General features: G+C 38.1%; 1 protein-coding gene across 2 annotated transcripts; it reads right to left on the bottom strand.

Moving 5' to 3' along the window:
* Positions 1-65,611: 65,611 nt before the first annotated feature.
* Positions 65,612-109,907, bottom strand: NAF1 (nuclear assembly factor 1 ribonucleoprotein). Of its 2 annotated transcripts, none has more exons than XM_002745275.7 (8): positions 109,352-109,907; positions 107,323-107,500; positions 90,504-90,597; positions 86,632-86,714; positions 81,110-81,270; positions 80,005-80,056; positions 73,291-73,393; positions 65,612-69,936 (listed from the first exon to the last, which is right to left on the bottom strand). In XM_002745275.7, exons 1-8 carry the CDS (start codon positions 109,714-109,716, stop codon positions 69,488-69,490), a joined length of 1,485 nt encoding a protein of 494 aa, XP_002745321.2. In that variant the 5' UTR covers positions 109,717-109,907; the 3' UTR covers positions 65,612-69,487. The 2 variants fall into 2 exon arrangements, with proteins under 2 accessions (XP_002745321.2, XP_008990770.1); XM_008992522.6 differs by having other exon boundaries at positions 65,612-68,057.
* Between the last annotated feature and the right edge of the window lie 34,272 nt (positions 109,908-144,179).

Genomic DNA, 144,179 nt, shown 5'->3' with positions numbered 1-144,179 from the left:
GGAGTGATTTCGCTGGAGACACCACCACCCCAATGCCTCCAAAACACAGTTGGCAATGTCCGAAGACATTTCAGTTGTCACCACTGGGTGGGGGAGATGCTTCTGGCACCTAGCGGGTAGAGGCTGATATGCTGCTAAATATTCAACATTGCACGGGACAGCGTCCCACAACAAAATAGTATCCTGCCTAGATATCAGTAGTGCTCAGGGAAAATACAAAAGAATGAAAATCATAACAAACAGTCTCTCAGACCACGGTGAAGTCAAATTAAAACTCAGGATTAAGAAACTCACTCAAAACTACATAGAAACTGAACAACCTTCTCCTGAATGACTATTGGGTAGATAACAAAATTAAGGCAGAAATAAATAAGTTCTTTGAAACCAGTAAGAAAAAAGACAAGGTGTACCAGAATCTCTGGGACATATTTTAAGCAGTGTGTAAAGGTAAATTTATAGCAGTAAATGCCCGCAAGAGAAAGCGGGAAAGATCTAAAATTGACACCCTAACATCACAATTAAAAGAACTAGCGAAGCAAGAGCTAACAAATTCAAAAGCTATCCGAAGACACGAAATAACTGAGATCAGAGCAGAACTGAGAAGATAGAGCTACAAAAATCCCTTCAAAGAATTAATGAATCCAGGAGCTGGTTTTTTGAAAGGATCAGCAAAATAGATCACTAGCCAGACAAATAAAAAAGAAAAGAAAAAAGAATCAAGTAGATGCAATAAAAAACAATAAAGGGGATATCACCACACACCCCAAAGAAATACAAACTACCGTCAGAGAACACTATAAACACCTCTATGCAAATAAACTAGAAAATCTACAAGAAACGGATAAATTCCTGGACACATACACCCTCCCAAGACTAAACCAGAAAGAAGTCGAATCCCTGAACAGATCAGTAACAAGTTCTGAAATTGAGGCAATAATTAATAGCCTAACAACCAAAAAAAGTCCAGGACCAGATGTATTCACAGCCTAATTCTACCAGGGGTACAAAGAGGACCTGATAGCATTCCTTCTGAAACTATTCCAAGCAATAGAAAAAGAGGGAATCCTCCCTAATACATTTTATAAGGCCAGCATCATTCTGATACCAAAACCTGGGAGAGACACAACAGAAAAAGAAAATTTCAGGACAACATCCCTGATGAACATTGATGAGAAAATCCTCAGTAAAATTCTGGCAAACCAAATCCAGCAGCACATCAAAAAGCTTATCCACCATGATCAAGTCAGCTTTATCCCGGGGATGCAAGGCTGGTTCAACATATGCAAATCAATATAAGCAGAACCAATGATAAAAACCACATAATTATCTCAAGAGATGCAGAAAAGGCCTTTGACAAAATTCAACAGCCCTTCATGCTAAAAAACTCTCAATAAACGAGGTATTGATGGAACATGTCTCAAAATAATAAGAGCAATTTATGATAAACCCACAGCCAATATCACAAACCAAACACCACATGTTCTCACTCATAACTGGGTGTTGAACAATGAGAACATATGGACACAGGGAAGGGAACATCACACACCAGGGCCTGTTGGGGCATGCGGGGCAGGGGACAGATAGCATTAGGAGAAGTACCTTATGTAGACAATGGGTCGATGGATGCAGCAAACCACCATGGCATGTTTATACCTATGGAACAAACCTGCAAGTTCTGCACATGTACTCCAGAACTTAAAGTATAATAAAAGAAAAGAAAGAAAAAAAAGAGAAGTCCATGATCACAGTGAATTGGATGGAACAAACTCACACTTCTAAATGACTCTCTCCCACTTGTAACCACACTTAAGAGTTTTTGTCATTCTTATGCAGTTATGAACTGCTATGGAGTGGCAAAGAAAGGCCATGGGTTCTGGTCTGCCCTTAAAGTTGGTTGATACTCTAGTGAATATTAAACTGTTCATCCGCTCTCTTTTTCTTCTTCTTAACTTCTTTTTTCTCTCCATCCTCAAGTTAGCTTGGACTCTAACAGCAAAGTTGATCCAGATTCTAAGATATACAGTGGATTCTGAATATACAACTTCATTTGGGGAAAATATGTGAAAGGAAAATGGATGCTTAATACATTCCTACAGAGGTCATGTTTGGAGCTGGCGATTCCTATGTGGAAATGAGTGGAATTAGCACCACAGAACATGCATTTGTGGCCATTATGTACACGATTCAAAAAGAAAGCTGAGCCATGCATTCATCAAATTATCAGGCATGTTACTTACCTCAGAGGCAGAAGGACACACTAGTGCACCATGATGCCCAGCAGCCACACCATAATGAGCCACACACTGATGTACTGGAAGTTTACATTGGTTCTTATGAGGAGATTCCGTGACACTAGCTCCTTTGCGGAAAACCTCTGGGTCACTTCACCTTCCACAATGGCTTCCAATCCCTTCTTGGAGAAACAAAACACATCAGACAGCTCAAAGTTCCTTCCTCATAGACCAGAGAGCCCTTTTTCCATGGGTGACTCATCATTTTGGATAATACCTTAAAAGAAAGCATCAGAACATAAGAAAATGCCACTGGACAGAAGAAATGACCAAAGGGGCAACTTTTCCATAGAAGTTAAATACAGAAAACAAGTAAATAAGTTTAGTGGGTGACAGCAGCAGTCTTCAGAAGTAAGAGACAAACAATTGCACTGGGAAAAGAGGTGAAATCACTGTGTCTGCATGAAACGACCTCTGCCCCATGATCTTTATTTTATTAATAATAGAATATTATGATAGATAATATTTAAATATTATTAAATATAATATATTATATTTAATATAATTTAATTATATTATATTCATAATATAATATATATTATATTATATTATATTAATGATAAAGAGGAGTTTTGGTCCTCCATAAAAATATATAGAGAGAGAGCTGAGGTATAGAAAACCTAATCTAAAATGAGGTGTTTTTTTTTAGGCTGTTTTAGTCAAACAACCTAACAAAAGGAAGTGCATCTTTCCTCTAGAAGAGATTTAACTGTGGCTTCAGTTTAAAATTAATTTATTGTTTATAAAGGCAAGAATAGATTTGTGAGGTAGTAATAAAGTATCACCTAAAATTTTGTCTAGAAATTTTTTATTGTAGGCAAGGTCCATCATACCATAAAGCAATGTGGAATTAAAGGCACAGTGAATTCTGCTTTAGTTTCCTTTCCTCTGTGGACTTTAAGAGCTGCAAAATGACTTTTGTTACCACAGTTGAAATGACAGAGCATATTTTGAAGTTCTCTGCTTTTCCAGGGCTGGATATTGTACAAGACATTGTTACTATTGCCATGTGGACCTTCAAATGTATGCCAACCAAATGGTTTCCAGAACCTGCTGTACTATAACTCTTTCTGCATTTACAGGCTTTTCATCTCTGCTTGCATCTTTCATTCGTCAAGTGCTCTTAGCCTGACTTTATGCTTTCAGTGTGTTTGAAGTACGCAGATGTAGACCCAGCATCTGTCTGCTCTATTCTGTAATAGAAAGTGTTCTCTGCTGAAGTGACAGCCCACAGAGTAACCACCATGAGTTAGCTTCCCAACAATTCACTAGGGCCTTTCAATAAACATAGCTACATACTGTTCTCAAAATAAGAAGTGATATTTCTTCTGATAACTGAAGAGAAAGGGACAGGTGGAGTCGCTAGTTTCCATTAGTAGGAAATTTTGTTTCATTGGTAGTAAATTTTCTCAAGGTTCATAGCACTAAGATATTTAAAGAGGAAAACAGAAGGAGAAACACACCAAAAAAAAAAAGTGTGTAGTGTGACTCACCATACACACCCTGCTCAGGAGAAGTAGTAGTAGTAGTAGAAGTAGGAGCATTAAGACGGGGCTTGCTTTGTCTCCCATTACTATTACTAATAATTAATAACAGGTAAGGTTGCCATGATTATGTTTGCTGCTCTTTCAGCCTCAGAAAGACGAGTGAAGGCAGCAGCTATTCTCCTTTGGATCTGCATGACCTTGCACGGTCCCAGCAATGTTCCATCTCAATATTTCATCTTACTTCCACAATCTTTAGGAAGCTAATTCCTGTTTTCTTTATTCTTATTTTTATTTACTTTAATTTCTGCGATACATGCACAGAACGTGCAGGTTTGTTACATAGGTGTATAGGGATGCTTGTAATTTTTGCACACTGATTTTGTGTCCTAAGATTTTGCCGAAGTTGCTTATCAGCTTAAGGAATATTTAGGCTGAGACAATGGGGTTTTCTAAATATAGAATCATGTCCTCTACAAGCAGAAACAATTTGACTTCTTCTCTTGCTATTTGAATACCCTTTATTTCTTTCTCTTGCCTGATTGCCCTGGTCAGAACTTCCAGTACTATGTTGAATAGGAGGGGTGAGAAAGGGCATCCTTTTCTTGTACTGGTTTTCAAAGGGAATGCTTCCAGTTTTTGCCCATTCAGTATAATGTTGGCTGTGGGCATTTAGTGCTATAAATTTCTCTATTAACACTGCTTTAGCTGGGTCCCAGAGACTCTGGTATGTTATCTCTTTGTTCTAATTGGTTTCAAAGAACTTCTTAATTTCTGCCTTAATTTCGTTATTTACCCAGGAGCCACTCAGGAGCAGGTTGTTCAATTTCCATATAATTGTGTGGTTTTGAATGAATTTCTTAATGAGAAATTCTGAGTTCTAATTTGATTGCACTGTGGTCTCAGAGACTGTTTGTTATTATTTCAATTCTTTTGCATTTGCTGAGGAGTGTTTTACTTCCAATTATATGGTTGCTTTTAAAGTAAGTGCCATGTGAGAAGAATGTATATTCTGTTGATTTGGGGTGGAGAGTTCTGATGTCTATTAGGTTCACTTGATCCAGAGCTGGGTTCAAGTCCTGAATATCCTTGTTAATTTTTCTTTCACATTGATCTGTTTAATATTGAAAGTGGGGTGTTAAGGTTTCCCACTACTATTGTGTTGGAGTCTAAGTCTGTTTGTAAGTCTCTAAGAACTTGTTTTATGACTCTGAGTGCTCCTGTATTTGTTGCATATATATTTAGGATAGTTAGCTCTTCTTGATGAATTGATCCCTTTATCATTATGTAATGTTCTTCTTTGTTTTTTTTTGTTTTTGTTTTTCTTTTGATCTTTGTAGGTTTAATGCCTGTTTTGTCAGAGACTAGAGTGCATCCCCCACCTTTTTTTTTTTTTTTTTTTTTGCTTTCCATTTGCTTGGCAAATTTTCCTTTATCCCTTTATTTTGAGCTTATGTGTGTCTTTGCATGTAGATAGGACTCCTGGATACAGCACACAGGTGGGTCTTGACTCTTTATCTAATTTGCCAGTCTGTGTCTTTTAATTGGGGCATTTAGCCCATTTACATTTAAAGTTAATATTGTTATGTGTGAATTTGATCCTGTCATCATGATGCTAGCTAGCACACACTAGTTGATGCAGTTTCATCATAGTGTCATTGGTCTTGATATTTTGGTACGTTTTTGCAGTAGCTAGTACCAGTTTTTCCTTTCCATGTTTAGTGAGGAAGCTATTTTCTAGCTCCATGGAAGCTGGAGATTTGTTGAAGTCAGCAATGGCTTCCTACGGAATGAAGCAGACATGGATTTTTACCTCTTTCTTAATAACTTTATATTTAACATCAGGTTGAACTGACAGGATGAATATTCCATTTCCATTTTCTGTAGCAAACAGGAAGCTACGCATGATTTTTTATTATCATAAAATGGCATTGCAACTACACTAGCTCTAATATACCATTAAATACCACCCCAAGGGATGGCTGAAGACAAACTATTACAAGTCTCGAATTATATTTTTAGTAGCACAACTCTAAAATTATATTTGGTTAAATCTCACAGGACAGAACATTTCATTCTCTAAACACTCTAAGTTATACTCTTGGTTTAAACAATAACATGAATAAAATGTCCTGAAATTTTTGAGGAGTCATAGAAGACATCACCAAAAGATGATGGCACATGCTGACATCTACAGGTAGGGTTGCATTAATATTTGTACCCAGTTTACAATAAATTTGAAAATTATTCTTACATTACTAGCATAATTTCTAATTTTCCAGTTTTCCTTCCAAATACTTTCCAGAATTTCCCAGGGGGTTCCACAAGTCCATGAATCATTCACTGACACTTGCTAAGGTAATGAAGAAACAAAGGCTGTCTCCTGGACGCCAGACCCCACAACAGACAGCTTCTATACTGGACTCAATTGCTTTTACCACCATCATCCTGTTGTTGCTGATGAAGCACCACTGTCCCTGCTGCTGGTGCCACCAGTCCACTAAGGCACAAAAGGAGGGTATTGGATGTAATAATCTCATGGCAGAATTCCCTGGCCCAAAATGCCATAACTCTAAATTCAGAGACATGAAGCTGTATGATATATGTAAGATCTACATATGTCTGTCCTAGGGAAATGTGGCATTCAATAGACCCAAATGAAGCCTAACATGTAGTTTAAAATAAAGAATATTCAAGGCATCCAAATGAAGAATCTACATTGTCATTTACAAAAATACTCATTCTGCTTCCACACATTTTCCTTATTCTCCATGGCTATATCCTTCCACTAAACCTCTTTAAAATGTCTTATCCAACTAATGAATTAAACAGTTTGCTTTTGTTGTTTTCCCTGGCTATCTCTCTGTACTCTCTGATGTAGATTTACTTAGTTCCTTTATCAGCAAGAAAGACTCCTTCCTTTGTTAGAGGTTACTATCAATGGGAAATTCCAGATGCTCTTCGGTGATGCAGAAGAAGGTGAAATTTAATTTTTGTACCATAATCAAGTACATTTTCCTCCATGCAAACCTCAGCATTAGTGTGGATGCAAAGTAGGTACAAAGCAACTTCAAATAAGTTCCCAAGGATGTATTTGGCCCTCCTGTAACACCTGTCTTTGTGATAAGTACAAGTCAGTATCTAGACAACTATTTAATTCAACAAATTCTCATTTAAAAGCTCACATTGTTGTTTCCCAAGGCACCTCATCGATTAGGAACATCTCAGTTTAAGACATGTTTTTAGGTCTTTTAATTTTATGAAAGAAGGGAATTAAGGACCCAAACCACTTTTCTGCCCTTATGTAAAATTATATATTCAAACTCAGACATATGGGAGAGATCCAAAATATTTCTATCTGGCACAGCAAAGACTGAAATGACAATGAATACATTGACTAAAGGATGACATTAAATGCCATCCATGAACAATTCTACCTACAAGTGCTTGCCCAGCCAAAGTGCTTGGCTCTATCTGTAGTAAAAATGGCTATCTAACCTCAACTGGAGGTGTGCTAGAAATAAAGTACCATTCATTTCATTTTAATGCTCAAATTAATTTATCTTGGTATTTATTCCACTGAGCTGGTGGGAACTTTCATTTCATTTGCTTTCTAGTTTCCCTCCATTCCTTTTGAGTTGTGTCTAAGTCCCGAGGAGCTTATAATGTATCAGGGGATCAGAAGGAATCCATCTAGGTTTCACTGTTCTCTGTGTAAGCAACCATCCATGAAAAATGTATTTTCATGTTTAATCCAAACGACCCCCTCAAGTCAGTGAATTTCTACATACCTCTGTGTGATGGCTGATGGACTAAGACCCACAGTTCTGTCCCAGTGCTCTTCTAGTGTAAGGGAAAACAGGCGGGTGATCTAATCACCCTCCCACAGCTACTCCCTCTCCAGGGCCTGGCTATAGCCTTGAGATCTGGACTTCAACTCAATCCCTTTTGCAGCCAAATTCCCCAAACTTCTCAAGGATCTTCCCAGACCCAGGACTCTCAGACCTTTCCATGTCTATCCACCCTCTCTCAGCACAGCATTTTTTTCAGTGGAACATTTTGCATTTTTTAATGTTTTTAAATTGACTATTATTATTTATTTATTACATAGTAATTGTATGTACCTATGGAGTCCATGTGATATTGCAATACAAGTATACAGTGTGTAACAATAAAATCAGGGTATTTAGGATATCCATTACCTCAAATATTTCTCATTTCTTTGCTTTGAGATAGTGCAATATTTTTAAATAGAGGCAAAAAAATGAAAAGAAGAGTGGAAGAATTGTGCTTTTTTTTTTTCAGGATGCTCTCAGTCTGTATATAGCTGGCATGCTGAGAGCCCAATATGGGATAAGAATCTCAGAAACTAAAGCCATAAAGGGTATTTTTTGTTGACTTTACAGCCTTCCCAATAGCAATGAGCACAGAACAGCATAACTTTTTAAGCAGGTAAAAGGGACAGTGGAGGAAATGCTGGGATGGAGGAAACAATGTTTAATATTTTATAGTATCTTCCAGCCACACAGGTAAGAGGCTTCAAATCTTTTTGAGTACAAATGAATAAGTAAATCAGTAAAATATAGCTTGATTGATTAAGTTAAGTAAATCTTGTCACAAAGCATATTGGAGATGGTATAAAGATGAGGGAAAAAATGCAACACCAGGCCAGGGGCAGTGGCTCACACCTATAATCCCAGCACTTTGGGAGGCTGAGGCAGGAGGATTGCTTGAGCTAAGGAGTTTAAGACAGCCTGGGATTTTTAGTGAAACCCTATCTCTACAAAAAATAAGAAAATTAGCTAAGTGTAGTGGCACAGGCCTGTAGTCCCAGCTACTCAGGAGGCTGAGGTAAGAGGATCGACTGAGCCATGGAGGTGGAGAGTGCAGTGAGCTGTGATCACACCACTGCACTCCAGCCTGAGCAACAGAGTGAGACCCTGTCTCAAAAAAAAAAAAAAAAAAAACCAAAACCAAATACTAACCAATATAATTAATCATTATACTGAGAAACAATCAATTTCTTTGCTGTCTTTTAGATAAAACAAAAGTACTTTTTGAGAGGGAGAAAATTATTTAATATAAGAGATATTTATTTTATCTCTAAGAAACAGGAAAGATTTTCTTATGACATAAACTTATTCAAGCCAGGAAATTACCATGAATAATAGGAAACTCTATTCAGAGAGAGTCAGAGTAAAATCGAGGGGGGATCCTGGACTAGTGCCTTCGCCTTTCTCCTAATGAGACTCTTTGAATTGCCTTTACCCTCTTCATCTGGCATGTGCGTAAGTAAGGAATGAGCTCAAAAACTAGAGAAGCCAAGTCTGTATAAATCTTTCTCTATGTTTTCTGTAGAAATATTTTTTAATGTTGTGAAGACATGTAAGATATCATTGGAATTTTCAACAGGTCTTTTTTTTTAAGTTGATCTAGAAAATGGAGAATTATAAAAGATGTGTCTCATCCTCTCATCCTTTTAAAAGGCATCCCAAGAAGACAGGGAGAACATAAAATAGAAAAAAGAAATTTTAGATTGGATGAGGTAAGGATTCACTGGTAATCAAAACTCATACAAGATGGGTTACTGAGAAGATGGGAAATTTGACCACAGGAAGAAAACAGATGGCCTACAAATGTGACACACTCAAGGACCCCTGGCTTGGAGCTTCAGGAGATACATGAACTGACTGCAGATGCCGTTCTAGATGCCTTCTCTACTCCTCCTGACATCTTGATGTGGTGGGAACAGCAGCTAAATTTGGAAATGTACAGAAAACATTATCTCTGCAAATGAGCTGTGATGCAGAGACATTTCAGTGATCAGGATCCCCGAAGCTCCTAATTTTCCTAGCTGAACAGCTGGAGGGCCTCAGAGTGAGCCAGGGAAAGTGTCTATGAGCCCCGACAACAGCCTGGCCCTCTACCAAAATTGCTGATCCAGGAAATAAAAAATATAGTTTGTGTTTTCTTAATTATATAAGATTTCTAAAATACATGTTTATGAGAAAGCTCAAAGGAAAAAAACTGAGGGATGAAAAATAAACCAAAACAATATTGAGTAAAAACACGTCTAATAGCTCAAAAATAATAAAAATAGTGCCGCTGAAAAAGAAAGTTCAAAAAAGATATAAAATGTGATAGAGAATTAAGAAGACAATCAAAGAAATGCAAAACAGCAGGCAGAGTTTATGAACAAAATAGAAGAGAAAATAAAACACTTCATGACAGCAATGAAATCAACAAAATTTTAATTCAAGAAAACTTTATTGAAATCAAAAAATGCACTTGAAATTGTAGATAAAAATTTTCTGACCATAAGTCAGAAAATATTGCAACAGAATTTTCAGCTCCAATATATGTACTAGAAAAGCAATCCACTTAGCAAGAAAAACAAAAAGTAGTTTCAGCAATCCAGAAAAAAAGCAGTCACCATCTCCCTTTCAAAAATCAGGGTGGCTTCACACTTCTCATAGCAGTGTTTATTTCTGGGAAAAATCAGAGCAATGCAGACAATATCCCCAAGGGAAAAATCAAAATCATTACATAAGGAAAAATTGCCAGGCAGAGTGACTCATGCCTGTAAGTCACTTTGGTAGGTCAATGTGGGCAGATCACTTGAGCCCAGGACTTCAAGACCAGGCTAGACAACACATCAGAACCCCATCTCTAGAAAAAATACAAAATTAGTCAGCCATGGTGGCACATTCCTGTAGTCCCAGCTACTCAGAGGCTGAGGTGGGAGCATCACTTGAGCAGGAGAGGTCAAGGCTGAAGTGAGCCGTGATTATGCTACAGTGAGTTTTGATGGTGTCACTGCTCTAGCCTCTGTGATACAGAAAGAAACAGTCTCAAAAATAAAAGAAGGAAGGAAGGAAGGAAAAAAGGTACCTTGCTGTCTTATACATTTAAAGAGTACAGAAAAATATTTTTGATACATACAACTTAGTAAGTGATCCACATGATTTCTTTTGAAACATGTATTAGAAAAAAAAGTGAAAATGCGAAATAAATTAATTAAGGTATTATGATAACAACCGCTGACAGAAAGCATTCAATTCATTTAAATATAAGATGTAGTCTAAAACAAGTTATCCTTACAGAAAAGAACTTTAATGTTATGAACTGTGGCACTGTAGCAACAGTAAGAAATGTTAGGATGTCAAAGTACAGAGAACAAGCGAAGAAGGAGAAGTACTCTGCTATCTTCATCTTTTTATAACTGGAGACCAAAGACAGAATTTAAAGCTGATAAATCAAGTTATGTAGGAGTAAATGAAGTCTATAGTGGCTCTGTACAGTGTCATTTAACAACTAGAGCTAGATACTATAATTCATTGTACAGTTTTAGGCAAATATTGGCCACAAGTAAACTTTGCATGAGCTTGATAAGGGGTCTGGAGTTCAGTACCAGGTTCAGGGAAAGCTTTATTTAAAGATTTTTTCCACATCTTTTCTAGTGGCTTTAGAAGTACACAAACACCCTCCATTGTACTCTTGATTTTTTTTTAATGTTCAATAATTGTAACTGTTGATTACCCTAAGCTCTGCCATCCACGGACTTATCAGAAGTTTCTGAAGGTGCTGTTTTAAGAAATGAACTCCTGGAATGCCATGGACTCTGCCAGTTTCCTTTAGCAAATGTCATTTGGCTCTACCAGCTTCTTTTGCTGAGCCCACAGCTCTCTCATCCCCCACAGGAGCTTCTCTTTCAGATTCACCATGTCTTAGACAAGATGCATGTGCAGCTCTAGTGCAAAACATAACAGCTTCTTCTGCAGATCACCATGACGTTGAGATTGGAGGTGGTCAGAGGCAGACATAACGTCCAGCTTGTCCTCATGAGCTCCAGTGTATCCTTGCTCTTTAACTCTCATCATATCCAGGTTTTCTTCCTGATTGTTGGCATTGCTGACTTATGCGACTTTGGACTCCTCAACAGTGTAAGAGGCAATGGTCTTCTTTCTAAAAATATCTTCACTATGTCTCACAATTACATAAAGTCTACTGCCTACAACAAATCCCTTATTCCATATCACTCATGCAGCTTCTGCCATTCTGAATGAAATTTGATACAAAATTTGTAACTATAGTGAACTGATTGTGTGTCCTGAAACCGTTGAAACCGTAACCCCATTATGACAGTATTTGGAGGATTATTAGTGCCCTAATAAAAAGAGGTCAGAGAGCTAGCTAGCTCTCTTTCCACCACGTGAGGACACAGCAAGAAGATGGCCTTCTGTAAAACAGGAATCGGGTCTTCAGCAAGGACCTGACGGTGCTGGCACTTCCAGCTTCTAGAATTATGAGAACCAAGTGTTTGTTTTTTAAACCAACCAATCTATGTTAATTTGTTATAACAGCCCAAACTGACTAACACAGTAACAAAGGTGGTTTCAGGGAAACAGAGCCTTAAATGTAGGTTCTCTGAACAGGTTCTACGTTATCTCTAGTCCAATCAAATGTAAAGGCATTAATAACATTTGCTAAAGGAAACTGGCAGAGTCCATGGCATTCCAGGAGTTCATTTCTTAAAACAGCACCTTCAGAAACTTCTGATAAGTCCGTGGATGGCAGAGCTTATGGTAACTAACAGTTACAATTATTGAACATTTTAGAAAAAATTAAACAGTGCAGTGGGGGTTGTTTGTGTACTTCTTTTTTTTTTTTTTTTTTTTTTTTTTGAGACGGAGTTTCGCTCTTTTTACGCAGGCTGGAGTGCAATGGCGCGATCTCGGCTCACCGCAATCTCCGCCTCCTGGGTTCAGGCAATTCTCCTGCCTCAGCCTCCCGAGCAGCTGGGATTACAGGCACGCACCACCGTGCCCAGCTAATTTTTTGTATTTTTAGTAGAGACGGGGTTTCACCATGTTGACCAAGATGGTCTCGTTCTGTTGACCTCGTGATCCACCCGCCTCGGCCTCCCAAAGTGCTGGGATTACAGGCTTGAGCCACCGCGCCCGGCCTGTTTGTGTACTTCTAAATGCTCTAGAAAAGGTGTGAGAAAAATCTTTAAAGCTTCAGGTTTAAAATCTTTAAATTTCTTTAAATTTAAATCTAAAAATCTTTAAATTTCAAGCTCTATCTCAACAGATGGAGAAAAAGCATTGAACAAAATCCAGCATCCCTTTATGTTTAAAATGTTTAGCAAAATCGGCATACAAGGGAAATCCCTCAATGTAGTAAAAGCCATCTATGACAAATCCACACACAACATAATACTCCTCCCTGTAAGCCATCATCAAGTCTGCATCTTAAGAACTAGCTGCCCAGTTCTCCTTGCTTAGCGCCCTGTAAGAAATGCCTCGCTTTTTTAACCTTTTCTTTTCTTTCTTTCTTTTTTTTTTTTTTTTTTTTTGAGATGGAGTTTAGCTGTTGTTACCCAGGCTGGAGTGCAATGGCGAGATCTCAGCTCACCGCAACCTGCGCCTTCTGGGTTCAAGCAATTCTCCTGCCTCAGCCTCCCCAGTAGCTGGGAATACAGGCATGCACCACGATGCCCAGCTAATTTTTGTATTTTTAGTAGAGACAGGGTTTCACCTTGTTGACCAGAATGGTCTCCATCTCTTGACCTCACGATCCACCAGCCTCGGCCTCCCAAAATGCTGGGATTGTGGGCGTGAGCCACCGTGCCCGGCCTACTTTTTTTTAACCTTTTAAGTTCAGAGGTACATGTCCAGGCGTGTTATATAGGTAAACTTGTGCCATGGGAGTTTGTTGTACAGATTATTCTAAGGCTTAGGTTAAACCTGGTACCCATTAATTATTCAGTTCCTGATCCTCTCCCTCCTCTCACCCTCCACCCTCCGGTAGACCCTAGTGTCTTCTATTCCCTTCTCTGTATCCTTGTGTTCTCATCATTTAGCTCCCACATGCAAGGGAGTACTACTCAGCCATAAAAAGGATCGAATTAATGGCAGTCACAGCACCCTGGATGGTATTGGAGACTATTACTCTAATGGAAGTAACTCAGGAATGAAAAAATCAAACATTGTATGTTCTCACTTATATAAGGATGTAAGCTATGAGGACACAAAAGGGAGTGAGAGATAAAGGACTACAAATAGGGTGCTGTGTATACTGCTAGGGTGATGGGTTCACCAAAATCTCATACATCACCATTAAATAACTTACTCATAACCAAACACCACCTGTTCTCCAATAACCTATGGAAATTTGAAAAAAAAATATTCAAGCTCAAGGTCTGGATAAGTGAAACTTCTATGATGACCCTAAAAGAAACTGTATTTCCTGTAGCTGGAGGGCTAATATTTCTTTAAATCAGTATCAAAAATTAAACTTGCAGGTGATTAACTTATGGTGTAAATAGATTTTCCAAACTCACAGGGTTTCTTATGCCGAAGAAAGAGCACTGATTAGGAAGGATTAGGAAGGACTGGACCCTAAATATCAGGGCAGGTTCGTGGAAGATTCTCATTAAGCAGCAACACCTGAAACTCTAAATTCTGCTACCTCCTTTGCCAATGGTGGGGGAAAAAAAGCACTTCCATTTCTAGCTGAGAAAATTGGTTTTCCCTTACCTAAAGAAGCTGTTCTAGCCTCATCTGTAAGGCAGTTGCCCTACAAAGCATTGTAACCCTTCTCCTAACCTACCTCCTCCATTATTTATTGTTTCTAGAACTACAAGCAGATATGTCTTAGAAGATGCCAGAGGGTAAATATGACACTGTGATATAATAAGAAATATATATTAGATTTCTGCCCCGGGATCCTGGTACACAGCTCCTAAAACCCTTATTATCTGCAAAGTGCTGAGTGTCTTTTTGCATGCTAACAAGAAGACTGCAAGATGAGGGCTCCTGGACAGTCTCTGGATGGAGGCTGATTATCAGGCGAATCAACAATGTGATCAGAGAGTGGAAATTTTCTATCCCACTGGCAGCCCTGTCAGGAGGGACAAAGACTGTATTGAGCACCAGTGGCCAATGATGTAATCAATCATGCCTATGATCAATCATGTGATCAATCAAGCTTCCATAAAAAACTAAAAGGAAAGGGTTATGGCAGTTTCCAGGTTGCTGAACATGTGGGTTCCTGGAGCATAGTGCATCCTAGGAGGACAGGGAGGTTTCATCTCCACCCAGTACTTTGCCCTATGCATCTCTTTCAGCTGATTGTTCATCTATATCCTTTTTATTTTAATAAAGTTTACAGTAAACCCAAGTAAAGTGGTTTCCAGAGTTCTGTGAGCTGCTCCAGAAATTAGTGCAACTCAGCAAGAGGGTAGTGGAAACCTCCAATTTACAACTGGTTGATGAGAAACACAAGTCACAGTCTGGAGCTTGAAGCTAGCATCCGAAGTAAGGGACAGGCTTATGGGACTGAGCACTTAGTATGTGGATCCAGTGCTAACTCCAGGTCGATAGTATCAGAATGGAATTGAACTATCTAGAACACGCAGGTTGTGCCTGGCGGAGAATTGCTTGGTGAGTGAGGAAAAAGTCCCACATATCTGGTGTCAGAAGTGTTGTATTGAATGTGTGTGAAAGAAGCATTAAACAGAATTAGGGTATTTTTTTTTAATCAGAGGAAAGTAAAAGTATGACCAGGAAGGAGGTATAAAACACATCAGAGGAATTCAGGATTTTGATATTTTAATATCAACAGAAATCTGCATAGCATTGAAGAGAGTGGGCCCTAAGGGTGCTGAGATGGAACAGGAACCCCTTAATGGGAGCCTGCTGGGCATTCACTCATTCAAGCATGGAAATTCACTCATTCAAGCCTTCACAGCAAAGTTCAGGCACCTAGCTAGCCTTGAGAAGTAAATGAGCAACCTGATAAGCAAAAAGTTAATAATAGCTTAATACAATAGCCAAGAATGGTAGAGTCATGATACGTTTGATTTCCTGTAGAAACTAAAAATAAAATCAAGGCAGGAGGATTGCTTAAAGCCAGGGGCTTTAAACCAGCCTGAGCAACTAGTGAGATCCAATCTCTCCAAAATAAAAAAGCCCAGCATGGTGGTGTGCACCTGTAGACCTAGCTATTTAGGAAGCTGAATCAGGAGGATTGCTTGAGCCCAGGAATTTGAAGTTACAGCATGCTGTCATCGGGCCACTGCACTCCAGCCTGCATAACAGAGCATGACCCTGTCTCTAAAGAAAAAAAAAGAAAGAAACTAAAAATAACATCTTAACATATAATTCTGAGTTGTTTTCAGAAATGCAGTCTCCCACCAAATTAAAAATGGAAAAATCCATTGGCACATAGACTTCAGATAAGGGGGAGCTGAGGACTGAACTCCAACCACTGTTCTTTGTTCTAAATTTCTTCCTGAGGGGCCTGAAAAAAGTCACCCCCACAGGCAAGATCTCAACATTCCTTTCTGCTAATTCCACATTTTTAAACAAAACTTCACTGCTTAACCAGATGCAAATCAGAAAATCTATAACCTGTGGACTTCCACTTTGAGATGTCCCTTTTTTTAGGTAAAAGCAATGTAAAGGCCTCCATCTATTGATTTTTGACTTCTGTAACCTCTGCCTGCCTGCCTTTTAAAAACTCCTCCCTGTAAGCCATCAGGAGTTTGGGTCTTAAGCATTAACTGCCCAATTTTCCTTGCTTAGTACCCTGTAAGTAATTCTCGCTTTTTTTTTTTTTAACTTTTAAGTTCAGAGGTATATGTGCAGGTTCGTTGTACAGGTAAACTTGTGTCATGGGCGTTTGCCGTACAGATTATTTTATCACCTAGGTATTAAACCTAGTACCCATTAATTATTATTCCTGATCCTCTCCTTCCCCTCACCCTCCACCCTCTGGTAGGCCCTAGTGTCTTCTGTTCCCTTCTCCGTATCCATGTGTTCTCATCATTTAGTTCCAACTTACATCATTAGCTCCCACTTGCTGGTATAACTGGCCAGCCATATGCAAACCATGGAAATCGGACCCCTTCTTTACACCATATACAAAAATCAACTCAAGATAGATTTAAGAGTTAAGTGCAAAACTTCAAGCTGTAAAAACCCTGGAAGACAATTTAGGCAATAACATTCTAGACACAGGAAAGGAAAAAGATTTCATGACAAAGCCACCAAAAGCAATTGCAACAGAAGCAAAAATTGACAAATGGGACCTAATTAAACTAAAGAGCTTCTTCACAGCAAAAGAATCAGCAGAGTAAAAGACATGAGAGAAATGTCTTCCCTACAGAATGAGGGAAAAATTTTGCCTCACTGTTATCCTGATGTCAGTGTTTGGCTTTGCTATGCCAGGCAGGCAGACCCAAGTGCAGTTTGGTAACTGTGTTGGTCTAGGGGGAAATATGTGAGGTTGGATGAAGCTCAGATTACTAATATGGGCTCACTAAGGAGAGATTACAGAACAACTAGGTTAACAAGTGTCTGGAAGCGGCTCTAACATTTTACTGAGTCAGTTGACAGAAACTTGGAGCCAGCGGCAGCCTTGACAAAAATTCTCTCCTTGAACAAACTCTAGCCAAGTCCTCCGAGCCCTCTTTCCACCTAGATCTCAACCTTGGCCTACAAAGACTTGAGTAAATCACTAGCATATTTTCTAATCCCTCAAGGCCACCTCCCTAGAATGACTCTAGTCCTGCCCGAAGTACCCACATGTGAAAATACAAGGATGCCAAAATAAGGTAGTGTTTTTCCCAACCAACACCTGAAGATTGGGATCCTGTCTCTCAGTCTTTGTGGAAGATAGGAGCTTAAAACTTCAGTTAGGCCAGTTGTCAAACCCAGGTAAGTTTCATGTGAACCAACTGCCCATTCCTGCTTTTTGTAATTTTCCACTTCTCTGGATCTACTGAGCCTCTGCTCACTCTTCCATTTGCTCATTCTCTCTTTAAAACACACAGTCACTTCTGTACAAATTGAAGTTATGTTCTATTCACACTGGATTTTTTCCCTATTGCAATAGTATATCACCTATTAAACTATGTTCTTATTACTGTCACCAGTCTGGAGCTGTTTATCTTGGACAGTGTATACTAAATAAAGTTAAAATGCTAGAACTCTCTTGATACATTGTAGAGCAATAATTCTCACAAGTGTTGTCCACAGATGCCTGGGAGTCTCTCAGAACCTGGCATGAGATTTGCAGAATCACAAATTAATTTCATAACAGTACTAATACATTGTTTATTTTTTCGCTGTCTTGACATTTGCACTGCTGATGAAAAATAAACTGTGAGTAGAACTGCTGACATCTTACCATGAATCACAGCAATGGCACTAAAGTGTATTAATCATCATTGTATCCTTTATAATTACAAACTTGTAATAAAAAAATGCCAGTATCACTTTGAAATGTCTTTGATAAACAAGCAAAAAAAAACATAAAGCATTCCTATTTAGTACATGTACTTTTTTGTGTAATGAAATAGAAAATATGCATAAAGAACTTGTAACTATTGGTGATGTACACAAATGTTAATTTTTGATGTTATATACTGAAATGTGTCAATATTTGGATAATTTGCACAATCCAGAGAATCTGCATGATACTACAAAATCATGCATAAGAACTACATTCAAAATGTAAGACAGAAAAATATTAATGTTACAGAATATTACAGTATATTTACATGGCTTTATTGTCACAATAGAATTAACCTTTAAGAAATCACCATTGGGTCAGGCATGGTGGCTCACATATATAGTCTTAGCATTTTGGGAGGCCAAGGTGGGACAATTGCTTGAGCCCAGGAGTTCAAGACCAGCCTGGGCAACATGGAAAAAACACAATTCTACAAAAAAATACAAAAATTATCTGGCTGTGGTGGTGCACACCTGTAATGCCAACTACTAGGAAAGCTGAGGTGGCAGGATTGCTTGAGCCCAGAAGACAGAGGTTGCAGAGAGCCAAGATCATGCCACTGCACTCCAGCCTGGGCAACAGAATGAGTCCCTGTCTCAAAAAAGAAAAAAAAAAAAAAAGAAAACAAAAGAAAGAAACTATCATGGAACCGTCTTGTGTAGTACCAAAGAAGAGAATTCACAATGATGTGAAAAGGTTATTTCGACATCCTCTCACTCTTTCCAACTAAATATCTATGTGGATCAATTTCTTCATATGCTCCAGCCAAAAATAACTTACCTCAAAACATTGCACAAGGTTATAGGAGAATCTAGTTACCTGCTATTATGCCACACATTAAAGAGCCTTTTAAAAATATGAAACAACATCACTTTTCTCACTACTGTTTTTGAAAATTCAGTTATTTTTATTAAAAACATGTTATGTATATCAATATGTACTGAGTTTATTGTTATTCAAGATGAATTAGTGATAAACATTTTTAAATTTTGACAATTTTCTCAGTTGGTAAATATCAATAACCCACAATCCTTGAGTTCTTCAATAATTTTTAAGACTATCAAGGGATTCTGAGACCAAAATTTCTGAGAATGAATGGGGAAGGTATTAAAGACTTAAGAAGATTGGAATGCTGGAGTAGATTGATAATGTATAATTAGTTCACTCTTTCTCCTGAGAGGATTAAGAAGACACAACTATCACCAAGACTGTGAGAAATATATTTGAGATGAGAGCACCAGTATTTTTAAATAGCTGTGTTGGTCATTCTCAGTAGGCCAGAAATGACAGGGCTAACTGCTTCCCCAAGGGGCGCTCTCTAAATTTACTGATGACAGGATCCCATAGTGGCAGCAGCCAAGTGCAGACACCTAATTATCAGAGACAAAGTGGGTGTTTTTACTATAATGAACAACAGAGCCAAAGCAGTAGTCAGAATTGATTGGTCCAGAGGAATCTTTGACATTAGCTAATAGATTGTAGTGTCTCTAATACAGAAATAGATGGCTGCTTATTGAAGGCTTGCTTGACTTGCATAGAAGAAAAGCTACCTGGTAAATCCAAGCGTGATTTGAATTACATCAAAATCCACAAGCAAAATCCAGGACATTAATCAGTGACAGACCCAGCCAGAGCGATCCAAACAGTTTGCTTTGAGGAAGAACCTCTTTGACAGCTGAAAACGAATACTGTCAATCTATTTCCTAGCCTTCATTAAAAGAATCTGTCACCATTTTCCAGGGTGACTATGTACTGAGGAAAGTAAAATAAACAGGCTTTTAGGAGATAACTGAACACTGGCTTAAAATCATTAACCAGAAAAAAAATCAACAAACCATACTACAGTAAAATTAGTATTATTTTCAGTTCATCAATGGCTCCATTAAGCAAACAAAAATGCAAGTCACTGAGTAGGAAAGATATTTGTAACACATTGAAGGAAACCAAATATTTCCCCAAAATACTGAGGATTGTTAATTTAAAGACCATTAAAAGCACAGGGGAACACTCTGCCTCAGCCTCTATCTTCCTGATTTCAGGACATAAATCCTTTCTTACTGGAAACGGCACTTAGCCCAGAAAAGGCATCAAAGGCCCCAGAGGAATCTGGGAACAGATTTTACTACCTTCCCACATATTCCTGCCTTTAAGACTGGAACTGCTCTCCTCTTTGTCTTGTCACTACATAGGATGTATGGCTCTTTGTTAAAATATTATTTAAGCAAGGTCTCTAAGCCACTGCCTTAACAGAGAAATACTTTTGAACTGGGGACTTTCCCACCGGATGGGCACACCAAGTATTAATTAACTTCTGTTTTTCTTTCATTAATGTGACATTTATTTTCAGGAGAGTATCTCAACTAAGAACCTAAAAAAGAAAATAAATTGTTTTCTCCCCCACATCTCGAAACCAACAAGGGAATCCTATTTAGAATATATTAAGAACTATCAGAATGATTACTCTTTTTTAGTTTGACAAGAGACCTGAACAGCCACTGACCCAAAGACATTCTTTAGGTAGCCAATAAGTATATTATGCAAACTCATGAGTAAGCAAAAGAAATAAAATTTCAATGAGATGCCACTACATATTTACCAGAATAATTTTTTAAATGCACAAATGTAGGCAAGAATATAGACAGACTAGTAATTTCATATGTGATCATAAAACTACCTTTGCAGCTGTGCGTGGTGGCTCACACCTGTAATCCCAGCACTTTGGGAAGCCAAGACAGGCAGATCACCTGAGGTTAGGAGTTCAAGACCAGCCTGGTCAACATGGTGGAAAACCCATCTCTAGTAAAAATACAAACATTACCCCTGCATGGTGGTGGGCATCTGTAATCCCAGCTACTTGGGAGGCTGAGGCAAGAGAATTGCTTAAACCTAGGGGGCAGAGGTTGCAGTGGGCCAAGGCTCTATCATTGTACTTCAGCCTGGGCAGCAAGAGCAAAACTCCATCTCAAAACTAACAAACACACCTTTGCAAAAGTATGGCAATAAGAGAAATCTGACATAGTTGACTCCATCTTGCTTCTGACCTCCAAGGTATTCTTGGTCATTCCTGGGCATGAGAATTTTTGTATTTTTAGTAGAGATGGGGTTTCACCATGTTGGCCAGGGTGGTCTTGAGCTCCTGACCTCAAGTGGTCTTGCCCTGACCTCCCAAAGCGTTGGGATTACAAGCATGAGTCACTGCACCCAGCTGGTTCTGAGGCTTATTTCTGAGGTCTTTCAATTTTCGAAACTCTCAACATGTCAACATCATATTTTAGGGAATCATTTTCTGCACCCCAACACTATCTAACTAAAATTGAAATCTTCTATACAATTGGGAAATGTTAAAACAGTTGTTTTAAAATCAGAAAGAAGACAAGAATATTTGCTGTTATGGGTTAAGATGTGTTCTCATAAAATCCATGTTGAAGTTCTAATCTTCACACCTTGGAAGGTATTTACAGATAGGGTCTTTAAAGTGGTAATTAAGTTAAAATGAGGTTATATGGTTAGGCATTGTGTCCCCACCCAAATCTTATGTTGAATTAGAATCTGCATAATCCCCACATGTCAAGTGAGAGACCAGGTGGAGATGACTGTATCATGAGGGGCATTTTTTTCCATGCTGTTATCGTGACAGTGAGTGAGTTCTCATGAGAGCTGATGGCTTTATAAATGTATGTTAGTTCCTCCTGTATTCACTCTCCTTCCTGCCACCTTGTGAAGAAGGTGCCTTGCTTCCCCTTCATCTTCCGACATGATTGTGCATTTTTTGAGGCCTCCCCAGCCATACAGAACTGCAAATCAATTAAACCTCTTTCCTTTATAAACTACCCTGTCTTAGTGTGGCCATTCCTCAGGGATCTAGAAATAGAAATGCCATTTGACTCAGCAATCCCATTACTGGGTATATACCCAAAGGATTATAAATCATTCTATTATAAAGACACATGCACACGTATATTCACTGTGGCACTGTTTACAATAGCAAAAACTTGGAACCAACTCAAATGTCCATCAATGATAGACTGAATAAAGAAAATATGGTGAGAGAGAGATCCAAGATGGCCAATTAGCAGCAGCTCAGCATTGTGGCTCCCAGTGACAGCATAGAGAGTGAGTGGATGCCACACTTCCAGAATAATTTTTGTTGCCCACGGACCAGGAGATCCCCAGCGGAGGATCCCCACAGGTCACCAGCATGACTCTTTTGGCCGGTGCAGCTGTTTTGCCAGCACCCCAGTGCAGCGGTTCTCAGTGTGGAGTATACGGGACTGGGTGCCCTTTTGGTTGGCGTTTGGAGCTCCAGGAAGGCAGAGTCACCCATTCAGCTGATTGAAGTTGGGGGGCTGAAGTGGGGAGCCAGATCAGGAGATTCCCAGGCAGAGAGGGGCCGGGAATCTTGGCACTGCTGTTTCAGCCAGCACAGTGGGTCACGCAGGGGAAATTACACAGATTCTGGCACCTTTTCAGTGGGCGACTGGAACACCTGGGAGAGAGTCAACCATTCAACTAAAAAAAAAAAGAAGAGGCTCTGAGACAAGGAGCCAGGTGATCGGGCTCGGCTGGTCCCACCCCCACAAAAAAACAGCAACTGGAAGCGCTGAAGATTGAGAGTGTCACAGCAAATACAGCTGAACCCAGGAAGGTCCAGCTCTGTGGGGGAGGGACGTCTGTCAAAGGAAAACTAAAAAACAGAAGAAACTTCATTACCAACAAGCTGGACATCCACTCAGAGACCCAGTCTGAAAGTCAGCAATTACAAAGACGACAGGTGGGTAAATCCACAAAGATGGGAAGAAACCAGTGCAAAAAGGCTGAAAACACCCAAAATCAGAATGTCTCTCCTCTTACAGGGCATCACAGCTCCTCGTCAGCAACAGAACAAGGCCTGATGGAGAATGAGTGTGATGAATTGACAAAATCAGGCTTCAGAAGGTGGATAATAAGAAACTTCTGTGAGCTAAAAGAATATGTTCTAACCCAATGCAAAGAAACTAAGAACCTTGACAAAAGGCTAACGAGAATAGACAATTTAGAGAGGAATATTAAGTGAATTAATAGAGCTGAAAAACACAATATGAGAAATTCGTGAAGTATGCACAGATTTTAACAGTTGAATTTATCAAGCAGAAGAAAGGATATCAGAGGTCAAAGACCGACTTAATGAAATAAAACTAGAAGACAAGATTGAGAAAAAAGGCTAAAAAGGAATGAGCAAAGTCTCCAAGAAATATGGGAGTATGTGAAAAGACCTAATCTACATTTGATAGGTGTACCTGATTGTGACAAAGAGAATGAATCCAAGCTGGAAAATATTCTTCAGGATATTATTCAGGAAAACTTTTCCAACCTAGCAAGGCAGAACAATACTCAACTCCAGGTAATACAGAGAACACCACAAAGATAGTCCTCAAGTAGAGCAACCCCAAGGCACATAATCGTTAGAATCACCAGGGTTGAAATGAAGGAGAAAATACTAAGGGCAGCCAGAGAAAAAGGTCAGGTTACCCACAAAGGGAAGCCTGTCAGACTCACAGCAGATCTCTCAGCAGAAACCCTGCAAGCCAGAAGAGAGTGGGGGCCAATATTCAACATCCTTAAAGAAAAGAACTTTCAGCCCAGAATTTCATATCCAGCCAAACTAAGCTTCATAAGTGAAGAAAAAATTTTTTGCTAACAAGCAAGTACTCAGAGACTTCATCACCACCAGGCCTGCTTTACAAGAGCTTCTGAAAGAAGCATCACACATAGAAAGGAACAACTAGTATCAGCCATTCCAAAAACATACCAAAAAGTAAAGAGCATCACTATGATGAAGAATTTACATCAACTAATGGGCAAAACAGCCAGCCAGCATTAAATGGCAGTATTAAACTCATATATATCAATATCAATCCCAAATTTAAATAGACTAAATGCCCCAATCAAAAGATACAGACAGGCAAATTGGTTAAAAAGCCAAAATCCATTGGTATGCTGCATCCAGACCCATCTCACATGCAAGGATACACAAAGACTCAAAACAAAGGGATGGAGGAAGATTTACCATCCAAACAGGGAGCCAAAAGAAAAAAAAAGCAGGAGTTCAAATTCTCTTCTCTGATAAAATAGACTTTAAAACAACAAAGACCAAAAGAGACAAAGAAGATCATTACATAATGGTAAAACTATCAATGCAACAGGAAAAGCTAATGATTCTAAATACATACATACCCAATACAGGAGCACCCAGATACATAAGGCAAGTTCTTAATGACTTACAAAGAATCTTAGATGCCCACATAATAGTGGGAGACTTTAACACTACATTGTCAATATTAGACAGATCAACGAGACAGAAAATTAACAAGGATATCCAGGACTTGAACTCAGACATGAAATAAGTAAACTTAATAAACATTTACAGAACTCTCCACCCCAAAGCCACAAAACATACATTTTTCTCAGTATCACATCACACCTATTCTAAAAGTGACCACAAAATTGGAAGCAAATCACTCCTCAGCAATTGCATAGCATTTCACAGGTTTAAATGAAATATTGGTTGGCTGCTTGTTTGTTATTTTCCTCCCTTATTCCTTCCTGTCTCCATTGTTAAGCACATTTATTCACATAAAAGAGGTTTTTCATACCCATTTTTAGACTGCATTCTAGCCTGGGCAATAGAGCAAGATTCCCTTTCTGTCTTCCTCTTTTTCATCCTCTTTCTTTCTCTCTTTCATTTTTTTTCTTTCTTTCTCTCTCTCTTTTTTCTTCTTTTCTTTTTCTTCCTTTCTTTGTTCTCTTTCAAAAAAAGAAAAGATGGCACATATCCATCTTGGAATACTATGTAGCTGTAAAAAAGGATGAGTTCATGTTTTTTGCAGGGACATGGAAAAAGCTGGAAACCATCGTTCTTAGCAAACTGACACAAGAACAGAAAACAAAACACTGCACTTTCTCCTTTATAAGTGGGTGTTAAACAATGAGAACACAAGACACAGGCATGGGAACATCACACACTGGGGTCTGTTCAGGGGTGGGGGATCTAGGGAGAGATAGCAGGGGGTGGGGGGATTGGGGAGGGATAGCATTAGGAGAAATACCTGATGTAGATGACGGGGGGATGGATGCAGGAAACCACCACGTCACGTGTATACCGATGTAACAATTCTGCACATGTACCCCAGAACTTACAGTATAATAAAATAAATAGATAAATAAATAAATAACCTGGTCTTGGGCAGTTTTTTACAGCAGTGTGAAAACAAACTGATGTATGAGGTTATTAGGATGGACCCTAATCTTATAGGATCAATGTGGAAGACAACAGAAGACGGCCCTCTACAAGTCAAGGGGGAAAGCCCTAGAAGATATTATTAGGTATATATGAAAATAAAATCATACTTTTTCCTATTCTGTACTCTTTACTCTCACACAGCTACTCAATACACTTTATCTCTTGTCATCCAAATGTGTGGGTATTTCCCCCCTGCCCCAGCAACCATTTCTGCAGTGTACACCAGCTGATTATCTATATACTATGTACCTGGAGAAGGCACCGAATCCCACAGGCAAAGGGCTCAGACCACAAGACAGCCCCCAAGCCAGTCATGAGTTCAAGCCTCTGAAAGTTTTGATCAGCTGTTTATATAGGGTCCCTCCAACTTTTTCCATGGGTTTGATTCATTTGCTAAAGCAGTTCACAGAGTTTATCCAATTATAAAGGATATTACAAAGGCTATAGATAAATAGCCAGATGGATGATTTGCGTAGGGCAAGACTTGAAAGAAGGGATGAGGAACGTCTGTGCCTTGACTGGCTGCACAACCCTTCAAGAACCCCCATGTGTTCAGTAGTCAGGAAGCTCCGAAAAGACTGTCCTTTTGAGTTTCTATGAAGACTTCATTAATAAACATGATTGATTACATCACTGGCCACTAGTGATTAGCTTAACCCTCAGCCTATCTCTTCCCTGCAGAGGTTGGACGGTGAAGCTAAAAGTTCCAGCTCTCTATTCCTGCTTGTTCTTTCTGGCGACCTCCTCTACCTCCACTATCCAGGCATCCCCAGCCACCTGTCATCTGATTAGCATGACCTTCTTATCACTCTGGAGATTTCCAAGGATTTTCAGACTGTATGTTGAGAAATGGGGGATGAAGACCAAATATATATTTCACAATTTCACAGGCACCAACCCTGTACACCTTGATCTCAAACTTCTGGTTTCTAGAATTTTGAGAAAATTAGTTTCTGTTGTGTAGGCCACCCAGTTTGTGGTATTTTGTTATGGCAGCCCAAACCTACTAACATACCTGTTATTATCACATCTATTAGACATGGCATTGGAGTTCCTAAACAATACAATGACAGAGAAATGATAGATAGATAGATGATAGATAGATAGATAGATAGGTAGATAGATAGATAGAATATAATAATAGGAAAGAGAGAAAGAAAACTGTAACTATAATGATTTTATTATTGTTTATACAAAAATTCAAAGGAATCTACCACTGGAATGCAAAAATTACTGAGATAATCAGAAAATTTGCAGATTACAGATCAGTATATAACAGTTGACCTTTTTTACGCATCCATGAATAATTAAGAAAAATACTTTTAATAAGCATACTATTTATATACTGAAAAATAAGATAGTATAATTTTAAGTAATATGTGACACCGTTATGAATAAAATTATATTTAAAGAATTGAATGACATGAAGGAAAATCACATCCCATGTGCAAATACTGTAGAAGGAAAATAAATCATGGGATCCTCCTTTCCCCTCCCCCCAAATCACTAAGCCAAGGGAAAAGTCAAGCTGGGAACTGTCAGACAAAACTGCCTCCTGTCTTATTCCTAAATAAGATAGCTACAAAGTTAAGAAGCTACAGCCAGGCGCGGTGGCTCACGCCTGTAATCCCAGCACTTTGGGAGGCTGAGGAGGGTTGATCACGAGGTCAAGGGATCGAGATCATCCTGGTCAACATGGTGAAACCCCGTCTCTACTAAAAATACAAAAAATTAGCTGGGCACAGTGGCACATGCCTGTAATCCCAGCTACTCAGGAGGCTGAGGCAGGAGAATTGCCTGAACCCAGGAGGCAGAGGTTGCGGTGAGCCGAGATCGCGCCATTGCACTCCAGCCTGGGTAACAGCAGCGAAACTACATCTCAAAAAAAAAAAAAAAAAAAGAAGCTACAAACCTCTTTCACAATTTGCCCACAAGGTAAATCCTTATGGATGAAGAACAGACAGAGGTAAATTGTATATTCAATAAAAGGCTGATCAGGCACTCAAAAGAATGCAGTCCTTTGTCTCTTATCTGTTTATCACATGGATGCTCCCACCTCAAGTTGTCCCGCCTTACAGGACCGAACCAAGGTACATCTTACACATATTTATTGATGTCTCACGTCTCCCTAAAATGTATAAAAGCAAGCCGTACCCCACCACCTTGGGCACAAGTCGTCAGGATCTCCTGAGGCTACGTCATGAGCACATCCTTAACCTTTGTAAAATAATCTTTCTAGATTGATTGAGATAGGCCTCAGATACATTTTGGTTTATAATAGATCGTGTTCATAACTAAGAAGACTCAATACTAGAAAGGTTTCAATTCTCCCGGATTAATATAAAGAATCAATACAATTGTCAAAGATTTTTGTGGAACTTGTAAGTTGATTCTAAAACTTACATGAAAGTGCAAATGGCCAAACACAGCTAAAACACTCTAGAAGAATAAAAAGAAATCCAGTGGGAGGAAGCTACCTTTTCGTATATTAATATTTGTTACAAACCTCCAATAATTCGGAATGGGTAGTATTGATGCCACGTAAATAAATAGATGAATGAAAAAGAATGAAGATCCTGTAAACAGATTCATAAATACATAGAAATTTAGTGTAAGACAGAGCAGGAATTGCAGGTCCATGAGGAAAAAGTAGACTATTATGTAAATATTGTTAAGTCAAATAGTTATCCCATGGGGGGAAACAAAATGGAAGAAATTTGATTATTTTCCCCCCATATACACAAGAAGCAGAGGAAATTTTAAAATACAGAACTTCGGTTTAAGATTAGTGCTATGTGCCAGGAGCAGTGACTCACACTTGTAATCCCAGCACTTTGGGAGGCCGAGGTGGGTGGATGTTTTGAGCTCAGAAGTTTGAGATCAGCCTGGGCAGCATGCTGAGAAACACAAAGACTAGCCAGGGATGGTGACAGGCACCTGTAGTTCCAGATATTCAGGGAGCTGAGGTGGGAGGATCACCTGAGCAAGGAAGACTCAGGCTATAGTGAGCCGTGATCGCACCACTGCACGCCAGCCTGGGTAACAGAGCTAGGCCCCACCTCAAAAACAAAACAAAACAAATAATATTAGTACCATGTCACCATGGTTTCTTCTAAGTCTATACTGGCTTTACAACAATGGAGAAGATATAGAAGTCAAGCAGATGGGGGCTGGGTTTGATGGCCCATGCCTGTAATCCCAGCACTTCGGGAAGCCAAAGCAGGTGGATCCTCTGAGGTCTGGAGTTCAAGACTGGCCTGACCAACATGGTGAAACCCGTCTCTACTAAAAAATTTAAAAATTAGCTGGGCATGGTGGCAGATGCCTGTAATCCCAGCTCTCAGGAGACTGAGGCAGAAAAATCACTTAAACCCAGGAGGCGAAGGTTGCAGTGAGCCAAGATTGTGCCACTGCACTCCAGCCTGGGCGAAAGAGTGAGACTTCATCTCAAAAAATGAAAAAAAAAAAAAAAAAGAAGTCAAGTAAATGGAAGGTATTTTGAGATTTCTGCTTCACTCCAGAAAGCGTGTCAGTGAAGAGGAGTTAATGGTAAGAATTTACTTAAAGGAAAAAAACTTGAATTAAAACAATTAGAATTCCAAGACCAAGAATTTGGAGAAGTATCAGTAAATGGCATTTTAAACATTCTTACATCGTGGTAGGCAGAATGCTAAAACGATTTCCAGTGACAATTCCCCTTCAAGTGTGAGTATCACTCCCACGACTGGTACATTTAACAAAAGGAAAATTATTCTGGTGAGTCTCAACTGCTCAAATGAGCCGTTTAAAAGCAGAAAGTGTTCTAGCATTGTGGGAGAAGAGGTAGTCAGAGAGATTCCAAGTGTGACAAGGACTTACACACTTGCTTGTGTAAATATGGAGACAAGAATCTGAGGTGGTGGTGCCTGAAAACTGCCTCGATGAGCAGACAGCGCCCCCAGCCGGCAGCTAGCAAGACCAGGGGGCCTCAGTCTTCCAAATGAATTCTGCCAACAAAGTGAATGAGCTTGGAAGGAGATTGTTCCTCAGAACCTCAAGAAGCCAGAGCCGTCCAAATGTGCTTTGATTTGGAAGCTGTGAAACTATAACCAGAAGAGCTCACCCACAACTTGACCTACAGAATCATGAGCTAATAATTCCCATGGGTGTGGTTTTACACCACCAAGTTTATAGTAATTTGATATATGCCAGTACAAACTAATACATAATTATATATTCAAATTATGCCTTTTTGAATAAAGTAACAATGTTTAAAGTATGGTGATATCTGTCACCATGTTAATACTTAAGATTTTTAAGGCTATGCTTTGCGTGCCTAATGTATGGTGATATAGGTGAGTTGATAAAAAACTAAAGATTTTTAAAATAACTAGTTTAAATAGCAAAACATTGTTTCAAGGTAACTGATGAAAATTTTTTTTTTCCTTTAAGAGGTATAACTGCTTCTTCCTGTGAGTGAATGAAAGCAAGTCACCTTAGAGCACTCATTTGAAAAACTCCCCTTCCTCATCTAAATGTTTAATGGGTAGAACTCTATTATCCTATGGAAAGGGCAAAACAGTACATTCGATGGTAAGACAAAAGCAGCTTCTCACTGCACCCTGTGGCAAGCAGAATTGTCTGAGAGAGCTGAGGAGTCTTCTCCTAGAAACAGGATCAGGCATCTTGCCCTCTTGCTTTTCAGTTGCAACATTATTAGAGACTAATGGATTAGGATTGTCTGCTGACAGGAAAGGACACAGAAGTCTCTGCGAAGGGAACTTATTGTGAGGGCAGTGGCAGAGCCTGGAGGAGGGTGTAGGCTCCATGCCAGGGTCTGATTGTTCCTAGGGAGAGATGGTTCCAACCAGAGCTCGTATGTGGCTGAATGTGCCTCTGGCTTCAACGGTGACTTGAAAAACAATTTCTCTGCATGAGGACACAAACTAGGAAAAACTGTGAATTGGTAATTCTTGGCATGGATTTCAATCAATAAAATAATGACAACAATAAATAAAACTCCACCAAACTATATAGTAGCATTTCCCACTAGAGACATACCATGAAATTAGAATAGAAACAAAGGCAGCCTAAAAACAGATGCCCAAAACTACACAAACTATTTATTAATTCAGGATGAATGCATGAATTGCTGATAATGAACAGGAGGGAATTGAGTGAACACTCCGAAAACTGAAAAACAAAATACGGGGCAGGAACAGATTAATACTCTTGAGACAGTGCAACCTTTTATACAAGTTACTTAGTGAAGCCGCTCACACTTGAAAAGTACACCAGGAAAGGCACTCAATAAAATTGCCACTCTCCTCAGTTGTTAACAGGATGCACTCTTGAGTTTTAATCAATGTAGGCTACATTGATGTTGATTACAGGGCTGTTAATGTGCAGCTCATGATCAAAAACTATGCGTTCATGAGTTTGTGTGTGTGTACATGCGTTTGTGTTTCTGTGAAGGTCCTATTTTTGCTTTTATCCGTTCTCACCCAGGAGCATGGTGGGCAGGGCTGTTAGTACTCCCACTGCTCTGTTCACTGCTGAAGGATTCCCCACAGGCTTCAGCCTCCCTTTCTGCCAGAGAACAAAACAAGAAAAGGAGGCACAGCCCTTGTATATTCAGAGGACAGAATTTTCTGTTTTCACAAATCCAAAAAAAATCTGCTTTCCAGTTTATTCATAAAGATTCAGTAGCTTGAAAGTCTCTTTCAAACCTGAGGTTCTATCATCTTATGTAGTAAACATTTCCATCAGCTTTTTAGCAAGAGATTAACTATATATAATCTGAAATCTTTTGAAAAGCATTTAAAATGATCTAAAAATGCCAACTTTTAAGGCTGTCTCAGTAGGAATTGCCCAAAATCTGTTCTGAGAGATTATCACAGAATAGCGTGAGAATGGATGAATGAATGAACAAATGAATGAATGAACCAACAAATCAGCTGGCTGGGAAAAGACTACGTCACATGACAGTTTGCAAATACACATGCACAAACACAATTCCACCAGTGTATTAAATTGTCTAGCATTACAATCTTCAGGGTCCTCATTTTTCAACCTGATGTCTATGATGTTATCTACAAAATTCCAAGGTTGCATGAGTCCCAGTACACTGGGCGTCTTCAGTTGTTTCCTCCTTTAGCTGCTGCAGTGAACTCAGAGCTGCCCACCCATACCTCCCTCTTTCAAAATTGGATACTCTTTCCCTAGCTTCTAGATTGTTGACAGCTGTCAGGTCACAGGATCCCCATACCAGATGACTACCCTCAGCCGAAGGCAACTGCCTTGCCCAACGTTACACTCCCTTCTCAAAGCTGCTGTCAGCCCATGATTGGCCAGTGGATACAGTAGAAACACCCAGCCCTCCTGATCGAATTCAAGGTAACTTTGAAAAATTCTTTTATCTCTAGAGCTCCCTGTAGGATTGGCTATGCATATACAGTGATTCCCTAAGTCCAATCCTTGTTTCTTTCCTCGAGATCCATTCTGATTCTGAGAGCACTTCTGACTGGAAACGCCCATCACTGCCTCACAGTCAGCTTCCTAGGTAACCTCACCTGTAACTCTAGCCGTTTCTTAGTAGGAAAGTAGTATATGAGCATAGTCCCAAGGCCTGCTTCTCTTGGTTCTCTTGGTTTTCTAAACCAGTCCAAAAGGTGAATGATAAAAAAATTAGCTTCATTAAGGCAAAATAGCCAAAACATATTATACAGAAGCACATTCTGTTGTTTTTATTCAAATTAATTCTAAGGCATTGATATACTCCATTATTTTTAATTCAAGGTCTCCTTCTGCAGCCCAGACTGGAGTGCAGTGGCATGAGCATAGCTCACTGCAGCCTTGACCTCCTGGGCTCAACCAGTCCTCCCACCTTAGCATCCCAGGTAGCTAGGACTACAGGTGGCTACCACCATACCTGGCTAATTTTAAAAAAAGGATCAGGCAGGAGAATTGTTTGAAACTGGGAGGCAGAGGTTGCGGTAAGCAGAGATTGTGCCACTGCACTCCAGCCTGGGCGACAGAGTGAGACTATGTCTCAAAAACAAACCAAAAAAAAAAACATTTTTTTGAAGATGAGGTCTCACTGTGTGCCCTGGCTGGTCTTGAACTCCTGGCTTTCAGCGATTTTTTTCCCATGTTGGCATCCCAAATTGCTGGTTTATAGGCACAAGCTACCAAACCTGATCTCCTATTTTTTTTTTTTAATGAGCAGCCACAGGTTATTTTTACTATCCATTTCACATAATGTAGAGGAGAGAGCTGCTATGTAGTTAATTTTCCAATGATAAAAGCATATACTTCTAAGTAAAATTTCTCTCTGAAATCTTTTTTTCTGTCCATTTCTTTCTACAAAGACTCTAAAATTTTGCTCCCACTTTTTAAAAACTCGTTATGCCACAAGGAAGCCATTGCCATCAGGAAAGAAAGATAACAGGGGCCATCTATGAGGTTGTTTTGATATGTGGAGCATACTTCAGGCATATTCATTTGTCTTTGATGGCTCCTGCAAATTACAAGACAAAAATAGGCTGATATTTTGAATTCTGTGAAGCAGGTAAAGGAAGAACCTTGCCCAGCCCCCTTCAATGCTAAATCCTTCAGGCAGTTTTGAGCACATAATAAATATTTAATAGTACTTGTTAAATAAATAACTAAATGGCTGATGTGTAAGTGTGTTCTTAAAATTCAGAAGACAGGACTCTATTGAGTCTCATTTGGAGTATTTTTTTTATGTCTAACAAAGTTTAAATCATTCTCCTTATTTTTTCTCCCCACTTTCCACATGCTTGATAATAAGTGATAATGCCATATTACATTTGAGAAGCACGTAGCCTCCCCTTTGTGTTAAATGTAGAGCCAAGGGTAGAAATCAACTGAGAATGAGAGACCATGGCTGTTGTCATCAAAATGAAATTTAACACTCTTTTTTCAGGCAATTAATTTGCTTGGCTCTCATTCTGTCACAATTCTCCTACCTTTTTTTCTTTCTTCATAATAATAGAAAAAATGTAACACACATGAAGAAAAAAGATGCTCTTTGTAGTCTTCCCTTCTTAACAGACGTTTACCGCTCTTCTTTTGTGAGTCAGACACTCTACTGAAGACACAAAAGTGAGTAAAGCAAAGCTCAAAGACCTCACAGTCTGGGGAGGAAAATCACGAGGCCCCCATGAACAGGAACAGGACAGGGAAGGAGGTGCAGCAGGAGAGGCCGAGTGCTGCAGGGGAGAAAGCCCTCCCAGAGGAGGTGGGCCCACAATGGAGTCTTACAGGGTGAGTCCACATTCACCCAGTGTGGAACCAAAGAAGCGATTCTTGACTAGTGTAGAGGGTTATGGAAACAATGGTAGTGGGAATTGGAGTGGTAGTCAGATATTTAAGTGACAGATACACGATGACTTGGTGACAGAGTGAAAGTGGAGGGGGTGTTAAATGAGAAAAGTCATTGTGCGAGAAAACAAGGAACCATGAATATGGCAAAAGTCTAGGTCAGGGTGGACACACTGCAACAGGCCAAAAGAGCTGAAAGCTTACATCCACACAAAAATGTGCACAAAACATCCAGGCAAAAATCTTTACAGGAAATGTAACTATCATTGCCGAAACTTGGAAACAACCAAGATGTCCTTCAGAGGTGAACAGATAAATGAGCTGTGGTTAGTGCAGATAATAGAATGTTATTCAGCAACTAAATATAAATGAGGTGTCAAACCATTAAATGACAAGGCAGAACCTTAAATTCATATTACTAAGTGAAAGAAGTCAAGCTGAAAAGGCTCCATGCTGTACCATTCCACCCATAGTCACGGACATGACACTTCAGTTTCGGCAGACAACAGACAGCATATACAATGATGGTCTCATAAGATTATTATGGGGCCGAAAAATTCCTGTCACCAAGTGCCACTGTAAGCTTTGCAATGTCACAGAGCAACATATTACTCAAGTGTTTGGGTAATGCTGGTGTAAACAAACGTGTGACCGTGTTACAGTCATAAAATTATAGCTCATACAAGTGTATAGAGCGTATCATACTTAGTGATAATAATATTAATAACTATGTCACTGATTTATGTTTTTACTATACTTAACTTTTATTGTTATTTTAGAGTGTACTAACTCTACATGTATATATTTGAGACGGAGTCTCACTCTGTTGCCAGGCTGGAGTGCAGTGGTGCTATCTCGGCTCACTGCAACCTCTGCCTCGCAGGTTCAAGTGATTCTCCTGCCTCAGCCTCCCGAGTAGCTGGGACTACAGGTGCGCACCACGATGCCCAGCTAATATTTTGTACTTTTAGTAGAGATGGGGATTCACCATATTGGCCAGGATGGTCTTGATCTCTTGACCTTATGATCCACCCACCTCGACCTCCCAAAGTGCTGGGATTATAGGCATGAGCCACCACACTTGGCCTACATATTTTTAAAAAGTTAACTATGAAACAGCTTCAATCAAGTCCTTCAGAAAATATTACATAGGAAGACATTTTTATCATAGGAAATAATAGTTCCATCTATGTTATGATTTCTGAAGACCCTTCAGTGAGGTAAGACGTGGGAGTGGAAGACAGAAATATTGGTGGTTCTGATCCTATGTAGGCCTACGCTTATTTTTATTGTAGCTTTTGTAAACTTGGACATGTTTAGATACACAAATACTTGCCACTGTGTTACAATGCCTGTAATACTCCGTACAGTAACATGTGATACAACTTTGTAGCCTAAGAGCAATAAGCTATGCCATATGTAAGGGTATAATAGGCTACACCAACTAGATTTGTGGCCCTACACTCTTGATGTTCGCACAATGCCAAAATTGTCTAAAGATGCATTTCTCAGAATGTATCCCCATTGTTAAGTGATACATAACTTCTATGACATCCTGGAAAAGGAAAAACTATAGGGACAGTAAAATAAATAAATAAATAAGTGTTTCCTGGGAGCTGGTTGGGAAGAAGGGATGAATAGGTGGAGCACAGAGGATTTTTAAGGCAGTGAAAATACTCTGGATGACACTATAAATGTGAACACATGCTATTAAACATTTGTTCAAACCCATTTCTTTGCTTGGGCTGCTGTAGCACCACTATTATAAACAGGATAAATTATGAACAACAGAAATTTATTTTTCACGGTTCTAGAGGCTAGGAAGCCTGAGATGAAGGCGCTGACAACTTCAGTGTCTGAGAGGCCTCTGTTGGCTTTGTAGATGGCACTTTCTTTCTGCATCCTCACATGGTGGAAAGGATACACATGCCTTCAAGCCTCTTTTATAAGGGCACTAATCCCATTTATGAGAGCTCCACCCCCATGACCTAACTACCTCCCAGATGTCCCACTTCCCAATACTGCAACAGAGGGAATTGAGTTTCAGCATATGAATTTTGAAGGAACACAAACATTCAGACCCTAGCACAAATAGAATGTCCAATACCAAAAGTGAACCCTAATGTAAATTACACACTTTGAGTAATAAAAACATAGATCAATGTAGTTCATCAGTCGCAATAAACATATCACTCTGGTGAGAGATACGGTTAGTGGGGGAGGTTGTCTGTTGGGTAGGGCAGGGATTGCATGGAAACTCTGGGTATTTTTCTTTCCCCTTAGGAAAAAGAGAAAGAGAGTGGTGTTACAATGTTTTTGAAGCCTCTACTAGTGATCCTAATTTGCAGCCAAGGTTGCAAAGTACCGTTGAAAAAGAATAATATGTTTAAAGGGGAATGACATTCTGAAAGACATCAACAAAACCAGCAAGGAAAGAGCACAATGGGAGCACTGAGACCAATTAGAATTTTAATACAGTAGGAGAAGTGACAGATGGTTGTAGCGGGAGTGGAGAAAAAAAAGTTGAGTTTAAGAGTTACTTTGGATAATCAAGAAATCTGGTAATTTGCCAAATACATTGGGTACAGACAAAGGATTCAAGGATGATACCTTTTTTTGGCCTGGGCAACTAAGTCTGTGGTTGTAAGCAACAAATAAGCAGCCCTGATACTGTTGGTTGGTAGCTGGTCATGCTGTTCTACTAAACAAACAGTTGCATCGAACATCACCATTAGACAAATGCCTTCTGCTATCATGCTGGTGCAAGACAAAAACAAGGCCCTCTGTAACTACTGTAAAGCACAAACAAAGTAAGAACACCAGGCAAACTTCAAAAATGACCGAACATTTTCTTCTTAAGCAATTACGAGTGACTGCCATTTCTCCACCGATTACAGCACTATCCCTCCTCTATCCCTTCCATCTCCTAGACAACAAGTATTAAGATAACTAATTACAGAATTGCTCCTAAATGAATATACCCAATCTGGAACCAATCCTGACTTCCATGAATGCCCTCCAAAATAACAAACCCAAGCTTATCTAGCAATCCCTTCCTAGCATCCTCTTACCGAAATGCCCCGCGTTCTCTGTATGTACAGTCTTTCTTGCTGCAGCAAATAATAACCCAACTTTGTTTGACTACAGATATCTCCTAGTGGTCCTGACTGCTAACATTTACTGAGAAGAAAAATATTGAAAAAGCATAGGATCATCTGAAAGAAAGAGGAAAGAGTTTTGGGGTTTTTGTAGGTCAAATGTGAGGTACCATTTTTGAAGGTAATTAGATTTATTGATCCAAGACACAGAAAAGGATTTTATTCTGAGAAACGGATCTGAGAGTCTCGTAAAAAGATGGTAAGTGAAACCAGAGAGTGGGGCGCAAAAGTTTTATCATGAGAAAATCTGCACAGTGAGAGGATAATAGTCCCAGCAGAAATCTTTAGAAATGAATGAAAGAGTAGGCAAAAACAGAAAGGAACCAAGAGTAACCATAAACTTAAGAAGAAGAAAAAACAGAAGAGAGTTGTCACAGAAGACAGGTAAAGAAAATGCTTTGAAGAAAAGTAGTTAACTAGATCTGCACAATATTTTGCTGAAAATGAATATATCAAATAAACGATCCTCTTTGCAGCCCTGTTTACAAAACTGGAAGCAACCCAGATGACCCTCATAAAGACGGTCATAAAAATGGTTATCTGGGTTGCTTCCAATTTGGCAAACAGGGCTGCAGTGAGGATCGTTGTACATAAATATTTAAGTACTCGGGCAGTGCATTTGAAGAATAAATTCCTCAGATTAGAATTTCTGGGTGAATGGATTTGACCCAATTTTTAGTCATTCATTATGCACTTCAAAGATGGCATAAAGTAACATACCTACAAAAACACATGAGTTCTTATTTCCTAAATCCTCAGCAAATACGTATTTTCCCTAGCCTAAAAATGAATGTCTTCCTTGGTTACACCAAGCCCAGTGTCTGCTGATTCAGCGCTGTCCTGATTTCCGGATGTGTACTTTTAATTCCCAAATGCTAGCTCCTGTGCATTAATTCCCTCTCCAGACTGCTAAGGCTATGCCAAAAAGTTACAAATTGAGAGCAAACTTTGGAGGATATTTTGCGCTTTTATATCTAAAAATATAAAAATGCCTAAAGCCTGTCAATCATTCCTCCCTCTCCCTAATTTCCACAAATTTCCTAAGTTAGCTCTCTAAAAGGAAACGTAGCAAAAAATGGAAAATGAAGCACCACTTTAGTTACTGTGGAGTCAGTGACCAATGACCACAAAAGCATATTCTGGCACAGATTTTGTGGCTTTGGCTAAAAATACCCATATCACCCCAGGCCCTACCTAAAGCTGTGTCTTGGGAGGATCTGAGCATCACATAGATCTATTAGGTGAAAAACATGGAGGAGACAGCAAGTTGACTGAGTTTGTTGGTAAATTTTCTAATCCAGCCACACACACCCAAAAAATAAAATAAAATAAAAGACAGAGGAGAATATTTCAGGATTAACATGGCATTTTTATCTTAAAGCAATCTCACTTCTGGTGAAAAAAGTAAAGCAACACTTAGTGTCTTGGAGGCTGATAGAGATACCAGGGCGGCAGCTCCTCTTTATTATCTGAGTGCTAGGCGGTAAGTGGGAAGGAAGGAGCAGAAATGTCTTCCTCCTACACCTCTTAACCATGACCTAACAGAACAGCCACATTACCTCAGACTAGATTACAGGTCTCTGAAACTGTCTCTTTCCTTTTTTTATTTTTATTTTTGGAGACAGAGTCTCACTCAGTCACCCAGTCTGGAATACACTGATGCCATCACAGCTCACTGAAGCCTTGACCTTCTGGGCTCAAGCCATCCTCCCACCTCAATCTCCTGAATAGCTAGGACTACAGGCACATGCTGTGCCTGGCTAATTTTTTATTTTTGTGGAGACAAGTTCTCATTATGTTGCCTAGGCTGGTCTCAAACTCCAGGACATAAGCAATCCTCCCACCTCAACTTCCCAAAGTGCTGTGATTATAGGTGTGAACCACTGCACCCAGTATCTTTCTTTTCTTCCTTCCTTCCTTTCTTCCTTCCTTCCTTTCTTTCTTTTTCTTTCTTCCTTTCTTTCTTTTCTTTCTTTCTTTCTTTCTTTCTTTCTTTCTTTCTTTCTACTTTCTTTCTTTTTTCTTTTTTTCTTTCTTTCTTCTTTCTTTCTTTCTTTCCTTTTTTTTTTTAGTATTTTTTATTGTACTTTAGGTTCTGGGGTACCTGTGCAGATCATGAAGGATTGTTGCACAGGTACGGCAGTTACAAGGCAATGTGGTTTGCTGTCTCCATCCCCCCATCCCCTGTATCTGGCATTTCTCCCCATGTTATCCCTCCCCAACCTCCCTACCCAATGCTGCCCCTCCCCTAGTCCCCCCCAACAGACCCCAGTGTGTGATACTCCCTTCTCTGTGTCCATGTGTTTTCATTGTGCAACACCCGCCTATGAGTGAGAACATACGGTGTTTGGTTTTCTGTTCTTGTGTCAGTTTGCTGAGAATGATGGTTTCCAGATTCATCCATATCCCTACAAAGGATACTAACTCATCATTTTTTATGACTGCATAGCATTCCATGGTGTATATGTGCCACATTTTCCTTGTCCAGTCTATCATTGATGGACATTTGGGTTGGTTCCAGGTCTTCACTATTGTAAACAGTGCTGCAATGAACATACGTGTGCCTGTGTCTTTATAATGGAATGATTTATAATCTTTTGGATATATACCCAGTAATGGGATTGCTGGGTCAAATGGGATTTCTATTTCTAGGTCCTTAAGGAATCGCCACAAACCCAGTCTCTTTCTTAAGATCAAAGTGGGTGTCATTACAAAGGCATAACTATAGAAACCTCTCTTCTCATCGATGCATTACTTTCATTTTACTGGTTTATCTTTGTTTTTACAGGGTGAAAGGAAAACAAATGGTTAAATATTTGGATGAAACTGAACTTCACTGTGAATTTAAGGATGAACTTCATCCTAAAAGTCTAAACCCATGTATAAAAATGTTTAAATATGCTACCAGTTTCCATTTTTAAAGAGCAATTGAAAAAGATTTACCAAAGATGTAATGATTGTGAGTTTTCCTAGTGTCAAGCAGAATATAACCAAAATAATGGTGTGATTTCATAGTTGTACGTCTACACTACTCTCTGTTTTAGTACATAATGTAACCTATTCTGAGTGCTATTTTGTTCTTTTTGTCAGCCTGGAAGACTCCAACTTATTCTTTAAGCTACAGCATCAGGGTCACCTCTGTTGCCCTTTCCCTGTTCTCGCCTTTAGTATCTCACCGTGCCCATAATTATTAATACTATGGAACCCATATCACTGAATGGAAATCATTCATTCTTTTCTCTGTCATCCTTGCTAAACTATCAGATTCTTAAGAGTATGATTCTGAGTTTAGTCATTTGTGTAGCTCCAAAACCTAAAACAATGTCCTGATCATGGGTGCTCAATAAATACTTAGAATAAATAAAGGAAAATGTAAGCCTTTTTCTTATTTTTCTGATTCATCAACTTGAACCTGAAATGACAAGCTTATCTTAAGGGATATCATCTCTTTAAAGGGCCAGGTTGGGGGAAAATTCCAATAACCAGAATGTCTCAGAGAGCTCATGAAATTTGAAAATTGATGCCAGTATAAAAATGTCGGCCAGGCAAGATGGCTCACGCCTGTAATTCCAGCACTTTGGGAGTCCAAGGCAGCCAGATCACGAGGTCAAGAGATTGAGACCAACCTGGCCCACATAGTGAAACCACGTCTCTATTAAAATACAAAAATTAGCTAGGCGTGGTGGTGCGTGCCTGTTTTCCCAGTTACTTGGGAGGCTGAGGCAGGAGAATTGCTTGAAGCTGGGGTGTGGAGGTTGCAGTGAGCCGAGATTGCACCACTGCACTCCAGCCTGACGCCTGGCAATGGAGCTAGACTCTGTCTCAAAAAAAAAAAAAAAAGTCAGGAATACTAATGGCTTCTGTACAGTTAGTGAGAACTCAGAAGGAAGAAAACAATTTCCCTTCTATGGATTCATCTGAGCTGAGCACCAGATCCAGGACCTTCTAGTGAGCTTCAACAGTTTTAGTGAGCTTCAACAGTTTGATAAAAAAATATATAAATGTACTAACAATACTTACCTCCTTTTCCTTTCAATCATTCTAAGACTTACTGGCAATCAAAGATAATTATATATATATATATATATATATATATATATATATATATATATAGTTGATTCATTCTGTGCCATATATAAAAATATATATATTTATGTATATAATATATAAAAAATATATTTATAATATAAATTATATATGAATTTTATATTATATATAAATTATAATATAAATATTATTTATATTTTATATGAAATATATATTTATATATAATATATAAATTCATATATAATTTATATAAAAATATATGTTTATAATATAAATTATATATGAATTTATATATAATTAAATATATATTTATGTATCATATGTATAAATTTATATATGGCACAGAATGAATCAATTATATATATATAATTATCTTTGATTGCCAGTTTTAGAATGATTGAAAGAAAAAGGATGTAAGTATATATAATATATTTATATATGGTATATATACATATATATTATGTATTTATTTATACATTTATATATGATATATAGTATATAAAATATATTTTATATATCATATATAATATATATTTTTTAATATATATATGAAATGGTTGTTTAAGAGTTTTTCTGTAGTTCACTTAAATTGCTTTTATTGGCTTAAGTATTCCCTGTATCAATGAATGCTGATAGATGCTCTCACCTAATATAGGAAGTCAAGAACCTAAATGAAAAGTGTTTCTGTTACTGTTACTTTAAGTAAAATGATTTGCATTCCAAGTTCTACTTTGCTTTGTATACCTACTATGTTACTATGCCTTGTGATTCCCTTTTTTATTCACACGTGAAAAATGAATCACATACATATTACTTTTATTCATCTAGGAAAGTTAAATTTATTATTCACAGATAAAATTCTGCAGCAAGACAATAGCCGCACTGACAGACTTAAGAGATTTTTTAAAATTAATGATTTTCTGCCCAATAGTATTTCAACAACCAATTTTGAAGTACTTAGTTCATATAAATTTTTATTGTGTAGAGAGAGAAGTAATATTTATCACTAAAGTTTAGCTAGAGTAAGAAGGAGGAGGAGAGCAATTCAGAAGATATGACGTAGAGAAAATCCTCCTACTGGGTATTATGGGGAAGAGAGAGAGAGAGAGAGAGAGAGAGAGAGAAGGAGGGGGGTGGAGAGAGAGAGAGAGAAGGAGGGGGTGGAGAGAGAGAGAGAGAAGGAGGGGGTGGAGAGAGAGAGAGAGAAGGAGGGGGTGGAGAGAGAGAGAGAGAAGGAGGGGGTGGAGAGAGAGAGAGAGAAGGAGGGGGGTGGAGTGAGAGAGAGAGAAGGAGGGGGTGGAGAGAGAGAGAGAGAAGGAGGGGGTGGAGAGAGAGAGAGAGGTGGTAATGGTCGAATGTGTACAAATTGATTTTTGGTTCTCTAGGCTGTATGTGTGTTTTGGGGATTGAGGGGTGGGGAGTGAGAAAAAGATACTTAGATACTTTATGAGATAAGACCAAGGTGGGTGGGCTGGGGGCTCCAGGAAGAAGCAGCTCCCCTATCTACCTACCGGGGCACTGCCCCTGAAGAATAAACTTGGCAGCCTGAAATTGAACTTCTTTGATTCGTTCTGTGCCATCTTTCAAGAGATTTTGCCTGAGAAAAATTTGGAACTTGGAAAAACTTTTGGTACAACTAATGTGTGCCACCCATCAGCTGACAGAGGTATGTTGCTCCCAGCCCCAGGAACAAGACAATGCCTATTTAGTCTACTGTCATGGTTGGTTTGAGTGAAAGCTAAGCAGGCTTTCTTCATTTTTCAAAACTAAACCTTTACTAAGGGCAACTTAAAGCTTCAACAGTTAATTTTCCTTCCTTATAGAAAACGTCGTTAAGTAAAAAAAATCCTAAATCAAAATCAATGCACTTATCAGTTAACTTTTGTTTATGGTTCTTATTCATCGCTTCTCTCTCTAGCTTCAGAGAAACACTCTTAATTTCTTTCAGATGCTTCAGTTCAGAGAGATCAGGATTGAACAGTACTGATGCAGACATTTCTCTTGGAGTAGACAACACAGGACTTTCTTTTTGCCTCGGGCTGTGACTTCAAATTCAGTTTCTTCCTCTTTCATCTATCATAGGGTGAACTACCAAAGGCAAAAAGTAAACAGCCCCTGTTTTTCCTGATAGTTTCTCCCTGTTTTTGACTTCAATGTATGAAGCAGAAATAGGGCTGAAGGTAAAGCGAAAAAAGAGGCTACATGGCTGTGTTTCAACACCAAAAAGTCAAAAAATGTCTAAACCTAAAGTCCTATGATATAAAATGAAACAAACTCACAGGGAGTTGACATTTTTCTTTTATTCTATACTCCTGTTCACTTGGTTCTTTGTTGACCATTCTGTTCCTAAAACAATGACAGCAGAACGGACTCATTTTTACTGAGCACACAAATTGTGATTGGTAGAGCTTTTATGTATTGACTTGAAATTTTTCTTCATTCTTAGCTGTTTGTTTACAACTAGATTGTAAGCTCGTTGCAGACAGGTAATAATATCTTCTACTTGCTGGTGCACACTACTCTGTTTATCACGGATCTGCATTGAGTAATTTCAAGAGCTCCTTAGGCATGTAAGCATGTAGTAATGGTATATTTGCTGTACTTAAAATGGATTTTCAATAAACTTGAACATACATACTCAGTGAAAAAGATACTATTATAAAAATGGCTATAAAATATGGTTAATACTGGGCTAATGTTGGATTCTGTTGTATTTCATACCAGTGATCTTATTTTGTTCCTAGTGTTATGGAATATAACAAACCTTGGACATACAAAGATGTTGTTGTTTTTATTTCTGAAATTACTCAGCTATAGTAAAGTATCAAGAATAGATATTTATATTTAAGAGGACTCACCCATCCCAGACTCTGAGCTCCCAATCAGTGAAAAGAAAGATTGCTAAGAAACAATTTACAATGCAATAAAAGTGATATGCTTTACTTTTTGAATAACAGCAGAGCAAGAGCTTCCATAAGAATCCTGGCAAAGCAGTGTTTCCACTTTCAATGTTGATCACTTAGATCTTGTGAAATTTGTGGTGATTTTTAGTATAAATGACTAAGAAAGCTATTATTTGTGCTTGAGAGAAACCTAACAATTATATCCATACCTCAACAATTTGCTCAGTGTTTTTTTGTGCATTGGGAAATTATATGTTTCAAAAAACCAAAATAAAACAAAACCAGACATTGAAATTTTCTTTGTTAGACTCAGTGCAGATCTTTCTTCATCCTTTATTAAAAGTTATATTCTTGCAGAATATACCAAGAGATCAGCAGCCCCCTTCTATTCAATCATTAGTTTGCAGTGTCTATTCTTGTTTCCCGTGTGTATTGTTACATGCTGGAAAATTCTGAAGAGGCAGTTGTATAGAGGTTAAGATTTAAGCCATGGGCTCTGGACTGAGGCAGAGCCTGATGCAAATCTCTGCCCTGCAACTTGCTGGCTGTGTGAGCTTTCGCGGCTGTGTGAGCTTTCATGAGTTAATCACTGTGAACTGTCGTTTACTTCATGATATATTTCAGATAATAACAGCTTTGATATAATAGCATTATTATAAGCATTAAGTAAGATAACATCTTTCGAATTACCACTTAACATAGTGCCTGGTGTATAGTTTAAAAGGCTTAATAATGTTACCTGTAAATAGTTCACAAAGTGAAAATTGGAGGCAAACGAGGGGAATAATTACAAGTTGAAGCTTATCACTTTTAAAATATTATCTGTTACCCTTAACTAAAGATGTGTCAACTATTTAATATTAAACCAATTAATGTGAATATCCTCTCTCATGCAGTCTCTAGACTTTAGAAAATAGTCTTTTATTATTGCTATAAAACTCCATTGGAAATAATTTCTTAAGATCATAAACAGAGTGCATTACATTTTCATTATAAGCAAAATTTCATCCCTACAAAATAAAAATCCTATTTAACTCAGGTAAGATATACTTCCCTTTAGCTGAACAAGTATACTGCATTTTATAAGTAAAATATCTGCACTTGTCTGACTTGCATCTATCTTAAATCTTTTAGTAGATGTGGAAAACATGTTTATTTTTGCAGTGTTCAATAATTGTTTGCTAGATTTTGTCACTGAATGCAAGCTCTAATTCAATTTCTGTTGAGAATCAGGCTTAAGTTATGACTGAGAATAAGGAAAATTATAAGCAAGTTGCCTCTTGTATTTTGAAATGTTTACTTCTAAACATTTTGTTCTGAATTGCATATTTCATTTAAACATGTCAATACTGATATTCTTTAATATCAAGCATAATCATTTAAAGCATTTTAGTTTTTATGAAAGAAACACACAATTAATCAATGCATTTTCATTAACCACACCTGTGGGAAGCCTCCATATTTGGACTTGAACCAGGAGACCACTATTGACAGTTATCCCAACCAAAGACAAAATATTATCCTAGGAGCCCGAATCTGTGTTGTGAGGAAAACTCACAATGATTCCAGTGTTCTTATTCTGTTATTTGAAAATAAGGAATTTGATTTGGTAAAGGAAAGTATGCCAAACATCCTCAGAATCTAAGTGTTGTGTTCACCCATATGCTAAGGCACTAGCCCCAAGTGACTATATGTTAAATTTAATACAAATTAAATGAAATTTAAATTTAATACTTCAGTCCCACTGCTACACCTCAGGGACTCAATAATCTCAAATAGCTAGCACTTCCACGTTAGGATGTGCCTATAGAGTTCCTGTCCATCACGGCAGGGTATTTCACTGTGCAACACTAGTCTAGAGTTTCCATTTTCTCTAGTAATACAAACTTAAGTGAAAAAGATCTACTGAAATAACATGAACAGTAAAATAGTCATTCATTTTTTTCTTCTTTTCATTTCTTTTTCTCTGCTCATTTGTTTCTTATATTAATGTAGAATCACCCAATAAGATTTCAGTCTAAAAATGGAAAAAAATAATTTACTTTAATTAATAATTGAGAAAAACAATCAAGAGTCAATCTTATGTTTTCTGAGGTATTTACAGAATATAGAAAAAAACAACTGTTAAATGAATATTAACTTAAATATATGTAAATCTAAAAGATCTATATATCAGTGGTGAAGTAGGCAAAACTAGCAGATAAAGTTCATTCCAATTTGTAGTACTACACATTCAAGAGAATCCTCCATTTTTTTAATCAAATTTTTAAAGACTGATACACTTCAGGGTTATTTCCCCACACCTACCTTTCTTAGAAAAAAGTGGCTAATTTGAGGCTTTTTTTTTTTTCTTTTGAGATGGAGTCTTGCGCTGTCACCCAGGCTGGAGTGCAGTGGTGTGATCTCGGCTCACTGCAACCTCCGCCTCCTGGGTTCAAGTGATTCTCCTTCCTCAGCTTCCCGAGTAGCTGGAACCACAGGCATCTTTCCTGCCTCAGCCTCCCGAGTAATTGGAACTACAGGCATCTGCCACCACACCTGGCTAATTTTTGTATTTTTAGTAGAGACAGGGTTTCACTGTGTTGCCCAGACTGGTCTCAAGCTCTTGACCGCAAGTGATCTGCCTGCCTCAGCATCCCAAAGGGTTGGGATTAGAGGCATGAGCCACTGAGCCCAACCCTTTGAGACCCTTGATACTCATTATGTCATTTTGCTAGTAGCGGGGATCACTGGGCTCCAAAGCAGGTCTCCGCATGCACTTGCTGAGACCAGCCTGTGCTCAGATGTAGCAGGCTCCTTTAACCTTCCCTTTCACTCTGTGTCCAGGTACACTGTGCTCTCACTATGCAATTTTCTCTCCAGGACAGAGCTTTCTCTCTTTCTGTTTCAGGTTTAGATTGTCTCGTAAGAATGACTCGACTACGATTCAAACAATGGGGACCTCACTTCAGTCCCAGCTCTAAGCACAGTCCATAAAGAAGCTTTTACCTGAGGGTCCTACACTGGCTTGACTATTTTTAAAAAAATGGTTCCCCTAGGGCTATTAGTTCTCTATCATTTTTTCCATTAGACAGAATCTCGGAAAGGATAAGATTTTTTTTTAAATGAAAAGCACAATGTACAATAGTGTTGGTTATCCCCCTGCCCGCCCTGCACTGCTTGCCAAGGAGCCTTTTTATGACATTTTTTCCCTAATTCCCCACCATGAAATTATAATACCCCAGAAATGCTGTATCTGTAATTACTGTATATATGTCTGCACTTAATATAGTACATTAAAAATAAGATTTTTTCACCTTCCAATAATGAATTTTTATTCCCTTGTGGCCATAGTGCCCTCTTTGATAATGCTTGATATACAGGAACTGAAACATCAGAAATAGATACCACTTTCACTAATGCAGAACATTGTCAAGTATATTTCAAAGGGTTTAGCTTGCTTCAGTGTGGAAATTAAGAAAATATTTTTTCTTCCTGCATGCATCATAATTCGCACATATCAATAGATTGGTAAGGAAATAATTTATTTGGGTTTTCTGAGAAGTCACAGTATCTGAAATCACTGGCCCCTGACCTTGAAGATCTTATGTCATTCTACTCCAGCATTTTTCACTGTAACTGCTTATAGGCAGGGAAGGACTGTGGAAGAATGACAGACAAGGACATGGAGAAAGAACAGAGAAATGACTGTAGATACCTAGATAATGGCATATGGTACATTTTTAACTTTCCAATAACCGTTAATTCAAATCCATAAGCCAGTAGCTTATTCATGTCTCTTTTGAACCCTCCTAAGGCAATAGTTGACACCTGAAGAAAATCTCTTACTCCCCCAACTTCAGTTATGAAAAGAAAATAATATCCAAAATGTTGAATTCAATATGAGAAAGCCAGTCATAGTTTAAGGTAATAATTGCTAAGATTTACACTAACCTGTTTTCTCACTTAGTTAAAATTTCCTCCTTCACATTAGCTGATAAATCAAGAAATATTTATAATTAAAATATAAGATATTTCATTGATGTTTTCTTTCATTAGGATTTATATAACTAATAGAACATGGCGATTTCAAAGAGGAATATGTTATTCTTAAAATGTATTCAATGAAAGTAACGCAGGCAAAAATACACTCCTTAATGTATTCTATCATCCATTCCCTCATTCAGTAAATGCTCACTCTGGGCCTACTGTGTGCCAGGCGTTCTGTGCCAGAGGAAAACATATCCTCTTAAGAAGGCGGTGCTCACGCCTATAATCCCAGCACTTTGGGAGGCTGAGGCGGGTGAATCACGAGGTCAAGAGATCGAGACCATCCTGGTCAACAAGGTGAAACCCTGTCTCTACTAAAAAAATACAAAAATTAGCTGGGCATGATGGTGCGCACCTGTAGTGCCAGCTACTTAGGAGGCTGAGGCAGGAGAATTGCTTGAACCCAGGAGGCAGAGGTTGCAGTGAGCCGAGATCGAGTCATTGCACTCCAGCCTGGGTAACAAGAGCGAAACTATGACTCCAAAATTTTGCCTTTGTTAAGTTTCTTAATGAAATTAGGCTCAGGAAAACAGAGTTCCCTATTTTCTCCTTTCTCTTCCTAAATCTTTACTATATGTTGACAGTAAATATTAAGAACTTTCTGACTGTACTTATCACATTCCAAGGCACTTCGGTGAGGAGCAGAAACAAGCTTTTCATTAAATCAGCTCCAGGAATGTAAGGTTTTCCTGTTCTCCTGTTCAGCTTTTTTTTTCCATGTAGAAACTTAATCTTGCAGGGTTTAGTGAATACAACTTAGATTAAATTACTGCTTTCACAGACAACTCAAGAATACTTATTTCTTCTCTCTCTTCATTACTTTCCACTTCTATACTTCTTATCAAATACAAATTTTCATAAATTCTCTCAAATGAAGCACTTAATATTAGTCTTTATACCATGAAATTATTCTATCTGCCTACGCTAATCTGAAACATTAGCCTACAATTGTTATTTATTCACTTTGGGGAAAGAAGAAAAACATTTTAAATAGTTAATACTGCATTTATTAAAAATCCTTTATTTTCTAGTGTGTAAAACATTTCAATATGTCTAGGATGAAAAAAATCCTCTTACTGTGACCTTAATAATTTATTCAAAGCATTTTTCTGTCAGTTAGTAAATTTAAAAAGCATATATAGAAAAGACACAAGTGGTAACCGAAAAGTGAGGATGACCTAAAGCCACGTCACAGCCAAAAACGAAAAGAATCCTGACTTGTTTCTGCGAGATCCTCAAGTGGTGAGCAGAGAGCTCCTCAATGGGGAGGCAGTACCTGACGTTTTGAGCAGAAAGGTGTCTCCCAGAATGGCCACCCACTCTGCATACATTTAGAGATTACTGCCATCTTCAGCGAGTTTGAGAGGGCCCAATAAATAGGATCAGGCGAGGTCTGAATGAGCAATGTTATGTGTCTGATCTTCTGATCCAGAATGAACTGAAAACATAATTACTTAACACGGAATGTGTTTTTAAAATGCAGAGAGGTAATCCTTATATTACTTTAGTATGTCTCTCATTTTTACCTTTGTTTGCTGCAAATGATATTAGAGGTAGCATCCTGCCTTATTAAGTAAGCAGATATAGAGATCATTAAATAAGAAAGAAGATAACTTTTCATTATTTATTTTGGCAGAACATACAGTACTTGAAATCTGTGGGTTGCCATGAGGTTCCCATGGCAACTCTTCCATGGGTAAGAATGCCTGACTAGGCTGGTAGGCTTCTGTTACCATCACCAGCCACAGCATCATTTGCAGACACAGTGTTCTCCCCATCTGCGGTTTCACTTTTTGTGGTTTCATTTACCTTCAGGCAACCATAATCTGAAAATAGGTGAGTAAGGTAAAATCAGATATTTTGAGAGAGAGAAAGAACACATTCACGTCACTCTTATTACAATACTGTTATAATTGTCCTATTTTATTGTTATTGTTACTCTCTTACTGTGCCTATTTCCTAAATTAAACTTTATCATAGATATGTAAGTATTGGGAAAATCATGGTGTATATAGGGCTCCCTACCATTTCTGATTTCAGGCATCCACTAGTGGTCTTGGAACATATTCCCCAAGGCTCAGAAGGAACTGCTGTATCATCATCTTCACTTTGAAAGTTTTAACTTGCATGGTAAATGAATTTTTTGTATATCCTCTTACTGCTCTGGAAATCTATGGTCAAGCAAAAGTGATGTTTATTTGTTTCAGTACATTTCCACTGAAAGAGGAAAGAAACTAGAGGCAGATTTTAAGCTGACTTTTAGTTTTGTTTTTGGTTTTCTTATTTTTGTTTCCAGCAAGTTAAATTCTATTATGGATTTCTGTAACTCACAATTGATGAGCTCCAGCACTTCATAGTATAGTTGCTTACATTTTTAGTCTTAGGAATCTGGAACCATAATCTCTAGGGATTTATTTATATTTTTTAAAAATGGGTTAAAGGCCTACATGAAAACTGATAATGCTGCTTGAGTTCTGTTTCTCCCTCTGTAATAACTAAAAATTGTATTCCTTTTTACATATTAAACACAGAGACATTTTTAAAAAGGTAAACCCCAAAAACTGCTTTTGGAAGGCACCTCAGAAAACTCCTTATCAAATATTTTCTTTTGCAGATTTTTGGACATAACTCCAGCTATTGCATAACTACTTTTTGTATTATTCCAAAGTGACAAGTGCTGAATATATATTTCTAGATATAAAACTGAAGCATTGATTGGTGTTAAAGAAATAGGTGAACATGAGTCAAGTGGGAAGGAATTGAATACCAGAGGAGAGGGAGGAAGCAGAGGGGAAAATGTCTTTGGTGGTTGTCAACCCATTTGAAACATTTAAATTCAGAGTGCTATCCCTAGAAAATTGGAAAGTAAGTTAATCCTTTTTTTTTTTTTTTTAATTGGGAGTGTTGCTCTGTTGCCCAGGCTGGAGTGCAGTGATGCAATCTCACCTCACTGCAACCTTCACTTCCGAGGTTCAGGTGATTCTCTTGCCTCAGCCTCCCGAGTAGCTGAGACTACAGGTGTGTGCCACCATGCCCAGCTAATTTTTTTGTATTTTTAGTAGAGATGGGATTTCACCGTGTTAGCCAGGATATCCTGGCTTGATATCCTGACCTCATGATCCGCCCACCTTGGCCTCCCAAAATGCTGGGATTACAGGTGTGAGCCACCTCACCTGGCCAGTAGGTTAATTCTTTAACCACCACTATTCTCTCCCACCTCTGAGGATATATGCAATCCTTATTGTTCTTCTATTTTGTTTTGTTTCAAAACGCAAAATAAAGTGAAATAGAATGGGCTTGAGCAACTGAAGGATGGAGTTGTCATAAACTGAGGGAGCAGAAACGTCCAGTGGTGCAAGTTTGAGGTGAGTTTAGAATTCATTTGGACGTGTTGACATATCTATCAGTCATTTAAATAAAGACGTCAGGGAGTTTGTGCATTTCTGAGTCAGAGTGATGTCTGGAAGATAGATGTGTACACAGAAAACATAAATGGACCAAGCATGAACTCTGTGACCCACCTACCTTAAGAGACAGGGAAAAGATAATCAACTAGAAAAGGAGACTGAGAAGCAGAGCCACCGCGAGTGTTTTGTTCTAGGTAAATGGTATTTCTTGGAATTGTGTGCTAGGTGGCCCACCTGAGAGTGAGCCATGAACTAAGAGAAAAAAGTAAAGCCTGATGTCCTAGGAGCCAAGTGGGAAACATTTTAAGGAGTAGAAAATTTTATCAATCATGCAAAAAAAATTAAGTATGACCAACACTGAGCTCAGACCATCATAGTTTGCATTATAAAAGCCATTGATGACTTTGTAAGGAGCAGTTTCCACTAATGGAGGAAATAAGGTGCAGAGAAAATGAGAGAAGAGGAATTGGGAGTCTGAAATTATTAATAATTTTGCAAAAGAACGCAGAACAGCACAGTAGCTGGTGAAGTGGGCCAAGGCAAGGATTAAAAAAAAAAATAAGATGGGAGAGATAATAGCAACTTTACAAAAAGGAAAAAAATGATAGGAGGGAAGAAAGAATTGCTAGAATTATCCCTTTCAGTGAGCAAAGGCAGTACACAAATGAAGTGATTAGCCTTAAGTAAAAGCACTCTAAAGAAGGCAGTCAGGATACTGGGGAAAAGCAGGTTGGTAGGGAACATGGTGATGGAAACCTGAATGTGTTTGCGGTATCACAGGTCACATTCATTGGAAGCAAATACTGAGATGGAGTTTGGAAAACTGCTATGTGTTAGGGATCAACACCTAGGGAAGGGAGAGAGAGGAAACAAATGGATGGAGAAATTCCAACCACAGTACATGCCTGGCAACGCACAACCACCCCAAAGAGAGCTCTGGGCATGTCCCTCCAGCCTTTATGCAGCCCTCAACCACTCTTGGAAATGGGCGTTGGATTTGGACATTAATGCACTCTGGGCTCTCCATAAGTGAGACGGACTTTATAGTTGCTGAATGCTGGAAGATATCTGCTGACCCCAGCAGCTGCAGTATAAGCCTCTTTTCGTGAAAAGGGAGGTGGATGATACAGCTCTGTGTCCACCCAATAGTGTTTCCATTTTCTCAGTACAAAGAGGAAAGCAAAACTGCTACTGGGGAGTGATGAGGGACAGTGAAATCAGGGAGTGGAGGGCTTGAAGAATGAAGATAGAGGAGAGTTATGAAACTGTCACCTAGGTAAGTGATAAGTGAATGGACTAGAAAAATAATATTGCAGCTTTAAGCCTACCTTTTAGGTTGGTAATTATGAATCTCAAGTGATACCAGACAGCACGGGTGTTGGGTTTCCTCCAATCACGTTCAACTGTATATGTGTTGATGCAGGAGCAGAGGGAGACAGAGGAAGAAAAGTTGAGAAATCAAACTATTAATTAGTAGGGGGCTAAATTATTTAGACTTGTTGGCCATTTAAAGGATCTTGTCTTTGTTTTCCAGTTAGATAACAAGCCCTTCAAGGTTCCATTTAATCCTTTTAGTTTTGAGAAATAATACATATATGGAAAATTGCAGAGAATGTAAGTGTGCAGCTCAAAAAACCATCACAAAGCCATCACGCTTGTTACCTTAGTCAGGCCGAGAAAGAGTATGGCCAGCACAAAGACAGTCCCCTCTGGCCCTCTCCCGATTACTATTCCTTCTCCACTTTCATAATTTCTCTCCTAACATGTATGGTAATCCGTTTCTTGTTTGGGTTTTTAAAAATAGTTATGCCATCAAAACTTGTAAGGTTAGTTTTATTTTTTCATCTTTTCAGAAATGGAATTAAATCACATATCCTTTTTGCGTCTGGCAGTTTTGCTCTCCATGATGTTTTTGAGATTCATCACATTGTTGCATTTGTAAGTTCAGCCTCCCACAGGATCAGACTTCAACCTTGGTTTTCAGAAATTTTAACCCTGCAGCTACAGGAGATAGTTCTGTGTGTGTCTGTGTTTTCCAGGACAATTCTAGAAGTTTCCAGACTTCAAACTTGGTTTTCAGATATTTTAACCCTGCAGCTACAGGAGATAGTTCTGTTTGTCTGTGTTTCCTAGGACAATTACAGAAGTTTCCTGGATCCCTACCCAGGTTGTGGATTAGGATTTAAAGCTATGAACCCATCTTTTCCTTCCTCGACATTCCCCGGTACACTTAGTAGAAATCAAATTAATGCAAAAGCCTTTATTATTTATTCCCATAATAATGTTTATTGCAGCATCTTCTTGATCACTTAAAAGTTGTCTTCTCTAGACCCTAGTAATGTGTTTAGTTACTGCATGCCATGGACTACTTGTGTTTCATTTACCCTGGCAATAAGGTCACTAATGCCTTTAAATCTAGTCAGACTCTCATCCTTAAAATTCTATTGCTTTTACTCTAATTCACTTCCATTATCAAGAACTGTATTAGCCAAGATTTGGTTAGAAAAGCAAAGCCACTAAAAGTATCATGTGAAAAGGTGGTTTATCACAGGAATTAGAGCATACACCAGTGTGTGGGAAACTGGAAAAGGAACGACTGGAAGAGAATGGAGAAATAACAGCGTCACTATTATGACAGTGGTGGGTATGTAGGAGTGAGACCAGTTCCGGGATGAGGCAGAGGCTCAGCTCCCTGATAGGATGTGTTCTTCCAGGCTCTTGGTTCCTCACTCACCCAAGAATGGGGGAGAGGACCCCGACAGGTGCAGTGGGCTCATAAGTAAATATCTGACCCCAAAGAGTTTTGCAGAAAGTGATTTATTTAGGCAGAGAGAGCAAAAGGAGAAATAGATAGCAGTTCCCACAAGGTCATGGAAGGGGATCCAGAAATGGAGTCCACACCTATGTGTGGGAAGGGGACTTTTAACCTAGGAGAAATTCCCACCCCTTTCAATTTTTCTGTCCTATGAAAGGAGTTCCTTTAAACTTCCGCTGGAGTGATTGACTTCTAGTTTCTTCCCGGGCCCACGAAACTCAAACATAAATCATTAAATCTCCTGGATGGAGGGAGATGGGAAGGGGGCATGGCGCTGGGAAATTCTTGCTCTTAAAACTATGCCCACTCATGGACCCGGAAAAAGAACACAGTTCCTCACTATGAAAGGAGTTTCTTTAAATTCCTGCTGGAGTGACTGATTTTTTATTATTTTTCCTCACATGTGAAAGTTAAACAAAGACCTCTAGTCTCCTGGATGGAGACTTGGGTGGGGGTATGGCGTTGGGAAGTTCTTGCCTTTGAAACTACGCCCCCTTGTGGACCTGGGAAGAGAATACGTTCCCTCAGGAGCAAGAGGTCAAATTCAGGAAACTATCTGGTCACTGAAGTAGGACCACAAAGCGGGTGTCTGTGGAGAGGTCTGCGGAATCTACCACCTCTGAGGAAATAGCAATAAAGCAAGCTACCTGTGTCTGTCACTGTATCTGAGACCAGGAGCTTCCTCCTGGTATTTACTCCTCCTCTGCTTCTACCTGCCCAATCTTGTGAGTGCCTTTTTGATTAACTCGAATCCAGAATTGAGCTGAACACAGGATTCCAGAAAATATATTTCCAAGGCTTACACAGAAGTGGGAGTGTCAATTTGATAAATTCAGAATATTCTATTCATGTGATGAACAACACTGATAGGTAATCATGTGTTAAACCAATCTTGTATTCCTGGAATGAGTCCTACTTGGTAGTGATGTTGTTAATTTACTTTGTGAGTAGTATTTTTATATCTACATTTATAAGTGAGATCTGCCTGCAATTTTTCTTTTTTATAATATCCTTGTCAGATTCTGGCATCAAGTTTATGTTGTCCTCACAAATGGGTGACATTGTTTCTTATGTTTCTATTTTCTGCTATAGTTTATATAAAAGTACATATTTTCTCCTAAAATATTAAGTAAAATTCACTGGTAAAGATATCTGGGCCTAGGGTATTTGCTGTGGGAAGTTTTTTTTTTTATATGCTTTCTACTTAATAGAGGACTACTCTGATAATTTATTCCTTCTTGTATCCATTTTCATAAGTTTATTTTTCTAGATATTTGGCTATTTCCTTTATGTTTTAAAATTTTATTGGCAAAAAGTTATTCATAAAATTGTCCTTTTTTATGACAGTTATTTTAACTATAAAAATATAACAGTCAGCCAGACTTTCTTCATAATGTCATCGTAAATACATTTCAAAAACCAGGATTATTAGGACCAAGGACATGAAAGACTCTTTGTACATTTTTTTAAGCTCCTCTCAATAAAGTTTGATGCTATTGGTGATATAGAACAGTAATTTTTTTGAAGCCATTGCCATACTCAGTATGATAATCATATTTCTATTTTTTGCCAATTTGATATACTCAAAATAAGTATTTTTATTAATTTTAGCTTTAAGTTTATTTAAAAGGTTGGGCAATATTTTTGCAAATTTTTATTGGTAGGTTTTTTGTTGTTGTTGTGACTTGGCTGACACATCCTGTGGGTTACATTTTGATTTAAATGATTAAACAGGCAAAATCTACAAACAAAAAGAAGAGTCAAGTTCTTTCAATATGACCACTGACAAGTGTTACTAATAGGAAGCAATATTCTTTCCTATGTAAAATACCAGTTGCACCTTTACAATGTGTACAAATGCAACAAAATCTTGCAGCTATTTTGCATAACCCTTCCCTATCAACTGTATTCGTAAAGATCTATTTCTACGCACAATTTTCAAAGTAAAACATAAAACTACATGTTTGCCAAATTATCATGTATACTAATATCATCATTATGAAACTAAATTGCCTCTTGAAGCAAAATTGATTTCTTTAATAAACCAATAAAAATGCAACAGATGCATTCAAGATTTTGGAAGTCTAAATTCTTGCTAAACTTTTTCTAAATAAATTCCTAAAATTGAAAGACTATGGCAATCTGATAATGACACATCATCAGTTTTTGATTGATATTGAGTTAATAACTTGAAATGTATATAAAAATTTAGAAAACAATCTAGTTTCTTACTGATTACATCAATTTTTAAAACAACTAATTTGTGACTAACTTTAACAACCATCCAGTTTCCAACTAATAGGTGCCAAAATGTTATGAAGTTTTAAGCCAGTGGTGTATACATAAACAGAACTCTTGAAAATGTGTAGTTTACCACATGTTCTCACTCATAGGCAGGTGTTGAACAATGAGAACACATGGACACAGGGAGGGGAGCATCACAGTCTGGGGTTAGTTGTGGGGGAAAGCCAAGGAAGGGACAGCAGAGGGTGGGGACGGATAACGTGGGGAGAAATGCCAAATATAGATGGGGGAATGGAGGGAGCAAACCACCTTGCCATGTATGTACCTATGCAACTACTCCGCCTGATCTGCACATGTACCCCGGAACCTAAAGTACAATAAAAAAAAATGTGTAGTTTAATTATGTAACTGCTGCCACAAGTATCCTTATTATGGAATTCTGAGAAAATTATAATTGGATGAATAGAAAAATATATCGAGTTAACCTTGAATTATTTTTGTTCGTGTGTGTGTGTGTGTGAGTGAGAGAGAGAGAGAGAGAGAGAGAGAGAGAGAGAGAGACAGAGAGAGATCTGTATTAAGGCATATGTGGGTATTAAATGTATGCTGAATAGTTTCTAGCATAATTTCTCAGCACTAGTGTCTCCTTAAATATATATGTAACAGTTTTTTTCCTTAGTCTTTGTTATAACATTTCTTCTCTTCCTCAATTCCAACTTTTGGAAATCTTACGGTTTACTAGTGCTTTTGAGGAAGACCATAATGGTGGCTACAAGCTCAGATCCTGGGATCAGACAACTCTTGTGTTCCATAAGATTTCATCAAGTACTAGCTGCAGAAAATCAAACAAAATCTTTAAACTATACAAGTCCTCACTTTTCTTCTTTATAAAATGATAATAATGTTTACTACTTCATGAAATTGTTAGGAAGCTGTAAACATATAAAAGATGCAAAATATATCCCCTTTTCAGGGACTACCACCCCACCTAGTCACTGAAACCATAAATAAAGCTGAGAGTACTCCAGACACCTTCCTTCTGCAGCACACTCCCTAACCTTGCAAGTCCTGTCAATTCATGTCTCATTACTTCCAGAATAAAATCCAAACTCCTTAGTAAGAAAGTAAGTCTTGGCCGGGCGCGGTGGCTCAAGCCTGTAATCCCAGCACTTTGGGAGGCCGAGGTGGGTGGATCACGAGGTCAACAGATGGAGACCATCTTGGTCAACATGGTGAAACCCCGTCTCTACTAAAATTACAAAAATTTAGCTGGGCACGGTGGTGCGTGCCTGTAATCCCAGCTGCTCGGGAGGCTGAGGCAGGAGAATTGCCTGAACCCACGAGAAGGAGATTGCGGTGAGCCGAGATCGCGCCATTGCACTCCAGCCTGGGTAGCAAGAGAGAAACTCTGTCTCAAGAAAAAAAAAAAAAAAAAAAAAGTAACTCTTGTCAGATGACAAGAGACCACTTAATAAGACAAGTAAGTGACTTCCATTCTAGCTCTAGGAATTATTTTCTTCTATTCCATCCTTGTACCCTGTTCATACCCATCATACCTATCCATCTGCTGGTTTCAAAACATATCTAACCGTTTTATAGTTTCTATGGCTTTTCTAAGGTTTATCTCTCATTTTGTAAGATTCAGCCCTAAGATCATGTTTTCTGTGTATTATTCCCTACCTTCCTCCTCTTCCCATCCTCACCCAAGGTGGAATAGACTTCTCTCACCTGTGTTCCCACCATGCCCTGTACAAACATATACTTGTGTCCTTATTTATCAATTTTCTACTGTTGCACTCAGCATTGCATTCCCAGGATGAAATGACTGACCAATAATAAGCACAAAACAAATGTTCATTGAATAAATGAATATATTAAATTTCAATGGCTCTCTGAACCTACTTTCACTAGGTTGGTTCATTAAAAGAAATATTAACAGCAACATATATGCATTTCCCCACTTGTTGCTCCAAGAGATTTACGGTTTGTGCTTCTATTCTTTTTTTCCATATTTTCAAGTAAATCTAACTGCGTGGCCTCAAATGGCTTTCCCATCTTTCTCATCCTGAAGCTATTTTACAAAGTAGAGAAAACCAGAAAGGAAAAGCAAATGTTTCCTAGGATACTAAGTCTTCTCTTATTCTTTATTTTTAAACTCCCTAGAAACATTACTTACACACACACATACACACAAACACACACACACATGCATACATCATCCATTATTCGTTGCTATCTATAAAGGTCAGCATTCTGGTATATTTATGGACAGAAGAGCATGGATACAATCTTATGAATGATCATATTGGGATTAACCTTGCAGCAGATTGGTTATCCTTAATCATTTGGTAGTCAAATTTTAGCATTATCTAAAGTTGAATTTTTTAAGCAAATTTTATTATCCTAGGGAAAAAAATAGTAATTTTTCTAAAATGCTGTGATTTCCAAATTAGAGGTGATAGGGCCCTCTGAAAACCAGTGCCAAGAAAAAGAGAATTCATTTTCCATTTATCTTTCCAAAGCCATTTTTGAGGAACAACCAGCCTGGAAATCTGTGCTAAATCAGGTTTATCACACCCTGTGAAATACTTTCAAGTCATTAATTAAAAAGAATCCTCACTAATGCTTGTGGCAATCATCTTGAATCGACACATATAAACCACTATACTCTAGAAACAGGAAGGAGAATCCCAGGGGTGATGAATCAGAAAGTGGTATCTAGAAACAAGGTTTCAGTTACTGTCTTACGTGGCTTCTCTGTGCTGGGGTAGGGATAGGCGTGATAAAACAGTGCTGGCCCTCAGAGAGACAGTAACAGAAAAGATCATCTAAGCAATCAATTACAATAAAATGTCATGAGTATTATGACAATGGAAGGGGAGCACTGTATGAGAACTGAAGTCTATTCTCACATCTCATGTTACATTCAGACAGAAACAAACTTATTTTTGGCTGGGGGTGGTAGCTCAGGCCTGTATGTAATCCCAGCACTTTGGGAAGCCAAGGCAGGAGGATCACCTGATGTCAGAAGTTTGAGACTAGCCTGGCCAACATGGTGAAACCCTGTCTCTATTAAAAATAAAAAAATTAGCTGGGCACGGTGACACATGCCTGTAGTCCCAGCTACTTGGGAGGATGAGGCGTAAGTCACTTGAACCCAGGAGGTAAAGGCTGCAGTGAGCCAAGATCACAACATTGCACTCCAGGCTGGGCAACAGAGCGAGACACTGTCTCAATAAAAAGCAAAAGAAATACAACTTATTTTAAATCAGCATTTGTAAAGGTCACTGCTACTTGCCCACATTAGGAACTGTCATGACATGTCTATCCAGTCCAGGTAGCTCTATGTAAAAGAACCTGGATGGGTCCTTTGACTAGAACTCTATGAGAACTAACAAAAATATTAACCAGCATGATTGAATCTAATTTCTTGTAAGGGCAATTTATATATTTTGCTTTTCTATAACAAAAATCAGTTATGCAACTCTAAGTGTTAAATACAAACTTCCAGGTCCTGTACTAAATGGAGACACCATAGCCTATTAGGCCCATGAGAATGGTCTCATTCTGGTCTTGTCTCCATTTCTCTCCTTCCAGAGACTTTTCCGAATGATTTTCTGTTTTCCATTTGGATCTTTTCCTTTTCTGTTGTTGATGCATATGAGCATTTTTGAAGTATTTGTAGAATGTCCTTAGAATTTGTGTGGACTTACTCAGATTTCACTGTTTATCACAATATGCCTGGAATGAGCTTTATAAAACAGAGACAAACCATTAAATTTGTTAAGCTGAATACAATGTCCCTTCTTTTAATGTAAGAATGATTTTCTATTTATATCCTAAATGAGGGTCTCTCTGTCTCCAGCCGCTCTCTTTCTCTGTCTTCAGATACTACTTTGAAAATGGCTTTCATGGAATCTCCCTCCGAGACAAATGTACATCTTACAGACTTTCAGTGAGTTCTGGAACACCAGGAACCAGAGTCCACACTAATGAACAGCAGTTTCCTAACCTAATGTGAGAGATTTAAGATTTCTTCTGGGTCCCATGATCTTCCAATAATTGTCTTTTTAGCAAGACTAGACACATCTCAAAGAAATGTGCACTACCATGAATGTCTTCCAGCTATCTTCTATGACAGCACTTCCCAGTGTGTTCTGGGGAATAACGGTACAGGGTGATGTTCTATGAAGAAAAATAAATACAGGAAGTAATACACTCCACAGTCCATATATTAGACTGCCTACACAACAGCAATTTGATATAGTTTAAACTAATAGGATTTGAATGAATTAATAAAATTAATCCCTACAGCTATTTTCTTCTGCCCTTAAATATTTTTCTGCCCATAATCTTGGTAAGCAGAATTCATCTGAACTTATGTTGCTGCCAACAAATATATGAGCAATTATACTTAGTCAAAAACAAAAACCAAACTGACGTTAAAGAAAATTAATCACTTGCTTTGAATAAATCAGCTATTAAGACAGCTTACATAATTGAGTCTGACAGTGCCAAATCATGTCTGAGATGAGACACTGCATGATACATAATCAAACAGATATTTGCAAGAGCTGCGGGTTGGGGGAGAGTGCAAATGTTTCCCAGTACTCCCATGTCATGGGAGTATACAATAAAACACTTGAAAAGCTGCAATAATAAAAGGTTTAAAGAGCTACAATAATAGGTTTTGCACACTGTAGTGGCTGCTGAGAACGTTTTAGAATTTCATATCTATCATCCAAACACTACACAGCACCATAATCTATTTATTACCTCTTAATAGGAATTCTATGCTAATAAAAATTGTATCCCTTTGCATTTGCTCTATTTCACTATTTGGATCATATCTCTTGTTAGAAACAATGTTTGGCCCATGTATTGTCAATATAAATAAAAAGCTTTTACCACATAAACAAGGTCAGTTTGTTCTGTTTGAAAGATGGAGTAATGGAACTAACTACAAGATATGCAATGTAAAATTTATTCCCATTTCACTTTTATGAGTAGAAATGAAAGGTACTCAACTAAAATATGCATAACAATTAGGCTTTCTGCACCGGCCTCCAAAGAAATGCATATATATTTATACATATAATAATGTATATGTATGCTTTCTATAGAATGAATGCACAGAAGAGAATATTTGATGTTTTTCTTCATGACATATTTTCATTAGTAAGTATTTTCCATTTGATACACAAATTTGTCCTTTGTTTTCAGGACACTAGGTAATTGCATGTATCTAGTCTGCCAGTGGCAACAATTTATCATTGCACTTAGAGTAAAAAATGAGATGTAATTTCATTGCTGCTAGTAGCTCAAAACAAGTACTTTGGTCTGACTTTTTTTTCTTTTTTTTTTTGAGACAGTCTCGATTTATCACCAAGGCTGGAGGGCAGTGAGTGGAGTTATCTAAGGCTCACTGCAACCTCCAACTCCTGGGTTCAAGCAATTTTCCTCCCTCAGCCTCCCGAGTAGCTGGGATTACAGGCATGCACCACCACACATAGATAATTTTTGTGTTTTAGTAGAGATGGGGTTTCACAATGCTGGCCAGGCGGGTCTCTAACTACTGACTTCAAGTGATCTGCCCGCTTCGGCCTCCCAAACTGCTGGGATTATAGGTGGGAGCCATCGCGCCCGGCCTGACAGATACTAAGGAAGTATTTTTCAACTTTAATTTCAGCCACACCATAGAAAACAGTCCCTTAGTTTTCTGCAACATAACTGCATGTAATCCATTTCCATATAGGATATTATCCATATCCTAATTTATATCCATATAAATTTAGGATTGGACTGGGTCACAAAAAGAGAAGTTAAAAAAAACTTTTCAAATATTGGCAATATATCTGCAGAAAAGGACATAAATACATGTATTTTTTTTCTTTTGTATCCTGAATGCATTAAATCATAAACAGTGTAACTGCAACATAACCTGAAAATGAATAACTGTGAATAATACTGTTCATTTTTTAATATTTTCCAGCTTGCATTACTAAAATTATCTACATTTTAAACATTTAGACCCCAGAGCTTATTATCATTGGTGCAAACATGAAATGCCAGAATGAATGCATATTGTGTGAACATGAATTTACTCTACAAATTAATTTTAAGAGCTAATATTTAATAATACACTAATTTACTTTCCTTAGCACTTAATTATAGAAGTATATGACTACTTATTTCAAAAAATTCTAAATACCCTGAGTAGGTTAAGATAGTGTCCTAAGTAAAGAATTTCTTCAAGTCTACTTTATGTGCCTCAGCCAGATGGGGAAAGACTGAAAAGTAAAGACACACAAAGAATTGTTTATCTTCTTTTGCTTATTTTCCTTGATTTGAGTCATCCAGAGGTGAAAGTGATTGCCTTTTCTGCAACAGAAAATAACACGATAATGGGAAGTCGTATAGAAGATCTAAGGGAAAGCACTGAATCAGTTTAACATACTACCTAAACATTTATAATATAAATCCATAAAATCAAATACAAATGCCAAACACTATTATTGAAATAAAATACATATAAATGACACATTATATTTGAGACTCTATGTCTTCCCAATTCAATATGATTGTTACCTTAAGAAACTGTTCCTTAAAACATACAGTAAGATTTTTAGTACCTGGGAATTTGAAATATCACTTCTTTATATTTAATAAATAGCTTAAAATTATAGCAAACTGAAATTCTGATTCTCATTTCTTCTTTATCAAATTGGCCTCATTTTTTTTTAATGTACTTGCTGTTTACCAGCTTTAAACAATCAACAACAACAAAAAAGACGTAGAACAAAAAGAGGTGGGGAGGGAATGACAAATCACAATTTGGTGGGAAAAAAGAGAATGAAAAAGCATTCTATATTCATTGCCCCAAAAAATGGAGACCTGTACACAGGCACCATGCTAACTACTTGTAACATCCTTATGTCCTGCTCGTACATATTAATAATTCAGTGTCCCTTACTAGTCACTTACCTACACAGAATAAATTGATACATTTTGGAATTTAACTATATGACTTAACTACATGGCTTTTAAGAAGTGTCCTTCAAGCCTGTAATCCCAGCACTTTGGGAGGCAGAGGCGGGTGGATCATGAGGTCAAGAGATCGAAACTATCCTGGCCAACATAGTGAAACTCCATCTCTACTAAAATAAAAAATTAGCTTGGCATGGTGGCGAGCATCTGTAGTCCCAGCTACTCGGGAGGCTGAGGTAAGAGAATTGCTTGAATTGGAGAGGGGGAGGTTGCAGTGAGCTGAGATTGTGCCACTGCACTCCAGCCTGGTGCCTGGCGACAGACCAAGACTCTGTCTCAAAAAAAAAGAGTCCTGCTATGGTTTGACTGTCTGTCCCCTCCAAAACTCATGTTGCAATTTAGTTGCCACTGTAACAGTATTAAGAGATGGGACCTGTAACACGTGAGTAAACCATGAGGGCTCCACCCTCACTGGGAGATCTGTACCATTTTAAGAATGAGTTCACCCACCTCTTGTCCTCTCTTACCCTCTTGCCTTCACCAAGTGATGACACAGCAAGAAGGCCCTCACAAGATGCCATGCCTTGATATTGGACTTCCCAGACTCCAGAACTGTGAGCCAATAAATTTCTGTTCATTATACATTAAATTGTTACAACAGTACAAAACAGACTGTGACATGTCTTTTGGTAAGCTATGAAATGGCACTCTATTCCAGGTTTCCCCTAGACAGTCTGTAATAGTCTGTTTTACATTGTTATAAAGAAATGCCTGAGGCTGAGTTAATTTATTAAGACAAGAGGTTTATTTAGCTCACAGTTCTTCAGACTCTAAAAGAAACATGACACCAACATCTGCTTCTGGCGAGAGCCTGAGGAAGCTTTCAATCACAGGGAAGGTGAAGTGGGAGCAGTATGTCATATGGTGAGAATGTGAGCAAGAGATGCCATGCTCTTTTTAACAGTCCACTCATGGGTGAACTATTGGAGTGAGAACTCACACATTACTATGGGGAGGGCACCAAACCATTCATAAAGGTTTCTATCTCATGACCCAAACACCTCCACCAGAGTAACATTTTTTGAAATGTTACAAAGGTCCAAACTATATCACAGTCTCAACCCAGTCTTTCAATATCTATTTCCAGTAAGTAAACAAGTCATCCAATTACCATGGTATGATCACAGCTCATTGCAGCCTCAACCTCTTGGGCTCAAGTGATCTTCCTGCCTCAGCCACTTGTAGCTGAGACTACAGACATGCACAACCATGCCTGGCTAATTTTTGTAATTTTTATAGATGAGGTTTCACCATGTTGCCCAGGTTGGTCTTCAACGGCTGGCCTCTAGCAATCCTCTTGTCTCAGCCTCCCAAAGTGTTGGGATTACAAGTGTGAGCCACGCTACCTGGCCTGCAGCTACTCATCTTAATAAAACAAATGTATTAGCTTAGGCAATGATTTTGGTTTCATTCTGCATCTGCATCTGCAACTGTAGACATGCAAAGGCGTTATCCATACACAATCATGTGAATGCCAGCCTACCTTATTATATAGTAAAAGGCTAATATAAAGAATTCTTCATGGAGAGCGAGAAACTGTGTGAGTAGAACATTTTAAGTATTTGCCTTTAAATCAGTTTAAAGATCTAGGGACACAATTTTAAAGAAGCACTGTAAGATTAAGATGAGGATAATGACAACTGCATTATTTCTCTTCCAAATAAGAGACAGTTGGTGACTTGTAACCAACTGCTATAACAAAATACCACAGACTGAGTAAAGTATAAAAACAATAGAAATTATGCTGGGCATGGTGGCTTGTGCCTGTAATCTCAGCTACTCTAAAGGCTGAGAGAGGCATTGCTTAAGGCCAGGTGTTCAAGACCAGGTAAGACAACACAGCAAGACCCTGTCTCTAAAATAAATAAATAAATAAATAAATAAGTAAGTAAGTAAGTAAGTAAGTAAATAAGCCTTACAGTCTAGATGCTGGGAAGTCAAGATGAAGGCATTAGCAGGTTTGGTGTCTGGTGAGGGTTGCTCTCTGCTTACAAGATGGCACCTTGTTGCTACATCCTCCTCAGGGAGAAATACTGAGCTGTCTTTACATGGTAGATGAGACTAAAGAGTAAAAGGATCTAAGCCAGTTCCTTGCAGCCCTTTTTAATAAGGCACTAATCCATACATTAAGTGCAGAGCCCTCATGACTTAATCACTTCCCAATACCTATTAAACAATTTCTCTACATTATTTATGATGCCCAATATAATGTAAATTTTATAAAAATAGTTGTATGCTATTGTTTAGGGAATAATTACAAGAAAAAAGTCTGCCATGTCAGTACAGGTGCAACCATACATTTTATTGTTTTCTAAATATTTTTGATCCACAATTGGTTGAACCACAGATGCAGAATCCACAGACACAGAGGGCTGTACATAGAGAGAGGCAATTGGACCTAAGTGGTTAAGATACCAACTTAATTGAAGCAAAGATCAAATGTTATAATTCAGATGCTTCTATAGATATTAAATATCCACTGTCAGATAATACTACAGGCATACACTGTTTTATTACACCTCACTGTACTGTACTTCATATATAGTGCATTTTTTACAAATAGAAGGTGTGTAGCCATCCCGCACCTCACAAGTATATCAACTCCATTTTCCCAACAGCATATGCTCACTTCATGTATTCTGTCACATTCTGGTAACTCTCTCAGTATTGTTAACTTTTTCATAATTGTTATTTGTGTTATAGTGATCTCAGTCAGTGATGTTACTATTGTTTTGAAGGCACCACAAACTATGCCCATATAATATAGTGAACTTAATGGATACATGCATATGTTCCGACTGCTCCATAGATGTGCTGTTTCTTTCTCTCTCTCCTCAGGCCTCCCTATTTCATGAAACAACATTGAAATTAAACTAATTACTAGCCCTACAATGACCTCTAAGTGTTCAAGTGAATGGAAGAGTTGTACATCTTTCACTATACATCAAAAGTTAGAAATGATTAAGCTTAGTGAAGATAGCATGTTAAAAGTTGAGGCTTTGAGACAAGCTAAAAAGCTAGGCCTTTGTGCCAAACAGCCAAGTTGTGAATGCAAAGAAAAACTTCGTAAAAGAAATTAAAAGTACTACTTCACTGAACACAGGAATAAGAAAGCAAAACAGCTGCACAGCAGATATGGAGTAAGTTTTAAGTGGTCTGGATGTAAGATCAAACCAGTTACAACACTTCCTTAAAGCTAAAGCCTAATCCAGAGCAGGGCCCTAACTCTTGCATTCTATGAAGGCTGAGAGAAACTGTAGAAGACAAGTGGGAAGCTAGCAGAGGTTGGCTCATGAGACTTAAGGAAAGAAGCCATCTCCATAACATATAAATGCAAGATGAAGCTACAAGTTATCCAGGTCTACCTAAAATGAATACACTAAACACTATACAGATTTTCAATGTATACAAAATAGTATTCTATTGAAAGAAGAAGCCATCTAGGACTTTCACAGCTACAGAGCGGGAATCAATGCCCAGTTTCCAAACTTCAAAGGACAGGCTATCTTGTTAGGGATACTGTAGTTGGTGACTAAGTTGAAGCCAATGCTCATTTACAATTCCAAAAATCCTAGGGTCCTTAGGAATTTTGTGCTCTATAAATAGAAAAACAATGCTCAGACGACAGCACATCTTTTTATACCATGGTTTACTAAGGATTTTAAGTCAACCACTCAGAAAAATATTTCTTTTGAAATGTGACTGAGCATTAACAATGCACCTGGTTACCCAAGAACTTCGATGGAGATATACAAGGAGCTATTTTTTTAATGCCTACTAACACAACCATTCCATAGCCCATAGATCAAGGAATAGTTTTGATTTTCAAAATCAGGCTATAGCTGTCATAGATTGTGATTCCTCTGATGGATTTGGGCAAAGTAAATTGGAAATCTTCTGGAAAGGATTCACCATTTAAGATGTCAAGAACATTCATGATTCATGAGATAAGGCCAAAATACCAATATTAACAGCAGTTTGGGAGTAGTTGATTCCAACCCTCATGAATAATTTTGAGGTGTTTAAGTCTTCAGTGGAGGAAGTAACTGCAGAAGTGGTAGAAATTGGAAGAAAACTAGAAGTGGAACCTAAAGATGTGACGGAATTGCTGTAATCTCATGAAAAAACTGGAATAGATTAGTTACTTCTTAAAGATGAGAAAAAATGAGCTTTCTCAAGTAAAGGCTACTCAAGGTGAAGATGCCAAGTACATTACTGAAATGGTAACAAAGGACTTACAATGTTACATAAACTTCTTAGTTGATAAAGCAGTGACAGGGTTTAAGAACCAATCCCAAATTTCAAAATTTTACAGACAGTAAAATGCTATCAAGTAGCATCACATGCTACACAGAAATCTTTGGTGAAACGATGAGTCAATTAATGCAGCAAACTTCATTGCTGTCTATTAGGAGAAACTGCCACCTTCAGCAACCACCACCCTGATCAGTCAGCCACCAAGAACACTGAGGCCAGATTCTCCACCAATTAAAAGATTACAACTCACTGCAGGCTCTGAAGGTCATCGTTACTTTTTAACAGTAAAATATTCTTAAACTGAGATAAACACATTTGGTTTTTACAGGCACAATGCTATTGCACACTTAATAAACTACAGTAGAGCACAAACCTAACTTTTATATGCATTTGGAAACCAACTTTGTGTGACTGACTTAACTGTAGTGATCTGGATCTGAAGCCACAGAATCTATGAGGTAAACCTGTACCTGAGGTACAGAAATGGACAGGTTTTCAAATGCCGTGATGATCAGAACAGCTTGATGTCTAATAATAACATGTAATTGTTCCCATTCTTGTGGAAAAGGGTTTTGTGTTTTTCCTTTAGTGCTTTTAGATACAATCTCATAAACTCTTATAGTATTCTACCAAATCATTAAAAGGTTGTGCTAACCTGTGAAGGTAACTTAAAGTTCCAAAAACATTTCAAAAGATAATGAAGAAAGTACTCACAAGATAAAGTTAATACATACCAAGGCAGAGCCTCTCAACTTGTGTACTAGGAATGCTGCAGAGTCCCCTCAGCTCATGGGGAAAAAAAGTGGGGCCTCAGTGCAACCAGAGTAAATGGGTTTCTGCTAAGTGGTATCTAGTCTATTCCAATGTGCCATACAAAAGTGTGTTAAGGAATGAAAGACTGGGAACCATCTATTCAGTGGGAAATGCTAATCAGAAAACCAGGAGATGCAGGTCCAATTCTTCATCAACTCACTAGCTGAGTGTTCTTAGTTAAATTAACCTCTTTGGGACACTTGGGCTCCTCATTTATTAAATGAAAACTAGAGTATTTCAATGGCCTCTTCCAGTTCTAAAACCCGTAATTTCCCTTACATTGACACTTCATAATATAAAACAGTAGTCATTACTCATTTAATTAAAAACTCTAAATTAAGATATTCAATAAATACTTGTTATTTATTGAACCTAGTGAGTATCTGGGAAACAAATATGGAAGATGAAATCCCTAAATAGATCTTATTGTGAATAATCTTTGTATCACTTTTAGGAGGTTAAATAGTAAAGCCTTCAGAACAGGTGCCTAAATAAAGGAAATTGCACAGATAACAGAAGCCTGCCTATGCATAATAAATATTTACTTTAGCTATAATCAGAGCTTCTACCAATATCTAAGAATTTCCTCCTCTACACCCTTCAACTGCTTTAAAAAGAAAAATTATAGTCATTTAAATTTATTTGCAAATTACATTTATAATTAAAATTGATTTCTAAGGTAAACATTTATAAAAATAAAGACTCTCAAAAGGACTTCATCTTATTTTCAGATTATAGCAAGAAAATCAATGTGCTCCATATATTTTACCCATGATGAAACTTATTCCATACCCATTATTTTATATATATAGTTTAACTGGGTGGGTTTGGGTGGGAGAAGGCATGAATTCAAAATTTTACTTAAATATCACATAATTTAATGTTCTCCCAAGAATCTGAGCTGAAATTTTCATATGAATACAGTTTCACAAAGGCTACAAATATATATCAACTTAAACAGAAGGAATTATTTAGTATTTAACAGTGTTTTTAAAAATCTAGCTCTATAATCACTTTTTCTTAAAAAAAAAAAAATCCTTACTACATAATATGACAAGTCCACATTTCTCTAGAAATGCATAGTCACCTAATAGTAAGGTCCAAAATGAGAATTACTATCTCCAGAAGAGGGTGGAGGAGGCAGCGGTGGAGGGGGAGGAGGTGGGGGTAGGGAGTATGGTAAGTTAAGTAATGGATGAGCTGCCATGTTTGGTGTAGCCCAACGCATGTTTACAGGTGGGGGTGGTGGAGGTGGTGGGCAGAGTGAAAAATTATGCATATCAAACATTGGAGGGGGAAAGGGGTATTGTGGCATAATGGGATTATCTTGTCTCTGGGAAGGAAATCCTGAAGTCTCCTGAGATACCATATGTTCTGAGTTATAGAACTGCTGAGGTAGAGGCCTGCCATGGCAAAATCGAGGGTATCTGCTCCTGGAAAATCCTCGTGTGAATTCTCTGTTGCGATATCCTTTTGAATGTTCTGAAGCAGAGCTATGAGCATTCCAATTCTGATGTACTTCAGCAAAATCTTCACCTTTGAGTGAGGGGAGGGAAAACATAAAAATGAAAATAAGTTTAATATATCAAAAAGCACTGTTTGAAAGTTTAATTATGCTTTTTCTTTATTATCTAGTATATCTTATGGCAGTTAAAAGAGTATGTCTTAAAATAATCAATTTTAAAGGAACTGAAAAGACAAAACTTAATGCCAAAGAAAGAGAACCTAGCAAGACAGAAAACACTTAGACAATAACTATTCTACTCCAGCCAAACACCAGAGAAGAAAACGTGGCACCATCTCTACACACTCTCAAAGGCTGAGTACAGATCTTAGACTTCTGTCCTTGACAGGCAGTAATGAGCGATCCAACCCTTCTACCACAGTAGCATCAGGAACAAGCTGAACACGGTATGGGTAATAAGGCCTCCCCGCAATGGCAGTAAACATCACATGGGGAACCTGAACTTCCACCTCTACTGGCAGCAACACAGTGTTCTTCCATCTTTTACACTGGGGTAATGTCAGAGAAGACTGAGTAAGAGTTAGGATTTTTGTCCCCACACAGTTGATAACAAGGCCATCCTCCACTGGTGTTACTGCATGCCATATGGGGAGTAGTGACAAAGTACTCCTGTCCCTCCAGGAATAAGAAAAGACCCTATGGGATGTCAGAACTTCTACCCTCATCTAGCAGTAACAAGGCTCTCCTTGGCCAAAGGTGTCAAAAGAGGCTAATAGGAATTCCTAGACTTCAATCTACCCTATTCTTTCACTGCCAGAGTAGTATTTTAAAAAACAAAACAAAGAAGATAAAACAACAAACCCAGCTAAAACAGAAGATTTACATAAGATCCATGGTCTTGTAATATATTACTCAAAACACCCAAGTTTCAGTTAAAAAAAAGGGGCTCATTACAAAAAGAGCCAGGAAGATTTCATTCAATTAAAAAAAAAAATCAACCAAGGGCATCACAAAGATCTTAGAATTATGAAAGATAGTAAAGCAGTCATAAAAATGTTTCAACAAGATATTATGAACATTCTAAATTAAAATTACAAAGTTTTAGCAAAAAAAAACGAAGATAAAAGAACAAATTGAAATTTCAGAAATGAGCATTACAACAACCAAAAACAAACAAACAAAGAAAAAAAAAACAATAGAATATTGAAGGAGAAGAATAAAGCTGGAGGACTGAAACTATCCAACTTCAAGACTTATTATAATGCTTCAGATATCACAGCAGTGAGGTACTGGTGAAAGAGACAAATAAATCAATAGGACAAAATAGAAAGTACAAAAACAAACCCATAAAACATAATCAACTGATATTTAACAAAAGAGCAAAAGCAATACAACAGAGCAGAAGTAGTCTTTTCAACAAATAGGGCTGGAACACCAGGACATCCATATGCAAAAAATAAATCTAGACAATAGCCTTACACCATTCATAAGAATTAATTCAAAATGAATCACAGACCTCAATGTAAAGTGCAGAATTACAAAATTCCTAAAAGATAACAGAGAAGAAAATACAGATGACCCTGAGTTGATACTGACTTTCTAGATAGGACACCAAAGGCATGATAAATGAAAGAAAGAATCGATTCGCTGAATTTCATTAAACTTAAAAATTTCTGATAAACAAAAGATACTGTCAGTCAGAAAAATGAAAGACTAAAGCTCAAGAGTTCAAGGTTACAGTGAGCTATGATTGTACCGCTGCATTCTAGCCTGGGCAACAGAGCATGAACCTCAAAAAACAGGCAAACAAAAAAAAAAACCTCAGCAAGATATTTGTTGATGTACAGAACATTCTAAAATTTATACTGAAAGGTAAAAGACCTAGAATATCACTAATAATTTTTAAAAACAGAAATAAAGTAGGAGTTATCACTCTAAGCAATTTCAAGACTAACTTCGCTTTCTACACAAATTTACCTCAAAATGAATCGCAAGTGTAAAATGTAAAACAGAAGACTACAAAACTTTTAGGAAAAAAAATAGAAGAAAATCATTAGGATCTAAAGCTAAGCAGGAAGTTCTTAGATTCCATAAACAAAACTGATAAATTAATTTTCCTCCAAACTAAAACCTTTAGTCTTGCAAGAGGACCTCTTAAAAGGGGGAAAAGATTATAGACTAGAACAAATTATGAACAAATCATGTATCTGACAGAAAGCTAGTATATCTAAAGTATACATTTTTAAATTCTCAAAACTCGACAGTAAAAATCCAGAAATAGTATTTAAAAATGGGCAAAATAGGGCCGGGCGCGGTGGCTCAAGCCTGTAATCCCAGCACGTTGGGAGGCCAAGGCGGGTGGATCACGAGGTCAAGAGATCGAGACCATCCTGGTCAACATGGTGAAACCCTGTCTCTACTAAAAATACAAAAAATTAGCTGGGCATGGTGGTGCGTGCCTGTAATCCCAGCTACTCAGGAGGCTGAGGCAGGAGAATTGCCTGAACCCAGGACACGGAGGTTGCAGTGAGCCAAGATCGCGCCATTGCATTCCAGCCTGGGTAAACAAGAGCAAAACTCCATCTCAAAAAAAAAAAGGGCAAAATATATGGATTGACACATCACTCAAGATACAGATAGTAAATGAGCACATGTAAAGATGTTCAACATCATTAGCCATTAGGAAAATGCAAATTGAAACCACAATTATATTAGCACTACATATCTAGCAGAATGGCTAAAATTAAAAATAGTGATAACACCAAATGCTAGAGAAAATGCAACGAAATTGTCACTCATATACTGCTGATGGAAATGTAAAATGTTGCAGCCACGCTGAAAAACAGTACGGCAATTTCTTAGGAAACTAAACATGTAATGCAATTATTATACAACCAAGCAAATGTACTCTTGGGCATTTATTCCAGAGACATAAAAATCTGTTTTCACAAAAAACTTGTAACAAATATTTATAGCTGCTTTTTTCCTAATCACCCCAAAATGGAAACAACCTTGATGTGTTTCAATGGATGAATGGTCAGGTAATCTGGTAAATTCATACCTGAATGTTACGCTGTAATGAAGAGGAACAAACTATTATTGATAGTTTCAAATTATTATTAATAGGTTCATCAAGTACTAGATCATAAAATTTCTAAAAATGGAAGCAAGTGGGTATCTTAAGAAAAAAGTGCTGAGAAGCACAAGTAACAAGATTTAATCTCTCTGTTATCCCAGGAAACCATTTTTATATGCTTAAGCTCACAAAACTACCATACCTCCTGCTATGTAACCACTCTAAGTATTAGTAGAATGCTAGGAGGTAAACAGAGAGAACACAGATGTTTCCTTCAGTTTTATTACTGATAAACTTATATAGATGTAAATGAAGATAAAGAATGACTATACATATTGTATTCACTCACCTGGCTCATTAAATTCAGATTTGAGTTTTTTCCGGCCTTGAATCTGAGATTTTTTCCTCTGTTTGGCTTCTTTTTCTTTTTCATCATCACTGAAATCTAAGGCCTTGCAGAGAAAGGTATATAATAAGTTTATGTTACATGGATTTGCCAATTCAACAGTATATACTTGGAGGTAAAGAAAATAAGTCTATTATTAACCACTGACTCTTAAAAGTTGCCTTTGTGATACTTAATATTTTCTATATCTGAATTAGACATGAGACAAAGTATTTTTTGAATGACTCTTAATTAACACAGACCAGTAATCGGCCTTCAGATATGAGTCTGACTTCCAGTTTAGATTTAGAATTCATCATAGTGGTGATGGTATGTGCATCATCAGATGCAAAAAATACCAAAGGTAGGAGTATCAAGGACTAAGCAAATTATACACTTTGTAAGAGCCAACAACAATAGAAGACAATGTTCCACAATTCATTCATTCAAACTACACACCCAAGCACTGTTCTAAACCTTCACAGGGTCATTCTTTACATGTTTACTGTCTTTTTAAATATAATTTTAGGTAAATAGCAAGGGCTCTAAATAAATATTAAGGCAAAATAAGGATATACAAATCATGGGGATGCTATTTAGGTAAGGCCATAGGCAAAGGCTTTTATAAGCAGATACATAAATGACCCAACTCCTAAAAGGAAATTATTTAACAATTAAATGTGGTACAATTCACATGTAACTAAGAATTAGGATTCATTGTTATAGTCCACCAGGAAAACCAAGATTTATGAGCTATATATATTATGACTGTCATGGTTGCAATAGTCAGGCATTTTATTATTCTATTAACACCAGAAAACTTTTATTATTATGTTTCATATAAAAAATATATTAAAGCAGGCCCATTATGTATGCAGGGATACACATTTAAAAACAAGAAACAAAATGTATATGAACATCTTTGTATGTAATTTTTAGTACAGCTTTGCTGGAATACATTTTAGATCAAATCCTCCATGAACAAAAATTCATACACTTCAGAGTCTAAAATCTAAGTAGAAAACATCAACTAATTGTATGCCTTCAAAATGCACAAGTTCTTATTACTAATCTTAATGTGATAAGATTTTTAAATTCAGGTTAAATCTGGATCTGACAGACACTAGGAAGTATAAAGATCAGAGGGAAGACTCCTGAGAAAAAAGATTAAATGTACAATGAATGAGTGCCACAACTTAATGCACTATTATAGTGCTGGATAAAGAGAAAAAAAAAAAAGTAAGACTTCTTGGTATGGATAACCCAATACGTGATTGAGTAAGCTAAGAAAATAAGGAAAATTTTCAGTGCATGGTAACGATACACACAGAGGTATAACAGAACACAGTATACACGGAAAAGAAAAATGGTAATGAAAGGCAACGCGAAAGCTGCTTCTTACACAGCAAAACAGAGGCATGATAGAACATGGTATATACGGAACAGAAAAATGGTAATGAAAGGCAACGCGAAAGCTTCTTACACAGCAAAACAGAGGCATGATAGAACATGGTATATACGGAAGGGAAAAATGGTAATGAAAGGCAATGCGAAAGCTGCTTCTTACACAGCAAAACAGAGGCATGATAGAACATGGTATATACGGAAGAGAAAAACGGTTCTGAAAGGCAAAGCGAAAGCTTCTTACACAGGAAAACAGAGGCATGATAGAACATGGTATATACGGAACAGAAAAATGGTAATGAAAGGCAAAGCGAAAGCTGCTTCTTACACAGCAAAACAGAGGCATGATAGAACATGGTATATACGGAACAGAAAAATGGTTCTGAAAGGCAAAGCGAAAGCTTCTTACACAGGAAAACAGAGGCATGATAGAACATGGTATATACGGAACAGAAAAATGGTAATGAAAGGCAATGCGAAAGCTGCTTCTTACACAGCAAAACAGAAAAGATAATATTGGAGAAGCTAATAAGAAACCTTACAGTGCCATTTGAAATAACTGAAATAATCATCTTAGGAGCAGGAGGGAGGACTAAGAATTTTAATTGGGAATAGTTTATTTCAGAGAGATTACTCTGGTAGTACTTTGCTATCACCTCCTAAAATCAGAGAAAAATTTGTGTTTCTTGTATGCAAATTAATTCAAATCTCCATTCATTAAACAGACTTATTCTACCGTAATGTACATGCTGGTGTATTAAAAATGGCTATGAAGATAAATATGATACAACCCAAGGTAATTTTTAGGTCCTTTGCACAGCCCAACATTTTACAGCACATACTTTCTCTTATTTTCTTTATGCAAGCTGTATATTTTCACAGCACATAATGTTTCTCTTTTTTCTTTAAGTTTAAACCAAACAAACTTCTAATTTTAATCTATGATCAATTAGGCAATAATTCTAGACTACAAGTTTCATCAACAAATATTACAAAATAAATGCCAACATACTTAACAATCCAGTCAAGCTACCTGGAAAAAACAAACACCATGAACTACGTGAGATGTAATTTTGCAATTAACCTAGTCAAACGAATTTTACAAATAACTCACATTGCCATAATTGGTAAATTCAATGCTTAGGTCAGAAACAACAGGGATTCATTAAAATATCTGGATACTGGCCAGGCACAGTAGCTCACACCTGTAATCCCAGCACTTTAGGAGGCAGAGACAGGTGAATTACTGGAGGTCAGGAGTTTAAGACATGCCTGGCCAACATGGTAAAACCCCATCTCTACTAAAAATACAAAATTAGCCAGGCATGGTGGCATGCACCTGTAATCCCAGCTACTCAGGTGGCTGGGGCAGGAGAATCACTTGAATCTAGGAGGCGAAGGTTGCAGTGAGCTGAGACTGGCACTCCAGCCTGGGCAAAAAAAGCAAAACTCCATCTCAAAAAAATAAAAGAAGATTATCTGGATTTTACAAGAAACATGTTTTGAGATCTTTATAAATGTTCAAACACTTTTAAAACATTTAATTTCAGTAATAATATGCTCTAGATGCGCTAAACATAATTCAGAACATTTAAGTGAGTATTCAGAGCCTTAACTGGAATCACATAAATATATAACATTAATTTACATAATTCCATTTCAATGCAGATACTAAGCAAGGATCATTCCCTGGGTAAGTGATTCATACCTGTATAAAATCCTTTAAGTGGGCATAAACCTGATTCATACATCAGTATAATTAGAAACTAACACAGATCATGATTTAGCATTGCTTTAAGCATCTAAAATGACCAAGGTTAAATCTGTAAATATAAATAATCCTACCTTTGTCTACCAGATGAGAAAAAATATATGTATCAAAAATCTGTAATACTGGCTGGGCAAGGTGGCTCACGACTGTAATCCCGGCACTTTGGGAAGCTGAGGCAAGAAGACTGCTTGAGGGCAGGAGGATCACTAGGCCAAGAGCTTAAGACCAGCCTGGGCAACATAGTGAGACTCCCATGTGTATATTTGTTTGAAAAAAAACTGTAATATTGAGAAAACGTCATCAGAACTGCTGAGCAAGCTTTAAAAAGTCTCACGTGGGAGACAGATCCAAGAAGGCCCATTACTAGCAGCTCAGGATTGTAGCTCCCAGTGAAAGCACAGAGAATCAGAGGACGCCACAATTTCAGACAAATTTTTGTTGCTCATGGACCAGGAGATTCCCACCGGAGGAGACCCAAGGGTCGCCAGCACGACTCTTGTGGCCGGCGCGGCGGTTCTTGGTGCAGAGTAAATGGGACTGGGTCCCCTTCTGGTCGAAGTTTGGAGCTCCGGGAAGGAAGAGTTGCCCATTCAGCTGACTGAAAAAGGGACTCAAGAGAGAAGCCAGACCGGAGATTCCCAGGCATAAAAACACCATGAATCTTAATGCCGCTGTTTTAGCCAGCACAGTAGGTTGCTCAGATTCTGGCGCTGGGAATTAACAAGTTTGATGTCCACTCAGAGACCTAATTTGAAAGTTGGTAACTACAAAGACGACAGGTGGATAAATTTACAATGATGGGAAGAAACCAGCTAAGAATACCCAAAATGCTGAGAATACCCAAAATCAGAATGCCTCTCCCTCTACAGGGGATCACAGTTCCTCATCAACAGGGGAGCAAGGCCTGATGGAGAATGAGTGCATTCCATTAACAGAATTAAGCTTCAGAAAGTGGGTACTAAGAAACTTCTGTGACTTAAAAGAACATTCTAGCCCAACATAAAGAAACTAAGAACCCTGAAAAAAGGTTTGACAAAATCCTAACAATAGACAATTTAGAGAGGAATATAAGTGAATTAATGGAACTGAAGAATACAATACGAGTACTCCGCAAAGTATGCACAGATTTTAACAGTTGAATTGATCAAGCAGAAGAAAGGATATCAGAGGTCAAAGACCAACTTAATGAAATGAAACAAGAAGACAAGATTAGAGAAGCAAGAGTAAAAAGGAATGAGCAAAGTCTCCAAGAAATACGGGACTCTGTGAAAAAACCTAATTTACATTTGACAGGTGTACCTGAATGTCATGAAGAGAATGAATCCAAGCTGGAAAATATTCTTCAGGACACTATTCAGGAAAACTTTCCTAACCTAGTAACGCAGGACAATACTCAACTCCAGGTAATACAGAGACCACAAAGATATTCCTCAAGTAGAGCAACCCCAAGACACATAATCGTTAGATTCACCAGGGCTGAAATAAAGGAGAAAATTCTAAGGGCAGTTAGAGAGAAAGGTCAGGTTACCCATAAAGGGAAGCCTTCAGACTCACAGCAGATCTCTCAGCAGAAACTCTACAAACTAGGAGAGAGTGGGGGTCAATATTCAATATCCTCAAAAAGAATTTTCAACCCAGAATCTCATAGCCAGCCAAACTAAGCTTCATAAATGAAGGAAAAATAAAACTTTTCACGAACAAGCAAGCACTCAGAGATTTCATCATCACCAGGCCTGCTTTACAAGAGCTTCTGAAAGAAGCATTACACACAAAAAGGAACAACCAGTATCAGTCATCCCAAAATATTACCGAAAGGTAAAGAGTATCTCCATAATGAAGAATCTATATCAACTAATGGGCAAAACAGCCAGACAGCATTAAATGACAATACTAAACTCATAAATACCAATATTAATCCTAAATTTAAATGAATTAAATGCCCCAATCAATGACACAGACAGGCAAATTGAATAAAAAGTGAAAACCCATCAGTACGCTGTATCCAGATCCATCTCATAAGCAAGGACACACAAAGACTCAAAGGATTGGAGGAAGACTCACCAATCAAATGGAGAGCAAAAAGAAAAAAAACAGGAGTTTTAACTTTCGTCTCTGACAAAATAGACTTTAATAGCAACAAAGACTAACAGAAACAAAGAAGGACATTACATAATGGTTAAAGGATCAATGCAACAACAGGAGTCAATGATCATAAATATATATGCACCCAATATAGGAGCACCCGGATACATAAGTCAAGTTCTTAATGACTTATAAAGAGACTTGTAATCCCGCACAATAATAGCGGGAGACTTTGACACAACATTGTTAATATTCAACGGATCAACGAGATAGAAAATTAATAGGACATCTATGATTAGAACTCAGACGTGAAACAAATAAACTCGGTGAATATTTACAGAATTCTTCACCCCAGGTCCACAGAACATACATTTTTCTCAGTATCATATTATACCTATTTTGAAAGTAACCTCATAATTGGAAGTAAATCACTCTTCAGCATTTGCACAGCATTTCACAGACTTAAATGAAATATTGGTTGCTGTTTGTTTGTTATTTTCTTCCTTTATTCCTTTCTGTCTCCGCTGTTAAGCACATTTATCAGCATAAAAGAGATTTTTAATACCTATTTTTGGATTGCATTCCAGCCTGGGCAATACAGCAAGACTCCTGTTCTCTCTCCCCCTTTCTCTTTCTCTTTCTTTCTTTCATAAAAAAAAAGCCTCATGTATAATTTTTACTTATAAAAATGTTTAAATACATTTTTATTTTATATTGTATAAATACATGCTATTTTCAAGAAATGAATATATTCATTGTTGTAATATTTGTATTTTAATAACTTCAAAAAAACTCAAGATAATCTGCTTAAATACTTTCATGGACTGTTAACCAAGTAATTCTATTAAATCATTAACTCATTTACATGTTATTCTTAAATTTACTTCACATCTCTAGGAAGACTAGATTATCAAGTCATCTTGGATCATGAAACTACTGTTTTGCTGACATAGATGCAAAAAGAAAATCAAGGTCTCTTTTTAGAAAAGTAATTATATTATATAAAAACAGAGAGGTAGGTAGCTTCCAATAATTCTGTACTTCCAAAAGAAGGGCAGCTTACTATTAAAAGCACCATGTCTTCATGTCCCATATGGTGTATTTAATAAACTGAATTAAAATTTTTAAAAATAATGACATCCTGCCTTTATCAAAGTTGACAAAAATAGCAAAATATAATGTAAATGATTAGAAGATAATTATTAAAATACTAAATGTAACTGAAAAGTTTTTTTCCTAAATGAAAAAACCTTTCATTGAAAGATACACAACAGTCCACCTAGGAGGGTGAGAAAATACAAAGGCTAGGACAGGATAAGGCAGTATGGCTGCTGACCAGTATTAATGACCTCCCTAACATATTTATAAGATTAAGTCCTGCCCTACTTTCTAAAATATTGCATAAAAAGACTTATACTTACTTCTGGTGGTGGTTCCTGATCATTCTTCCATGATGCATCTGATCCCTTATCCCTGGGTGGGGGGGTGGGGAGTATGGAATCAAAAAAGTATTTATCACAATTCTGCTTATAACTTAAAAGTACAGAAAGTAAAAAGTAAAGGACACGAACTCAACCTTTAATTTTGCAATACACTTTATGTTGTCTTTTCAAAAGACATGGGAAGCTCATAAGAAAAACAAAGTTGGGCAAATATAAATATTAGGATTAGGGAACTGGAATGAAAAGCCAAGGCTATGGCGCGCAGAGTAAAGGAGATGGGCAGTTCTTCTGATTTTCATATTTATAGTTTTCATAAAACTCAGTTTAAAAAAATGCTTATTTCGCACCAACCGTAATTGGAAGTTGTTCCACATACAAAGGACACAAAAACGACTATAGGGCATTCCCTTTTCAAATATTTTACAGGTTTAATGCTAGAGATATCAAAATGAATTCTTTTCTCCTCAGTTTACCTGAAGAATATCAACAATCCTCCATGAGTAACCAAGGTTTATTCCAACACTGATTCTCAAAGCAGAGAGGGTCAATAAAGGCTAACTATTGATAATTTGTGGAAGAGAAGGAGGAGCTGCTTTAAAGATTCTAAAGAACGATGTAATGACCGGCATATGTGAAATGTGTAATAGCAGCAGAAAAATCAACAATTTTTGGTGGAGAGTTTCACACTTCACAACCAAAGAGAATTTTACACTTTACATCCAAAGAGAATTTTACTTAACTGAAAACAATTGTTAAGAAATGGTAATAATATTAAATACTAATGCTAAAATAGCAAGTATATTAAAGAAAGTATATAATGAAAAAAACACTGAACTAAAATCAGAAAATGTACATGGCTCAAATGTTCTTTTAATAACTGATCATCTCATTTTCTACGAAAGATATGAGTTCTACCCTACAAAAGTGATAATAAATTGCAGGCTTCAGAGATGTTATTAGGAAGATAAATGAACTCTTTGGAAGACAGATACAATATAACTATAAGGAATTACCGTCACTGAGAATTATTCTTAAAATATAAACATTCGGTAAGCGAAGAACAACATGCCACGTAAGTACTTACTGTTTAAGTTTTTCTGTGAATATATACTGGGTGAAATCTTTCATTGATGGAGCAAAATACATAGTCTCCTTTATTTTAATACCTTTACTTTCAATGTGATCTGAAGAATTAAACCGTAACACATAAAATGGATGTGCAACAGGTCCAAATATCTCAAATATCTATAATAGAAACATAAAGGCCTCTTTCAACATGTATTGAAAAGGTAGCAATGTTTTCTTTTAAAAATGCCACTGATAATTGCTAGAACAACGTAATTTTGTCAGTGATAGGGCAATAAAATAATTTATTTATATTTGTCATTTTTATATATTCAGTCTTAATATACTAATTAAAATGCATTAGCTCATTTCGGATTTCCAATCTATTAATTTAAAACAACTGTAACAAGTTTGCTCATCACAAATTCAAATCATTTGGTGGTACCAACTAGATGCAAATTATGATTTTGATTTTTTAAAATTATTGCTCATTTAAGTTGTAAGGTACAAAGAAAAAGATTATAATTGGTAACTTTTGAGAAATAACACATTGTATGCATTTGAAATCATCAGATGGGAACTATAAAAGCAAGCTTCTAACTTCAATAGGTGTTAAATCAGTTTGCTGTTTACATAGTGTTAGAAATTTTGTAAAATTAAAGACTTTTTCTAATTTAACAAATAATAGAGAAGCTACTTATTCCCACAAAACAAAAGATGGTGCGGCCTTTAACATTTAACTAAAAGAACTGTTTTCAGCAGAACCGCATATGTTATTTCTAAAAACATTTTATCAATGATGAAAGGAAGCCTCTTGGTTTCAAACTTTATTTTCTTCTCAAAATTACCTGAATTAAAAAATATATTTTCTGATAACATACGTTTATTATAGAGATAAGACCATGGCCCGTATAGATTTTTCCAGTCTTTTTTCTGTAATACATATTTTTTCTTTAAGACTATACTGTACTTTTGTATACCACCCCCTTTTAAAACCTAAAGTTGTTCCATGTTACATTCTTTGTAAGTAAAATTTTAGCAATTATAAAATACCCCTTTACAGATCCAGCACAGCTTATTTAACTTTTTTTTTTGTAGGACATTTAAGCAGTTTCTAGTTTATTCAACATAATATATGATGCCATGATAAATATCTTATATATCAATGTCTATACTTCAAATTTCCTAAAAATTGATTTTTAAGGACTAGAAGTACTGAAAAGTATGATAATTAACACTAAGGCATAAAAGTTTTAATGGAAATACTAAATAGCTTTCTAAATAGCTTGGACCAATTTAGACCAACTGCATGGAAAATGGCTGTTTTATCACATCCTCAGTTCTTGATTTTTGATAATAAATATTCTTTACATTTTATGATCTTTAGTAGACCAGCAAAGCTATTATTAGTTTTCACTAAGGCATAAAACAGCTCACCTAGCAGGGCACCACCATTATGAAGGTATGTATACTCTAAAAACAAGTAGTGACATTAAAAACAATTAAAATATATTATGAAATAACACTAATAGCATCACAAATTTAAGACATTAAATAAATTTAAAAGCAAAAAAATTTAAGGAAATAGCAAGACATTTGCTTTGAGAGGTTTAGATAAATCCAGTAGACCTCGTCCAGTGAAAGCTGTGAAGGGCAGAAGAGCCGTACTGCAACACCACTCTTACCGGCCTACATGACATGAAAGTAATCTTACTTTCACTTAATATTGTCTTTAAACTAACTCACAAATTTAACTCCCTCGAATATAGACAAACCCAATTCTTTGTTTGCACAGAGATTTAAAAATACCTTTTAAAAAGTTTCCTATGTATCCATTAATACAAGGTAAAATAATCACTGTTTGCAGCCTGGTGCACTGACTGTTTCCCAGGGATTTGTTTCCTAGATAGCATGAATCCACTTCCTAAGTGTGAAAAATGATGTCAATGGAAAAATTCCTTGCAAACTTCAGGTCTATGCAGTATGGTTTAAACTAAAATGTAAGTGACATTCAAAATTTTTGGACAAAAGAAAAGCGTAATTTTTTAATTACCTGTTCCTAAGATCTGAAGTATTTATGAGCTATAACTATAATGACATCATTATAAAGTTTTAAGTAAAATAACACCACAGACAGTAGGTAAGAGGAAGTCATAAAATAGACAGCATGTGGTATGAGCCACTAACAATAGGTATGTAACAGGAAAACTTGACCAAATTCACATAAGCAATTTAGCTAATTCAGAGTAGAAAAGAAGAATTTAACAATATTTTAAATAACTATTAGCCTCCGAGTGTAAAGTTTAGATTGACTAATACCTGACAGCTAAACTCTAAAGAGCAACTTAAAACACAACAAAGATCAGGCCAGCCCACTTCTCCTCACACAGCTCCATATGAGGCACCTGTATCCCTGCTCAGTTAGTCCACCCAACTTAGGGGATTTTGTGACTTCCATACTACCTGATTCAAGACAAAAGCAAAGGAAGTAATAGATTATAAGGAGAGTATAAGAAACTGAATTTGGAGGAGTAGCAGCTGAGACCTATAATATGAGGCGGGCAAGCAGCTTTCTTTTTATCTTTAAAAATGGAATTATTGGGTCGGGCGCGGTGGCTCACACCTGTAATCCCAGCACTTTGGGAGGCCGAGGCGGGTGGATCACGAGGTCAAGAGATTGAGACCATCCTGGTCAACATGGTGAAACCCCATCTCTACTAAAAATACAAAAAATTAGCTGGGCATGGTGGCCCGTGCCTGTAATCCCAGCTACTCAGGAGGCTGAGGCAGGAGAATTGCCTGAACCCAGGAGGCGGAGGTTGCGGTGAGCCGAGATTGCGCCATTGCACTCCAGCCTGGGTAACAAGAGCGAAACTCCAACTCAAAAAAAAAAAGAGGAATTATTCTGTAGAAATGTTCATATACAAACTTAATCCAACTGATGCTTTATACTTGCCCTGTCACTAAGAAGTGGTTTTCTAAGTATCCTTTCACTTGGCTCTAGCAGATAATACTCACCACTTTTTACTCAAAGGCATTATATTTTTGCTACAAGATCTCCAAGGATTTCTATCACACACAGAGGTTAACAAACACCATGACAACAACATGGTACGGAAAAATAACTGACATGGGAAAAATAACTGACAAGCAAAGAAGATATAGACTGCATGCAGTTCCCCAAATTTCATCCCAGCTTAGGCTGGGCTTAAATGTTCTGTGCGCACCATGGCAAAAGTTTCAGCCACGTGGAAGGCCTGTTTGAGCCAGCAGGCTGGATGTGCACAGACAATATTCCAAAATGGAGAATGAGCTGTATTCTCCACCCACTCTCCACACACACACACCATGTCACAAACTTAGGAGTTATCTAGAGGGGATAGGTAACTTCCAGTTTCTCTATTATCTAGGGGGACTAGGTAACTCCCAGTTTCTCTAAGTAACAAGAAATACATAAAGGAATCTCCAGGCCCAGGAACAACGCTGGCAGGCTGTGCCTGTGAAGGGCCAAGATCTGCATGCTCCCACCTGGAAACAGCCCTCAAAGACTGTCTCTCCAGGTGAGCCAGCTTTGGGCTAAACTGCCAAAGGGGAAAGGAAATGAGGAAATGAACCTTTACAACTATCCAATCACTTTGTACTTTTTCACTTTCCATTAACAAAAATGAAGAAAATACAGATGAATAGAGCATTCTAATCCATTAGTTAGGTAAACTGATTATTTCAATCACTGTGTATGTTACTGTATCCCAAGTTATCTTGAAATATGTCATGAGAACTAAGGCAGTGGGGAACACTGCATCAATATAATATAGAGTCCTCTAGAAATATCATCATATCCTACCAAACAAGACAATCTTTTAAAAAGGAATCAGCAAAAATTCCCTACTCAGTGATATGTGAGAAGGAAACAGATTTCACTAGTTATCATGAAGAACTAGCAATTATTAGGATTAAAGGGCAAAGGTAGGAATAAATATCTGAGACCGTCCTCCCTAAATCAGTGAGGAAAGCAAAGGGAGGCGGAAGGGAAATGAACCTGGGTTGGCAATCTCATCCATTTCAGATTTGTGACTTTTTAGCAAGGTTTCCCAAGTTTTAAAATAAAGGTAATTCTACTTCCTTTCAGGATTTCAGTGAACTTAAAATGTTAAACAACATAAATACCACTGTAGCTGATTACTATTGAGTTACTAAAGAATAGAGGGAAAAGATGTTAAATGGCTTGCTACTGAAGGTAAAACTAATTTAGTATTTAGATAACACATGCTAATAATCTAAAAGGTATTCAGTTTCATATTCTGGTTATTGGTTTTGTTTAACAGATACTTTCTAATCTTCTCTACTCTCACTACTATTTTGGGGAATCATTTCAAGGTACTCAGATTTATAATCAAGTATTTTTGAAAGACTTGTCACAAAGTCTTTCAAAAGCATTTATAAAGCATTCTATGTAAAATTTAGAAATAGATTTTTGCCAACAGGCTTATGCCATATAACTAAAATTAGAGTTGTAAATGTTGTATTTTTATCTGACTTCTTTCAAAGCTAAATGACAGTTAAATATTAATATTATTAACCACATTTACAAGTCTAGAAATTCAAATGTAGTGGGAAATTTAAAAAATATCTATTTAGAGGTTTTAGTTCAGCAAAGTGTTGAGTATTTTCAGGTGAAAATTTCTAAGTTAGGTAATAAGAAAAAAAGACAACTGTCATGAAAATCACAAATAGCTCATTCTTATTTGTTTGTATTCAACTCAATATATACTTACTTGGCACAAATAATTTACAAAGAACTGCTCTAGGTACAATGGGGAATATCAAGGTGAATAAAACTGTCCCTATTGCCAGGAAATGCATACTTACTTGGTATTTATATTCTTGATTTTAGAAGGTTTTATGTCTTCTGCCAACTAGTCAGAATTGCCTACTTGCTGGGTAAAGTACACAGTGTTCTATATTAAGGTGAACATGTAGGGTTGTTCCATTAGAAAGATGTTAAAAGGGACCAAATCTTATAGTAATTACTAGAGTGCACATATTTGTAATTCCCCAGGAGACGCTTACAGTGATAATTCACTTGTCAGTGAAATATGTTTCCACTTAGAAATGTTTCCAAAGCGAACTTCCACCTGAGGAAGTCAAAGTCTGTAAAGTCTGAGAGCCACTCTTCAAAGAGGCTCACAAGCCAAAAATAGTTAAGAGCTATTATGCTATGGGAAATCTTCACTCAGCTGAGTATCTGGAGGGTAAGAAACAATGTGTTATTCATTATGTAGACTCCCTGCCTAGCAAATTACCTGACAAACACCAGGAAAGGATTCTATACATGTACATTTAATAACTCATGCAGTGAAGAGTAATAATCAGTATTAACCAATTTACAGACAGACAAAGTACTGAAGAAAATCAAGAATGTACTGAAACTTGAGAGCTCTAGACTGTCCATCAATTAAAATCAACAAACTTTCTGAGAACTGATGGGGAAAGTCAGACAACAAATAGAATAATTTGTAAGAACTGAAATATTTTACAAACCTTTCCTGCTGCTTGTCGATCACTTTTAAAAATTACAGTCTCCTCATTAACTGGAGGTAGGTTAGTCATAGATTCAATTATTACTGAAAAATAAAATAGATTGCTTTAAGATTTACTTATAAGAGAATGTAGAATTTAATGAAAATCTAAGCTTTAATTCCAACATAATTTAAAATAAAATTGAAGGTGGCATTAGTTACCACATTAACTATTTCTCTGCAGTAAACAAAATCTTATTACCAAACAACGCTGGGAAACATTTTATAACTGTTTTAATACAAAAAGCTACAATTCTAAGAAAAAAATTAAAATATAAATCCCACAGAAAATCTGAATCATCCATTAAAGAGTCAACAAATTCAAGCTATGTACATATTCTCAAGTAAATTTTACCAAAAATAGTGTAATCATACTTAGTCCTAAAACTCCTGTTTTAAAAGAAATTTGTCTCCTTAGCACTGTTAAGTTACTGGTATACAAAAAAGTTAAATAAAAGCTTCACAAAAGCATCTTCTTAAGAACAGAAGTCGTCAACGTGCTACAGCTCACAGTAGTTTTTATCATTACATGAAAATTCCCTCCTCAAAAAGCAGAAGCATAATATCCAAATCTCTAATTCTTTTAAATGACACAAATGTTAAAGAACTGATCTACCATAAGAGAAAACACACACACACACACACACACACACACTGTCTCTCTCCCTCTCTCAATAAATTTTTAGAAAATCAGAGCCACAAGTAAGAACATTCTGTTACATTACATAGATAATGCCATGTCCACTTAGGGAATAAAATATACTAGCTCAGATTATTAAAACTAATTCAAATAATTTCTTTTGTATCCCAACTAATTTTAACTTCAGGCCAGATGCAGTGGCTCACGCCTGCAGCACTTTGGGACGCTGACAAGGAAGAACGGCTGGAGCCCAGGAGTTTGAGACCAGTCTGGGTAATATAGCAAGACCTCGTCTCTATTAAAAAAACAAAAAAGTTAGCACTTCTGAATTCCAAATATAGACATAACCAACAGATCATGGGGCAACATTTTTTGAGTTAAACCTGCTTCTGGAATGATGATGAAATATGGATTGATAACTACATTGAGCACTAACAGAATTCATTTTCCGTCATCATTTCTTCCTAATCATCATTTCTTCTGCAAGGCATTGCAGAAAAGTCAAATTAATTACAGGAAAACTAAAAACCACCTAATCCAATGCCCTCATCTTATAGAAAGATAAGAAAATAAAGATTTAAGAAAGTCCTTTGTAACAATTAAGGCAAGGCCAATTCCATTATCACCAGAACCTAGACCTAGTTCATATGCTCTTTCTATAACACAACTGTGTTTCCACAGACCCATTCTCTTATTACAATGATTCTGAGCAGCAGGCAGTTTCAGGTAGACGGATACAAATTAACTTACAGGTTTGTACCATATTAATAAACATTTTCAAAGATTTTAAAACTAACATTCTGAAAGAATGAACTAGGACAAGATCACTAATTTCATGACATCTCTCCACTTCTACCTATAAGAATAATATCTAATTAGCCTCATGTTTTTCCAAATTAAAACAAAACAAAAAAGGCATAGTTTGCAGGGCTGCAGAATGCAAACCCAAATTCTCTCCTTTCATCTTTAGCTTCTTTGAATTCACAGATTATTTTTGCCTAATATATAATACTTATTTTTTCTTTCTGTGTAATTTGTTCCAAATAATATTAGATATTTTAGGCTTTCAAAACAGAGTAGGCAACAGTGGCATGTGCTGATTTTGACTCATTTACTCCTTATTCCCCATTAGGTTGAGAATTTTTTTAGTCTATGTTAGTTAAAATAGTATTGTTAAAAATGCAAAAATGGGCCAGGTGCAGTGGCTCACGTCTGTAATATCATCACTTTGGGAGGCTGAGGTAGGCAGATCATGAGGTCAGTAGTTTGAAACCAGCCTGACAAACATGATGAAACCCTGTCTGTACTAAAAATACAAAAAATAGCCAGGTGTGGTGCCAGGCACCTATAATCCCTGCTACACAGGAGGCTGAGGCAGGAGAACTGCTTGAACCTGGGAGGCAGAGGTTGCAGTGAGCCAAGTGTATGCCATTGCATTCCAGCCTGGGCAACAGAGTGAGACTCCATCTCAAAAAAAAAAAAGCGAAAATGACATGCATCATTCCATGCATGTCATAGAGTTTACATTTATTTTTTTGAGGACCAACAGTACGACCTTAAATTTTTCTGTATAGGCCCAGTATGGTGGCATAATCCCAGCACCTTGCAAGGCCAAAGTGGGTGGATCACCTGTGGTCGGGAGTTCAAGACCTGCCTGACCAACAAGGGGAAAACCCATCTCTACTAAAGATACAAAATTAGCCGGGCATGGTGGTGTGCACTTATAATCTCAGCTACTCTGGAGGCTGAAGCAGGAGAATTGCTTGAATCCAGGAGGTGGAGGTTGCTGTGAGCCGAGGTCACACCATTGCACTCCAGCCCGGGCAACAAGAATAAAACTCCATCTTAAAAAAAAAAATTCTGTATACATCAAGTCTAATAAATGTTTAAATCATACTATATAAGAAATTAGTTGCCTATTTTCACATATTATTAAATACCATAAGATAACTCTAAAACTAGTAAATGTAATGATTCCAGAATCATGGAGAGTTTTAATTATTATTTTTGAAAAAAAGGTTCACTTTAATCTACATTTTTATTAATAAACTGAAAAAGTATAAAATTATGTAAGTATTTTTTTAAAAAACATCGATACAGACACTGTTAGAAAAAAGCCAAAAGAAAAAGTCCTATTTCAACCACTGACTCATTATACAACTGGTCCCAAGAGCAACTAACTTGAATTTTTCTACGTCCTTAGGTCCTGTGGAGGCTGGTGGGCAATCTAGGCCCTCTTCACAGTTCCAAAATCCTATTACTTTGTCAGTGCTAAGTTCTATTCTCAGGCTTACCCTACTGTGAGTTAATAGTACCTACATTAACAAAATCTCACATGTTGGGGCTAAAGAAATCTAAAATATTAAGTTCTCTTACATAGCAGTTTCATATTTTGTGCCATTAATATATCAGTATTAAATTACTAAACTTTCTAACTTATACGTTTTTAAGACAAAATCAAAGGTGGTGAGCAGAATGATGTCCCCAGAGATATCCACACTCTAATACCTGAATCTGTAAATACATTACATTTTTAACAGCCTTTGCAGATGCGACTAAAGTTGAGGACCTTGAGATAAGGGAGATTATCCTGGATTATGCAGATACTCAATCTAAAAAGTCTTTTAAAGCAAAGAACCTTTCCGGATGTGGTTAGAGTGAGGTGAGACAGTGGAAGAAGGCTCAGAGACAGACACTCCATTACTGGCTTTCATGATAAAGAAAGAGAACCAAAAGCCAAGGAATGTGGGCAGGCTCGAGAAGCCAAAAAGAGCAAGGAAATGAGATTCTCCCCTAGTATCTACCAAAAATAACTCAGCCTGGTTAACACATTTGATTTTAGCCCACTGAGAACCACATGAGAACTGTATGATAAATTTGTGCTGTTGTAAGACACTATGTTTGCAGTAATTTGGTAGAGAAACATTAGAAAACTAATATATCAAATTAAAAGAAAATTCTGGAGGAAGTTCGTCAGTAAAGCCAGACATTTACATTTCTATGAAGAAACTCTATTTATGTATAATTTTAGTACATGAAAACTGAATTTTATCACTTCAAACTATGACGTGTTAATTACATATTTAAAAAACAATTTACTAGTCATAAAGCCACGGATTCAATTATTAGTGTGTGTTCAGATATAATTAATTTTTTAAATAAGATTCTTTTGATTAATAAAATTCTTTACATACCTAGTTGTTCAATAATACTTGAAACCATCCCAAGAGGCTTTAATTCAATATCTTCAGGCAGAATAATAGTGAGTTCTTCAACAGAAGGCAGTTCCTACAATTAAAAAAAAAAAGCATTAATCTTCCTCCAACTTCAACAACTTAAAAAAGATAAGATAAATTTTCCATTTAAAGTGCTACACATATTGGAAGATGTAACATTAAGTGCTTGGAGCATCTCTTTAATGTTATCCTGCTAGTGGTTGCAAAGACTTGTGACAGCACTTCTCTCCCTCCAACACTTCTCCACCTAAGTGACTCCACAGGTCTTAAGTATAAACCCCAAATTCAGTTATACTAAGAACACAGACATAAGTACTGTTCTAGATTCTTTCAATCACAGTTGAACAAAAGACTCCCTGCTTCCTGTAAAAAATGACTATTATGAGTCAGAGACATTCCATTTGAAAAGAAGTAATTCTACTGGTAACTACAATTTCCGTAGAAAAGTTCTTTTAGCTGTCTTGTTAAATTGGTTAATTAATTAGTTTGACTGTGATTAAACAGTAGAACAAAGAAGCAGCAATCTTTGCTGAGACTGTGTGGAGAAGAGCTGAATGACTGGCCTCTTCAGCAAAAAGAAAAAAACACCTATCAGTGAAATACTAAAGTCCTGAAAAAAAGGACTTAGGCTTTAGCCTATAAAAACTGTGAAGGTATTGCTGGATACCTTCATTCTCTAGGTTAAAAAATAAATTTCTTTACACCTAAAGATTTATCTTTTCTTATTCAGCTGCAAACTGCACCTCAGTTGCTATGGAAACTAGATATTGAAGTACAGATGAGGTTGAAGAGAAGTCTAAGAATAAATCTACCTTAGCCTTTAGATTAAAAGCAAAGCTTTCTGTTCTTGACCCTTGCTAATATTAACTCTCAGAAGAAAGCTTTTCCTCAAGAAGGCTTGAAGTGCAAAGACCCTACCAATGGCATTTTAAGAGTTAAACTGAGAGAAGGGTAACTTTTGGCGAAATGTTGGAAAAGATGGAAAAATCGACATAGTACAAAGTATACTGCAGATAAAATCTTGAGTAATCATATTACCCCTATGGAAACTTACACTAGGTTCTTACCAGAGTTGATAAGCAGACATCTAATATACACTGCATCTGGAATATGCTATTTTCCAATAAAGGATAACTTACAGAGAGCAACACCATGGGTGTCAACCAACTGATGCAGAAGAAAGTCAGCAACATGCCTTTGTATGGTTAGTCTGCTTGGTGTTAGAGGATATTATTTTGTTTTAGAGAAAATTATTTTGTTTTATCCATCAGAAATTTTCTGAGTACTTTTAAGGAGAGAACAACCACTTGTCTTTTCATTATATTAAATGTAGAAAGCCTAATCTCGGGAAGAGCATGGTTTGAAAGTGGTTCATGTGTATATCAGAATGGAGAAGGGAGTTTAGTTGTTAGAACAAATGAGACACTGAATAGCCTTTTCACAGAAGTTCTTAGCTAAAAAAATCTCAGACCTTGTTAAATACAAGACTGGATAATTATAATTTTGGAGGACTGCAGAGTAGAGGGCTTTAATGATATTTTAGAGGGCAACTGTGAGAGGAGTCTCATACAGACTCTGGTTCTGGGAGTGGTACCTCTTGTAAAGTGGCAAATGTCGCTGGCTAATCCAGAAGTACAGTGATAAAATCTGTCCCATTGCCTAGCCAAATTATAAGATATAGAACAAAAATTTCATTACTTTGGGATTGGGATTAAGCTTACTGGTTAAATATTCTCAAATAAATAAGCACTACTTAACCAGCATGAAAGGCTCCTGGTTTTGTATTTTCTTTTATGAGGAATAAAGGCCCATGTAATGAAATATTTATGCTTTCATATAAATCTACACTTATACTGTTTGCTTCTGTTGTTGTTTGTTTAAAGTATAAAAGTAAAACATGTTCCTATTTTAAAAAAAGTAAAAACCCAAGCAGTATGGAAGGATACAAAGTGAAAAGCAAAAATTCCTCTACTCTATTCCTTTCAACTATCCAATTCCAAGCCACATAGATAGCTAATGTTATCTTTCAAATACATTTACTATTTAGATATAAACTTTAATTCTAACTTGAAAGTATTTTTTACTTAAATAAAATATCCATATTTTAATGGAACCAAAGAAAAGCTCATATAGCCAAGACAATCCTAAGCAAAAAGAACAAAGCTGGAGGCTACCTGACTTCAAACTATACAACAAGGTTACAGTAACCAAAACAACATGGTACTGGTACCAAAACAGACATACAGACCAATGAAACAGAACAGAGGCCTCAGAAATAATACCACACATCTACAGCCATCTGGTCTTTGACAAACATAGCAAAAAAACAAGCAACAGGGAAAGGATTCTCTAATAAGTGGTGCTGGGAAAACCTGCTAGCCATATACAGAAAACTGAAACTGGACCCTTTTCCCACTTCTTACACAAAAATTAACTCAAGATGAATTAAAGACTTAAATGTAACGTAAGACCTAAAACCATAAAAACTCTAGAAGAAAACCTAGGCAATACCATTCAGGACACAGACATGGGCAAACACTTCATGATTCAAACACCAAAAGCAATGGCAACAAAAGCCAAATTGACAAATGGGACCTAATTAAACTAAAGAGCTTCTGCACAGCGAAACACTATCATCAGAGTAAACAGGCAACCTACAGAATGGGAGAAAATTTTTGCAATCTATCCATCTGACAAAGGGCTAATATCCAGAATCTACAAAGAACTTTAAATAAATTTATTAAAAAAAAGTGGGCAAAGGATATGAACTGACACTTTTCAAAAGACAACAAGTACGCAGCCAACAAACATATGATAAAAAGCTCACCTTCACTGGTCATTAGAGAAAGGCAAATCAATCCCACAATGACATATCATTGCATTCCAGTTAGAATGGCAATCATTAAAAAGTCAGGAAACAACAGATGCTGGAGAGGATGTAGACAAATAGGAATGCTTTTACACTGTTGGTGGGAGTGTAATTAGTTCAACCATTGTGGACGACAGTGTGGCAATTCCTCAAGGATCTAGAACCAGAAATACCATTTGACCCAGCAATCCCATTACTGGGTACATACCCAAAGGATTGTAAGTCATTCAATTATAAAGACACATGTACACATTATGTTTATTGTGGACTTGGCACCAACTCAAATGCCCATCAATGAGACTGGATAAAGAAAATGTGGCACATATACACCATGAAATACTATGCACCCATAAAAAAGGATGAGTTCATATCCTTTGCAGAGAAATAAAGGTGGAAGCCATCATTTTCAGCAAACTAACACAAGAACACAAAACCAAACAACACATTTTCTCACCTATAAATGGGAGTTCAACAATGAGAACATATGGACATAGAAAGGCGAAGATCACACACTGAGACCTGTTAGCGGTAGGGGACTAGGGTAGAGTTACCGTAGGATGAATACCTAATATAGATGATGGGTTGATGGGTGCAGCAAACCACCATGGCACGTGTATAACTATGTGACAAACCTGCACATTCTGCACATGTATCTCAGGACTTAAAATATAGTAATTTTTAAAAATCCGTATTTTAATACAAGGTACCCTTTTTACCTATCATACCCTCCACATCTTTCTATACCAAAACAAAAACATGTATCTAATTTTAACAGTTATGAATGTATTCCACTGTATTGGTGGTACTATACTACACTAGCCACCTGACACCACATATATCTGCCCTTTTAAAATTTTTGTCACTACACACAATGATACATCAAACAATCTTTAACATATATTTTTGTGTAACTCCTGTGATAAATCTATCCGTCCTGATAGATTAAAACATATGAATGTTTAAAAATTTCTTCTTTAAAATGTCACATCAGTTCACATTTCCACAATATATCAGAGGTTTCCCCACACCCTTGCCATTATCGATAAGTAAACTCTAAATCTTTGCCAGTTTAATGAGTGTATGATAGTATCTTGCTTTGATAGGAATTTCCTTATTCATAAAGAAGAGTGAACATCCTTGCATGTATCCTGGCCATTTTTATGTGTGTTATGAATTGTTCCTTGTATAATGTTACGCATTTTTGGAGGGCTTATCTTTTATTATTTTTTAAAAATTGGATTTTTAAGAATCTTTGTCTTTTATCAAATATGTTGCAAATATCCACTCTCTTACGCCCTAGAATGCTTTTTAGCTAAACGATTTAAACTAAATAATTTTGGTTGTCAACCTTTGGCATTTTAATTTTTATGTAGTCAAGTATGTAATTTTTTTTTTTTTGGCTTTTGAAACTTGTGTCACATTTAGAAAGGTCCTCCCTATCCCAAAACCACTTAAAATTCACTATTGTTTTCTCCTAGATTCATTTTTTAAATATTTGGGTATTTGGTCCATTCACAATTTTACTCTTGTATACAAGTGAGGCAGTGATTGGCTTTATCTTTATCAAACTACTAGGCAGTTATCCTGATGTGTTGTAGGATAATCCATTTTTTCTCTTAATAATTTGAAAAACAAACTTTAACATATACTAAGTATACTTATGTAGTTGAGTTTTTTACTGAATCTCCATTCATTTTCACTGATCTACTTCAGTGTTAGCACTAAACTATTTTAACTGTGGTTTTCATAAAACATTTCCATTGAGATGGCAGGCTAGTTCCTTTACTCACACCATAAATATTCTTCCTCTTGGAATTTTTTTAACTGTTCCCACATGTTAATCTTGCTAAATGTCCAGAACTATTCTGTCATACTGATGTCATTAGTATTGACTGAGATCACATTTAATTGCAGCTGCCTTTATGAAGGGTCCTACACAGTGCTTAGGCTTGTTTCATTCTATATATTACTTGCTATAATAAATACCTAGTTACTGAATATATTTTACTGCTATTGCAAATCAACCCTTTACAGAGTATTGCCTGAACATAAGTATCACGCTGAAATTTACTTTTAGTAATTTTATTGCATATTTATTATACAACCTTATTTTCAAAGAGTAAGTTGTCCTTCTTTTCAATAATAGTACAACATGGCTTTCATTTCTCAGATAATATTGGTTGACAATTCCAGCATCTCAAATATAAAACAATTGTGATGACAGTGGACATATCTAATAGGAATGTTCCAAATCCTAAGCATAATGATGCACTTTTATTGGAAGTTTCTTTTTAACAAGTTAAGAAAGCATCCATCTATTCCAATTCTAATAAAATTTTTAAAATCAGAAATAAACTGAGTTTTATCAAATGCTCTTTCATCATTTTGAGATCACTATAACATAATTTTTTATACATTGAGCAGTTCAGTCTACAGGGTCTAATGAAGTCCTGATGTTCTGCCCTAAGGAATACTAGGAGACATCTAGTGTGAGGAAAATAAGGGAAAATATATAAAGCTATATTAGTTGTAGTGTGGCAGGGACTCACAATTTTGGTCAAAACCAGTGTCTGGCAGGTCCTCTTATTTCCTGTTGCTGTACTGTGTTTCCAACCTATGTACCCGAAGAATGAAAAGTTTTGCCCACAAAGGGGAAGGTTCTCTGTTTTTGTGTAGAACAAAACTTAGGGAAAAACAAACAGACACCATTCTCTGTAATCACCACTGTATTTCCAATACCCGTTCAGTGATCCTAGTACTCTGCAATATAGAAATGTACAGTTTCCTGAGCATTACTAAAAAAGAATGTGGTAGTAGGCACCTGTAATCCCAGCTACTCGGGAGGCTGAGACAGGATTTGAACTCAGGAGGTGGAGGTTACAGTGAGCCAAGATTGCACCACTGCACTCCAGCCTGGGTGACAAGAACAAAAATCCGTCTCAACAACAAAAAAAACACCAATGAAATCTCACCCCAAATACTCCACAAAACATAAAAGGTATATAAAAAGTAAATAGTATATACAAAACATGTAAGAGATAAGTTAAACCAACCTTGTACAATTCCAGGTTAAGAGTCTGTTATAGAGTCTGCCTTTGAAAATCCAGTTAAATGAAGCCATATATATTCATTTTGAGAAAGGCACATATTTGGGGGGACTGAATTAAGGGAAACCAGATCTATCTCTTTCTTTCAAATGAGCACGATAAGAAAGGAGGACAAAAAGGAAAAAAATAACCCAAACTACAACAAGAAGGCACCCAAGAGATGTGCTTTCCATGAAAAATGTTGGCAGGTTCAGAGAACTTAAGGTTTGAAAGGGACAGATCGCTGAAAGGTTCTAAAAGCAATTTCCTTTGGAGCATGTCAGCAAGGTAATAGAAGATTTTTGTCTTGATGTATGAATGCCAAATATCATCTCTTTCTCAACTAGCAGATTTAATGTACTGTATCACTACTAAGCCTAGTCATCCTTTATCAAACTATCCTGCTGCTTTGCTTTTTTCTAAACACACTATTGTCTAACATTTCTGTATTTACTTCATGTCTGTTTCTCTAACTAGACAATAAGACCAACCATAACTAGGACTTTTTAGTCCTATTCATAACTAGGAACTACTTAGTCTTGCTCATTGCTATAGTACCCAAAAGATGGCTAACACATAGCAGGCATTTAGTATTAATATATATTTATTAAATGAACTCATCTACCTCATCAGTTCAAGTTTAACAAAAATCTCAGAAGTCAGTCTTTTTTTATTCTGAGCAGAAATCAGCTAATGAAAATATAACCTGATACAGAATCCTCAAAGAATGAGAAAGACCTGAACCTAATCTCAAAAATAAAATTTAAAAGCCAGGCTTCCAAGAAGCTTAACTGCCTAGGATCAATGCATAGATACCTCTGGGTTGCAGCAGTGAACACTAATACAATTATAGATTAACACTTGATTCCCTGATAACACAGCTGCTGCTCCCCCTATGATAATGACTAAATCTCAGATACATAATCTCCTTTAAGGAGATAAAAAATCAATCACTTTGCTTTTCCACCTATCAGGGAAGGATGTATATGTGTGACGGAGAAGAGAAACACACTAACACAATCCAGTAAGGGGGAAAATATAGCCAGAAAACCTACTGTGAGGCATTACCATTTCGGCAGTGCACAAAAGATATAAAGAATCAGAAATAAAAGGCATACTAATCAACTGAAAAAATTGAAGGCAGAGGTGATAAGACAGGCCTGGGATAGAAAGACCTTCTTCATCACAAACCAAGGGTACTAAAAATAAAAGACAAAGCTATTTACTGCAGATTAATTTATCAGCCTGGATTACCCCACAATCCTTGTTAAAAGAATGGTGAGTAGACAGGAAAGACTTTTTATTTTATTTACTCAATATTAGCTACAAATTTAAATTTAATTGGTTAAAATTAAATAAAATTTAACATTCAGTCTTCAGTCACACTAGCAACATTTCAAGACAGCATAATACTGACTTTCCATTACTGGAGAAAACTCTATTACACAGCACTGCTTTACATTCTCACACATCGAAAAAGCCCTCCATTACAAAACATATACCCAGGTATTAATAATATCAATTTATTTCTGGCCTTAATACAGGTAAAATTTTAATACCACATTTTAACAGCATGTACCATATTACTAATAAAGTCTTAATGCTAACCTGAATACTCGGGAAATGAAGATTTGTGATAAATCTACATTTTAATTTTATTGTTTTCCAAAATTAAAATGCAACCAAAAATCTATTCTGGATGTACATTATCTGCAGTTAGAAATAACTGTTTTATCATGCAAATAAAATTATGATCATAAATGTTTACTAACAAAAAAAAAATCAAAGAACAGGAGAAAGTTTTTCTGGACCCATTTATTCAAGACTTCAATACATAACAAAGGGTAGGAAAGGAAAGGAAGAGAACTATTTCATTCACATCATTAGCAAATGAAAAGGCTGCATGGAAATAAAAATCCCCAAATATCACAGCCCTTGGCACATGAACTACTAAAATCCAACCTACTAAATAACCTCGATCATTTTTTACACACTACAGAGTTCCAAGTCAAAGCCTTTATTGAGAGGCAATATAAGCCAAGCAAATACAATTTTAAAAAGCTTACATTAGATGATACATTCATCCTTCACTTTGAGAGAATATGCTACATAATTATTATTCAGGAACCAAATAATGAGAAGGTCCAAATGACCAGATTCCAATGTCGCTATGCAGGTCTCCACAAATAGTAAAAACACAGCAGTTTAGCATGTACTTATTAAGAGTTCAGAATCTGCTCCGCCCCACTTATATGACTTCAGACAAGTCTCTTTCTTTCTGGTTTCATTTTCTACGAATAGTAAGGAAACTGAGCAAAAGTTCTAAACAGTTGTACAAATAGTTAACAACAATTTAAATGTCCAGTTGCATGTAATCAAAAAGACAACACATTAATACAGAAATTACATACTAGATTTGAACAAAAAATTACCGACCTCTGTGATAGCAGATACTCACAACTATGGCACTAAAGAAATGCAAGATCCTAACCAGACTTCTGGAATACCCATGAAAGAGCAATTATTGTCTGTGTTATAAAATTATTTTATTTTAATTCTCTGACATCTGTATGGCCTACAAGGTTACTCAGCTAAGCAAAACATTCCAAAGAGTAACATCAAAAATCCATCCTATTAAAAATTAAGTTATAGACATATCAGTCAAAAAATGAGTGCCTAAAACTTTCAATGCAAAAACAGAAGGACGTAATATGTCAAAAGTGGCCCTCTGAAAAGATAACACTTAAAATTTACTACACCCTTGACTTTTCTAGCATTTGTGAAGGCTTATGGAGCAAAAAAAGGGACTATCAGTAATTTGATGACTTTCTAAAGCAAAATTATCTAAAGAACCTTCAGTTGGATTTTCACTCACAAATATAGCAAAAGGATAGCAGAGGTTGGTAGGGGAAGGAATCAAACATTGCAAATGAACACTAATCCTTTTTGGTGTCAATTTGGAGAAAACTGAGAAAAGTGAGGAAGGTGGAATGAAATTATTTAACCACTTTTCTCATGTTACCCAACATAGGACATGCATGTGGCAGCCAATTACCTGATGCTATTAGGTGAGCCTTCACAGATATGGTTGGAAAGTAGGATCCAATCTCTGGAGTACTGAGAGCCATGACTGAATTTTTTTTTTCTCTATAGCTGGTAAAACATCGGAAAAAAAAAATGGATTAGGTCTGTACACAAAGTGTCAACTATGACCATACTTAACATGTAGTCTAATTCATTAACTTCTTCAGGAGAAGTAATTTTACAAGTTTCCATGGAACTCAGCTATTTATCATCAGTAAGCATTAGTGCCTTCATTACCCAATTGTGTATGACACTAAACTTAAGACTCAGACAAGCCAATTAAAAATGAGGGTCAACACTTCCTTGAAGTATCTTGATATATTTTTTTAAATGAATATATTATCAACCTGTTTTTCTCTAAAATTACTGTTAGAGAAACAAAGTTCATAAGAATACCTTCAAAATTTGATTTTCGTAAATATAAAACTGAAATAAAACTATAATTCATGTCAATAAGGAAAAAATCTCTAGCAATGAATATAATTCTAAACATCTTTTATGTTAATTGAGTCTATAGTTCATCAACTTTAAGACACTGATTTTATATATCCCTAAGAGAAAAAAAAAACTGGCAAATGATTGCAAAATGCCATAGATTATTGGCCCGATTTTTTCAGAAACCCTTATTATTTAACTGACACGGGGAATAAAACTGTCATGTGACAGGCTTGGTCCTTTCCTTGGCAAAGTTTACAGGTTCTCTTGTCACCTTTCCAATCTATTGTTCCACCTCAGTTGAAGCCATGACGCCTTCCTCCACCACTGCAGTACAAGTTACCTCCCCTTCCACTCAATCCTATCACTTCTTGTGTGCAGTACTTCTCTGACATTCAGCCATTAAATCTCTGGTGTTACTCTGCTTTCAGCTAAACTGTGTATGCTCACTCTCAAGTTCTATTGCTCTGCCACACACATTTGTCTTTATCTTCTCAAGCAATCAGCAGAATTGACTTATTGGAAACTACTGAAGAATGGGGGATCCTAGAAACTGAATGTTTCTATGTAATAATCCGAGACAGGTGGATCACAAGGTCGAGAGATCGAGACCATCCTGGTCAACATGGTGAAACCCCGTCTCTACTAAAAATACAAAAAATTAGCTGGGCATGGTGGCGCGTGCCTGTAATCCCAGCTACTCAGGAGGGTGAGGCAGTAGAATTGCCTGAACCCAGGAGGCGGAGGTTGCAGTGAGCCAAGATCGCGCCATTGCACTCCAGCCTGGGTAACAAGAGCAAAACTCCGTCTCAAAAAAAAAAAAAGATTATATATGTATATATACAGGACATATATGGATACTCTACTGAATAAAACAGTACTTATTTGATGTTTACAGATCATTCATGCCTCAGGTAAGCTTTATTGAAATAATTCTATAAAATGAAATACAAAATTTTTTTTAATTGTTTTGTGGGTTCCATGGTGTAATGGTTAGCACTCTGCAAAATTTTAATTAAAAAAAAACCCAATTATTATTTTTGAAGAACACTGAATATTAATGAAAAATGATATCTTTTAAGTATATAAACTATTCTTTAAATAACAAGCACTTTGGAAAGAATGTTAGTGCTAGCGAAGTGTATTCTAAAATAGAATTTAACAGTTCCAAATATACCTACAGTCATAAAAGCCTAAGTTAAAAGAGGCCTTCAATTCAGGACAAAACTTATAAACCAAGTTAGGCCTTGAAAACAATATATTCAATCGATAATTACTAAGTGTAGACGAAGATGCAATACAATTTCATGTATGATGGGAGATCAAATAGGCACGAAATATTCAACTGCAACTTCTAACCACTTGAGGTGGTTCAGATATTTCCATACACGCATGTTAGGACATTTTAGAACGTGTTCACACTGCTACAATCAGGAGAACAGAGAGTACTAAACCTAACTACTAAATGCACATATCTTATAAAATAAGCAGTCACCAAAGGAAAACAGCTAAATTTCCCCCAAAATTGCCAACAAGTGTTAATTTTTTTTTTCTTGGTCATGCTAAAGCATATGCCTAGATACACATTATTATCCCTATTGAAGTATTATCCGTTTCTTATCTCCATAAACATTGTGCTTATAATTTTATAATGTTACGTCAAGCCTTTCAGGTTTTCAGAAAACAATGGGCACTAATTTATAAAACTCATTTCTGATTAAAACCTTAAAAATCATAATCCCAAATGTTTTTATGACTCTACATTTTTAATTACACTTGATGCATTTGAATGAAGAGTTCAGAGCATAAACTGCTGAAAAAAATTGTTCAAAAAGAACCTCAATTTTCCAATTCATTGAAACACTGAATACATTCTACGTGGCTCAAAGTAGTTCCAAAGCTGTAATATGTATGCTGCATTACAGTGACTGTGTAGGTTAAATATAAGCCTTCTGAGCATTAAAGAAGAGTTTATGTTTAAGAAAGTAATTTTATCTGGTTAAACTTATATAATTGTGACATGAAGAGAGCCACTTAAGACTCGCCTTTTTCACTGCCACTATAGCTCACTAATTCCTCTTTTATTCTCTTCCCCCTTACCATACCCTCCCATTAAAAAAAGTACATCTTTATAAGGTTTAAGAACAATCATAAAGTTACTTCATGTAACTGTAGTTCTCTTATACCTAAAGATCTGCATTGTACATAGATCACAGAGATCTAACAACCCACAATGTAAAGAGTTAAAGGAATAGATCCAGAGAGGTGACATTCCTGCTTGAGGCACAGACTAAATGGAGGTAAAAATTAAGTCAAGAATGCCTGAGTGACAAGAAACTGCTAGAAAACACTTTAGAAAGTGGTTGGACATAAAACTGGGTTAAATTGTGCTAAATTGGACATGTCTATGTCCAGATCTCTGAAGGTCCAGCACAAATTCTAAAATTGGTTTTAACTGTTTGGCACATTTTAATTTGTGTATACCTTTTAGCAAAGATAATATGGACAGAAAACTTCATTAATTTTCTTCAGAATTTCATTAGATAGTTAAATTAATAGACCACAAGGAGCTTGAAGCTCCATCTAGCTAAGATACACACAATCTTTGCTGCCCAAGAATCTAAGTAACATATCAGGAGGCCTGAACAAAATGGCACATACCACACTAGCTAGGACTAGTTGTGGAGAGGAGACAGTTCCCCTGAAAGAGTGGACTGTCATTTTCTTTAAAAAATAAAAAAATTAAAAAAAAAACCGGCAAACTGGACCCCTTCCTGACACCTTACACCAAAATTAACTCTAGATGGATTAAAGACTTAAACATAAGCCCTAACACCATAAAAACCCTAGAAGAGAGGCCGGACACAGTGGCTCAAGCCTGTAATCCCAGCACTTTGGGAGGCCGAGGCGGGTGGATCACAAGATCAAGAGATCAAGACCATCCTGGTCAACATGGTGAAACCCCGTCTCTACTAAAAATACAAAAAATTAGCTGGGCATGGTGGTGCGTGCCTGTAATCCCAGCTACTCAGGAGGCTGAGGCAGGAGAATTGCTTGAACCCAGGAGGCAGAGGTTACGGTGAGCCGAGATCGCGCCATTGCACTCCAGCCTGGGTAAGAAGAGCGAAACTCCGTCTCAAAAACAAAAAAAAAAAAAAAAAAAAAAAACCCTAGAAGAAAATCTAGGCAAAACCATTCAGGACATAGGAGTAGGCAAGGACTTCATGAACAAAACACCAAAAGCATTGACAACAAGAGCCAAAATAGACAAATGGGACCTAATCAAACTCCAAAGCTTCTGCACAGCAAAACAAACAATCATTAGAGTGAATCGGCAACCAACAGAATGGGAAAAATTTTTTGCAGTTTACCCATCTGACAAAGGGCTGATATCCAGAATTCACAAAGAACTAAAACAGATTTACAAGAAAAAAAACAAGCCCATTCAAAAGTGGGCAAAGGATATGAACAGACACTTTACAAAAGAAGACATACATGAGGCCAACAAACATATGAAAAAATCCTCATCATCACTGGTCATTGGAGCAATGCAAATCAAAACCACACTGAGATACCATCTCACACCAGTTAGAATGGCGATCATTAAAAAATCTGGAGACAACAGATGCTGGAGAGGATGTGGAGAAACAGGAACACTTTTACACTGCTGGTGGGAGTGTAAATTAGTTCAACCATTGTGGAAGACAGTGTGGCGATTCCTCAAGGACCTAGAAATAGAAATTCCATTTGACCCAGCAATCCCATTACTGGGTATATACCAGAGGAATAAATCGTTCTACTATAAGGACACATACACAGGAACGTTCATTGCAGCACTGTTTACAATAGCAAAGACCTGGAACCAACCCAAATGTCCACTGATGATAGACTGGACAGGGAAAATGTGGCACATATACACCATGGAATATTGTGCAGCCATCAAAAATGATGAGTTCGTGTCCTTTGTAGGGACATGGATGAACCTGGAGAACATCATTCTCAACAAACTGACACAAGACCAGAAAATGAAATACCGCCTGTTCTCATAGGCGGGTGTTGAACAATGAGAACACATGGACACAGGGGAGGGGAGCACTACACACTGGGGTCCGTTGTGGGGAACAGGGGAGGGACAGCAGGGGGTGGGGAGTTAGGGGGGAGATAGCATGGGGAGAAATGCCAGATATAGGTAATGGGGAGGAAGGCAGCAAATCACACTACCACGTGTATACCTATGCAACTATCTTGCATGTTCTTCACATGCACCCCAAAATCTAAAATGCAATTAAAAAAAAATCTAAGCTAAACAACAGGATTGTCCCAAAAGTAAGCAGAGAAATACAACACTAATTAGCCAGTTCACAGGATATGAAAAGCAACAGATGCCATATTTAGAGCCAGAGATACAGAAATTCATGTATAAACTGAATTAAAAAGATAAATCTGGCCGGGTGCAGTGGCTCACGCCTGTAATCCCAGCAGTTTGGGAGGCTGAGGCGGGTGGATCACCTGAGGTCAGGAGTTCAAGACAAGCCTGGCCAACATGGCAAAACCCCATCTCTACTAAAAATATGAAAAAAGTTAGCAAGGCGTGGTGGTGCATGCCTATAATCCCAGCTACCTGGGAGGCTGAGGCAGGAGAATCACTTGAACCCAGGAAGCAGAGGTTGCAGGGAGCCAAAATCTCACCACTACACTCCAGCCTGGGCAACAAGAACAAAACTTCATCTCAAAAAAAAAAAAAAAGATAAATCTACAGATAAACAGAGGAAGCCAGACAATAATGAAAGACTAAAACAACATACAGAGAACTGTGAGACTATCCAAGAGGGCATGTAAAAGAAACAGTGTGACTGGCCCTCATAGCTGCCTTAGTTCCCAGCTGCTTTCAAATAAACCTCCAGTCTCTGTTCCCCATAACGAGTCCAACATAAGTCACACATGATAACCACTTCCAAGTATTTCCCTTTCCCTCTATAGAGTATAACCTATTATTACTGTCTGCCCAGCCTCCCGTTTCCCTTTCCTGTGAAAGATAAACCATTCCATCTGGTTTATATAGGGCTGATATCACATCCAACACCCCATCCTTCTCATAATACATACACATTCACACTCCCTTTCTGTCAACTGGCTCTTATGCACTCCCACCCTCTCTCACTAGCCCACGTGCTCTTTCAAGTGTTCATTTTCCTACACATGCTCTCCTCACTCTCTCCTACACGCTCACCTACACAAACAGGAGTGACTATGTGACTCACAGCCAAGCAATCTGAATACCCATTCCACTAGCCTCAATGATTTGTTCAAGGCTGTGTAACAGACCACAGGCCAGCAAAAGTCATCTCCATCACTTTCATGCAAGAGTCTATCAGTGGTCAAACTGCCAGCCCTGAGAAACAGACAAAGAGGCAGACTGCTAACACATTACATACTTGTGACTGTACACTATCCTTGGTACTCAGGACAAAGCCATTCTTTTCCCTTAAACTTAAGATTTGAAACCCTGAAGAAGTCCTAATATCTTCAAGACCTATAAACTAGAGATTTGGGGCAGACTGAGGAACTCATCCATTCCTCTACCTATCTCTAGCAGCAGAGTAGTCTGAAGGACTTCTAATAAGTTTCCCAAATAAAGACTATAAATTGCCTCTTCCATCATTCCCAAAGAGCTGTTGAAATGGTCACAGAAAGGAACAGACCAACCCACCATTCCAAGTTTGAAAAGCTAACAACATTCACATGAAATTTAGTCTTTTGAGGCAAACATACACTCACACATTCAATAGCACTTTAGCAACTAAATTTATTTGTCTCTACTTAATTTACTGTCTGTGTCCCTCCATTAGTCACTTTAAGAGCAGAAATTGGATTGGTCTCGTTTACAACACCTGGCAAACGGCAGATGCGCTATAATAATTTCGTAAAGAATAAATATAAAATGCCTATTCACACACTTATTCTATAATCATATATTACTTTGGCCTGAGAACCCATTATTTGTAAAGAACTCTACCAGGCACTATGGGAGTTACAAGGACCTCATATGAACTCAATTATCAAAGAACTTGTACCTGGACTCTTTGTGGCCACAAATCCTTTTTGATCTTCTGATGAAAACAGGGGCATTTTGTCTAGAAAAATACCTAAGCAAATATGCTAAGACTTTGCATTAAATCTGAAGAAATGCTTAAGGTAAGAATTCCAGATCTAGTAAGATAAGACAATGATATGTATGCATTTACAGAAGTATTGTGGTCTTTCCTTTGTTGATTATACTCTAATAAGAAACTTAACGTAGAAAGATGATCAAGAGACAAGCAAATAAGACCAAACAAGTCTCCTACTTTCAGAAAATAGCTGTAAGTTGGGAGCCTTTGTGTACAAAGACCACTAAGAAATACCAACATATCTGTAGCACGAAAACATGAGTCACTGATTAAGTTGCAAACAAATCCCAAGGTTTTCAATGTATAAAGCATAAGTGAGACAGAAAATTTCTTGTTATGAGTAGAGAAAAAGACAAATAATTAACACTGGTAGAATCCATTCATTAAAAAAGGCTCCGGAGTCCTGTAGGCTTTATTTTTTCAAATCTTGCATTAAGCTATCTTAACAATTTAAGTGTTATAAAATAATTACGATTGGTGATCATTAAATATTTTTAAAGCATTAATAATTAAAAGTACACGCAGGGGTGGAAAAAAAAACAATGTGGTAACATAGCCTACATTCTGAAATTCTTCTGAGAAGCCGTTCCTCTTGGGTCACAGGGTTCAGTCAGACTAGTATCATCCTCCCAAGGATGGTTTACAGCACAGGAGGAAATAACCTTTAAGAGTTAACTTTGCAAACCAAACCTATCAAGTGCCAATAAATACCATTCTATAATTAACTGTAATCATAAAAACGCTCCAAAAACTTCAAGTAAACAGAAATCCTAACAAGCCTCAATCCTTTGAATTTCACTTTCTACTTCTCTAAATGCAATCAATACATTTTCTGACTTGTAGACCAAAAAAATAAAAATAAGAAATCTTCTTTAGGGAATGCAAAAAAAATGGAAAGTTCAAAGCTGAAGTTGCCACAATCAGAACCATTATCAAATGTGAGAGTCAGAAGCAACCTTAGAATTATCTAGATCACTACTCTCTTACATAAGAAAGCCAAGACACGGCAAAAGCATGCCCATTAAGCTGAGAATGGACTTCAAATTTATGGAGCAGATAGAGGCAAAATTAGATCAATATCGGTACCAGAATATATTTTAAAACATTCAAACTAAGTACATCTAGGTACTTACGTTAAGAAGTAATTCATCTTTTGTTTTAAGAGGAAAATTCTTATTTTCCTTCTCAACTTGTAAATCATCGTCTCCATCTGACAGCACTGGAGGAAGTGATACACAAGAGGAAGAAGAGGAAGATGAGGAGGAAGATGAGGAGGAAGACGATGAGCTTGAACTATCTGAATCTGTTTCACTGTAGGGAATAAAAAAGTTTTAAAAAAAGTACAGTATTATAATGACATTAAAATAATATTATTCAACTAAGAAATATCATCTTTACTACATCTTTACTATTGCTGTTCTAATTCAAAAGCTAGAACCTCAAAGCTGATATATTGGGAGAATAGTCTTTAGTCTACCAGTAACATTTTTCAACCTCTGCTATAACCCAGATCCTCTTATGACAATAGTCTCACATATCATACACCTGTCTGAATATAAGCAAGCATGTGACAAATCACCAAGAAAAGGCAACAAACTCTGGGCATGGCACCTCACTTAGGCACCAATAACCAGATTGCTTAATTACCAATGAGTTTCTTCTCAATATCCAGACAACTTGGGGAATTCTGTTACTAAATTATGTGGACCGTTCCACTTTCTGAAAACTCACTTGGTACTTACCTTCCACAGAAATTATCGTTAACAGCAACTACTGTTTCAGTTTAAATTTTGTTTGTTGGCTCCTCACTTCAAGCACTTTTATGTACTATTTTTAAGGGTTCTCTCACTTCCTCCTCTTTCTGCATTACTTCCTGGATAATCCCATAAACGTTAATGATTTCAATCATCATCCATGTGACATTAACGCCTAAATCTTCAGCTAGGACATCTCTGAACTCCATATCCAATCTCTCACTGCATATTGGCCACCGTTGTATGAATGGCCTACACATATCACACTTGCAGCAAGTTAAAACAAGGAAAAGTGCATGATCCTAACTAAATCTGTTCTCCCCTTCAGTTTCCATTTGATTTCACTGCTGAAACAAGCAGAAAGTTGTATCCCTTTTGATTTTTTCAAATATTTGGTATTCTCTGCCATCACCCACAAGGAGAGTCAAAGTGGCACCCTGACACTAAGTTGGCCTATTATGATGCTATATTCCTTCTGCTTTCAAAACTTATCCCCAAATTTTTCCTTGCTAGTAAAATGAATTCTAAAATCCCACAAAACGACCATACTGCAATCTTAGTACTGCCAAGAAATCCAACCTTGTTCACAGTTACTCCCCCTCCCAGTGTACTTCACACCCTCTCCTTCTACTCAAATCTTTCAGCCTTCTCCACTCACCCACTGATGACCTTCCTGAAAACTAAACTTCTCACCTCCTCACCACGTGTCTATGTTGTTAACCTGTTTAGTACCCCACTCAACGCACTCAACTATTTGTGGACAATGTTCAGTGTGGTTTAGTAATAGCCCACATGCTGGAGTTCTCTCCAGCCCAAAGGTTTCGTATTTAAAAGACAGAAGTGGGGGAAGGGGAAAAGGCTCTCATAAAACGTTAAGAAGCATAAAATACTCCTAAATAACAGTTTAGCTACTTTCACGAACACGTGTTACCTACAAGGACTCTATACATTTACATAATTATCAAGAGTCAGCTTTGAAAGAAAATAATCCTTTTTCTGATCTCAATGTATCTGGTTCAAAAAACAAGGCCGAAAAGTGATGGAAAAAAAAATCAGAACTGATATAAAACTCATTATAACCACAAAAATACAGCCTAAACTGAATAATTACGGAAATAACCTAAGATCCTCGAGTTTTCTAAAACTGATACGATCTATATACATAGAACCCATCAGGTTACCAAATCTAGGAAAGGAGAACTAAGCTCAGATTCACAACGCGACCTGCTGAAAGAGGTAGCGAATAATGGGCACAGAGCCAACACGTCAACACGTGCGCCCGGAGCATCAGCGACCTGCCCCACCCTCCAGGGCCCACACCCGCAACCTCTAGGCTCCTAGGCCCCGGCTTCCCCTGCCCGTCCTACAAGACCTCTCCCCACAGCTCCGGGTCCTGCAGGCACCCGACCTGTCCGAGTCCGAGTCCGACTCCGAGGTCTCCAAGTGGTCCGGGGCCCGCGCAGGCTCTGCGGCTCCCGGGGAGGTGACGCAGTCCCCGCAGGCCGGCGATTCAGCTGGAGGCTGTGGCTGCGGCGCTGGGGTCCCGGCCGGGATGGCGTTCAGAAAGGGCTGCAGCGGCTGCTCCCCGGCAGGCTTAACCTCCACGGTCTGCCCAGTGTCCGGGGACCCCTCATGCGACTGTAGCGACGGCTGTGTCCCTGGCGCAGTAGCGGAGCCCGGAGACGCCGCCGCTGGACCTTCGCCAACTCCAAAGCCAGTGCCATTGAATTTCAGAGTTTCCAGCTGAGCGGCAGCGGCCTCCACTACCTCCATTGCACCGAGCCAGAAAACCGAATTGGCCTAAGGACTTGGGCCCGAGGACAACCTCACGGCTCTCTCCAGAAATAAAACAATTTAGGCTACAGGAGCAACAGTGCCCCGACCCAACTTCCCGCGTTTCTCAGGTAACTACATGCGGAGGGACCAAAAGACACGCCTCCGCCGTTTACGCAGCGGCGCTTTCCGGAGAGTTTGTGACGTATGTGGCGCGACGGCGCTCACCCGGGACGGGACGCATGCGCCGGACCTTCGGCAAGCAGTACTGGGGAGGCCCTAAATCGGCAATTTTCATGCGTCATGTAAAACATGCAAGGCCTAAAGGCCGGGTTTTCCTGTTGCTGGATGTGAACCAAATCTGCTCGAAGCGCCAGAATGAAGCAGGGATTATACCACAGGGGAGATGCCTGAAGAATGCTAGGTTCTGTACATCAGAAACTTGAGCCAGGAAGACACCAGTAACTTCATGAAACTTAAATGAAGTTGATCCATCGATAGATCCATCTGTAGGTAGCGGATTAACCATTTATTTCAAAACTGTAACTATAACTATTCCATTTTCCAAAATATCCTCAAAGACAGCAGTAATGGACGAAATTTTGCTGTTAATGTTACAGTGATGTCTATATCATACTTGGGAGAAAGGAGAGATAAGACTGAAATGTACTCACTTAATATTGGAAACCACTAATCTAAATTGTGAAGAGAGCAAGCAAAAAACAGTTCTTAGGACTGAGGAAGAGATCAGAATTTTCCGGTTTCCTAATAGGTCTTCAATTCGATGCATCAGTCCCTGCATAATAATTATCATTGGTACCGTTTGTTAAACATGCATCTGTTCTTGTTTAGCCAAGAACTGTGCTAAAGATTTTCGAAATTATTCACTGAGAATTTACTGTGCCATCTACACTAGTAGATCTTCGTAGAAATGCAAGGCAAGTGTAGTAAGAGTAAGGTGTTAAGAAACTTACAATCTACTTGAAGTAGAGAAGGGCAATGCCCAGGAGATAACTAGAAAGATATTTGAAATATGAAATAGAAAATCCAAGTGCAGCAGAAAAGCGAAGTTAAGTAGGATTGGTAGGCTATACCATGGAAATCCTCCAAAGTGAAGAGGAATTTAAACTTGGGATATTAGTAGCACAGTGATTAAGCTGAGTTCAGAGTTTTCAGCTAAAAAGACCTGTGTTCAGCCCTCAGCTCTACCATATGTCATTGGTGTAACTGTGACTTTGGATAGGTAACCTAAATCTTAATTCCTTTATCTGTAAAATAGAGATAAAAATACTAACTACCGTTTTGTCATTGGTGTAACTGTGATTTTGGGCAGGTAACCTAAATCTTAATTTCCTTATCTGTGAAATGGAGATAAAAACACTATCTCATTTAGTTCATGTAAGCATTAAATAAGGTTACGTATAAGGGAATGGAATGTCATACATTCATTATGCAAAAATACTTGGAAAAGGGAACAGTGTATGTACTCACAAATAAAATATTTCATTGACAATGATCTTGCAAAGACATGATGCAGTACAGATTTGAGAAGGGAAGACATTTGAGCCAGAATTATTCTCCAGCCAGTCACTTTGTTGCATTTTTCCAAGAATTAGGTGATAAAAGTCTGAACTAGGGTTACAGTCAATGAAATAGGGTAAAGGAAGTCCCCAGTATCAGGAGAAGAATAAAAGTACTCTAAAATTTCTGACCAAGTAAATTATAAAGAAGTTGGTATTACCAATAGAAATGGAGAAGCTGGCCAGGTACAGGGCCTCACACCTGTAATCCCAGCATTTTGGAAGCCAAGGCTGGCAGATCACCTGAGACCAGGAGTTCGAGACCAGCCTGACCAACATGGTGAAACCCTCTCTCTACTAAAAATACAAAAAATTAGCCGAGTATGGTGGCGGGCACCTGTAATCCCAGCTACTTGAGAGGCTGAGGCAGGAGAATTGCTTGCACCCAGGAGGCAGAGATTACTATGAACTGAGATTGTGCCATTGCAATCCAGCTTGGTCAACAAGAGGGAAACTCCCTCTCAAAAAAAAAAAAAAATTGGAAAAGTTGAAAAGAGATGTGAGTATGTGAAGTTGAGGCTGAAGAAAATCTAGACAACTGGAAATGTCAATAGGTATTTGAAAATAAGAAATTAGAATTTGACAGAAATGTTAAGACCAGAAGCATAAGTTATGGGATAATCAAAATACTCATTTGTTCATTCAGTAATCATTTTCTTAACATTACTATATGATATGCACTACATTATAACCTGTGCATACAGGAAATAAACACAGTCCTTACCCTTAAGGAGTTAACAGTTCAATAGAAAAGACAAATTGGAAAATAAGCAAAAAGTATTATAGTACAGAAATGTATCATGTAAAGGTGAGAATGTATGATATGGGAAAACTAAAAACATAAGATACTTGGAAAATATACTACAAGAGATATATCATGGCTATAAGATTAATTATAGCCATAAGGCTCACTCAAGTATCTTGAGGGGCTGATACTAAAATTGATAAATCATTTTATCAATATGATACAAACTGGCCCTGAAGATTTCCACCCCTGGCCCAGGGATTTCCCAGGAGACAAGGTTGCTTCAGCACAGATGCAACTTTCATGAACCTTAAAACAAAGCTTACCCTTGTAAGAATAGCCTCAACTCCCTTTATGAGAGAAACACCTGGTAACTGACCAAGCTGAATACAGGTTTTAAAAAGGGGGAAGGATCTCCCAAGAATGGTCTCTGGTTGGAGACTCTCTTGATCATCTGAGCCCTGACTGCATCTGGTTTATGCCCCTAGCCTCTTCCCACTGATTGTCTTGTAAGAGTGATGCCAGAATAAGCTATTTAAGCATCATACAGTCTCTAAGACTCATCTTTGACTTGAATAGAACTGAATGGGAGAAGTCACCCCTAGGAGAGCTGGTTAAACAGGACCCCCCAACTACCACCCCATGAACATCACAGAAGACTTTATAATGTATGTGGTATTTGAGCTGGACTTTCAAAGAGAACCATGAATTTGTTAATCTGAGAAAATAGGAGACCTTCACAGAGGAGAATAAATAACATCATTGTAATTTCCTGCTTAAAACTCTTAAATATTTGTAAGCACACTTAGAATAAAATTTAGACTCCCCGCTTTGGCTTTCAAAACTCTGCCTGATCTGGCCACTACTTACCTCTCCAGTTTCTATCTTTTACCATCTTCTCCACCCTTGTGCCTCTGATCACTGGTCTTGAGCTCCCTTCAATGCACCATGTTAATTCTTCACCTCTGGCATTTTCACTTTGCTATTCTCTCTTCTCATCATATTAACATGGCTTTTTTACTCATTTATGTTTCTGCTCAAACATTACACCTAAGAGACACCTTTTCAGACCACTCTATCTAAGAGTATCCCCAATGCTAATTACTTTTTAGCTTATTGATCACTGTTTTTATTTAAATAGTGTTTATCTTCCCATGAAACTATATTTACCTGTTTATTATCTGTTTTTCCATAAAAATAAGTCTCAGGTAGGCTGGGCGTGGTGGATTATGCCTGTAATCCCAGCACTTTGGGAGGCCGAGGCAGGCGGATCACCTGAGGTTGGGAGTTCAAGACCAGCCTGACCAACATGGAGAAACTGCACCTCTACTTAAAATACAAAATTATCTGGGTGTGGTGGTGCATGCCTGTAATCCGAGCTACTCGGGAGGCTGGGGCAGGAGAGTCTCTTGAATCCGGGAGGTGGAGGTTGCGGTGAGCCAAGATCGCAGCGTTGCACTCCAGCCTGGGCAACAAGAGCGAAACTCTGTTTCAAACACAAACAAACAAACAATTCTCAGGTACCCAGGATCTTTTTCTTATTCACAGCTGTTTCTCTAAGTGCCTGGAAACATAATAAATCCTATAAAGATTTTTGGATGAATGAAGGAAAGAAATAATAAAGCTCAATGGGACAGTCAGTAAGGAATGACTTAACAGATAAAGGTACAGATAATGCCTAAGTTATTCTTTCAATTTAAATTAATCTGATGTTACCTAAGAAAGGATACTGTTTTTAAATAAAAATTTTTGATTGTGTGGTGGGAATGTTTCTATGTTTCAACGTAGTGATAGAGGTACCTGTACCTAGCTTTGAAGTAGGTCAGTGTTTCACAAATGGTAATTTTTCTAAGTGCTTGTTTCAAAATGTCCTGAATTTACCTACTTCCACAGGCTTCCTCTTGACTGCATTATTTCTAAAAGCTGCTAAACTTAGCCTGAGATCTTTAATCTAAGACTAAATAATAAAACATACTTAAAATACTGTGTAGCTTACAGAGTTACTATTAACATTATGAGAGAATTTACCTTTTAAATTACAAGTTAAATGGTATATTAACATTTCAAAGGGAGCTTGTAAAACCAGAATGTATTTCTATAGATGTCACTGATTGATCTTAGTTTATTTCAATGTTTAAAAACACATGAATAGACACATTTCCATTTCAAGAAACTTACAATGCACTTGCTAGATTAAAATGATGAGATTTTCTGATATATGTCACAAAATCATTAAAAGCAGGTTATGTGACTGTTTAGATGAGTTGCTATTCCTATATATATACTGCAGAACTAATTTCAGTTAAGGTCATATTTTTGCATTACAAACTAAGGTAGGAGGGAAAAGGGAGATATAAGTGCTGTTTTAGTTCAAAATGGACTGACATTGTACTGTACTGGACTCATTTGAGAGTATGGACAGAAATTATAGACTAGAGACTAGGCACTTCTTGCCACCTAGTGTCCTCTCACACTCAGCTCCTAAGAGAGTGACTTATCAGATAAGGGAGTGACTTTTCTGACTGGTGAACTTGGGAAAAGAAACTGAGCATACTTGGTCCAGTATCTTTGTGTTACAGGAGCTAGAAATTATTTAGGTAGATAGATAGGGTGAGTCCCTGGCAGAAAACTTCCTTCTAACAAAAAGCAGCACAGAAATAGCTCCCTTTTTAACCTCAAGCAGGTAAAAAAAAAATCACTTCTTTTCTAACAAAGAGCAGCCTGGAAGATCAGACTGTACAACACAGATAAGCAACTCAGGCACAGAGTGGGGAGTTTGCTGAGTAATCACCAAACTTCCCACACATACGATGGGCCCAAGTAAAAACAGTGGGCCTCAATAAGCACATCCCTTTCCATTTAGGCACACTAAGATAGGAAAGCTGGAAGTATGCACAGGGGAGATACCTGCAAGAAGGTGCCTGGGAACAGGCACAGAAACTCTTCCCTCCCTTTTAGCACACACCAAAAAACAGCACAGAGCAGATAAACTAAGAGTGTGCCTACTTGACCAAAAAATGGAGTGGGGACTGATAGAGACTCTGCTCTATACAGATAGTACCCTTGGTTCTAACCAGTTCTTGGGGACCTAGGAAGGTAAGACACACCCTCCTCACCAGTCCATTTATAAAACCCTGACCTTTTTTACTACAACTCAGCAGCCTATTCCGGACCCCTCTCTGTGACAGAGAACTGTTCTTTTCTTTGGTCTAATAAACTCCTGCTCCAGTCTCACTGTGTGTGTGCATCTACGTTCTTAATTTCCTCAGCTGTGAGACCAAGAACCTTGGTATCTACCCCACACAACAAGGCCATTTTATACTTGGGGGCCTGTTGGGATTTGAAGGTAAAATCATCGGAACGGTGAGAATAGGAGCAGACTCTATACTTTCATTTGTGAGGTTTCTCATCCTCAGTTTTTATTCTCTCAAAGAACTATCGAAAACCTAGGCATCTGACAGCTGGTTAAGGAGCCACCACGGCAAGCTGCTGGTCTTGAAGACTCAGAGGAGAGGCTTGCTGGGGAGGACTTAGTCAATCCCCCAGTGTCCTCTGGGTGCTGGGAATTTTGGCCCTGTTCCAAACTAGTTTCCTTTCATGGAGAACCTGGCCATCATGGGGAGCTGGAATAGGTCCTGGAGCAACTGAAAATTTCCGGCCAGGGCTACACTCGTGTTATCTAAAGGCTGCTGGGCTGACCCCAGCCCCCAACTGCCCAACTAGGTGTCGGCCCACAGGATTTCCAAGCTTTCCTACTGCAAATCATAACTTTCCTCCTTTTTTTCCCCACAGTCACCATGTCTCCCATCGCCTCTCTGTATGCGATGCCCGGGGAGTTTTTAAAGCTCTAGAAAATAATTCAATTAGGAGGCTTAATAACCACCTTAGAAACCAGGAATGCAGATCAAAGGATTGCTGTTTTTGTGACTTTCTACAGATGGAGATTTTCCAGTTCTCCTTTTTGTGTCCCTCTGCTAGAGACCAAACTTTATGTCCCCTCTGCAAGTGGGAGACCTCTGCTTTCAGCAGTGAGGAGAAAAATGTCCTCGAAAACAAATTTTAGTTTCAATACTCTCTCCATTATTAGGAAGGCCACCATTTTACCCTTATGTTCTCTTGAGACACCTGTTCTGCCAGCAACTAGAATGGCATCTAAATAGAATGGGGATTTTGTGTCTCAAAGTTAACTGGAACCACTACCTAAAAATAAATTCTCTAGTCTGGTCCATAATAGCAGATTATAAAGCTCAATCCTGTACACTCCGTCCATTAAGAGGCCTTGCCCAAATGCAACTGTTACATAGTCTCTCCCGAGACCCATCCATCAAGGAGTCACACAGATCACGCAAATGTAAGAGGTCAAAGGGTAATCACAAAGCAGAGGACAAAGGTCACATGGAGTAGCATGACTAGCTCCATAGCTTAGCTCCTCTGGTACCATGGTTTGATGATCATACCTGCAACCATGGGTGGCACATATGGTGCCAGGACCCAAGAACTAAGGAGGGAGAACAGTTGGGGGGATGCTCCCATTGTCTTTCTCCTCTACCCTGGGTTACACTGAAAAGAACAGGGAGACTGAGGGATGCCTCTTGTGTCTTTTCTATGTCGGTAACAAGCCATCTTTGGCCTGCAGTCCTCTGGAGTGTATTCTGAAGCACTTGAATTTCTTTGACCTTGAGATTTGAAGAAAAAGCAGCTCATTTTCTTGTGCACAAGGACATGGCCTTCTTACCATCTGGAAATAAACAGACCTGGCTGGCTGTAGGAGCCTTTGTTTTAATCTTACCCAACAATTAGATCTTGTTTGTAGATGGGAGGGCAAGTGGTCCAAGGTTCCCTATGTACAAGCTTTCTTTGCCTTGCAAAGAAAGACAACTCAGACCTTTGCAAGCTTGCATAATCAACTAAGTCCTCTTGGTAGCCGTACGGGGCAACTCTGCAGAGAATGTTCCCCTAAGTCAGAAAAGCAAGTTTTTAAGGAGCCATTGGAGGTAACTTCTAAGTGCCCCATGAGTTCTTTCTTTCTCCTTTATCCGGAGCACCCTGTGACTGTGACATTGGCTCCTCCAGCTCTGTCATCTCCAACGCTCTTCACTGCCCCATCTTCACTCTTATCCCTACAAAAAAACACCAGATGGAAGGGACACCACTAGGGTGTAAGTTCCCTTCTCATTACAAAACCTTAGGCAAATAAAGGGAGATTTGGGCCAATTTTCTGATGACCCTGATAAGTATGTGGAGGTCTTCCAACATTTAACTCAAGTGTTTGACCTCACATGGAGGGGTGTTATGCTGCTTGCCAAACCCTCACTGCAGCTGAAAAAGAGGCATCTCTGCAGGCAGCAGAGAAGTTCGGAGATGAACAACATGTCTCTCATAGTAGGCCAAAAAGGAAAAGGGGAGATATGGAAGGTGAGGAAATAACAGAACAACCATTACCAGTATGAAGAGAGGCTATACTCCTGACAATCCTGATTGGAATCCCTTTACCTTATAGGTGGATGGAAAAGGAATGTGTGTATTAGAGGGCCTTAGAAGAATGAGGCCTAAACCACTTAATTCCTCTAAGTTGTCCATGATAGACCACAAGCCAGATGAGAATCCCTCAGCTTTCATGGAAAGGCTGAGAGAGGCACTAGTAAAACACACTTCTTTGTTCCCTGATTTATTTGAGAGACAGCTCATTCTAAGGGATAAGTTTGTTACACAGGCAGCTTCTGATATTAGAAGGAAACTACAGAAACAGGCTATGGGACCAGATAGCACCTTAGAAGACCTCCTGAATGTGGCCACCTCAGTCTTTCACAGTAGGAATCAGGAGGAGGCCCTGGAGAAAGAAGAAAGAGAGAACGCATAAAGGAAAGACTGAGGCTCTAGTGGCTGCCTTGCAGGCTTGCAGTCTAGGATCCCTGAGGAGCATCCACTAATTGCTACTGGTGTGGCAACCAAGGGCATTTTAATGAGGAATGCCCAAACAACAAAAGAAAGCCACCTCAACCCTGTCCAACCTGTGGTGGGGACCATTGGAGATGGGACTGCCCTGGAGATGGAGGACACTGAGTCCAGAAACAGTCTCACAGATGGTTGGGCAGGAATGACAGGTCCTGAGGTCAAACCCCTGGCTCCAGCAGCTCAAACTGCCACTACTGCTCAGGAGCCCTGGGTGATTCTGGAAATGGAAGGGAGGAGGGTGGACCTCCTCCTGGACACTGGAGCCAGTCTTTCTGTTCTCCTCTCCAATCCAGGCCTCCCCTCTTCCCATAACGCAACCATGCTGGGTGTCTCAGGAAAGACTCTAACCGGATTTTTCTTTCAACCCCTTAGTTGTAGTTGGAGGGACTTGTTATTTACATGACTTCCTGATCATGCCTGAAAGTCCCACTCCTTTGTTAGGTAGAGACATTTTAGCCTCCATGGGGACCATCATCTTCATGGCCCCAGGACAAACATTTTGCCTTCCCCTAATGGAAGCCAATATTAACCCAGAAGCAAGAGCAACTCAAGGAAGAACAGGTGGAGCTAAAACTGCTAGGCCTGTTTAGATCTACCTTAAAAATCCTACTTATTTTCCTAACCAGAGACGCTGTCCTCTAAAGCCAGAGGCTAGGAAAGGGCTAGAAACCATTATTAATAACCTGAAAATGCAAAGCCTCCTCAAACCCTGTAACAGTCCTTGAAATACGTCAATGCTAAGAGTGCAAAAACCCAATGGGGAATGAAGACTAGTTCAGGACCTCTGCCTCATTAATGAAGCCATAGTCCCAATTCATCTGGTAATCCCTAATCCCTACACCTTGATAACCTAAATACCTGAGGGAACAAAATGGTTTACAGTCCCAGATTGAAAGGCTGCCTTTTTCTCCACACCATTACAGCCTGACTCAATACCTGTTTGCCTTTGAGGATCTCTCCAGCCAAACTGCCCAGTTAACCTGGATGGTGCTGCCTCAGGGATTTTGAGACAGTCCTCACTTGTTTGGATGGGCGCTGTCAAAGGACCTCTCTGAGTTTTCCCATCCTCAGGCCAGGGTCTACCAATTTGTAGATGACCTTCTTCTGTGTGCCCCAATTTAGGAAGATTCCCAAGAAGGCACTGAAGCCCTCCTTAATTTCTTAGCTGACAGATGACACAAGGTTTCAAAATCTAAGTCCCAGCTTTGCCTGACTCCAGGAAAGTACCTGAGTTTGGTGCTGTCTGAGGAAACCAGAGCATTAGAGAAAGAAAGGGTCAAGCCCATTTCTTCCTTCCCCCTCCCCAAGACCCTCAGGCACCTAATAGGATTTTTAGGCATTGCATGATATTGCGGACTATGGATACCTGGGAATGGTGAGATAGCCCGACCTCTATATCATCTCATGAAAGAAACACTTTCTAACCTGGGAACCTGAAGTCCAAAAGGCCTTTAACCAGTTAAAACAAACCTTACTTAAGGACCAGCCCTCAGCCTTCCTGTAGGGAAGGCCCTCAATCTTTTTATATCAGAGGAAGGAATGGCCCTGGGAGATTTAACTCAGGCCCGGGGGACCAGCTCAACAGCCAGTGGGCTACCTGAGTAAGGAGCTTGATTATCAGCCAGGGATAGCCCGCATGTCTTCAAGCATTTCCAGCAGTGGCCCTACTGGTAGCCACCAAATTAACCCTGGGAAATGGCTTAACTGTTTACACCCCACATAATGTAGCAGGATTGCTATCCTCTAGGGGAAGCCTTTAGCTAACAGACAGCCGGCTTCTTAAATATAAGGCTCTGCTGTTAGAGGGGTCAGCAGCTCAGCTAAGAACTTGCTCCAGCCTAAATCCAGCCATTTTCCTCCTCGAGGAAACTGGGGAATCTCAGCATGATGGTGAACAAATTGTGGTACAGAGCTATGCAGCCAGGGAGGATCTCAGGGAGACTCGCCTAGAAAATCCAGACTGGACCCTCTTCATGCTTGAGAGTTCTCTGTGGAACAAAGAGTCAGTAGGCAGGACACGCAGTAGCACTCGGAATAATGTTATTGAAAGTGCACATGTCTCTCTAGGCACAAGCGCTCAACTAGCTGAGCTGACAGCTCTTACAAGAGCACTTGAATTAATCAAGGGAAAGGTAACTAACATTTACATGATTACAAGTACGCTTTCTTAGTTCTCTCTCCACACTCATGGTACCATCTGGAAGGAGAGGCACTTTCTAACTGCTAATAGGTCCCCTATAAAATACCATCACGAAGTTAACAGGTTATTATCCTCAATTTTCCTTCCTTGAGAGACAGCAGTGATGCATTGTAAAAGCCATTAGAAGGAAACAGATGAAATAGCTGAAGGAAACAAGTTAGCTAATCAAGCAGCCAAGTCAGCAGCAAGAAAGCCTCAGGGCATCAACACACTTAAAGCCCCTTCAGTCTGGGGATGCTTTAAGCCTCAGTACTCCTCTGAAGAGGCAGAGTGGGCCACTTCTTGGGGGTACATTTTCCAGCCTTCAGGATGGCTACAGCCAGAGGATGGCAAATTCCGCTTGTCAGCCCTAGACAATGAAAAGTCATTAAAACACTTCACCAGACTTTTCACTTGGGAAAGGATAAAACTATCAGCCCAGAGATTTTTAGGAGACAAGTTACTGAAAACAGTCAAATGGGTTGTTAATGCTTGAAAAGTCTGTCTTAAAAATAATTCCCTCAACAAACGGCTCCTCCATCCTTAAACCCAAAGAATAGAAAGCTATCCAGGGGAGGACTGGCAAATAGACTTCACCCACACGCCAAAGACAAAGGGCATCCAGTACCTCTGGACGTGGGGAGATGCTTTCACTAACTGGGTAGAAGCATTTCCGTGCTGTACAGAAAAAGCCTCTGAGGTAATAGGAGTTCTGGTTACTGAAATAACTCCCTGTTCTTGCCTACCTAAGTATCTCCAAAGTGACAACAGCCTGTCATTTAAAACAGCTGTCACCCAGGGGCTCTAAAGGCCACTAGGCATACAGTATATCTCCATTGTGCTTGGATCTCCCAGTCCTCAGAGAAGGCAGAGAAAAAAACGTTATCAAAAGACACCTCAGAAAACTGTCCCAGGAAACTCACCTTCCTTGAGTCACTTTTCTTCCCATAGCTTTGCTACAGGTAAGAAATACCCCTTCAAAGTCAGGCTTGAGCCCTTTTGAAACCGTATATGGACAACTTTTCCTTACAAATGATTTCCCATATTAGACCAAGGAATCTCTGAATTGGTTAAGCTTATAACCTCACTAGCTCACTTCCAACAGGAATTAACCAGCTAGCGGGGGCCCAACACCAGAAAATAGGACCACATTTATTTAACCCAGGAGATTTAGGACTCGTGAAGGCTCTTTCCTCTCTCTCCATCTTTAAGCCCAAGTTGGGAGGTACCTTACCCTGTTCTTCTCTCTGCCCCCTCAGCAGTAAAAGTTACAGGAATCGACTTTTGGAGACATCACAATCTAGTCAAGTCTTGGAGACCTGAAGGAGTCCCTGACAGCTCAGAATGCCCTCAATATCGCTGTGAAGAAATAAAGGATCTAAAGCTGAGAATCACCAAAAATAAGTAACTGAGTGAGGACTACTCATTCTACTTAGTCCCACCTTCGTCGTCCCAGATACTGTCAGTTACTTCCATCTTTCCCTTTGAGATTTGCCACCAGATATTAGAACTCCCCTTTGGCACACACCTGCAGGTTAGGAAGGAGACCCTTAATCCTCTTAAGCTTCTAAGACCACTTCCCCCTAGACGTCTAAATCGCATTTCCATAGGAGAAGTAAAGGCTGCCAGACAGGGCACCACCCGGATCGCAGGCATGGAATGGAGGAATCTTTCCGGAAGGCGTTTTTTTGTTTAAACATGATCAAACCCCCACCAAGTCATGTACCCCTCACCTACTTCATGGATCAAGACCCTTTCACACGTGATTTCTAGAACTGTAAGTCTTTAAAAGGGCAAGGATTTTCTTCGTTGGGGAGCTTGGTTGTTCAGGTATTTTCACCTGCTGCAGCTCCCGGCTGAATAAATTAACACTTTGTCCCTGTTCCGTGTTAGAGAGGTCTGTTTGCGGCCTCTCCTTCTTCACAGGGAGATTTCGACTATCTGTGGGATTACATCTGTAGCTTAATAGACTCACACGGGGACATTCTATATCCTGGTGAATAAAATTTTGAACAATTTACTACATTACAATAGCAGGAATTCGTATACTCACTCTGCTGTTTGCTGTGGGAGCATATACTGTGGCACCTGCAAGGTGGAATTCCGGACAAATAATTCTACTTGCTCTAATATTCTGTCTATCACCTTTATAGCAAGCCTAATAATGACAGGAAAAAGACAGGGCCTTGTTGCTAAAACTTTTCTTCCTCCACTTAATAGTGTAGGTTATCTCCTAAATCCTATAACCCAACAGATCCAGCGCCTAGCCTTGGCAGTCAACCTAACTTCATGTTACATCTGTACTTTAGACTCACCATTGGCTGAAGTATTATGTCTATCATTAGAAGATTTAGCCAGTGTTAACCCTAAAATTACCCTAGTCACTCAGTCCAGTACAACTTATCCAGATGAGCAAGTGAAAAACATTTCTCCCAATCATATCACGAGTTATAGAGGATGGCCCAGACATGAATTTTACAGAAACTCCACCTCTTGTAAGACTCTTTTGCACTGTACTTCCAAAGTACCTATTACCCATTTGTTTCATGTCCTTGAGAACAAAGGGAACTTATCTGGGAACCTTGTCCAACTGCTCACATAAAGTCTTCCTTAGATGGACAACTCAGGAAAGGCAATAACACTCCTCAGAAAAGAGAGGCAAATGGTATCTTAAAGTAAGAAAGCAACACAAGTTCCTTCTTAAATAACCAAATTCGAGGCGATCTCAGTTTACTAGTAACACCAGCGTTGATAAAAAACTCACTTTTACCTCTAGTCCAAACGTTAGCCTGGGGACTATAAAGAATGTTCCTTTTTTTTTTTGAGACAGAGTCTTGCACCATTGCCAGGCTGGTGTGCAGTGGCGCTATCTTGGCTCACTGCAATCTCCACCTCCTGGGTTCAAGCAATTCTCCTGCCTCAACCTCCCAAGTAGCTGGGACTACAGGCATGCACCACCACACCCAGCTAATTTTTGTATTTTTAGTAGAGACGGGGTTTCACCATGTTGGCCAGGATGGTCTCGATCTCTTGACCTCGTGATTCACCCGCCTCGGCCTCCCAGAGTGCTGTGATTACAGGCGTGAGCCACTGCACCCGGCCAGAACACTCTTAAAATTCCACCTCAATCATGTGTTCATTCCCAATATTCTGGCAGAATTTGCCTCAATATGGGAGTACCTCACTGGAAACTACTAATTGCATGAGACCTTCCCATAGAGCTGGCATCTTGGGGATATGAAGTGTCTCTAGATCGCAAACAGGAACTATACTTCATATGAAGAAATGTGGGATGCATGAACCTGCCAAGTGAATGGAGGGAACCCGTAGTGTTGCAGCAACACTTCCAAAAGTATCCTATGCCAGTGCCTCTACACAATTCCCATCCTTACAAAACATACCCACGCTGTAGTAAAATGGGCAGCTCATGTAATTCTACTCCCTTGAGCAGCTGTTGTGGCTGGACTCCTGGGAACCACCCTCGGGCCCATCTCTCTACATTTATCCTCTCGACAAACCCAGGCCTTAGCTGAAATTATGGCTGCCATTCAGGAACAACAAGGGCATAGACTCATTCGCAGTTGTTACCTTGCAAAACCGAAGAGGACTGGACTTCCTCACGGCAAGTCCCGGAGGGATATGTGTTTTTCTTAAGAAAGAGTGTTGCTTCATATTAATGCTTCTGGTAAAGTACAGCAACATCTAGTAAAGGCAACCAATATTACAGCAGTACAATCCATCTAAATGGCTCACAATTATTAAACACACTCTGCTGTCATGGTTATAGCCTATAGTGCCCCCACTGACAATGGTAGTCTTTTTTTTTTCTTTTTTTTTTCGGAAAGAAAGAAAAAAAGGAGTGAAGGAGAGGAAGAAAGAGGAAGAAAAAGAGGGAGAGAGAACAGGAATGTAGCTTTATTCTAAAAATGGGTATTAATAATGGCCAATCAATATTTTGTGTATTTAAGGTGAAAAGTGTATATTTTGTGTATTTAAAATGGAGAGTTCTATAGATATTTATTGAGTTTACTTGTTCCGGATCTGAGTTCAAGTCCTGGATATGCTTATTAATTTTCTGTCTCATTGAGTCTAAATCTCTTTATGGGTCTTATGTATCTGGGTGTTAGGATTGTTAGCTCTTATCATTGCATTGATCCTTTTACCACTATATCTTTGTTGCTTTGAAATCTATTTTATCAGATGCGAGAATTGCAACTCCTGCTTTTTATTTATTTATTTATTTTTGCTTTCCATTTGGTTGGTAAATCTTTCTCCATCCCTTTGTTTTGAGTCTTTGTGTATCTTTGGATGTGAAATGGGTCTGGATGTAGCATACCATTAGGTTTTGGCTGTATCTTTTGATTGGGGGATTTAGTCAATTTAAATTTAGGGTTACTGCCATTTGATGTTAACTGGCTATTTTATCCACTCGTTGATATAAATTCTTCTTTATGTTGATGCTCTTTACTTTTTGGTATATTTTTAGAAAGGCTAATACTGGTTGTTTCTTTCTATGTATAATGCTTCTTTCAGAAGCTCTTGTAAAGCCGGCCTGGTGGTAATAAAATCTCTGAGTACTTGCTTGTTCATAAAAGATTTTATTTTTCCTTCAGTTGTGAAGCTTAGTTTGGCAGGATATGAAATTCTGGGCTGAAAGTTCTGTTCTTTAAGGATGCTGAATATTAGCCCCCACTCTCTTCTGGCTTATAGGGTTTCTGCTGAGAGATCTGCTGTAAGTCTAATGGGCTTCCCTTTGTGGGTAACCTGACCTTTCTCTCTGGCTGCCCTTAGTACTTTCTCCTTCATTTCAACCCTGGTGAATCTAACAATTATGTGCCTTGGGGTTGCTCTTCTTGAGGAATATCTTTGTGGTGTCTCTGTATTACCTGGGGTTGAATATTATCCTGCTTTGCTAGATTGGGAAAGTTTTCCTGAATAATATCCTGAAGTGTATTTTCCAGCTGGATTCATTCTCTTCGTCGTATTCAGGTACACCTATCAAATGTAAATTAGGTCTTTTCACATAGTCCCATATTTCTTGGAGAGTTTGCTCATTACTTTTTATCCTTTTTTCTCTATTCTTGTCTTCTCGTTTTATTTCATTAAGTAGGTCTTCGATCTCTGATATCCTTTCTTCTGCTTGATCAATTCAGCTATTCAAACTTGTGCATATATCACTAAGTTTTCATGTTGTGTTTTTCAACTCCGTTCATTTATATTCCTCTCTATATTGTCTATTCTTGTTAGGATTTCATCAAACCTTTTTTCAAAGTTCTTAGTTTCTTTACTTTGGGTTAGAACAAGTTCTTTTAACTCCCAGAAGTTTCTTATCATCCACCTTCTGAAGCCTACTTCTGTTAATGGAACACAGTCCTTTTCCATCAGGGCTTGTTCAGTTGCTGATGAGGAACTGTAATCCCCTGTAGAGGGAGAGGGGCTCTGATTTTGGGTATTCTCAGCTTTTTAGGCTGGTTTCTTCCCTTTGTTATAAATTTATCCATCTGTCGTCTTTACAATTACTGCCTTTCTAGTTGAGTTTCTGAGTGGACGTCCAGTTTATTGATTCCCAGAGCTGGAATTTGAGCAACCCACCGTGCCGGCCAAAACAGCGGCGTTAAGACTGATGGTGCTCTTCTGCCCGGGAATCTGCTCCCATTTACTCTGCACAAAGAGCTGCCGCTCCGAGGCACCAGCAAAACTGCTGCGCCGGCCACAAGAGTCGTGCTGGCGACCCGTGGGGCTCCTCCACTGGGAATCTTCTGGTCCATGAGCGACGAAAATTCATCTGAAAGTGTGGCGTCCTCTCGTTCTCTGCGATTTCACTGGGAGCTACAATCCCGAGCTGTTAGCGATCAGCCATCTTGGATCAATGTGACAATGGTAGTCTTAATACTCATATTTGGAACCTATCTTCTAAAACTCCTTGTAATGTTTAACTCTTTTCGCCTAGAAACCATCAAGCTTCAGATGGTGCTGCAAGTGGAGCCGAAAATGAAAACACCCTTCTACCGGGAATCCTTAGATCCACCCAGAAGGAGCCCTGGTTGCTATTCTCATACTAAGCCCCTCTCCAGCGGGAAGTAGCCAGAAGAAGTCGACCCTAACAGCAGTTAGGGATTTCCTTCCTGAGGGGTGGAAATGTGTTATAGGAGATAGAAAGAAATTATTTAGGTAGATAGATAGGGTGAAGAGAGTTCCCAGCAGAAAGCTTTCCCTCTAACAAAAAGCAGGTCAGAAATAGCTCCTTTCTAACCTCAAGCAGTTCAAAGAAATCACTTCTTTTCTCCCAAAGAGCAGCCTGGAAGGTCAGGCTGTAAAACACAGATAAGCAATTCAGGCACAGAAGGGGGTTTTCTGGGTAATCACCAAACTTCACAAACATACAATGGGCTTCAGTAAAAAGAGTTGGCTTTAATAAGCACATTCTTTTCCCTTTCTATTTAGGCACACTAGGATAGGAAAGCTGGAAGCATCTGTTGGGGTGATACCTGCAGTTGCAAGAAGGTGCCTGGAAACAGGCACAGAAACTCTTCCTCCACTTTTAGCACATGCACATAAGCAGCACAGAGCAGCATAAACTAAGCATGTGCCGACATGATCAAAGAATGTGGTAGGGGCTGATAGAGATTCTCCTCTATGCAGATTCCACACCTGGTTCTATTTATAGAACCTCACCAGCTCATTTAGAAAAACCCTGACATTTTTAGTATGACTTGGCAACCCATTCAGGACCCCTCTCTGTGACACAGAGCTGTTCTTTCCTTTTGCCTATTAAACTCCTGCTCCAATCTCAACACGTGTGTGCATCTGCTTCCCCAGTTTCCTCAGATGTGAGACCAAGAAACTTGGCATTTACCCCAGACAACAAAGCCATTTTATTTGGGTTCTCCTTAAGCTCTACCTATCAGCAGAGATGATGCATTTAGAGCTAATTTCCATTATGCAATAATAATGATAAATGCAAGCACAGAAATGGAATTTACTGTGTACCAGGGACTGTTCTAAGTGCTTTATATAAATGAATTTACTTCTCTCCACAAAACCTTGTGGTAGATATAATTATTATTCCCATTTTACAGATAAGGAAGCAAGTGGTTTAGTAAATTCCCTGAGGCTAAACAGTTGATGAATGTTTCTATATGTTGCTTCAGGGGGAGGGCCAAAGATTCTAGTTAACATAGCGACTGGATGGTCAAGTCTGTCTCATTTTAAAAGTCCATTTTGCTGTAGACTTAAAACTATTAATATGTTGTCTGATCAGTTTTTTCATTAATTAAAGCAATATTGTTATTTTCCAAATAATTGTCTCGAGTCTTATTTCTAAATTGCTCTATACTCAGAAGTACAGAGCCACAATATGCTAGGCTTACTGACCACCCAAGTCTAACATTTAGAGGCCAGAGTACAGGAAGAGCAACACACACAGAAAGTAAGTTTTCAGTGCTGAGTAGCAACACCTCACCTCTCCAGAAACAAAAGACCCACACCAATGTTGCACTTTCCAAAGAGGACATTTTAAACCAGTTATGTCCTGTTGAACTCTCTGCAATGAAAGACGTGTGCTACATCTGTGCTGTCTAATGCAGCAACCACTAGCCACCTTTAGCTACTGAGCACATAAAATGTTGTTAAGGCAACCGAGAAGCTATTTTTTACTTCAATTTAATGTTAATTAATTTAAATTTGAATGTTCCTCCTGCAGCTAATACAGTGACTAGATGAACAAGTCTGTCTTGACCCAAAAGTTCATTCTGCTGCAGCGCTACTATATTGAATGGTGCCATTTCATACCTTCATCATCCTTCTCAAACTGCTTTTGATAATCCTTTTACTCTCATCAAATACACATTAGATTATGAATTCCCTCACCTTTCTGCCTAGAGACTGAAAAACCTCATTCGTACCCATTTTTACTAATATCACTTTGATCTCAAAAACCAAGGGATCTTTTCTCGTCTAAATCTAATTCTTCAGCTGTGCTATGGATTTTTTTTTCCTGCCTTCTCAGAGGCCTTTCTTATATATGTATTTTCTCTCTCATCTATGTGTTAGAGAGGATTTTAACCTATGCATGGAGACAGATGTTGGGCCAATTTATATTCTTTTGGGCTGGAAATTTTGTGATTCCTACATTCAACATACCTTTCTCAGATATGTTGAAATACGTGGGATGTTATACTGTGGGCTCTTGAGAGGTAGTGTAACCGGGTTGTGGAAAGGACAGGGCTCAGCTCCCTGCCCTCAGCCCCCCCACAATTTGATGTGCCAGAGGTTCTTGGGCTCCCTGGCCCCAGGAATGGGGAAGAGGCCCTGGCAGCATGGTGAGCTTACCGGTCAAGTAAATATCAGCAGAGAGCAATTTATTAGGCAGAGAGAGAGAAAGAGAGAGAAGTAGTGACAGTTCCCACGTTGTCGTAGGAGGGGATCCCAGAGAGGGAAATCAGCAGGTAATGTGCACTGGAGTTTTAATTTTGAAGTTATTCCCGCCCCATTCATGTTTTTGTCCAATGAGAGGAGTTCTTTCAAACTTCCTGTGGAGTGATTGATTTTTGACTTGGATTCTAGATTGGTGGCTTGGGCCTACAACAGAGCCCCTCCTTCCAGGGCCTTTGGTGGGCTTTCTGAACAAAGGAAGCTCATCTGAAATTTTACCTAGCCGCAAGGGAAAGTTAGACAAAGAACTCTAGGTTCCTGGTGGATGGAGGCATGGAGCCGGGAAGTTCTTGCCTTTGAAACCACGCCCCTGAGGACCCAGGAAGAGAAGTTAACATCATCCCTCAGTAGAGTCATAGACTTTATCTTAAAATGGCCTGAAGACTCCAGGTACATTATTGCTGACTCTTAAACATTATGATCTATCCATTGTTTTAGATCATCTGCTTTTACCGGTAGAACCCTGTTTTTATGGCAGGCATTTTAAGGAGCCTTTAGCCACATCGAATCTGAATTAAACTGCCAGGCAGTTGGTGTCTGTCTTTCAAGGACTCTTCAATGCTCTTTTAGGGCAGATAAATTTTGCCACTGCCCACAATCACTAGAGCAAAACCCAGATATAAACCAGATCCTTGAAGAATGTCTCCATGAAAACAAATTCTCAGGGAGGACTACAGAGTTACTTCTTTCCCTGGGGGCAGAATGTATATATAACCAACACCCCATGAACATGGTTGTAACAGGATATTAAATGGCAACTTTTGAATGAAGCAACAGAGTACATGAGATGCTGCAGTGAAGAAAGTACTAGACCATATGCAGAACTTCAAAGAAAACAGCCAAAACTCATTTATAAAAACCTCAAACTCCCTCACTCATATCAGGGTTATGAACAACTGGAAGAATGGAGAGTCAGAGGATATTGCGAAGAAGGTCTTGGGACACAATTTGGCGGGTTGTGGTGATCCACACACCTACCCTCAGTCCCCCTTAACTCTCTCTCTGCCCTCTCCCCTGTATACAGGAAAGACTGAAGACCCCCAAATGATAATAAGCTGGAAAAGAAGGAAACAACAGGGCAAAGGAAAAGGAAGACCACATTCCCTCTATCGGTAGCCAGCTAGATGAAGTCTTCCACTGATAAAGGTGAGATTATTCTATGTTGAAGTCAAATTTAGAGCTGAGATTATTATCTAGGGCATATTACATTTCTGGTTTAAGACTCTATTTGCCATTTTAAAGGGTCAGAAAACTGGCCGGGCACAGTGGCTCATGCCTGTAATCTTAGCACTTTGAGAGGCCAAGATGGGAGGATCATTTCAGCCCAGGAGTTTGAGGCGAGCCTGGTCAACATAGTGAGACCCCATCTCCATAAAATAAATAAAATTTAAATATAAAAAAAAGAAATTAAAGTGCTAAAACTTAAAAATAAAATAAAATAAAAGATCTGAGGACTTTTTCTTATAGAAGAGTAACCAGACAGATGGTAACATGAAAGCTGGGTTTCATCCAACACTGTCAAATGTTTCTGTTAAGGTAAGTGCCCTTCAGAGTTTGCTGTGGACAGTCCTGTGATCTACAATTACCATGTCTGTGGTCCCAGTGTAATCATGGATAGTTCCACCTTTCATTCTCAAGAGTGTCTCATGCTGAACAATAAATTTTATAGTCAGTCTGATTTGGGCATATGTTTGGTGGAAGTAGGCAAATTTACAAAATGGCAAATTCACTGGAAACCCAATGGCCAAATCACCAATTTATATTTTTCTTTTTAATATTGTACTGATTTTAATTTTATTTTCAAAACAGCAATATGTTTCACTTGCTAAAAGAGAAAAGAAACACATAACCAGGTCAATCAGAAGGATTAAATTTCTACAGACGGGTAGGATTACTCATGCTGGGCTGATTTAATAGGACAGCAGAAGACCAAAGTAAAGCTAGTTTTTAGATTATATGGCATGAATCCTCCATATTCAGAGTACCAGTTACATAGTCATAGGCCCCAGGATTTCCCAGCCGCCTTCCTGTCCAGACTTTGCCAAGTTCCCCTCTGTAGAATACTCTAGGCAAAAGCCAGCATCCAATAAAGCCTCACAGAAAACCATGCTTCTCTGAGAGCAGAAGATAATTCAAGCAAAGGCGCAGCATGCTACACAGTAGAAGACTGGGCTCATGACCTACACCAAATACCTGGTATTATTGGTCTCATCACTCTCTTGCCTAAATTCACCCACTTTGTATATTAATCTTATTTTTCTTCACTATTATCCTGTTTTGGATACCAACTCATATCTTCTGTAACAAACCAGGCATGACACACAGCTTCAGTGCCTGCCTAGATGACGGGCCTGAGGAGCACGGCAAGGGCCTGCTTCTCTCCTCAGACACACGAGAACAAGAGAATGATTCTGTCCTTCCTGGCAAGCCAGTCTCCTGGACGTTCTGGGCTCTAGGTTCAAAGGGGTCTGTGAGATGTGTTAAACTGCTAGATTCAAATAATTTTTACAGCCATGTTTGCTTAACTCTTTATTCTTCTGGTAACCTCTTGGTAATATTTTTCCAACCCAATCTCATCAGATTTTTCATTCATTATGTACCTATTTACACTTTTAGCCCTATTAAATGTTGTCTTTTTACCCATCAAAGCATCTCAGAACTAACTTGGCTAATACTGCTTCAGAATCTCTACTCTCAAATAACCTATAACTCAGGCGTGCATTCCCATGATCAGGGCTGCCACACACTTTTCTCATCTATACCTCAAGGACAAGATCTGAACTGAGCTAGGCAGGCATGGGAGGCAGAGAGACATAAGAGAAGACAGCTTCGAGAAACGTTAAGTATTTTTGGAACTGCTGTAACACAGGCTTCTTGAAGAAGATCTGAAGAAGGTCTTGGAAAGGTAATGCATTCAACACATTTCTCTCACTTGAATTTTGTTTATTTTCAGTTCTGTCTGAAGCCAGGGTTTATGTTCCCCTTTTTCTAAATTATAGCTTACAGGCCAGCTTTCAGTGGCCTTTCTATTTGTTTGCTATAATTCAATCTTGAAGTTACTAAAATTGATTTTCCTTTTCCAAGAAAAATATATTCTTTTTAATAAAGCAATATGAAAGTTAAACAGAAGTCAACCAATAGTTGAATGGTTTTATGAAATAACCAGTTAGAACAGAGTGGCCGTCATCATTTCCAGTTTGTGAAAGAAGCAATGAAAACAGTTGTTTTGTAGTTTGTTTGCTGGATCAGAGAAATTTTTTTTACATTGCTTGGTTGAGAGTTAGTGATGATTGAGGGAAAGCACTTATAGGAAAATACTTTATTTTCCTCTAGATTCCCATTTCAAAGATATCAAGGTCAGTCCTAGTTCAATTCTCTGAATTAAATGATAATGACAATCAATGGATTATTTATTGCCTGTATCATTGGAAAGGTAATACTCGATTGCTAAAGAGAAGAAGGTACTTTGGCCTCATTGGCCTGGAGTCTTTTTGTCAAAGACAATCTGGTGCTCTGATGGAATTAAACAAGAGCACTTCAGTATTTTTCAGGGATCACATGATTAACTCACTTTCCAGCAACAATAACAAATCTTACTTTGTTGATTGAATCCTGTCTACAGATAAAAATGGTGGTCCTGCTAGCTGTATCCATCCTTCACCCATCTCCTGAGACGTGCCAATTTAAGGAAGGATTGCTGATTTGTTTGTGTATTGCAAGCAGCATGATTCAACTATGTAGCCAGCTTCCTCCTGAGTTGGTAAATTTAAAGCCATACTAGAATATTTAAAGCAGAGGATTAGATTATTTTCATCATGTAATATAGCTGTCAAAAAAAACAGAGATGGAAACTGAGAAGTTCAGCTAAGTTGTCTTGTTGCTTGCTTGCTTTGCTGGTATCACTGTCAAACCTCTTAGTAATCTTTTAAAGCTATTTGGACATATTGTGAGAAATACTTTAGTTAAATCCAGGTTGTCAAAGCCATACATTCACTTGAGTCACCCTTAAACTTTAGCGTGTTGTAATACTTCTGTGCCCTCTGTGCTGTGGAACCATCATTCTTCCTCCTAGAATACCTCTCTTATTATGGAAAGGCCTTAATGAACCTAAAGGCAGAATTAGGGTACCAGAATCAATCCATATATTTAATGTAAGTAAATCTTCCCTCCTCCAAAAAAAACCTTCTAATTAAAAAATAAATATCAATGGAAGTTCTGAAATTTTGTCTTACTCAGTGTCTTGTCACTGAGTGGATATATTTATTTGGATTAACATACCCAAAGTGTTTGTGTTCTCTGAGCTTTTTTATCTGTATCTATAATTTTCAATTAGTACTTTTGGAAAGTTCTTGGCCATTATTGCATCAACTATTTCTTCTGCTCCATTCTTCCTTTCTTCTTCATTTGATATTCCAATTAGACATATGTTATACCTTCTGAAATTGTTCCACAATGCTTGAATACTCTATTCCTTTTTTGTATGTTTTTTTTTCATTCTTTCTCCTCTTTGCATTTTATTTGTAGAAGTTTCTATCAATAGCTCTTCAAGCTTATTTATCTTTCTTCTAATATCTAGTCTATGGTAAGCCTATTAAAAACCCTTTTCATTTCTGTTGAAGAGTCTTTTTATTTCTAGCATATCTTTTTTATTCTTTCTTAGTTTCCATTATTCTTTTTACGTTATCTATCTGTTCTTGCACGTTGCCTACTTTTTCCTCTACAGCATTTAATATATTAATCACAGTACTTTAAATTCCCTGTCTCATGGTTTCAACAGTTTTGTAATCTTCTTTATAATCTCTAAATCTAGTCTATGCTAGCTTTGCTTTTTCAGACTTTTTTTTTCTTGACTTCAACATGCTTTGTAATTTGTTGTTGCTGTTATTGTTAAAAAGCCAGATAGACCTAAAGAAGACCTGTTTTTCTGTTTTATTATATGACATGTTATCTGGTACATAGTAAGACAGGTAAATAGGTCTTCAGTGTGAATTTTTATGTTAATTTAACTAGGAATTTGGCTAGTTTTATTTGGCTATTTATGTTAATTTAACTAGGAATAATGTCTTCTGTAGCAGTAAGAGCCTTCACATTACTCTCGTATCCTCTTTTTTCCCATGTTGGCTTTGGTCCTCTGTAAGTGTACTACTAAAACTACATCCTCATTGTCTGGGGTAAATACAAGATTCTTTGTCTCATGGCAAGGAAAATCAAGGGTGAGGATGCACACACACAGTGAGACTGGAGCAGGCATTCAATAGGCAAAAGGAAAGAACCCCACAGCGAAGGGTCTTGAATGGGTTGCCAAGTTGTACTGAAAATGTCAGGGTTTTTATAAACGGGGTAATAGAGGAGGGGGTGTGTTATCTTTCTAGGGCCCAAAGAACTGGTTAGGACCAGATATGCTACAGTCCATTCTTTGATCATGTAGGCACACTCTTAGTTTGTGATGCTCTCTGCTGCTTATATGCATGTGCTAAAAAGGGAGGGATAGTTCCTGTGCCTGTTCCTAGGCACCTTCTTGCAGCTGCAGTTATCTCCCCCATGTACACTTCCAGTTTTTCTCTCTTAGTGTGCCTAAAGAAAGGGAAAGCGATGTGCTTATGAAGGCCCACTCTTTTTATTTGTACTTTCACATACTCATATGCATGTAAAGTTTCGTGATTACCCAAAAAACTTCCCCCTCTGTGCCTGAATTACTTATCTTTGTTTTATAGCGTGATCTTCCAGGCTGCTCCTTGTCAGAAGAGAAGTGATTTCTTTGAACTGAGTGTGGTTAGAAAGGGAACAATTTCTGATCTGCTTATTGTTAGAAAAAATGTTTTCTGCCTGGGACTCTCTTTACTCTATCTACCTACCTAATGATTTCTTTCTATCTCCTATATCATATTTCCTCCTTCAGGATTGGAATCCCTAACTGCTGTTAGGGGGAGTTGGGTGATGACTTCTGGCTACTTCTTGCTGGAGAGGGGTGTTGTATTGGAACAGCATCCAGGACTCCTTCTAGGGTTGATCTAAGGTCCCTGGTAAAAAGGCGTTTTCATTTTGGGCTCCTTTTGCAGCACCATGTGAAGCTTGATGGTTTCTAGGCGAGACGAGATAAACTTTACAGAAGGTTTGGAATTTAGGGTTTGAATATGAGCATTATGACTACCATTATCAATGGGGGCACTACAGGCCATAACCATGACAGCAGAGTTTGTTTGACACCTGTGACTCAGGTAGATGGGTTGTGCTGCTCTAAGTGGGTAATGATATTGGTTGCCTCCACTAGATGTTGCTGTACTTTACCAGAAGCATTAATATAAAAGTATCATTTTTCTTTGAGAAAACATTCCTTTTCTTTGGATTTGTGAGTAGGGAATAATTTTAGGTTTAGGCTATTTTTTAAAATTTGTGATATGATTGGGAGAAATACATCACTGGGTAGATAAAACAATTTTATTGTTAATCTTCACAGTCCCTTTCCTTCAATTATTAAATTATTTTCTGACTTCCACAGACCAACAGACCATGTTTACAACATCCTTAAACTGTCTGACTTGTCCTAAGCATTTTTCCTGCTTGTTAAAACAAGCAGTCATTTCCTGTTAGGACATAATTTGCCATACCAGATCCTTCCTTATACAAAATCTCTTTCTTTATAACCTTTTCATACCTAGAGTGCATTATGTTAACAATTTTCAATAAAAAGTCACATCAAGCTTAGTGATAGTAACCTTTATGCTTGTTTTTTTTTTTGTCTATAACTATTACAACTATTACCCCTGCTGTAAGGATAATAATTAAGTAAAATAACCTTGACTAAATCTTTCCTGCAATTATTAATCCTGTAATAAAGATGATAATTAGGTAGAATAGTATAGCCATTAGAATTTTACAACCAGAATTCCATATTGTGGGTGCTACAGTGTAGAGTTGTATTGCAGATAGTAGAGTGAGTACAATAATTCCTGCAAGAGTGGCATGTTAGATAATTTCCATTTAAAATTTACTTGCCAAGATATAGAGTTTCCCTCTGGGGGCCTATGAAGTTATAAATGCAATTATATGGAAAGTTAAAACTTCCTTGCAAATATATGTTCTAGTATTTGGTGATGAATTTTTAAAGAAGTTCTGGTATTTGGTGGTGAATTTTGAGAGGGAAGGTAGAAACAACAAAAAGCATTTGGTGAGGTAAAGGTGGGACTGAGGAAGGTGAGTAGCCCTCACTCGGTTATTTATTTTTAATGATTTTCATGTTAATATCTTCTATTTCTTCATATTGATATTCAAGATGTTCCTTTGGGTTGTCAGGGGCTGTCAGGGGTTGCGCTCTTGGCTTTTCAGGCTTTTACTCGAGTAGGATGTGTTCAGAAGTTGATACCTGTAACTTTTATTGCCAAGGTGGGGAGGGCATTGAAAGAGCAACAGTGTAGGGCCCTTCCAAGCTTGGGCTTAGGGAAAAAAGTGAGAAAAAGAGAGTTTTTACTAATACCAAAATCTTCTGGGTTAAAAAAGGGTGGTCCTATTTCTTGATGTTGGGCCTCTGCTAGTTGTGTTAATTCCTGTTGTAATTGAGCTAGAGAGGTTACCTGCTTAACTAATTTAGAGGGTTTCTGATCTAATAGGAAGTCTTTTGTAAGGAAAGGCTGTCCATACAGCATTTCAAAGGGCACAGGCTTAACTTTGAAGGGATAATATTTTTTTTCTGTATTAAGGCCATGGGGAAGAAGAGTGACCCAAGAAAGATGAGATTCCTGGGAGTTTTCTGAGGTATCTTTTGGTAATGTCACTTGTTTTCTGTACCTTTCCTGAGGACTGGGACCTCCAAGCACAGTGGAGATGATATTGTATGCTTAGTGCCTTTGAGACTCCCTGGGTGACTCCCTGCTTTGAATAAGGGGGTGTTGTCACTTTGGAGATACTTCGGTAGACCAAAGCAGGGAATTATTTCATTAACTAGTACTCTTACTACCTCACAGGCTTTTTCTGTGTGGCAGTGAAATGCTTCTACCCAGTTTGTGAAAGTACCCACACCAGGAGGTACTGAATGCCTTCCAAGCATACTTGGAGTCAGTGTAAATGTTAGCTACATTTCCCTTGCTTATTTCAAGTATTCTTGTAAAAGCTTTTAGTTCCCCTAATTGAATGCTTGTGTTTGGGGAGAGATGTTATTTAGAGTTACTACTGCTTATCTTGCATTATGTATCTCTTGCTTTACCAGCTGTTTGTTAGCTAAAGGCTTTCTCTTGAGGACAGTAATTCTGCCACATTATTTGGGGTATAAGCAGTTAAGTTATTTTCTAGGGTCAATTTGGAGGCTTCTTTGATCAGTAGAGCCACTGTGACAGTGGCTTCGAGGCATGTGTAGATAATAGGTCTTCCTAACTGCAACTAAGGGATTGAGAAAAGTATTAGAGTTTTTCCTGAGATGCTCTTTACAGTCCTGCAATGGGAAGAGGGGAGGCCTGGATTAGAGAGGAGAAGAGAGATAGTGACTGCAGTGTTTAGAAGGAGGTCGATCTTTCTTCTTTCAGTTTCCAGAATCACATGAGGCTCTTGTGCTGTAATGGCAGTTTGAGCTGCTGGAGTCAGGGGTTTGAGCCCCAGGACCCATTAGTCCTGTTGGACCATTTGTGAGACTGCTTCCGACCCCAGTGACCTCTGTGTCTGCGAGCAGTTTGATTTCCAGTAGTCTCCACCACAGGCTGTACAGGGTTGAGGTGGCTTCTTTTTGCTATTTGGGAACTCCTTTTTAAAGTGCCCTGACATTCCACATCTATAGCAATGAGCAAATGTACCCCAGGGACCCAGGACTTTGCAAGCCTGCAAAGCAGGAACCAGAGCCTCAGTTTTTCTTTTGTGCTTTCTCTCTCTCTCAGGCCTCCTCCTGGTCCCTATATAAAAGACCAAAGTGGCCAACTTCAGGAGGTTCTTTCAGGTCCTATTTGGTCCTATATCTTGCGTTTGTAGTTTCCTTTTACTATCGGGAGCTGCCTTTGTAATAAACTTGTTCTTTAGAATTAGTTGTCCCTCAACTGAATCGGGGGATAAGGAATTAAGCTTTATTAGTGCCTCTCTGCCTGTGGGAGGCTGAGGGATTTTCATCTGGCTTTTATTTTATCATGGACAGTTTACAGTAATTAAGAGGTTTGACCCTAGTTATTCATAGGTCCTCTAAAACGCACATTAAAAAGTGTTTTCCATTTATCTGCAGAGCTATTTGGGTTTCAATCAGGATTGTTAAGAGGAACTGCTTCCCTTCTTATTGGGAATGGTTGCTCTATTATTTTCTCACCTTCCTTATCTCCCCTTTTCCTTTTTGATGTATTATAGGAGATAATGTTGCTCGTTTCTGAAATGCTCTGCTGCCTACAGAGCTGCCAGTTTTCAGCTGAAGTGAGGGTTTGGCTTAGAAGCAGCATAACATCTGTCTATGTGAGGTGAAACATGTGAGTTAAATTTTGGAAAGCTTCCATGTACCTATCAGGGTCATCAGAAAATCAGCCTAAGTCTTTTATTACTTGCCTAAGGTCCTGTAATGAGAAGGAAACTTGAGATGGCCTCAAATAAGGAGAATTCTCTGATGGTTAACCCAGAAGTTGCTTTTCTAATTCTGGGGAATTAGTCTTGATAGGCTTGCCTGATATGACTGTTAAAAAAAAGCTGGGTTGACCTTACAATGCTTGCAAAGGTTTAGTAAAAATGCTGTGCTTCTGTGCCAAATAAAATGAGTCACTTTTCTCTTCAAGGTCCTGGAGTCAAAGGAGTTTGAGTATTTCAGAGTGCACTCCAGAAGGGTGCAAGCTGAAGTTGGTCTGTTACTAACCTAGAAACAGAGACAAGACAAGAGGCATTCCTCAGTCTCCCTTTTCTTTCAGTATGACCAAAGGTGGAGAAGAAGATAGTGGGAGTGTCCCCCCAGCTGTTTTCCCTCCTTGGTTCCCTAGGGTCCCTGCACCGTGTTAAATGCATTACCCATGGTTGTGGGTGTGACTCTCCAAGCCATGGAACCAGAAGAACCAAGTGATGAAATTTAGTCACAATTTACCCACACAGGCTTAGTTAACTGCTTGTGATTTCCCTTTGACTTCCTAAACTTCTGTGACCTGCATGACTCCTTAATGAATGGGTCTCAGGAGAGACTATATAACAGTTGCATTTGGGCAATGACCCTTAATAGAAGGAGTGTACTGAACTGAGCTCTATATTCTGCTATTATGGCCTAATTTAGAGAATTCATTCTTTATTTTATTTTCTTATTTTTTGAGACAGAGTCTTGCTGTGTTGCCAGGCGCCAGGCTGGAGTACAGTGGTGCGATCTCGGCTTACTGCAATCTCCGCCTCCTGGGTTCAAGCAATTCTCCTGCCTTAGCCTCCTGAGTAGCTGGGACTACAGGTGCGTGCCACCATGCCCAGCTAATTTTTGTATTTTTTGGTAGAGATGGGGTTTCACCATGTTGGCCAGGATGGTCTCAATCTCTTGACCTTGTGATCCGCCTGCCTTGTCCTCCAAGTTGCTGGGATTACAGGTGTAAGCCACCTGTAGATTACAGGTTGCTAGGATTACAGGTGTGAGCCACCGTGCCCTGCTGGGAATTCATTCTTAAGTGGTGGTTTCGGATAACTTCCAGATATAAAATCTGCTTTCTATTTAAATGCCATTCTAGTTGTAGGCAGAATAGATGTCTCAAGAGAACATAAGGGTCAAATGGTGGCCTTCCTGCTAATGGAGAGAGTACTGAGACTAAAGTTTGGTTTGGAGCACATTTCTCTGCTCACAGCTGAAAGCAGAGTTCTCCTGCTCGCAGAGGGGGAATAGAGTTTGGTCTCTAGCAGTGGGATGCAAAAGGTAGAAGAACTGAAAAATCTCCCTGTCTATAGAAAGTCACAAAAACAGCAACCCCTTGATCTGCATTCCTGGTTTCTAAGGTCATTGCTAAGGCTGTCTAATTGAATTAATTCACCAGGCTATAAAAATTCCTGCAGCATCACATAGAGAGAGGGAATGGAAGACATTGTGACCACAGAAAGGAAAGGAGGAAAGTAAGATTTGTAATAGGAAAGTTTGGAGATGCTGTAGTGGGCATTTGGAGGCTGGGGTCAACCCAGAAGCCTTTGGATAATGCCAGGGTTTAACCCTGGCCAGAAATACTCAGTTGCTCCAAGACCTTTTCCAGCCCCGTGGGACAGCAAGGTTCTCTGTGAAAGGAAACTAGTTTGGAACATGACCAACATTCCCAGCACCCTGAGGACACTGGGGGATTGACTAAATCCTCCCCAGCAAGCCTCTTATCTGACTCTTCAAGACCGGCAGGTTGTCCTAGTGACTCCTTAATCAGCTGTCAGATGCCCGGGTTTTTGATAGTTCTTTTGAGAGAATAAAAAAATGAGCACAAGAAGCCTCAGAAGTGAAAGTATAGAGTGGCTCCCATACTTACCCTTCTGATGTATTTATCTTCAAATCCCAGACAGGCCCCCAATTATAAAACAGCCTAGTTGTCTGGGGTAAATACCAAGGTTCTTGGTCTCACAGCCAAGGAAATCAAGGATATGGATGCACATACAGAGTGACATTAGAGCTGGAGTTTGACAGGTAAAATAAAAGAACAGCTCTCTGTCACAGAGAGCTCTGAACAGGTTGCCAGATTGTAGCAAAAATGTCAGGGTTTTTTATAAATGGACTAATGAGGAGGGGGTGTCTTATCTCCACAGGGCCCAAAGAACCGGTTAGGGCCAGCTGTGCTATATGTATAGAGCAGAGACTCTATGAGCCACCGCCTCATTCTTTGATCATGTAGCCACATTCTTAGTTTGTCCTGCTCTGTGCTGCTTATCTGCATGCGCTAAAAGGGGGAGGGATAGTTTCTGTGCCTGTTCCCAGGCACTTTCTTGCAGTTGCAGGTATCTCCCCCATGCACGCTTCCAGCTTTCTCATCTTAGTGTGCCTAAAGAAAGGGAAAAGAATGTGCTTATGAAGGCCCACTGTTTTTAACTGGGGCCCATCAGTATGTATGTGAAGTTGGGTAATTAACCAGGAAACTCCCGCTCAGTGCCAGAGTTGCTTGTCTGTTTCACAGCCTGATCATCCAGGCTACTCTTTATTAGAAGATAAGTGGGTTTTTTTTTAACTGCATGTGGTTACAAAGGGAGCAATTTCCGAGCTGCTTTTTGTTAGAAAGAAACTTTCTACCTGGAACTCGCTAACGATCTGCCTAAATGATCTTTTTCTATCTCCTCTATCATTACTACTTAAGAGTCTGCATCTCACAACTCTTTCAGCAATAACTCACTGTTCCTATAGGGGAACAATGTAGGTAGATAGTAGGTGTGGCATAGGGGAAGAATTCTATAATTTTATGAATAAATTTCAGTCTTTTAGTGGACATTTGTTTTTGGTCACACTTCCCAAGTGTTTGTTAGAGTTTTTTTTCTTATGTGAGACTGAAAGTCTAGAAGGAACTAGAGTGAAATGTCCTTCCCCTCTGATGGAAGGCTCTGCTAAAGTTTTTTCACCTGGAGAGTACATCTTTGTTATGTAGGGCGCTCTGGACATTTTTTCCCACAATTGTCACTCTACCCTTTTCTCTGATAAGAGTTAGAGTCACAAGGGAATCTTTTTCAACTCTTCAATATGAAAACCAGTTTAAAAAAATCTCAGGAATGATTACTTTAAATACCACTTCTATTCCCACAGCCTCTTTCCTCTATTTCAAGGGCTTTAATTTCACATGTAATAGATCATTGTACTACACACATATATTTCTTGTGCTCTTTTATGTATTTTTTATTTTTCTTTTGTCTCTCATACTTCAGTCTGGACATTTTCTTCCTGACTTATATTTTAATTTCATTCTTTTTTTTTCAGTTGGGCTTTACCCGTCGTTAAACCCAAACATTTAGTTCTTTATCTTGGTTGTTGTATTTTTCAGTTCAAAATTTTCATTTGATTCTTGTTTTCAGTTTACCATTCTCTGCCAAAATAGCCATGCTGTCTTTTAACTCCTTGGCCATATTAAGCATAGTTATTTCAAAACTCATGTCCAATAATTACATAATTTTAATCTTTTGATTATTCTCTCAGTGTTTGGTCAAGTATTGTTTTCTATTGTGCCTAGTGATTTTTCTTTTAATGTTGGAAAGTATATATGGAAAATTATAGATAACTTGAATCTCTAGATGATGCTATTTTCCCACAGAAAAATTATAGTTTTGCTTCCTTTACTAAAGTGCTAGACACCTCAGATCATCTCATTCTAATCAGTAATTGAGATGATTTTAATTTGAGACTTACTTCTGTTTCACCCTTGATTCCTACGGTTTGTCCCTTTAGTGGCTTAGCATAAAACTTGCAGTGTTTACTAGGCTCTCCTCCTCCTTGTAGTCACTAAAATCCAATTTTTTCTTACCTGAACTTCTCTTGAGTCTCTACTTAGTTTTGCAGCCTCAGAAGTTACTTTGGAATTGGCATATCCTGGGTTCACCTCTATGAACTTCTATTAACTCTGGGAACTTGATCTTACAAATCTACCATTTGGCAACTTTCCTAGGGCTTTATTTTACTTTATTTTTGTCCAGAACTTTTAGTCCTAGGTTAGAATTAGAATACTGAGAATGCTTTTTTTTTTTTTAAATAGGACCGTAGAGAGTAAAAATATGTGTTTAGTCTCTGTATCTTAGTGATCTAAAATTTTAGTCCCATAGCAATTGAAATATCCCATAAGGTCTGATGGAGAAATGGGATAACAAACATGCTTTGGTTTTGTCAAAATACTAAGGATCTAAATCAGCTACCTTTTATACTATATCTTAAAAATTATCAGCAGAAATCCTTAGTCGATATCATATATACAAAGTTTTTTTTGTAATTGTCTTTGCAAACACTAGTTCTGGATAAGGCAGCAAAATTCTGTGGCATGTAACAACTGCAAAGAAGCCTGTGAAATTAACTATAGCTCTCCAAATATTCTGTGGTTAAGCAAGCTCCATAGGTAACAGTTTTCTCTTTAAGACCTTATAGCTAGTTTGTGGTATTTCATGATTACAGACACGTAGGCAATAACCATAATAATTTTACATATTTTAGAGACATCTTAAAAGAAAATGAGCAAGGTTTTCAAAGTTACTTTAAATAAATTCTAAACTCCTAAAAAAGATGCCTCCCCACTGTAACCAGTGCTTTTTATGTTCCCTGCACTACACAAATGCTCAAGAAGTATTTGATGTATGCCTGAACAAATGAAGGAATAAAAACAAAAGGCATTTTCCAGATTTTCAATGTTCTTTTCAAAATATGAAACCTCAAACTAAGCATAATATTCCATCTGTGATCTTATCAACATCCAGTAGGCAAGAAAATTAACTCTGAAGTTCTGGAAAATTTCAAAAGGAGAAAAAGATTTAAAAGAATAGTACCAAAAACATGAGTAATACTATCACTCACTTAAAAAAAGAACTGGATTGCGTGTGGTTGAGGTCATTATTTGCCTTTAGGGTTTAAAATAACTTCCAAAGATTTCTATAACTTAAATCTGTTCAAACTCTCATAATTAATAAATTATATTAATGGCACTCTATTCTCTAGAACATCATATTGCTGAGGTCTTCAGCTACAATATGTGTACAGAAAATCCAAAAAAACACTAATAAACCTGACTAAACTGGGAAAAATTGAAATTTGGAAAGCACTTAACGGCTTCCAACTTGAGCTTTCTTCAGTGTAATAAAGTTATTAATTAACCAACATGGTATTAATTCTCTACCAATGTTTTATTTATTATATTCTACCTACTCTTTAAAGCTTTTGTAACAGTGATAAAAATAATAATTGACAATTAAAGAAGAATGTGTATCTTTGATTGTTTAATAGATGATAGACTGGCTGATTGTTTCTTTTTATTTAAACCTAGTGGCATTTATCTTAAAGCATTTTTTCTTGTTTTATTGTGTTCAGTAGCAATTAGATCAAACATATAGAAAATATTATAAATAGCCCTCTTTTTAGTACAAATGTGGTTCTATACCCAAAAAAGAAATCCCTCAATTATATATTCCCTTGAACATAGAACATTTAATGTTAAAAAAAAGTGTAGTTTTGCTTGAACAACATCTTTAAAAGCACAGTATATGACATGTGAGATCTTTCAGTGTCCTCCCAGGAAGTTTTCTATGTAGAAAAGAAACTTCAGAAGTTTTCTTATGTGTGTTCAATCCACTAAATCTACAATATTAAAACCCTGATACTCTCCTAAGCATTTAAGTTAACAACATAATCTTATTATTCACTTCTAAGACACATCAGCTTTAACCACTTTTAAAAGACCTTTGGGTCATATTTTGGAACTGTTCAAACAGTTGAACACCACCACCATTTCAAGTTGCATGTATAAGTTTAATGTACTTGATTTCCTTCTTGAGTACTTCAATTATCTTCAAACAGATCCTTCCTGATTACTAAAGTGACTCTTATAAACCTAAGACCGGGCATTGTAGCTCATACCTGTATTCTTAGCACTTTATGAGGCCAAGGTTGGAGGATTGTGTGAGCCCAGGGGTTTGAGACTAGCCTGGCTAACAAGGTAAGACCCCCGTC

Source organism: Callithrix jacchus, chromosome 3, assembly GCF_049354715.1.
Source record: "Callithrix jacchus isolate 240 chromosome 3, calJac240_pri, whole genome shotgun sequence".
In the NCBI taxonomy this organism is placed as follows: Eukaryota; Metazoa; Chordata; class Mammalia; order Primates; family Cebidae; genus Callithrix; species Callithrix jacchus.
This window is presented reverse-complemented; position numbering and strand designations above follow the sequence as displayed.

Bases quoted from the DNA above. Each gene is read 5' to 3' on its own strand.
- NAF1 (XM_002745275.7), bottom strand. From the start codon at position 109,716: ATGGAGGTAGTGGAGGCCGCTGCCGCTCAGCTGGAAACTCTGAAATTC. The intron at 107,501-109,351 runs GTCGGGTGCCTG...TATTCCCTACAG, and splicing joins TCGGACTCGGACTCGGACAG to TGAAACAGATTCAGATAGTT. The intron at 80,057-81,109 runs GTAAGTACTTAC...CCCCCCACCCAG, and splicing joins TTCACAGAAAAACTTAAACA to GGATAAGGGATCAGATGCAT.